Source organism: Onthophagus taurus, chromosome 7 (assembly GCF_036711975.1).
Source record: "Onthophagus taurus isolate NC chromosome 7, IU_Otau_3.0, whole genome shotgun sequence".
In the NCBI taxonomy this organism is placed as follows: Eukaryota; Metazoa; Arthropoda; class Insecta; order Coleoptera; family Scarabaeidae; genus Onthophagus; species Onthophagus taurus.
In genome coordinates this window covers 8,169,033-8,306,354 of record NC_091972.1, presented here as the reverse complement: position 1 = coordinate 8,306,354, position 137,322 = coordinate 8,169,033, and the positions used below count along the sequence as shown (strand labels likewise).

General features: G+C 31.8%; 13 protein-coding genes and 2 long non-coding RNA genes across 22 annotated transcripts; 6 read left to right on the top strand and 9 right to left on the bottom strand.

Moving 5' to 3' along the window:
• Window positions 1-6,069: 6,069 nt before the first annotated feature.
• LOC111413549 (uncharacterized) lies at window positions 6,070-6,952 on the bottom strand. Its single transcript, XR_011641180.1, has 2 exons — window positions 6,547-6,952; window positions 6,070-6,375 (listed from the first exon to the last, which is right to left on the bottom strand). It is a non-coding gene; the product is annotated as an uncharacterized lncRNA (long non-coding RNA).
• Window positions 6,953-18,713: 11,761 nt separating this feature from the next.
• On the top strand, window positions 18,714-25,807 carry LOC111422904 (G protein-activated inward rectifier potassium channel 3-like). 2 transcript variants are annotated; one of them, XM_023056177.2, is made up of 4 exons: window positions 18,714-19,313; window positions 23,664-24,144; window positions 24,202-24,446; window positions 24,925-25,807. In XM_023056177.2, exons 1-4 carry the CDS (start codon window positions 19,129-19,131, stop codon window positions 25,727-25,729), a joined length of 1,716 nt encoding a protein of 571 aa, XP_022911945.2. In that variant the 5' UTR covers window positions 18,714-19,128; the 3' UTR covers window positions 25,730-25,807. The 2 variants fall into 2 exon arrangements, with proteins under 2 accessions (XP_022911945.2, XP_022911946.2); XM_023056178.2 differs by lacking the exon at window positions 18,714-19,313 and adding an exon at window positions 23,466-23,598 and having other exon boundaries at window positions 24,925-25,806.
• Window positions 25,808-29,054: 3,247 nt separating this feature from the next.
• On the top strand, window positions 29,055-31,286 carry LOC111422903 (G protein-activated inward rectifier potassium channel 3-like). Its single transcript, XM_023056176.2, has 3 exons — window positions 29,055-29,570; window positions 29,815-30,316; window positions 30,435-31,286. The coding sequence occupies exons 1-3, from the start codon at window positions 29,464-29,466 to the stop codon at window positions 31,200-31,202; spliced, it is 1,377 nt and encodes a 458-aa protein (XP_022911944.2). The 5' UTR covers window positions 29,055-29,463; the 3' UTR covers window positions 31,203-31,286.
• Window positions 31,287-32,981: 1,695 nt separating this feature from the next.
• Window positions 32,982-42,523, bottom strand: LOC111422894 (solute carrier family 39 fear-of-intimacy). 3 transcript variants are annotated; one of them, XM_023056156.2, is made up of 5 exons: window positions 41,356-41,497; window positions 41,156-41,249; window positions 35,723-36,790; window positions 35,531-35,663; window positions 32,982-34,404 (listed from the first exon to the last, which is right to left on the bottom strand). In XM_023056156.2, the coding sequence occupies exons 3-5, from the start codon at window positions 36,782-36,784 to the stop codon at window positions 33,569-33,571; spliced, it is 2,031 nt and encodes a 676-aa protein (XP_022911924.1). In that variant the 5' UTR covers window positions 36,785-36,790; window positions 41,156-41,249; window positions 41,356-41,497; the 3' UTR covers window positions 32,982-33,568. The 3 variants fall into 3 exon arrangements, with proteins under 3 accessions (XP_022911924.1, XP_071054008.1, XP_022911925.1); XM_071197907.1 differs by lacking the exons at window positions 41,156-41,249; window positions 41,356-41,497 and adding an exon at window positions 42,441-42,523; XM_023056157.2 differs by lacking the exon at window positions 41,156-41,249 and having other exon boundaries at window positions 41,356-41,498.
• Window positions 41,823-47,471, top strand: LOC111422895 (uncharacterized). Its single transcript, XM_023056158.2, has 5 exons — window positions 41,823-42,228; window positions 42,287-42,444; window positions 42,517-42,707; window positions 42,797-43,024; window positions 45,891-47,471. The coding sequence occupies exons 1-5, from the start codon at window positions 41,948-41,950 to the stop codon at window positions 46,602-46,604; spliced, it is 1,572 nt and encodes a 523-aa protein (XP_022911926.2). The 5' UTR covers window positions 41,823-41,947; the 3' UTR covers window positions 46,605-47,471.
• A 1,397-nt stretch (window positions 47,472-48,868) lies between these two features.
• Window positions 48,869-52,036, top strand: LOC111422830 (uncharacterized). The gene is made up of 4 exons (XM_023056073.2): window positions 48,869-51,122; window positions 51,242-51,509; window positions 51,560-51,610; window positions 51,698-52,036. The coding sequence occupies exons 1-3, from the start codon at window positions 51,008-51,010 to the stop codon at window positions 51,603-51,605; spliced, it is 429 nt and encodes a 142-aa protein (XP_022911841.1). The 5' UTR covers window positions 48,869-51,007; the 3' UTR covers window positions 51,606-51,610; window positions 51,698-52,036.
• LOC111422828 (sulfide:quinone oxidoreductase, mitochondrial-like) lies at window positions 51,622-54,077 on the bottom strand. The gene is made up of 6 exons (XM_023056071.2): window positions 53,896-54,077; window positions 53,518-53,848; window positions 53,272-53,463; window positions 52,343-52,552; window positions 52,062-52,248; window positions 51,622-52,007 (listed from the first exon to the last, which is right to left on the bottom strand). The coding sequence occupies exons 1-6, from the start codon at window positions 54,006-54,008 to the stop codon at window positions 51,700-51,702; spliced, it is 1,341 nt and encodes a 446-aa protein (XP_022911839.2). The 5' UTR covers window positions 54,009-54,077; the 3' UTR covers window positions 51,622-51,699.
• A 57-nt stretch (window positions 54,078-54,134) lies between these two features.
• LOC111422827 (dymeclin) lies at window positions 54,135-62,104 on the bottom strand. The gene is made up of 9 exons (XM_023056069.2): window positions 62,019-62,104; window positions 61,819-61,959; window positions 61,613-61,759; window positions 61,142-61,557; window positions 60,892-61,086; window positions 60,660-60,841; window positions 60,481-60,606; window positions 54,533-55,153; window positions 54,135-54,478 (listed from the first exon to the last, which is right to left on the bottom strand). Exons 2-9 carry the CDS (start codon window positions 61,956-61,958, stop codon window positions 54,335-54,337), a joined length of 1,971 nt encoding a protein of 656 aa, XP_022911837.2. The 5' UTR covers window position 61,959; window positions 62,019-62,104; the 3' UTR covers window positions 54,135-54,334.
• A 156-nt stretch (window positions 62,105-62,260) lies between these two features.
• LOC111422841 (uncharacterized) lies at window positions 62,261-70,138 on the bottom strand. Its single transcript, XM_023056092.2, has 4 exons — window positions 69,728-70,138; window positions 67,911-69,674; window positions 63,899-64,421; window positions 62,261-63,841 (listed from the first exon to the last, which is right to left on the bottom strand). The coding sequence occupies exons 1-4, from the start codon at window positions 70,013-70,015 to the stop codon at window positions 62,409-62,411; spliced, it is 4,008 nt and encodes a 1,335-aa protein (XP_022911860.2). The 5' UTR covers window positions 70,016-70,138; the 3' UTR covers window positions 62,261-62,408.
• Window positions 70,139-74,430: 4,292 nt separating this feature from the next.
• Window positions 74,431-90,522, bottom strand: LOC111422766 (Cyclin T). 4 transcript variants are annotated; one of them, XM_023055991.2, is made up of 6 exons: window positions 89,703-90,521; window positions 86,012-86,227; window positions 85,786-85,953; window positions 85,481-85,727; window positions 83,409-85,379; window positions 74,431-79,662 (listed from the first exon to the last, which is right to left on the bottom strand). In XM_023055991.2, the coding sequence occupies exons 1-6, from the start codon at window positions 89,849-89,851 to the stop codon at window positions 79,579-79,581; spliced, it is 2,835 nt and encodes a 944-aa protein (XP_022911759.2). In that variant the 5' UTR covers window positions 89,852-90,521; the 3' UTR covers window positions 74,431-79,578. The 4 variants fall into 4 exon arrangements, with proteins under 4 accessions (XP_022911759.2, XP_071054173.1, XP_022911758.2 ...); XM_071198072.1 differs by lacking the exon at window positions 74,431-79,662 and adding an exon at window positions 80,389-81,227 and having other exon boundaries at window positions 89,703-90,520; XM_023055990.2 differs by lacking the exon at window positions 74,431-79,662 and adding an exon at window positions 81,234-83,051.
• Window positions 90,523-91,026: 504 nt separating this feature from the next.
• LOC111422844 (dim gamma-tubulin 1) lies at window positions 91,027-93,785 on the top strand. Of its 2 annotated transcripts, none has more exons than XM_023056096.2 (8): window positions 91,027-91,440; window positions 91,577-91,800; window positions 91,861-92,029; window positions 92,082-92,245; window positions 92,480-92,616; window positions 92,675-92,797; window positions 92,849-92,992; window positions 93,332-93,785. In XM_023056096.2, the coding sequence occupies exons 1-8, from the start codon at window positions 91,142-91,144 to the stop codon at window positions 93,698-93,700; spliced, it is 1,629 nt and encodes a 542-aa protein (XP_022911864.1). In that variant the 5' UTR covers window positions 91,027-91,141; the 3' UTR covers window positions 93,701-93,785. The 2 variants fall into 2 exon arrangements, with proteins under 2 accessions (XP_022911864.1, XP_022911863.1); XM_023056095.2 differs by having other exon boundaries at window positions 91,574-91,800.
• A 745-nt stretch (window positions 93,786-94,530) lies between these two features.
• On the bottom strand, window positions 94,531-96,130 carry LOC139430784 (uncharacterized). The gene is made up of 3 exons (XR_011641155.1): window positions 96,046-96,130; window positions 95,774-95,940; window positions 94,531-95,708 (listed from the first exon to the last, which is right to left on the bottom strand). It is a non-coding gene; the product is annotated as an uncharacterized lncRNA (long non-coding RNA).
• Window positions 96,131-96,354: 224 nt separating this feature from the next.
• On the top strand, window positions 96,355-97,782 carry LOC111422860 (kynurenine aminotransferase-like). Its single transcript, XM_071197603.1, has one exon. The coding sequence runs from the start codon at window positions 96,469-96,471 to the stop codon at window positions 97,726-97,728; it is 1,260 nt and encodes a 419-aa protein (XP_071053704.1). The 5' UTR covers window positions 96,355-96,468; the 3' UTR covers window positions 97,729-97,782.
• On the bottom strand, window positions 97,775-98,179 carry LOC111422863 (cysteine-rich DPF motif domain-containing protein 1). Its single transcript, XM_023056116.2, has one exon. The coding sequence runs from the start codon at window positions 98,177-98,179 to the stop codon at window positions 97,775-97,777; it is 405 nt and encodes a 134-aa protein (XP_022911884.2).
• A 33-nt stretch (window positions 98,180-98,212) lies between these two features.
• Window positions 98,213-99,453, bottom strand: LOC111422862 (putative transferase CAF17 homolog, mitochondrial). Its single transcript, XM_023056115.2, has one exon. It carries the CDS (start codon window positions 99,356-99,358, stop codon window positions 98,291-98,293), a length of 1,068 nt encoding a protein of 355 aa, XP_022911883.2. The 5' UTR covers window positions 99,359-99,453; the 3' UTR covers window positions 98,213-98,290.
• Window positions 99,454-137,322: the final 37,869 nt, after the last annotated feature.

Here is a 137,322-nt window from a genome sequence, read left to right as displayed (position 1 = left end):
AAAAAAAAAAAACAAAACACCCTCTTGTTGACAAATTTATTACATAATCTTGAACTTTCGATTCTTTTTTGTATTCTTTATTAATATTATTTTATTTCACTTTTTATAATACACTCTCTTCGAACAAGGAACACTTTAAATACGCCACCAGAGGTCTGAATCGCCACTTGACCAGAAACTACCCTTCGAGTACGAATGCCGAGAGGCAGAGACACGCCCCTTAGGTTCCGAATAAAGTTTAGTCAGCGAAACCAGGGGTACTGTAAAGGCATTTCCGGTTAAGTGGATGACTCCTCCTCGTACAATTATAGGATGTTCTCTTTATAAATTACCCATAATTAACCATCAAAGTGATGTTGTAAAATATATTTTATTTTGTAAAATTAACAATGTGTCACAAACTACTTTTTATTGAATCTTTCAAAAGTTCTTCACTTATGCCACTTATGACTGCTTTAAAGATTTTTTTTTTTAAGCATCTACAGACTATCCAGGTCTTTTGAATCAAATCTTCTCAAATTGGAATATCTGTAGTATATAGTAGATACGAAGACACTACCTTGTAAAACTCCAGTCAAGATCGGTTTAAATGTTGATCTTGTTCCAAACATTGTGAAATGTCCAGAAAAACTGCAGAACAGTATTTTTACTCTTCAAATACTTGTTGCTACATGTTGTGGCTTTCCTCCTATGCAGCTACTTGAATTTGTTCTATAAGATTTTGAGCCTGAACCTCAAGATGATCTTTATTCTCAATCAGTATATTTGTTAGTAACATTTAGTTTTATTGCTTTTTTGATGAGTGATGTACTTAGGATTAATAAAACTGAGATGTGGTCAGATGTTAATTCACTTTGGCTTTCAGTTTTGAAATCCAACAAGTCTGGCAACTTATTCTTGTCAATAGGCCAATATCATGGTCAAGCGTTAACAATTGCGAACCTCACATTGGACTTAATTTTGCAAACAATTCGTTGTATGGTTGTTGCATTTGCTGAGTAGGTATATAGATGAATTCAGATCAATATAGATTGAATCTGTGAAATAAATAATTTTGAGATCCAGAATACCATTCTAATTGAGAAAGCCATAAATCCAAGAAGCTAGACCCTTAACGACTGCTACCAAGTGACGGAAAATGGGAGACATAGCGCAACTAAAAGAAAATATATTATTTGGCTTTAAGCCTCGTTCCGTGTTTCAAATAACTTACAGAATCAATCATGCAAATCAAAATTAATTTCCATAAGAAATATTTGCACCTAACAATTTCATTTAAAAACTCGAATAAACAGGTTTCCACTTGAAAGCCATCTCATTTCTATATGATACAACTGAATATAGTCTCTGCTACACGAGTTTTTATTTTTAGCTTGAAGGACATTATTAAATTTTTTAGGAATACGTTTCGCTACGAGTAAATTGTACAATGCATAAAAATAAAATTTTCTGTAACTGTTTGATACGCTGTTGAGCATCTAGAACTTGGGGATTTTTTGAAACGTTGAGTTCTTCCATTTTTAATATTATTCGCACATTCTTTTTTTGTAAACATTTAACGTGTAAACATTTTATTCAAACATTTGTTTTTAAATACTTTTGAACGTTCTGTACATAAAACACCCACTTACACGCAATATATTCAATACATAACGGACATAAAATCGATAAGCAAGCATTGTAAACGACCAATTATTCGTGGATAATGTAGGAGAGTACGTTTTTATTTGATTCTTTTAAAACTGTTAATTATGAAGATAAAATTATCTTTATTTTTGAATCTAATTTTTATTTTAATTTCTCAAGATACAAATGCTTTGAAAAGGTAAGAAAATAAGTTTTAATTTTTAAATAAATTTATTTGTTTCTTATTATAGAGATTTAATGAAAGATGCCGGAAAATCAATTCATTTATCCTGCTGCCAATCGTTAAAAATCGATGATTGTAAAGCTTTAATAATAGGAATTGAATTTGCTCCGCGTGTTTTTAATGACTGTGTCGAACATGGAAAAATTTTGAAATATCTGCAATAAGAATTAAAAACGAACGATGTAAATTTATTTAAAAAAAGAAAAATAAATAAAATGTACTCTTAATAAAATCTTTTAAGGTATCTAAAAAAAGGTAAGTAATTGAATACTCACCTTTTTTTAATAGTTTTAAAACCCCTTCAATCAAACATGACATACATGCGTGGTTTAACTACGACGGGGACTTTGGATTATAGAGAGTCCTGGCATTGGCCAATAAAGTAGGTGGATCCTTCGGGATTAATCTTGTCAAAGATCATCTCGAACGCGTCGGGAATCCGAATGGAATAATGATTGAGCTTCCACATCGAACGGAATCCCTTCGGGAGTTTCCCAGGTCTTTGTTACAACATCACCAACCCCCTATATTTCCCTCTATACGATCTAATGAAAAGATAATATTGCCATAGACCCGGATTGTTTTCAAAGACGTTTCACAAAATATATGTCATGAGCAATTATATTATAAAAATTATTTAAAATAAAATAAATTAACAACAAATCACCATTCATGTTACAAACTGCGTTCGATTACAACTTTTTTTGCCAAAGTTTAGTCCAAATAAAAAACAAAAATGTTGTTACGTCGGCTCAGCGAGGTTAATTCCTGGAATAATCCCTCATTATCCAACATCACAGGTATCTGAATTTATCAAAGAGAAATGGCCTTTAACAATATAAGCAATTTATGTGATTTAATCTACATTTTTAAACGTTTTACATAAAAGTAACATTTTCAAAGTTAAATCAGTATAAAATTGGATTTTCCAGGACAAACTCTACATTTTTCCTTGAGCAATTATCCTCGGAAATGGACCGTGCACTCAATAGACAATGTCCTAGAGTTAAATTTTTTCAATCGAAATCTCGCAGCTCTACAAAGCGCCTCTTCCTTTACTCGGGATAATAAAATTGTATCGGGATTTGACTGCGCACGGACGAACTCGTTACCGGAAAATTAAATCCCTTGTTCGGGCCACTTTCGAACTCCCCAGCTACGAACGACCGATAATTATCCTGCCCGGATCGCTCAGGGTATAATACCCTTCTTCATCGCTGATGCTCACACGGTGGATCCTCTAGATATCGAGATTAATTATTATTGGAGTTCTCTATTCCTCTCTTGAAACCATGAACAATAATAAGAGTTTCTCGACTAATAGTAATTTCGAAACTCGCCAAGCGAAATATTAAACGGTTAAAATTGAGGTAGGTAACTGAGATGGATTAGATAACATAGCATCCGTGTTAAGACAACCTGCAGTATCAACAGAATGGGTCTGGATCACGAGGGCACGTCCTATTTACCTACAGAGCGATATATGAGCCAAAGCAAATATGCTGCCGCAGCCAAGCTTACGTCTTCCTGGCAAGTATACATTGGCGTTTTAACAGCAGATTTCTACCGCTTTTAAGGCGGAAATTGCAATTTCTCTTAGCTTTTCACTTTTGTTGTTTAAACTTAACGTTATTTCTTTTTTCATTATCTATATTAAATTGTTAAATATATCGATATAATATATTTTAGTGAGTTAGCACATTTCCTGTTGGTTGAAAAACTCGTATAAATCTCATTTCGTGGTTGAAATAAGAGGAACGCGATAAAAAGAACCAAAAAGGAATGGAAAAAACGCGTGAGGGCACAACACCCTCTCGAGGACGTCGGAAAACGGATTCCCGTCGAGCCACTAGAGGTTTCCCGAGTAAACACGGTTTTCAGTCCCCTATATCGTTTTCAAACGCGGATTTTGGGGTCTCCACTTGACGTCACCACGCCGGGGTTGTTGTTAACTAGATCCGATTATCCAACACCCGATCCGACCGCATTTCATTGCAATATCGACCGGATTCGCTTTTAGTTATTGCTATCGACGCGGTTTCAGCCGAAAATCCACTCCACACGAGTTTCAAACATCTATTATTACTACTACCTCCATATCGATAGAAATCAAATCATGAGGATTGCGTGGTGTGAATTTTGCTATGACCGCGATGAAGAGAGATTTTGATACGATTTCAAAGTGTGTTGTACGTGTTTTTTAGAAAATCGACTCGCAAACCTTTTTCTATTTTCAGTACGGATGGGGAAATAAATTAAGCCGGGTCGTTTTAGATGCGCCCTGTCACCACTTGCAGAAGCTTTTAGGCAAATTGGAAACTGGTGGCGCGCAGCATGGAAAGATAGAAAACCGATCGACCAGTTGTGTTTTTCTTTTCACTTTTTTACCAATTTTTTTTGGTGTAGTTGAGCGGCCAACGACGTGCTTGTGTTTTACCGTCCGTAAATGAAATGCAAACACATTTGTTGGATACTACCTTTTTTTGTTAGCTTCTCTTCAATTGATATAGAAATATTGTATGTAGTTGTTAAAATAATATTTACAGTTTTACATTTGTAATCTATTCGTAAATATTATCATAATACTTTACAATCCAACTGACCAAAACTCTGTCCTTGATGCAAAGAAACCCAAAATATCGTCACAACTTTAAGACCAAATTAGTCCAAGGCAGTTCAGAATACATTCATTTTCAAATTCAATCTGATCTCTGTGGTAACAAAACCTTTATATCGTGGAACTTCGTTCAAATGCCAAAAACGACTTCAATAACGATACTTAAAAGCCATAAGCTACGAAAACAAGTGCGTCCCATAGTAAGGCCATAACAAGGTTCCTAATTTAATTTTACGACTCAAAGAAGAGATCATGGAAAATGCTTGTACAAGATAGCTGTAAAAAACGCGTTCACCTTCATAAAGTGAAACAGCTGTCGTGAAGTAGTGATTATCTGGAGAGTCTTCCATAATAGAGAAAGAAGGTGGATTAATGAGAGAAATTGGCTGACTTAAATTGGTAATCTAGGTGAGTGTCAATCATTGATATTAAGATTTCATTGGAGAGAGAAAATTTTGCTTTAATTTAATGTTTTTGTAATAATCTTTGAAAATGTCATCAACTTTATAGAATCAATCATTTATTTCAAAACAAAAAGCAAAATTTCAGTAAAAAAGACAATACCAAAATACATCAACGATTATTTACATACATATTTGTAAGATATTTAGTATAATCTAGTACACTATAAGATTCACCATCTTAGAATTCTTTTTTTATTTCGGTTTTAAATTTTTTATTACTCAATGATTTGATATTACTTGGCAATAGATTGAACAATTTCACTGCTGCGTAATTCGGGTTATTTTGCTATTTACCTATCCTATCAAAGGAAAGAATAAATTCATCTGTGCGTCTTGTGTTGTATGAATGTACAGGGTGGTTCAAATTCGATGTCTGAATAGGCTAACTCGAAAACTATAAGAGTTAGAAGAAAAGTAGCTGAGATGTCATGATCTCGTTTTTCGAGAAACTGCTAATGCCGAAAACCTCATACCGCTATCGTCTTTTGTATTTCCGCTAGAGGCCGAAATTGAAAATATCGTAAAACCAGCAAGTGCAATTATCTTCGTTAATATTCTAGGTGGAGTATTATAAATTATAACTAAGACATTATATGGACACTTTTTTACAGAGAATTTCATGACATAGTCAAAAAAAATTTTTCGGTTTTAGATTTTGAGATATCATGAGAATTTTCGTTTTTTTAAATGGAAACAACCACTGATTATTCGCTTATTAAATTCTTTTTTTTTTCTAATTACAAAAATATAGGGTTCGAAAGGTATATTTCTTATTGTTTTAGAATAAAGTTAAAAATAAACTTTTTTTATAAAATTTCCATCTAGTGTCGTCGACGAAATTAAATTTACAGTTTCCTGTAAGTTACGGGGCGGTAGGTAAAATCTAAAAAGTCAATAATTAAATAAGAAGATAACTTCTGGTATTTAAAAACAAATAATTTTTTTAATATGTAACATTCTAACATGTTAAACTTTTCAACATTTTCGTAATTCATCTCACAGACTACTACCAGACGGCCAACTCCATTGTGAAAGCGAGATCCAATATATACCGGTCTCTCTCACTCATCATGTAACACTTATGTAGATGGCAGTGAGAAGCAAAAATGCAATTGGCGCCAAATTCAAATCTTTTATTTAATTTAAAATTTGAATACAGAAATATTTTTGATCTAATGTGCTTTTTGTGGATCTATTAAGCTATATTTAGCTTGCGTAAGCCAAAATAATTACAGCTTAATAGACCAATAAAAAGCACCTCAAATCAAAAAGTTATAATTTTATAATTTCAATGCAAAATAAAGAGAAATCCATTGGCGATTTAAAATTTTATATTTAAATGACAATATAATTACACTAAAAACCGCTGTCCCCGTCTTCTCCGGGATGACCCTCACAGGTTGGGTTGGGTTGGCCGTTTTTGTCTGTGGTTTTCAATTGATAAAGTACATATAACAAAAAAGCATTATAACAAATAAATGTTGGTTATCAACCACAAACTGCTTCTTACCCTAAGTGACACGGTGTTATCAAAAATTTGAATACTTAATTTGAATACTATTGAAATTAAAAATTAATATAATTAAAATACTAACCTGTCCTTATTCTTGGGAAAACAAAATAATTTTCCAACTTCATCTTCGCTACATCCACACACAATGCAAAACATTTTTACAATAATTATTCTCGAAAATTATTCGTAAAAAATACAACGCAAAAATAGATAATAAGCACAAATAAGACAATAAACGCAAAAGGATTGTGTGACATGTGACATACATAAAATGTCAAAACCGCTTAAACAAAGTCAACAGTTTTCTGTAATATTACTAACGACATGTACGCCATCTACTAAGGATTTCTATCAAGATGACAAAGAGAAAATATCGGTATTATGATGTGATAATAAGAGATAGAGAATGGCCTATCATTTTCCCGGTGAGCTAACTCTCTGCCTTACTCTGTGATTCATCTTAAAAACAGGATTTTTAAAGTGACACTTCAAAATTTTTGAATACAAACAAATGTTGCTATGTTTATTTGAATTTTAAAAAAACATGGCGCCATCTATCAATAATTTATTAAATCATTTAAGAATAATATTAAATATTAATAAAAAATGTGAAATAATGCAATCTATTCCAACTTTTGTATAATTACATATATAAACTAAATAGTTCAACAAATATATTTGTTTCAAATATCAGAAATATGTTTTTTTAATTTTTAGTTATAGTACCGTAATTTACAGGAATTATTTTTTTTTTTATCTTGGAAGACACTAAAAGAAAAGTTAATTTTTAGCTTTATTCTAAAACAATAAGAAATAGACCTGTCAAACCCTATATTTTTGGAATCAGAGAAAAAAATTCTTAACAAATATTATAAAATAGACAAGCACAAGTATGCGATATCCCCTCGTACCTTCTAATCTCAAATACAAAACGAAGACACGCATTTTGAACGCGCTGAATTCGGCGAATATCATCAGCATCAATGCATGAGTTGTAAAGGGCATCGCCAAAATTGAAAACTGAAAGCATTAATGCTTCACATAAGTGAGCTCTAAGTCGGCGGTGTAGCATATGTCGATTGTTATAAAGTAGCTTCAGAGTGGAGTATGCCAAGCTAACAAACCTATTATATTTCTTGAACCTTAGACGAGAGTCTATAATAACACCAAGATTACGAGTTTCAGAGGAAGTTGGTAGTCTAGCGCCTTGCAGAACCAGATGAAAATGTTTGACAAAGGTAAGTCATCTATCAATCTGCCCAAAAATATATTTGAGTATCGTCAGCGTACGATAATCACAATATTTTAAGCAGGAGCAAAGTTGAAACGTATAAATTAGGTACAATAAAGGTACACCCGACACAACACTTAAAAAATCGATGACAAAGGTAACATTTGAGCAAAGAGATGGCTGAATCAGATAACCCTATATAATGTAAGATCGAAAATAAAGTTTCGTGATGTAACGTGTCGAATGCTTTTGAAAAGTCCAATAAGATTAGTGTAATGAGATATCCATCGTCTACTCTCCTCAATGTGTCGTTAGTGACATCCAGAAGTGCTGTGTTTAGGGGGGAGGATGTTATTTTTGGTGATAAAAGCTCTCGGGAATAAGCTTTTCTAAAATTTTTGATAAAATGGGTAAGATACTGGTGGGCCTAATATTTTTCAGACCTGAAGGGTTTTTATTTTTTTGGGATAGGCATTATCAAAACTATCTTCCATTGGTCAGGAATCACGAAAAATTCCAAACAAAAATTCATGATGTGACATAAAATGAGTTGTTTGGTTTCAAATACCCTTAAGTCCAAATTTTTCGATTTTGAGAAAGCGTCAAAAAAGTATTTTGGGATGATTTTGGCGTTAATAATTCAAACATAATTTATTTGTTATTAGAAGACTTACTGAAGTTTCAAAAATTCTATAACCACGTCTTTTGAAATAGATATAAAAATCACAAAGTGGATTTAAAAATGGTGTTTGGTTGCGTTTGCTACCAAACTGTGGATTAAGGCTCATTTGAATCTGAACAAAATGGATTAGGCATGAATTGAAAGTGAATCAAATCTCTTTGTAGCTAATAACAGGAAACTTTATTTTTTGAAAGATATGTTATTTAAAAACTGTACTTAAAAAACTCTTAAACTGTAACATCAGGTATATTTTCGGTTGATTCACATAAACTAGGCTCTTCGTCCCCACTGTCTTCTCGAGAATCGCCAGGAATATTATTGTTCTGAAATTTTCCCAACACATCTCTATAATAAGCCAAATTTTCTACCGCTCTCCAGTTCTTTCCATAATGTTTGCTTAACAAGTTATTTACATCTCTCATTTTCAGATCTTTTGGTTTCACTCCGGTAGGAATTTCTTTTGGCTGGATATTCATGGCGGTTTGGTTTTTCCTAAAAACTCCTTTGAATGTTCCGGTGTCTGAACGGTAAGATAACTCACCTCGAATGGTGATGGCGTTTTTGTTGCCACGTCGTATAATATATCTCTTACATTGGTTAAATTTAAAATGCCACTGAGACACTGGCTTAAGGATTTTTTGACCAGCACCTTTCCAATCACTATCGGTAATATCTTTTCCAAGTTTAAAAACAGTAGCATGTTCTTGAAAAATATTTATGTATTCTTCTGGCATTACAATTTCTTCTTTCTTTCTTATTTCTTTTTCGATAGTAGCAAAAACCCTGTCAGGTGGAATGTAGGAGTGCCCAACCACTGGGAATACATTTGAACAACATACATATCATAATGGTATTTTTATTTTGGCCGCCGCATCCATCGGCGACCAATCGAAGTGTATCTATTCCCTCTAAGTTACTATTGTTTAAAGTGTAAAAGACGCAGCTTGCAATTTCGTTGGCGCCCTTGGCATGTTCATCTTCAGTCCACGTGAAAATTTTAACATTATCTTTTGTTAACGGAGCATGTGAGTGCCCCACTACAGTAGTGAAGTTGTAAATGTACAGTTGTCTACTATAATAGGTACTTTGATCTGGTATTTTGGGCAATACCAAGTTTTTCTGACAATCAAAAGAAATTGTCAGAAGGCCGTCCCGTTTCTCTTTTAGATGTTCAAAAAATGCTTTGGCCCTGAGCTTATGTATTCGGTATTCTGTAGTTAGCACTGTTTTAATAGATGCAACCTTTTCATTTTTAATTTTTTCCCGGAGTTCAAGACACTTAGAGCAAACATCGGTGCTAGGAGATCCAAAGCCGATGTTGAAGGAAGTATTAAAAATAAATCGAAAGTAGCTCTCTTTAATATCTAAAGGCTGTCTATTTGATTTGAATTTTTAAGGGATTCGCGCGTTTTTTAATACAAATCATTGAGTATTTTATAGAAAACAACTTTTTCTAACAAATGGCGTATATATCTCATTTTTGCCCAAAAATGGATTTAGGGGATATTGAAACCAGACAACTCAAATTAGAGGTGTAGTCACAGACAACATTCAATGATTGTCATAGAAATCTTGCGAATCACGATTACCCGAGGAATCAACTTGTGTCCATTAAAAATAACAATTCATTTGGTTAGGTGTGAGACGGCCCAAAGTGTCTTTGACGTCTAATAGGAGTAACACCCATCAGGTATTTTAAAAAAACTCCATAATTTACGAGAATCGTTTGCAGCAAATAGATGTGTAAGAAATTTCGGGAAACACGGTTTGGTAAAATTTCTCAGAGACTTATAATAATCGAAATGATGTGGATTTTTAGTGTTTTTAAATTTTAAGTAGGCTTTATCTCGAAGTCTCATTAACATATTGACATTATCAGTAACACCAGAACAGTAAAGTTTACGGATAGTAACTGTACGGAAGGGAATATCAAAGATATTGAGAATGTGATTATTAAAAAATTTAACTTTCGCATTGATATTTTCAAGGTAAATAAGTTCCAACCACGGTTTTGCAAAAGAAATGCGAAGTCTGATGTTGTTATATGTGTGTCAGTGTAATCAAGTCATACAAATCTAAACAGGATTCGATAACATTATTAATGATGGTGGTAACTTGGATAGATTCCCCAAACAAACCTTGTTCGACGAAACCTACTAACCTACGATAACAGGATCTCTCCAAATCGAACAGAAAGCACCCAGGAAACCACCACTATGTTGGTACTAGCTCAAATTACACTGTTACCAACATTTCCCAATGATGCATTGCTCAGTAATCATAATATCAATTAATGGCGTTCATCATTAAAACTTTCTTGATGAATAAAATGTAATTTTTATTGAGAACTAATTCAACGTAATATTTTTTAAACAAGTTATTTTTTTTGTTAGCAAACTTTATTCTTGTAACGTGCCAAGAACGTAACGCCATAGATCTTTCACTTTTGATAGTTCTCGAGGTTTTCAAAGAAAGAGTAAAGTATTGTGATTTTCAGCGGTGAAAATTTTTCTGAAAAAGGTCGGCAACTCGTTGAGAAGAGAAGAAGACGACCCGAACCGGCGGCGATGAATATTTCATATGACAGATTGATTCGATCGCCGGATGCGGCGTACACCAAACCATCCCTTTCTATACGCTTTTGTTTCCTTTTTTGTTGCTCATCCCTCTTTTGCGGGTGGCGTCGTATAGTTATTGAAATTTAATATTCAACGGTATACACATCCAATATCGTAAAATTGCTAAACGAGGATAGTAAAGAGGCGAACAAGAATTTTCAATCATTTACTTCGCAACCCAAGCAGTCAAAAACTTTTTTGTTGTTTAAAGTTTTTTCCAACCCAATAAATCATTTAAGGGGGGTGATAAAAAGTGTTTACTCCTCGTATGGGAGTTACCTGGACGATAGTAACTTTCAAAAATAACTGAAGAAGAATCAAATACCGGATTCCCCGTTGGGGAAAACGTAGATTTTTTTTGTTGTCGACCCCTTTTTCTGGGGCGTTCTTAAAGTTCCCTCGGACGTCGTATAAGTCAACTAAATGTCCGGTCGCCGTAAACGGTTTTGTGGTGCTAGTTCAAAGCCGGGGAGTCGTTCTGTCTGTCCTCCTGTCGAATAATAAAAGTTTTGTTTACTCGGAAAGGATACGAACTGAATTCAGGTTTTATTACAATCGTGAATATTTCAATTCAAAAAAGTAGCTTATTTTGTTCAATTTGATGGCATATTAAAACAAAAATTGTATTTTGCACCACCCCAAATTCACAAACAAAATAAATTAAATAGGCGAATGTATAAAAAAAGTCTCTAGTCTAAAATAAATCTCAATCAATTTTTTTGAACACAAAGTCTTTCAAAACATTTTAGAATTACAAGTTAAAATCAACATTCCCCCCTAAAGAAGAGGCTTTCACGCCCCATAAAACCCTTTTGATCTCCCGTTAATTTATACGTTCAACTTCTCCCAATACCTTTATTTAGAATGTCGCAAAGACGAGAGAAGATCCCCTTTTCATTAAAGTTATTATGTCGTAACCCTTAGGAAAGGGATCGTCGTGGAAATAATCAAATCCTTCGACCGCCTCACTCTCCCCACCATTCTGATCGATGGGTTTGTGTAAAGTCCGAAAGCTCAAACCTCAAATTAATTCACAGTGGGAGAGGTTGAAACGTGTGTCGTGTGTCCCAACGGCGGAAAGTGGCCAGGAAATTGAGTTTCTCTACGGGCAGGTGGTAGTGCAAATCTAAATAGGTGAACACGTTCACACTTGACTGCACGAAACAGGACCGTATGTCATGTTTGATACGGTTAATAATTGAATCGATGAAATGTACATTCACGCTTTAATAAGTATAATAACAAAACTATATTGTATTGAAATCGTTTAGACACAACTAAATAATCTCTACAAAAACTGTATACGAAACGATCGATCAAAATAAAAAAAAACTTTTTCAAGCAAACACACAGCCCTTGAAACTCGACGAGAGCGAACCGGATCGAATCGGTCAAAACTCGTTCGCAACTTTTTCAATATCCTAATTGCCTAACTTTGGGAAGACTCAAGAAGAACCCCATTCCGTTGCGGCGAGAAAAGGAAGGAAAAAACGGAGAACGTTTGGCACTCAAAACGCCGGAAATCGACGCTTAAACATGACTAGTAGATCCGTTTTATGGCCAAGCTCACTTCCAGTGGTCTTTCGTAATCCACGCTGATCGTTAATAAGTGAAGAGAAGGGTTAATAAGAGTAATTTTAGGGTTGATCGGTGGTGCTATTAAAAGAAACTTTAGTTTTACCGACAGAGAAACTCTTTTAATTAGATTAATGAATATTTTAAGAAAGTTGGTAAAGAGCATTTTAAGGTAAGGAACAAAATTTTATTTTAAAGTGTAAAATATTTTCCTTTAAGATCCTTTCATTTTCTTGTTAAGTAATTTATGTTTGGATAATATTTATTTTAAGAACTTCTAATAATAACTTAATTGATAAGTGTGAGAACTGGTTCTAATCTGGTGCAAGAGATGTTCAACAGCGTCATATGTTAAGTATTGTTTTAACACCTTTGAAATGATAAAAATATATTATACAGGGTGATTCACATAAGAACCGACACAGAGTAGGGACATGTAGAGGACAATAAATTAAGATGATTTAACGCAACTTATCTCTATACTAAGTTGTACCTCTGAAGAGTTATAGGCCTTCAAAGTTGGGTCTTACATTTTTAAAACTTTGAATATCTTCGTAATACATTATTGAGGCTTATTGAGGATTATTATACACAATTGAGGCATTTCAAAGGGTTCATTAAGGGTGATGGTCCCCTAAATTTGGACAGATTTTTTTAACCTTTTGATGGATTTAATACATTATTACCTTATTTCATGTGGAATTTATTTCTAAAACTTTCTTTACTCTTATTATTTTTTAAAAAACATTGTCGTTTTCATAAAAAACTCAAATAACTAAAGACACGTATTTCGTTAATGCTATTAAAATCATCGAAAATTCAGTAGTCGGCTGTGAAATTGTACGTCAAACTTGACAAGTAGGTTATAAAACCTTGTTGTCAAATAATTTTATAACCTATTTGTCAAGTTTGACGTACAATTTCATAGCCGACTACTGAATTTTCGCTTATTTTAAATAAGATTACGAAATAAGTGTCTTTAGTTATTTAAGTTTTTTATGAAAACGACAAAGTTTTTTAAAAAATAATAAGAATAAGAAAAGTTTTAGAATTAAATACCACATGAAATGAAGTAGTAATGTATTAAATCCGTCAAAATTTAGAGTACCATCACCCTTAATCAACCCTTTGAAATGTCTCAATTGAGTTCAATTTGCTACCAATTAATACCCTTGGTACACTCATAACGTATACGAAATTTGGTTTTTCTAGCTTAATTGATTTCGAAGATATTGAACTTTTTAAAAATTTAAGAGCCAACTTTGAAGGCCTATAACTCCTCAGGTGTACAACTTAGTATAGAGGTAAGTTACTTTAAATCATCTTAATTTATTGTCCTCTTCATGTTCCTGCTCTGTGTCGGTTCTTATGTGAATCACCCTGTATAACTTATACAGGTGTCTCAAATCTCCGAAACTAAAACAGATAGAAAAAAAGTAACTTACATGTCATGATCTCGTTTTTCGAGAAACTGCACTGAGAGAAATGGATTGTACTATGCACTAAAAATATACTATAAGGTAATATAGTATTTAATACGTATAATGACAGCGAGACGAGATTGTACTAACGCATATAAATATAATGAATATAGTACAATGAATGCTGCATGTTTAATATTTTTTCTATAATACGATTCGTACAATCTATTTCTCTCGGTGTGCTAATGCCGAAAATTCCAAACAGCTGAGTTTTTGCCGATTACTTTAGGGATACCTCACTACTAGTTATTGCTCTTTTAGGAATTGAAATTCTAATAATAAAACGAAGCGTCAAGCTGCTATTATACCATTTCTGAAATGAAGTGACACAAAATCCTAAAAACCAGTCTCATGTATCCCCGATGAAGTTGTCGGAAATGCCTGGTCAAAGTAATCAATGAAAATTGTATACTAAAACATTATTCACACCTGGTTTGACATTCAATAAGAGTTGAAAGTCCGAATGCTAGATTTTGCAAACTACATTTAATGCAGTCTTAATGGTTATATTACTAGCTAGTTTAGTGACAGACGAATCCTCAAAGAACGTTCAACCTTTGGAAAATCAGGTTTTGTCGCATTTTGGTAGTACCTGAATTGAACTTTTCGACAACACTCTACAATTGATATCTATGGACTGGCACACGACAGTGTGAAAAATTATATAATTCATTTTTAGAGATTTAATAAAAAGAATTTATTTCAACGTAATTTTATCGTGTTTTGTTTTCATCCTATCGGCAAAAACTGAAAAATTTGCGAAAATAGCTTTGTTCGTTGGGACTGCACTACTCTGCACGACATGGCACTCGTATGACGTCATAGTGCAATGAAGTGTAAGTCAGTGCAATGTCATGTCAACTTAGTGCAGGTCAGAAAAGTGTATAAACCGTGGTCCCAACGAACAGATTTTTATAAAAAAAGTGTATATTTGAAATGGACAAACAGGAGATTGTCAGCGAAATACTCGTGGAAAATGAAATTATCGCAGAATGTTTTTTTAGTAGCGTTTTTTTAGTATTCATCAATTATTATTATTTTTTATTTTTTTCAATTATTAGCGAAATATATTTTCTATACCAAACTACTAACCCTTATTAGTTCTTTCAAAAGTACTACTTAACGTATAAAGAAATCACATGCTAAATTGCACCAAAATTGATAACCAGTACTTGCAAAAAAAAAATTTGGGGTGGTGAGGGTAGTTAACCCCAGCCACCCCTAAATGAGAAAAAACATAATATTTTTAAATGTACTATAATTGTATTTAATGCCGGCAAAATCGACAGGGTAGTTTTTAAATTATTCCAAAAAAGTAGGGGTAGTTTTCTACTGCCTCTTCTGGGATTGAATATACTGTGCTCTCTAATACAACAAATATTAATTATTATAAGGTTTTATTTCTTAATATTTAATATTAATTATTACAAAACACGTTTTCTAATATTCCGCCATTTTAGTTACACTGCACTTATTGAACTTAATCGAAAGCAGGTGCAACAAAATCTGCACTAACTTGCACCGGCTGCACTAAATTGCACTGCACCTGGCCCAACGAACAGTATGAGTGCAACTGCACTAAACTGCACTATCCCCAACGAACACACAACATCTGCACTAAACTGCATAGTGCAAGTGAGTGCAAGTAGTGCAGTCCCAACGAACAAAGCTAATGACAAAAGCGAATATCTCATTTATTTTGCCTGTTCTACGCAGTTTCTGCAAAATATCAAAAAATGTATTTTAACATAGTAAGATTAAAAAGAAGAGCAATGAATTCCATAAAAGAAAAGTTGGGTTAGGTTAGTTCTGTTTACAAATGTCAATCAACTCTGCCAAAAATATTGGGCAATGTTAGGATAGGTCAGTTTTCTTTTGAAGTTAATTATAGCGTGAAGAAACCGCAATTATGGCGTGAAGGAATGTTAGGATAAGTCAGTTTTGTTTCGGTCTGTCAATCGTTCCGGAAAAAATATTGGTAAGATTGTTGGGTAAGAATGTTCGGTAAGCTTTTTTTCTATCTCTTTTAGTTTCGAAGATAGCCTATGTGGACAACGAATTTGGGACACCCTGTACATGCGCTTCTTGCTATATTGTTATGGTTGGATATTTTGTAGATTGCAACAAATGACCCACAGCTTATTCTATCCGAATGAAATTGTCGAAACACCAAGCGATTAAATGTTTTAATTAGTGGTTTCATAACTGTTGAAGGTTTACAGCACGAAAATTTAGAAATTGTATTTTTACCAAAGAACGTTTTCTTTTACTTGTTTATTATTTGAGTCGTTAGATCATGGGATAAATTCAATTTTCAAGCCAATTTACAGCCTGCCCTGGAGCGATCCAACTATTTCAGCAGAGTATAAAAGATGATTGATCGGGTGACATTTAAAGAAGTTATCGTGAAATCAATCTGAACTTTTTATTAATATTTTTTAACTCTTCGTGGTATCACCTTTTCGGAAACAACTACTGCCAAGTCGCTAAAATGAAGAAAAGTAATTGCGTATTATGGTAACATAGCGCGTAACATCATTCTAAGTGCTCTGCCTTTATAGTTCTCGTAATAACATTCAATAATGCAATTAGAGGGAGTTTCCTCAAAAGTGAAAACTTTAATGATTCACTCTCGAATGTTCACACAATTCATTCTTTTTTTATTTTTATTCAGACATTGCATAATCACGTTTTTTGAGGCTGGCGCTTTACAAAATTCGCATCTATCTGGACTAGCCATGCCTGGTGTCACCCAGTTTGTTTCCAGTAGCTTTGATTGCTTGGGTTGAAGCAATTAATTTATGACGTTGGAATAACGAATGAGCACAAATAAGCAAATGATCGTGTTCTTAGGAAACAAATCCATCCATAAGCTGTTATATTCTGTTCAAGTTTGCTTTTTCTGGTCTGCTGAAAAGGAAAATGAAAGAGAAGGAAAGATCAACACAGGATGATAAAAATGGAGCAACTCGTTATCAAGAGTTAGATAACGTAATTGAGTGCATTGAATGGAAAACTAATGAATTAGATAATGCAACTTATTAACATAGATGATCAACGAGTTTATGAAGAACAAGAGGACCATTTGGACAACGAGGACTGTGATGAAGTTCTCACAAAAATTATTGAATGGTTGAAATCATGTCAGAACATTTTATGGAAGTTGATCTCAATATCGAGTGTACAATTTAAAGAACAATACAGTTCGTTGTTGCAATTTGTAATACATCGATATAGAAAATTGTAGAAAATGAATTCAAATTAAAAATGAAACTTTATACAACATAATTATTGTTAATAGACATTTTAATTTATTAACTGAAGGAAGAATTTCAATGAATCAATCGGCAATTTTTTATATACATACATTTAATACCTGGCTTACAATTAGTCCAGTTTCAAACAGTCCAGTAAAATGGTGAAACCGATTAAGCGGACTATGCGAGGTATTACCGTAATCGTTTTTTAATATTGTCATAAACGAGCCGGTTCAAACAAGATAAACACGACTGAACTCATAAAGAGTAGCAGGTTAAATCAATTCAGTGGTGCGGAAAACAACGCTATTGGTCTAGATGTAAACTAATTAAATAATCTATAATAGATGTGTTAATAAAAGCAAAAAGATTGCTTTAACACTTCTGCTCTTTAAAACAAATTCCAAATCAAAAATATCATTTCACGAATAATTTTTATTTGATTTTGTTTATTATAGGAAAGTTAAAAACTCATCGAGCAAGTTTTGGCGATATTGATAAAAGGATGAGGATTTTCCGGATATCCGCTGGAAAACCGTAAATTTCCCGTCGGTTATCTCCTGATGGGATATTAATTACCGAACTCCATAAATCGACGGAACGACGGAGAGCGGTTTTTGACCGGCGCCTACCAGTACGGACGGCGTCCCGACGCCACTGATTTACGGTGACTTATTATTCGGGACGCCCCTTCCGCCTAGCATTTGGTTATTGGGAGGCCTCCGCAGTCCCTTTTTTCTCTGATCACGATTCTTTTCATCGCCGCCACCATCCCTCGCTTTAGCTGGGCCGTGATGTTTCTCGATGATATATGATTTTACTACCAAGTCAATAGTCTTTGTGTTTTGGGAAAAATCCCACACTATACAAAAAAGAGAAAAAAATAAACGTATACAAAGAGAACTCAGAATTTAAGGGAGAATTTAATCTGACCACATTCTAATATGAATATAATACATGGTGGTTGCATGTTTATTTTATGTTCTTTACACAAAATAAGTCATTAAGTCAAGGTCACTTGTGGCCGAGGCGTTATATGACACACCATTCTACAATATATGATGTTTCATTGTAGTTCCATTTGTTTTCTTCATCTGCAAGGCTGCAAAATTTCGTGAAATTTACCCGAATTCGATGCAAAAACAAGTAAAGACAAGTAAAATACATAGTTTGAAGGATTATTTTCTTTTCTTATAGATTAACTTCGCGGTAATATGTAAATTTATATTTAAGTGTTAATGTTAAACAAACATTAGAAAAAAAGTTATTTGATAATAAACATTTTAAATATTACATCAGTTATGGTAGGTATTGGTTTTCACAATTTTCCTTGATAAATATTGTTATCAACACGCGCAAAAAAAACTAAAACAAAATAAAACGAACTCAATAATATCACATTTTATGTCTACAACTCCCATCGCTTTAATCCACTTTAATTCCCGCTGCTTGTTTATTTAAGACTAGAACTACAGATCTTGTCGATTTTTAAACACGAATCTCACCCGTTATCTTAACTGGAAGGCCATATTTAACTGATAAACGTCGTTCGTTTCTCGTATCGAGTTAATTTCACTAGAATGCTGTACGCGCAAATTATTTCTTGAAATTTTTTAAAACGATTAATCATGAGTTCTAAATGTTTAAGTGAACGATAGTGTAAAAATTTAAATAAAAATTAAATTAGCGAGTAAATAAGAAGTGTTTTTTTTCTACAAATATGTGTTAAAAAAGTTTTTAAAAAGAATTCTTAAAGTGTTACAAATTGATTTTTGAAAAGATGCCTTAAAAGAGATGTTACCACAAATTTATTAAAGAAAATGGTTGGAGTTCAACAAGTTGGTGGTGATAGTGTTGTCGTTCAATGTCAAGAAATCGATGATCATAAACAATTTAGTGTGAGGACGACGCTTCCTCAAACTGACAATGATGATTACATAGGGAGTATTAGAAAATATAATCAACAAGGACCTCATATTATTGAAGGATTTAATTCTGATGGAAGGTAACGTAAATTTTTTTTTAAATGTCGATTTCCTATAATCAAGATTAAAAATAATCCATGGGTTTAACAATTATAATCGCAATTTTAGTTTAATTCGATTTTTTTAAGAAAAATTTAATGATGTTTGAAATCTTTTTATTGTATTTATATTTTTTATTAATGATGTTTAAGAAAGGATTTGAAAACATTACAATATCATTAGAATAAGATGTGTCACCTTAAACAGACTTTATAATAAACGTAAAAATACTTTTAACGTTATCTCTAGGTTTGGGTTTCTCCTAAACAGTATGAGAAAAAAAGGAAATAAAAAAAACGGTTATTTAGATAACTTTAAAAAAATAAGTTTGTTGTTATGGATTGTTTGAATTATTCCAGTTATACTCCAAAAAATTAGTATTATCGAATAAAGCTCATCGATCATTTTAGTTATAATGCTAAAAGTTATTATTAAAATTCAAAAAGAACTTTTAAAATTAATGCCTGCAAAGTTTGTTGTATGAGGGAGTTTAAAGGTTTACTTCCCACACTAATTTTGGTCATATCATGCTGCCTAAGGATTTTCCAAGGATTCCTGATCTCATATGACACTCATTTTGACGTCGAATAAAGGTGCTTATTTACCTTATACCTTCTTATTTACCACAAGCAACCAAGTTAAGCACTTTTTAAGAGTGGCTAAACAAATAGTAATTATCGATTCAGATGCACGAGAACCTCTATCGATGGTCATTTGGCCATCCGATCATCGTGCTTGTTTTCCAAGCAACCAGAATTATGTTTAACCCACTGGATTATGAGGTGTTTTGTAACTTCTTGCAGTAACAAATGACAACAAATTATTAACTCAGAGGGACGAGACCAACCTAAGAAAAAAAAGTATATTAGCTCACAGGACGAAAAATATGCTTCGGAACCAGACGGATTTAAAGTTGACGACCTCGATGAGAAAAAGGCTTCCAAAATGGAAGAAGAACAAACTTAGAATCGTTTCCTGGAACAAGTACGGAACAAAAAAAGATGAGGAAATAACTAATAATTAATAATAATTATGATTTCAAGAGCAAAAACATTGAAATATGTGCTGTTAGTGAGAGAAAAGAGAAAGTTACAGAAAAGACGGAAATCGACGAATACATCTTTGTATGAATTGAGTCTCAAGAGAGAGAAAAGAGAACATTTAGGAATAGGTTTAATCATAGATAATAAATACAAAAAACAAATAGAAAGTGAGTAATACGTCAGCAACAGAATATTATAAGTCACAATAACAAATTACGACGACAAAATCCGCGTCATAAGTGTGTATGCACAAAATCCTCTTCACCTTCATTATCGAGGTTGATCTCCAGATACTTCAACTGAGGTTGACTGAGGTAACAACACTATTGTCCTCGAGGATCTTTTAACCCACATCATTTTTGCCCACATCCAACCATCCCGCAACATCAGATTCGATAATGATCAATATCGATGTGGGCTTTTCCACAAGACAAATATATTTTTAGTACATTTTCACAAGGAGAGGGGAATGATGTTGACCAAGGTGATGAGTCAAGTTATGGTGGTGACGAGGACAGAGGAACAGGTACAGTTCTGTTCAGATATAATGCGAAAAGAGCCGCTCGTAGAGGCATAAAATTGTACTAGAAACGACCTACGTTCACGAGGCATTCAATCCAGGTTTTACCTGCTCTGTAGTGTTGTAAAAGTTCCGAACAGGCTAGCGGAGTGATGTGATTTATGACCAAGATGACTGAATCACAAAGAAAAATTAAGAAAATAAATAAGTATAAGCAATCCATTTACTTTACGCAATTTCTGTAGTAAATGAAAATAATTACGGATTTTACGTTGCGAATCGGAAAGTTGGCATATTTATTGAACTGTTTTTCCATCAAAGCCAGTAGATTTTCGATTGGGTTAAGATCAGTTGACCGCGCTGGCCAGGATATTCACCTAACCTCATTATGATCGTCAAACCAATCATGAACAATTCTTGAAGAATGCACGGGTGAATTGTCTTGGACAATCGTGATGATCCCTTCTGGATACAAGGTTTTTACTGATGATATCAAAAATATATCGAATTAAATCCTTGATAATTGTGGACGTTGTAAATGGATTGGCGGTGACGTATTCAGCAATTCCCCTTCGTTGAGCATTATTAAGAATAAGTCTTAGGCCTGATCTAGATGTTATAAGGCCAACTTTCCCATTTTCTTCAAATCTTACTGATAAGCCTACACGTTCGGCAATTTCCCGTTTATCTATTCCTTCTTGATGAAGTGCAATAATTGCTCGCCTCGTAGTCAAACCTGACTCTCGTTGACCAGGAATGCAAGGCATTGTATTTAAGAAAACGGACAAATTTGAATGCACGTAATTTTGATATTGAATAATTATATTTAAAATTTGAAGGAGAGTTTCATAAAGCTTTATTTATAAGTTTTATATTATATTAATTATATTACTGAGATTTTTATCTGACGTTTTATTTATAGAAATACACTAAAATCATTTATTAGAGGAACATATAAGAAATCGTGTATTTGTTGTTCTTAAAAATATCAAAAAAGATTTAAAATAAAATAAAATCAACACATTTAAAAAAAAGGGTGATCCATTCTTCGGCCCACATTAAACTGGGACGGTTTTACCTGGGTTAAGGAAGAGGATAACTTCCGTTAGTCTCAGAAATCGAATTGAATAGAAACAAAAGATGTCTCCGTCTTCTTCTAGTACCAGGGTCATGTCGGAGCTAACAGCGGACGATTCGCATTAAATCTGAACAGAGCTGTACATAACATCCACATAACTATTAAGTATCAATATCTGGGCACGAAAATCCAGCAAACGGGAAAGCTTACTGAAGAGGTTAGGAATAAAGTGGACATAAGTCGGTGTGTTTGGAAAGGGTGAAGTAAGCGGCATGGCCAAGACAAGGGTTTTTAAAGCGGTTATTGAACCTATATTTACTTATGGCAGTGAAATTTGGAGCGCAAATAGAAGGTACATCAGTAGGGTTGATGCTGTCCAAATGAAATATCTCCAGAGGGTTCCACGAAAGACGTGACGGGACAGAGTACGGAATAGCTATTCGAGAAGAGGTCAATATGCTTTATCTACATATCTTGATTTAGCCACATTAGACGAATGGAGAGTTGAAGAAACCACGGATATAGATGGTGGTTTTAGCGCAGGGCAGGCGATCCAGAGAAGACCGAGAACAACAGAGGAAGAGACAGTGACACAGATTATGGCCAGTCAAAAAAAGACTATGCAGCACCTCGAGGGTTTTAACTTTATAGATAAAGTACTATGAACAGTTATTTTTATTGACATTTCTAAATATTTTCTTGTATTCATTATCTTCTAAGAAAACATTACGGTAGAATATCTGTACGATATTTAAAAAATCTTAAATATATGATTCAATCGACTTCATTGTCTCAAGTTCAAATTAAATAAATGTATTATGTACCCAGTAACCAAATAACTGAAATCAATACCCTGTTACACTTTAAAACAATAAGCAAGAAAACAAAAACTCCAAGAAAATGATAGCTGCAAACTTGCATATCACTAATAAAATTACAATTAAAAAAGATAATTTTTGTATACAACATTTACTACAGTATTGTTATATCTTTACATAAATTTATTTAAATTTTATTATGTAATCAACATCTTTTCTCATTTCCTTTTTAATACAGTTCTACGTTATATTTCATAACATTTCATAAATAATTTATGATTGCATAAAAAAACTTTATTAGAATTTTTAACCAGTTTGTTCAAATCACAACTGATACATCCACTTCAATCCGCTCCTTTTTTGTTAAAAAATGATTAAAATAATGAATAAATGTCAAGGTGAACGACGTTGTCTAAAAAAGTGATAAAAATATAATTAATCGGTTAAAAAGATAAACGTTTTAAATGCCCCTTAGGCACTTATTAGAATTGAAGTGCGTACAATACAATGATAGAATAACACAATGAGGACAACCAAATGCAAACAGTTTAGAGATTTACTAGCACCAGAACGGAGTAAAGTGAGTAAACAACAATCTGGTGAGCACGAGAAACACAACAGCAGCAGTAGCAAAAACGTTACGATTAAAGAAAATTTACTGTGAACGAGATAAGATAGTTACTACAGTGCTCTTTTGAACTTACTGTTCTAAAGGTGGCTAATTTCGCTTTTGTGTGTTCAAGATTTATTTTTATTTTATTGGAGAATGGAGCAAAAAGATATTGAAACCGTTTTTTCATTTCCAATGTTCGAAACATAACATTTTAAAGTTAATTTTAATTAATTTTTTTTTATTTATTTTTTTTTTTTAGAAAATCTCCTGTTGGAAGAAGACTGATTAAAAAAACTGGAAAATATAATGTATTAAGAAAAACCGAATCTAGTTTAACCGAAAAATATCTTCGAGATTTTTTCAATACTTTAGTCTCAGGAAAATGGTGGAAAATAATTTTAGCAGCATCATCAGTTTTTATTCTTTGTTGGTTAACGTTCGGCGTCGTTTGGATGTTAATTTCAACTTCAAACGGCGATTTAGAAGCGAATCCAATAAATCCTTGCATAACGGGCGTTCAAAGTTTTGCTGGTTATTTTTTATTTAGTTTAGAATCACAAGTTAGTATTGGATATGGAACAAGATCAATAACCGATCATTGCTTGGAAGGCGCTTTTGTTCTTTGTATCCAATTAATAATTGGAATTTTCGTTTGTGGCGTCACCATAAACGTCGTTTATATGAAAATTGTGAAACCTTCGTCGAGATTTCGTCACAACGTCTTTAGTAAACACGCGATTGTAAGTTAGTAGAAATTTCTAAAATAAAATTATTTAAAAAAACATTTTTTTTGTAAGGTTTGCAGACGTGATGGCCACCTTTGTTTGATATTTAGAGTCCACGATGAAGAATGTAGGCACGCTATTTCGACTTCTATAACAGCGTATATTTTAAAAAAAGATGGTGAAACGGGAGAACCTTATTTGGAAGTTTTAAATTTGGAACCTTACGGATTTTTAATTTGGCCATTAGAAGTTGTTCATCGAATTACATCGAAAAGTCCACTTTGGGATATTTCTTCCTACAATTTAATATCAGATAAGTAAGTAAACCAAAGTTGTTAATATTATCATGCTTTAATTTTTTATTTAAATAATTTATCGACATCACAAGAGAATGAAATAACAAGCAAATTAATACAAATATTTTGTATTAAAAACATCTGATACAAAATTTCAAACTAACCACATAAAACTTTATTAGCGTTCATAGCTTAAAGCTAAAAGAGCAATTTTTCCTTCTTTTTTTGGTTGTATTTCGCTTCGGTCATAAAGATAATTTTGTATACATAAAAGAGTACAGAGCAGCATAAAATATTTTTTATAGCACATCTCGTTTACATTTTAAAGGCACATGTTGTGTATTTGCAACGACAAAATTCACAAATACACCGATGAATACATTTCAATTTGCATTAAAAAAAGATACAAAATCCAACCCAACATTTGCAATTAAAACAATATCGCGTATTACATTTTTTAATTAAATAACGTTTAACCCAATTTAATTTATTTTTCCAGATTTGAAATTATAGTAACAATTCAAGGAAGTTCGGCGACAACCGGACAATGTTCAAAAACAAGAACTTCTTATATTAGTTCCGAAATTTTATGGGGTTATAAATTTAAAAATTGTATCAAATATAATAAACCGGAAGCGATGTACGATATCCAAAGAAAAAATTTTAATAAAACCGTCGAGAATGCGACGCATCTGTGTAGCGCTAAGAAATTTTACGAAGTTTATCGATCGATGACTCCAACACCATCAGTTTCAAGAAATTACAACTTAAAAATTAATGTAACTTACGACGGCACAAAAAGGAGAGGCACAATAATGTCCATTGAATCAGAAAATTCCAAAGAAAATAATAAAGAAGAGAAATCAAAAGATTGCGAAGATCCCGACGTTAAAGAAAACGAAGAAATTTTTGACGATTTAAATTATTTCCACGAAACTCCGATTATTTCAAACATGGACGATTCGTGGATGATGGAATCGAAGTCGATGCCTGCAATCACTAATTTTAGCGATTACCCGAATAGTTCTAATTTTTCAGGTGTTTCTAAAAATCATAACTCGTATATGGATCATTTCAGCGCTAGGAAATTTAATAATATTAAAAGTGGGAATCGAATTTTTGAAGACGATTCTGTTTACGAGATACCTCACCAATCATTGATGTCTAATGATTACCCGAAAAGTGAATTCGAATTTGAACAGGCTATAGATTTAGATACGATGTTAACAAGCATGGAAGAATATTTAGATAGGAATTCTTGTTGTAGTGTAAATAGTAATTTATCTGTATTTCCAAAAACATAAAAAAATAATTGTTAGTTATGTATAGATTGTTTAAGAAAATAAAATTATTGAAAATATGAAAATAATAATGTTAATAGTAAAATTAATATACGACATTAATACCCAGTGTAAAACAAAATCAGAGTAAGGTATTTGACAACAAATGATATATATATGTTAAAATGTGTTAAAAATGAGAAACATTCTTCCATCCCGTCTGCTATACTGACGGTGTCGTCCTTATTGCAGATTCTGAGAAGAACCTTTTAACACTAAAGCAAAAGAATTAAATATGGTCATCAACACCAAGAATACCAAATGCCTAGTAACATCCAAAGAACCGAAAGTTGTAAGCTGGAGATCCCTACGCTGGAAAGAAGTTCCAGGTTACAGACAAGAATATGATAACTCCGTCGCAAAATAAAACCAAAGAGATTTTATGCCTCAGCAAAGAGGATCTAAGGTCGCTCTTAGCCTTCCTGACAGGCCATGCGCCCCTAAAATACCATCTCTTCCACATTGAGGATTAAACTTGTCGACTTTACAACGACGAGTCAGAGACTGCTGAACATATACTGTTTGAATGCATCGCCTAAGACACAAAGACCTTAGAGCAATACCACAGAATAACCAGAAATGACACTGACGTCGATTCGTTTGATGTTGGCGGCATCTCGCTTTATGATCTCGATTTAAAACCCGCCATCTTATCGCGAGGAACCATAGGCGCGATGAATGCACAATCAATGAGGGAGACAATTGAATTTATCACCAATAGCAGCAATACCTTGCTTCTTGGCAACAATATAGCGTCAGATTTGGCGAGATACCGCCAGTATCACTTCTGGTTATTCTATGGCAATACTCAGGTTCATCAAGGACCTACAGTTGACCCTAAACTTTTGGAGGGCTTAAGTTAGAATAGATCTTATCAGTCGCCGTGACGAGAAGGGCCGATACAGGGAAATGTTTCCTGCACGAAGAGCTCCAAATCGGCAAATGTTTGATAATATCGATAGAAGATTAGGAGAAATAGGTTACCGAATTTTTGAAACACCCTGTATATACTGAATTTTGCATTATACAGAGTGTGTCAAATGTCTGAAATATAGCCAATAACTTCGCCATTTGTGGTTTTAAAGAAAAATGTTTGAAATAAAAAATTCTCTATTAATTGTGGTGCATTTTTTGACGATTGCATGTTTACATTGTTCTTTGTTTTGTTGCTATGGCAACCAACATTGTTATTTTAAATGGGCATATGACATATGATGCATATGTTTTTTTTGCACATTTTAATAGAGGATAAATCCCTCTACGCGATGAATATATCAAATCATATGGTTGTATAAGAAAAAAAAACCAGAAAAAATGCGTTCTCTGAAAATATTAAATCAGCAAATTACAATCAAAGTAGGCGTCGAAATAACGCCTTTGACAGCTTTAAATGTCAAAAAATTGACAGTTTAAACAAATACGGCGCAATTAAGCGAACGACAAAGAATCCAAATATTAATAATGTATGGGTACGGTGATAGAAAACGCACTCAAAGTGAAGTTTGTACACTGTTCAATAATATTTACCCGAATACACAAATTACACAATCCACAGTATCCAAAATATTAAAAAAATTCTTTAACACCGGAAGTGTTAAAAACCTTCCAAAAAGTTGATGGCCAAAGACAGCTACTAACGACCATACATTATTAATTATTCATAATTGTTGAAACTGTAATTTTTTTGACATTTAAAGCTGTCAACGGCGTTATTTCGGCGCCTACTTTGATTGTAACTAGCCGATTTAATACTTTCAAAAAAACCCATATTTTGTTCATCGCATAGAAGGATTTATCCTCTATCAAAGTATGCAAATACAATATATGCATCCTATTTAAAATAACAATGTTGGTTGTCATAGCAACGAAAAACAATGCAAACAAGCAAATATCGCCAAAAAATGCGCCGTGATTAATAAAGAAACTTGTATTTGAAACATTTTTCTTTAAAACCACAAATGACTAAGTTATTGGTTATATTCCAGACATTTGACATACCCTGTATAACATTATCATGATATTGAAAAATCAATCGAAGATGCGTTTTTTTAGTTCATCTCTGTTTCAAAACAACTCGCTTCTCACTTCATTAATCAAAAGTTCATCGTCCATTATTTACTCCTTCTCGTTTAAATATTCCTATATTGAATATGAACCTCGAGGCGCACAATATAAATCGGCCGTCCAGAACAGAACGCTGCAACGCACGCAGACAAGCTTCAACATGCGTCCAACATAACGCATGGATTATATTCAGCAAAAGTGTGTGCTTTGAAACGTATATTAAATCAGCCGTCTGTTGATGTGTTATTGAAGCTATAGTAATGGTAATATCGTAACGTGCCTTTTTTTAGGTACTTTGTAACTACTTGAAGTTAATTTTGTGCATCATTATGATCTTCTTGGGTATTAATGAGGCTTTGATAGACCATAAAGTATGCTATCACCACTTTTGTTTCATCTCGATAGTAATGTTGTACTCACTAAAAAATTAAATTTGTATTTTTTATCTTATCAAAATTTTAAATTTATCAATTTGAGGAGATTAAGGAAGCCTTAACGATGCAAATATCAATTAACATAACCGATTTAAGCACTACTTAAGTAGCAAATTGAGTGACAACTATTAACATGAGCCTAAATCCAAACTCTTGAGTGTGCTGGTCAAGATCTCTCGCCGGAACAGAACGGAGTCGAGATAACCCTCTACATTCTCCTCCCTGGATCGAATGATCAATATTGATCGGACACTTGTGGCCAAACGTGATGATGTATTTGTGCAGTTATTCAAACTCGACGTCCAATTTCTTTTAGACAAAATCATTTAGAAAAAATTTCTAAATATTCACTTCTTTAAGATTCTGCGTTATCAGATAAAATTAATTTTAACGTTAATTTATTTTAGAATTTTTAGAATTACTTTATAGAGATAAAAAATAAAATAGATCATAAAATTAATGGTCTATATATCTCATTTGATAAGAAAATAATTTAATATACATTTATTTTTAGGTCGAATCCATAAAATTTTATGAGAACCGTAATGATTACGGATTTAATTCATTTTGTCACATTGACGTCTTTATAAATTAAATTATCATGAGTAAAATCTAATTTAGAAAAATTGCGTGACAAACTACATCAAAAAAATTAAAAAAAAAAAAAGACTAAGTTAACAAAAAATGAGAGTAATTTTTAAATCAATTTTAACGACCACACAAAAAATTTTTCACTTATACAAGATAATAAAGACTAATAAAGAGCACGTTTTCACCCATTGTGTGACACTCGTTTTGTTATACAGTTTAGAAGTTTTCTTTTATTATCTCATCTTACAAAACCATCTGAAATCTTCGTTAATCTTTTTCTTCCATCGTTTTCAATACACACGTGACGTATTTCTCCGCCTCATTTCTCGGGATTAACCATTAAATACACAACAGATAACTTTTTATCTCGCCTTATAGAAAAGGCAGGGATACCAGATTCCAGATACATTCGAGGTTTTTCGTTTTAATCATTTCAAAATGAACAGTTTTTAATTAAAAAAAATCTTTGTTATGGTGTGTGTGTTATCTTGCGACATTTTCTTTGTAAATATGAAAAGTGGATTATCTTAGAAGTGTTTTTCTCCTTTTTGTTGGAAAAGTTTCAAGTGATATTTATTTTCTTTTCGGTGAAAAGACAAATAGATCCAAATGGCGAGTAGAAATAATGATTCGATTGAGGTAGTTAGTGAAATAGGTGATGAAAGTCGTTCTCAAACTGCTACTTCTGTAGGAAGTAGAAGAAAAAGTGAGAAAAGGTAAGCGTTTTATTAAAAAATATATTTTGATTGATATTAAGAAATGTGATTAAAAACCGATTCGTTTTGAATTTTTTTAAATCGTTTAGATAAGTTTTTATCAAAGCTTATTCTATTTAAAACCTTATTTTCTAAGTAAACTGAGTAACACAAACAAATTTGCAACAACATTCCATGTAAATCAAATATAAATAAGTTAATCTTTAAAACAAAATCATAAATGATGTTTTTGTTTAATTTTTAGAACCCACATAAGACCTTACGCTTCATCAACAAGTCGAATCTTAAAGAAATGTGGAAAAAATAATGTAGCATCAATAGAAACACCAAACAAAGAATTCCGATACATTCAAGATATAGGAAATACGTTGCTCAGCACACGCTGGCGTTGGATTTTACTAAGTCTTTGCATAGCAAATGGAATAGCTTATGTTACATTCGCCGCAATGTGGTTATTGGTGGCTGAAATCAATGATGATCATTATTATAGCACAAAAAATAACTCAGTTCCATGTATACAAAATGCAAAATCCTTCACAAGTTATCTTCTTTTAAGTATTGAAACGTTAACGACAATTGGGTATGGTTCAATATATCCCAACGAATGTCAACCCGGTTGGATTATTATCACTTTACAAGCGATTACAGGAGTTGCTATTGAAGGAGCTTTGGTTACTGCAGTTTTTGTAAAAATGTCCAGGCCTTACAATAAACATCCTATTAAACATTTTAGTAAAAAAGCTGTTGTAAGTACCTGAAAATTATATTAAGTTGTAAAAACATTTATACTTTAAAAATAAGCAACTTATTTTACACAATGTAATCGAATCAATTTCAAAATTAATTTTTATTTTTTAAATCTAGGTTTGTATTCGAGATGGAGTATTATCACTAATATTTCGTGTAAGAGATTCACATGGGAAACATTGGGCCAAAACAGTAATAAAAGCTGTTTTAATAAAACGAAAAGTTTCTGTGGAAGGAGAACCACTTCAATATTACTTTGAAAATTTAAAACTTGAAAAGTACGGATTGTTGATGTGGCCACAAGAGATCATCCATAAAATAACCCCAGAGAGCCCTCTTTGGACTCTATCACCAGCTCATCTTTATGAATCGAGATTTGAAATTATGATCGTGTTGGAAGGTGATTCAACCGTAACTGGACAACCATCACAAAGCCAAACTTCATATACAAATAAAGAAATTTGTTGGGGATATAGATTCGTGAATTGTATAGAATATAATAAAGAATGTCATAAGTATGTGATTGATCATGATAAATTTAGCACAATTGTTGAATGTGACACACCTTTATGTAGTGCCAAAGAAATTTGTGATTTTATACGAGTTGCTTCTAAACCAGATATGTGGGATATTGAAATAAGCACAACTTCCGGAATTAGTACGCCTTTATCGAGACGTAGTGAAGGTTCGTTAAACTCGTCTTTAAGACTTTCCAGCTATCGATTAAGGAAAAATGATATTGATGGAGTCCCATTTCAAAGGAGTACTTCGTTTCATCGACAATTATCTGGAGCTCCTCTATTAGCCACAATTACATCAGAAGAAAATTTATTAGAATCGAATGAAAATTTGGATAAAAAGGAATATTTATCAACAAATTTGTGATACCAAAAAGTAATTAACCGATCAGTATTTATTTGTAAAATGTTTTAAATGTTTTAAGTTTCAATAAAAGTTTTAAAAATTTAATTTTCTTGCGTTCTTATAGGACATTTCCCTCAGATAAATCTAATAAATCTAAATCTATATTTATTTATATTGTAATGTTACTAAGTTAAGAGTTTATATTAATATATATTATTGAACATGTATAAAAGAGAACATATAATGTAAACATTATTTTAACTACTAATTCTACCAGATAATACCGCGTTATACATCACTTGACTAATCTCAAAAAACCAAAAAGTTCGGATTTTCAACTTTTAATTTTGACATATTTGTCAACTTTATAAAAAACCCTTTAAAATGAGTCCAAACTCGATATATTTAACATTAATATTAATGAAAATACAATCACTTCCGGTTTGAAACGTCAACGTCAATTTTGACATATTTATCTTCATTAAAAAACCTTTAAAATGAGTCCAAACATGACGCATTTATCTCAAAAATCAAAAAAAAGTTATAATAAAAAACATTAACCCTGAAGTTAGCAACAATGAAGATAGCAATTTAATTTTTAAATATTAATACCAACCTTAATTTTTTTTTTTTTATTATATTTTTGTGACAAATATTAAGATATTTTATAAAAATTAAGAATATGTCAAAATCACATTGACATTTCAAACCGGAAGTTGCTTATATCTCAAGTAATATTGGAATTAAACGTATCATGTTTGGACTTATTTTAAAGGATTTTTCACGATAATTACAAATATGTCAAAATTGACGTTCACATTCTTAACCGGAAGTTGATCATAACTTCATTAATATTGAAGATAAATATGTCGTGTTTGTACTCATTTTAAAGGATTTTTAATGAAGATTACAAATATGTCTAAATTGAGGTTGACATTTTAAACCTGAAGTTAGTTATCATGTAATAGAAGTTTTATAACTGAAGTTAATCTAGTGTTAGTTACTTTTCCGTACATCTTTTTATTTTTTACGTGTTGTTTGGGTCGTTTCTTATTGATTAAAAAAAAATCGTCGATTTTTAAGCCACATGATGATTCTTGAATTTTTCCCAAGTTTCTTAATATTTCTTTTGGTAAAAAAGGGCGTTCTTAAACACTTCGTCCTTAATTTCATTTTACAATAATCTGATTTCAACTTTGATATGTAATCTTTTTAACAAAACAAAAAGAGATATTAAGAAACTTGTTTGTGAAGTGGATAAGATGAGAGATGTTAATCTATTTGTAGTCTCTGAAGATGGCCAAGGGCCGAAACTGGTTAGACTTAAATTCTATATAAAATAAAAACCAGTTTAAAAGTACAAAATCAAACTTTTTTCGTTCAATAATAATATACTACAATCTAACGCTGAAGAACAATTAAAACTAGAATTAACACTAGACCTAGAACTAGAAACATTCGGGTTTATCTGCACGCCTCTCAAGACAGCGGCTCTCACGTTCTAGTGATAGTGTAAAACTAAAAGTAACATTAGACCTAGAACTAGAAAGTGTCGAATGTCAGCTAGATTGTTGTATATTTTTATTAAGCAATAATATATCGAAGTTTTACTGTAACGTCAAATTATATTGACATGTTGCATTTTATGTGGGATAAGGACTCTGTCGTCGGTTTTAAAAAGGTTATATTACATTATAGGTATAAGATTTCCCATTTACTCAGGTTTAACTAAATTACAAAATCTTTAACTTTTCAAAGAGTTTTCTATCAAAGATTGGTTTAATTAGAAAACAACAATGATAACTTTTGTTAAAGAAGTTTTTATTTAAATATCTTTATTTCCTGATACATAAATTCGGGGAGGATCAAAAGTTTAGAAGTAAGTACTTCAAGAGAGATAATCAGTAAAGTAACAAGCAACAGAAGTAGATAGTGCGAGACATTTTAAAATTGTATATAAAAATAATACAAAAGAAAAATCAACATATTATTTATGTTTATATAGTAAAAAAAAACGGAGAAAAATGAAAACGAAATTCAACGTTAACGGATATATTTTTATAAAAAAAATACTGTATTTATTTAAGTTACTTATTCACTTTTTAAGTATCATATGATGAGGAGACAATGGAACGAAAATTTAAAAAAAAAAATGTTAAAAAAATAAATTAACGCTAATCGCAAAATAATAATCGTTACCATTAAAAAGAAATTAGTTAAGCTCATGCAGATCAGATGTCGATATTTCTCTACTTATTACAAATAATTACAACAAATTGCTTTCTACCACGACTTTTTTCTCATTTTTTAAAATTACATTTCTTTTTTTTTTTTTAATTATTATTTCTTTTTAAAAACAAACAGAAAAAAAACCCTTACGTTTAAAATTAATTATTAAACATATTTTTAAGGTCATGTTCATACAATGCGATTACAGCCATTATTCCAAAACCCGACAATAACCCGGTTAAATGTAATACGCATTGAAAAAATGTGTGCTCACCGTTATGATCGGACGATAATTCCGGTAACATATCAACCAAAGCGATATACAAAAACATACCGGCGGCAGCCGCAAAAACCCACGTACTTGCATATTCTGTATTTCCGAGCCATAATCCAACCCAATTACCCAGTATACACAAAATACTCGATAATAAATTGTATAAAACTGCTTGTTTGACACTCATTCCAGCTTTTAAAAGCATTGCAAAATCACCTAATTCATGTGGTAATTCATGGCAAAAAACAGCAACGGTTGTTGATAAACCTCCTGATAAGCTATTTGAAAATGCTGCCCCAATTGCCATTCCATCAGTAAAATTATGCAAACCATCACCCATAATTACCATCCATACAACCGACGATAAATTTTTCGGCGCGGAATGAACATGTCCATGCGTGTGTGAGTGTCCATGATGCTTATTTTCGTGTTCGGTTAATATTACGGTATATTCCATGCTATCTGTGTCATCTTTTCCGGTTTCCGGTAACATTTTATTAATTTCCGTACAATTTCCATTCGAGACATCGTTCGGGCATTCGGTCATGTTTTGGTTCGTTTCATGATTTTGCGATTTTTTCTTTGTAAAATCGGCGGGCGTTTTTAAATTGTTCGAGTCGGTATGACTTTCTATGTCGTCTAAGGTTGTCGTTTGGGTGTTATTGTGGGAATCTATTACTGTATCTGTTCCACCAGCTAAACGAAATCCACGATCTTCACCTAAATTTAAAAAAAAAAAATAATAAGTGGGATACGTTTTAAAATTTAAAATGTTTGTAATAATTGATAACTGTATTGGTTAAAATGTCGATCAAGCATTTTTGCTTTCTCTCTGATTGACTAATTTAAAAATCAATCAACAACCTAAACTAGTTTGTGTCGTTGTGGTTTGAGTTTTTAGGAGGGTCAAAGTTAAACCTGTGTGTTTGTAAACATTAAACATAACAATGACAATCTACACACCTTACTACAATAACCACAAATTAACACCAATGGTAAAGATACTACTCCAAGGACATCAACCAAACCAAAAATTATATAGGATATGAATGTAAAACAAACATTACAGGGTGTTCAAAAGTTCCTGTACTTTTCTTTAGACGTTAATTAACGTTGACATTGCGATTTTTTGTTTATTCTGATTTCATTGAATTCCTCATGTAATTTTGTCTCCAAATATTGTTTTATTTTTATTATTATTTGGTATCACTGTAATTAAGCTGCACAAATCGGGAATGAAGATTGCCGACATCGTACGAACGACTGGTTTCAAGAGAAAAACTGTCCACGATGTCGTCAAACGTTACAAAGAGATTGGAGGAACTGCGAAGCATCCTTGGAGAAATCGTGCAATCACCGCCATGACTCCGAAAATTGTGCAGAGGGTCCGTTGTTATGTTTAACGCAACCCAGAACGCTCAATCAAAAAAATTTCAGTATCGGTAGCTAAAGCTCGAAGTTACAAGATCGTCTCCATTTCCTCAACGATACAATAAAGCTGAAAAGATTGAAAAATTCCCGCCGAATGATTCGCCTGATAACTGATTTATCAAAAATTCATTTCACTGATTAGAAAAGAACTATTAGAATTGTTGGTGAAAGATCTAGCCTGTAGAAACAGCTAAAAAAATACGGCAAATTTTTGAACACCTGTATATCATATGCATAATCATGAGGAAAATAACGAGTTATATTTTTAGAAAGGTTGAATGAAACTGATAAATAAACAAAAAATAAACAATATGTTATGCAAAGTTAGTCTCAAAATACAAAAAAAAATTAAAGAATTAATTTTTTATTCTTGGAAAAAGATTATGAATTGATCGTCTTTAAAAACAATACTCACGTGGAATATCAATCACAGTAATCTCATCATAACAATAAGGAAAGGAACTATACTTGTGTTTGCACTGTTTATCAGCTGCATTGGTCAACTGAGCACTCCCTTCATTACTCATAACCTTCAGTCTTTTAGGTAGCTACAAAAAAAAACAATTTTCTCACATTAATTAAAAAAAATATCAAAGAAAATTCTAACCTTATCTTTAAGTTGTCTTTGTTTCCTCCAATTAGCCAAAATAGTAATAAATCTTTCCATACAAAAGAATAGCACCAACCCCAGCATTGCCACAAATCCTTTATAAAGGTTTTCCCTTTCATGGGCATGCTCGTGTGAGTGTTCTTCGCCGTGACTATGATCGCTTGAACTCATTGCGTGTGGTAAAAGATGTAAAAGAGCGTCGCCGGCCAATGTTCCAACGGCCAAAGCGACAAGGAACTGTAATATCTTATGATAATATGTTGTCTGCATTATAGGGATGACAAAGAGTCCTAATATTCCACATAAACTTATAACGACAACTGCCAAACTTGAATAAATATAAATAGTTGTCGTTGAAGTTCTTTCTCCAAAATCTTCGTCATCAGTTAAGTCGTCATGATGATGGCGATGGTGATGATGATTACAGTCTTCAATTAAAATGCTATAAAGCAATGCTGGGCAAGCACGTTTAAATGTGTCGTCATCAATTTTTGGTACAGATTTAAATGGTACTCTTAAAAAATCAGCAATTTCTTCTTTTAATATACAACTATGATTATTATTACTTTTATTAATTGATTGATTATTAAACGACGATTGATTATGTACTGGAATATTAGTCTTAAATCCCTCTTCTTCTTTTACTTCATTTATCTTATCAAGTTTTGATGATAAATCTTGTGTCACATTTAATTCAAACATTAATTTTTCAAATCCTTTTAATGACATTGTTTTTCCATCACCGTACTTTATAAAAAGTTCTTTTAAATATTTATCAATTTCAATATTTTTATTAACATTCTTTTTATTTGCGTCATCGTCATTATTACCATTCTCCGGTATTTTAACATCTCTTTTACGAACCATCCTATCATTATTATATCTTTCTTGCATCATTCCGAATTCTTTTGAAACAGTTGAGTACGGTGAAAAATTATTATCTTCAATGTAAAGTTTGGAAGGAGATGAATTTAAAGATACCGAGACGTGTGAAGCACAAGGAGTGTGTGTAGCACATATGAAGCAAAATATACAGACTGATATTACGTGTTTAACCATTGTAATCTAAAAAAAATAAAAAAAATTAATTCGGTGATGGATAATAAATTAAATTTTTATCATTTTTTACTCACTAAAGTATTTATTTTATGCGAATTATTTGTTTTAAGAATTTATTAAACAACTGATTTATTTATCAACTATTTTCTAGGTTTAGATGGGTTAACTAACAATGTGTCATGTTCAAATGTTAAAAACGTATTGATTATGTCGGTTCTGGACAATTACTCGCAAACAATATCCGCTTTTTAGTATTACATAATAAAATATTCATAAAAAATTAATCTTTTAGTTATTATTCAAGGTTTTGTTTTAAATTTTAACAGGAAACCTGTAAAATATCGTGGAACTTTAAATCATTTTATTTTTTGTGGATCACCCGATAATTAATTTAAGGCTTACATTTCAAATTAATTTAAATTTAATTTATTAAAATGGAATAACTTTCTCTATGTTGGGTATAACTTGAAATTACTTTCTTAACAAATACGTAATCTAATTTATCTAAATATGGAGGAATAATTTGAATAATTTCCATTAAAACGTTGATATTAACAAAGTTTTGATTAATGCTAATTCTGGCTTTCTTTTAGAATACGAATGTAAAAATATCACTATTTGATATCACTTCCTTATTAGGTCAAATCAAAAGTTTCTTTTTACAAACGTGATTTGAACTCAAAATTTTTTTTAGAATAACACTCCATTTTAAATGGTCTTCTGTAAGGTGATCCCTTAAAATATTAGAAAAAACCGCAAAGTTGTCAGATGATAGCGGTTAAACAAGACCATTCCACAAATATCAGTAATTTATGTACAAATTTGCTTTTAATTTCACTTTATGACTTAATACCGTGCAAAAAATTGATACATCATTATAATCTTTTATTATTCTCAAAAGATTAATTTAATAGAAACAAACTCATATTTCGGAAGAAATATATACCCATCATAAACTTTTATTAATAGTTTATTTATAAAATTAACAAATATAAATTAAAGCGTAACATGTCCTCTTTAAGCTTATGCATAATATAAGGTTATAAATGCGAAACGGCATTGGATAATCGAATTTTTATTACGAGAAATTGAAAATTTTAAATTTCATCTCAAGGTTTCGCTTTCTACGTGATGGCAGCGTGTGCCAACCTCTGGACTTTCTTCTGGTCTTCAAAATTATAGTTTTTGTTACCGTTTTGTATATGTTCAGTAATTTTGACGTGCACTATATAAGTACGCCTGCGTTCATTGCGGTCATTAAATTTGCTAGGATACAGAATGCCCCAGAAGATATCGCAAAGTTTCCAGTATACGTCGAATGTATGATACGAGTACAGTAGCTATCAAGCTATCAAATGATGTTAAAGTTGTAGCTCATCATTTAACTTTCTGAGATAGCGGGAATTTCTGGGAACTTCAAAATAATTTCTAGATATTTCTGTTGCCCACATTGCCAATAAGGGCTTTTTCCCAAACACCAGACACCTGGTATATTTTTTGTTTAATATTTATTTATTATTAGTCTGATGTCCAATTTACAGGCGTTTTTGTTTACGATTAGTCCTTTTTATATGTTGAACTTGCAATAAGTGTTGTGTTACTTGCCAGACATCTTGCTTGAAGTAAACTAAATGAATTCAACACAAAAATAAATGTGACTAATAAATTACTTACCTCGACATCACAGTAAACTTATTATGCAATAACACGCAACAAATGTAATTATGAACATCTAAATGTATGTTAAATAACATCACAATTATAGGTACAATTCCGTGACAGGCGGCACACTGCAAACCGCAGACGACACTTTAATATGTATACAGGTATCTCAGCGAGACCACTCTTTAGACGTTTCTCGGATTCTGGCCAAATTAAAAATTTGAAAATTCAGACTTAAGTCTTATCAATTGCGTTCTCTTTGACTAAAATATTTTCAGATTTCTAGTACTTCCGGTTATACTGGAAGTCGCTTTAAATGGAACACCTATATATTTTTACATATTTGGATTTGTCTGTTCTCAAGGTATATAAATAACTTTACTTTTTGCAATTTGATTCAGCCGTTCTCGAGTTATTCGAATTATTCTAGAAAAATCTGCTCCAGCAGACATTTGTTCAAAAAATCAGAGAACACTCGATTTTTGGGATATCAATTTAGGATTCAGAACATGCTTAAGGAACATGATGGAATATGTTTTGGTGCCGAGAACGGCTGTCTAGAACGTTTGGTCACTTTACTGTGGCACGTTAACTTTTGGAAACTTGGAAGTACCATAACTTTATTCTTTTTAAATGGTACCCTCCATATTTTATTACTTAGTCGTCTTCGGTGTCTCATTCTACATCTTTTAATAATTCGTAGTATGATTCCCAGATCTTCTTTGGTAGCTCGAATTGAGCGTTGGAGCCACTTCCGATGCATTATCTACTACATTTTTTGGTCAGTTTAACACAGTTATTCGTAAGCCTTGAAAACAGACAAATCCAAACTTGTAAAAATATACAGGTGTTCCATTTAAAAAAATTAAGTAGGTGGTCCCGGTATAACCGCAAGTGTTAGAAATCTGAAAATATTTTAGTCTAAGAGAACGCAATTGCTAATACTTAAATCTGAATTCTCAAATTTTTATTTTGGCCAGAAACGTCTAATGACCGGTGTCGCTGTGACACCTGTATATAATTTGTATGTCAGTTAATGTAATGGAGATGTATGTGTACCAGACTGTCGCCTGTCTTGGAATTGTATCTTAATTCCGTCTAGTAGAAACCATGTAAATTAGCATTATGGACCATGTTTCTGATGGTTTTCCACTAGCTTTTTTCACTAGTTCATTCTTAGCAATAATAGCCAGCTTTGGTGCGCTAAGAAATGGATCCGCTTTAATTTTTCTTATTAAATACCGTTCATCTGATTCAGTAAAAATTTTATTATTGGTTGGTTTACCACCCGATTTTTTATACTGAAGCGTTTTATTATATCGTGCACCGTAATAATAGCTTCAGTCTACAATTTTTTCAATTTCTCGTACCGATTTTTCTTCCTGGTAATGTTTAAGCACTAATTTTCTAATTTCAACAGTTGTTTGGCCTCTTTGTCTAGACATTTATCAAAAAGTCAATTAGGGAATTCCCCTTTTCAGCTGTCAAAGCTTCTACAGGAAATTGTTTGTTGTAATTTTTACTTATGGCTGAATTAATTTAGTGCTTAATTGGTTATTGTCCCAGTTTTTGTACTGTATTCGTTTATTTTTATATTTTTTTATTACAGTGAATAAATTTTTGTATCAAAAATATTTGAAATTTCTTGAGTAATTCGTGATTTTCTAATTTTTTGATAGGTGTTCGAATACGGATTTTGCATATTGTGTAATATATAATTGCATACATACTTCTAAATCTCTCAAATCTTAATAAATGTGCTTACAAACAAACACTTACCGCCAGAATGTATAGATAGGTACATGTATCTCCATGATAACCAGCCTGTCTTGGATTTGTACCTTAAGGCTAGGCATGATAGCTTAGTCAATGCACATAAATATATTAAGTTTAATGTATGTGCATACACAACACAACTGCATATCAACTCGATTTTTAGATTAAACTTAATATATTTATATCCACTGACTAAACTATTGATAGACTGAAAGTGAACTGTGTATACATAGCCTAAGTGTTTGTTCATAAGCACATTGCTTAAGATTTATGAGACTTTGTGCTGACAAGTACATATGTATGCAATTATATATTACAGTTATATTTTTAGTAGTGTGTACAAAATTTTTTGATGAGTAAGATTCTTTGATGACCTTGACATCCAAAAAGACCATTTATAGGACATTGGAAGTATAACAAAAAAAATAAAGCTTTTCCAATAATAATTTTCCTTGACTTTTAACATACCTACAAAAGGAACCATAAACAAAAATATGGTTATATTTTGTTGAATAGTATTAATACGATAATAAAAGTTTAAAACTCAAGTAAAACATAACCTCACATATTTTGTTTAGTTTTTAATCTTGATTTAACATGATTTATGACAAAACTTCATAAATTTTTTGATATACGACTCATTATCCACAAAATTTAACAACAAGTCAACAACACAGCACTTAAGTTTCACTCAAACAATGATTTAAACAATAAAAATAAAATAAATAACTTCAACACCACAACATTACAGTCACTTAAAACTTTATATCAGTTTTTCTCAAACAGCAATCGTTGTTTTGAAATTCTATAGAAACCGATTATATTATGATTACAAAAAAAAGAAATTAAAATTCTTATCCCGTCGCGAACTCGATTTAAAGACACCACACTATTGAAACTTGGAAAATAAAAATAAAGCAACAACCTACATACCTTAAAAGAATACGTCGAAAAACTGAAACAGTTAATAATAAGGGGCTTTAGAAGTCGGAGACGAGATCCAATTTCATGGCAGAAAACGCGTGGTCTAAAATCGCATGGATTAATTAATTAAACGTTGACAATACGATATAGGTGTTGTCTTTTACTCTTTTCATATTAATAAAGGATTAAAATTTAAGTCGGTTACGTACCGTATTCGTAAACCGCCTCCTCAATTGACAACCCAGGTACTCTCTACGACAGAAATCTAGCGACTGTTCGAAAGAAGTTTACGAATATGAAATGAGTACGTCCTGCAAATGGCCGCTTATGGAAACTGATCGTTTTTACACCGAATGTACCCAATCATTCAAACATTTTTATTTCTTAACTTTAATTTATTACATTTCATATCACTCTTAAATTAACACTAATCTAAAAATACATCAGACAAAATTTCATCAATAATCAGAAATTACATGTATAAAAAATTTGATTCTTTTTATAACCACCAATTCATTTCCTCTACAAACCATAACACCTATTCGGCAAATCAACACCAATTTTAAAAGTTAAACTAAACTATAACCAAGCGAAATTAACGATTTAATTAAAACTACATCTAACAAATAAAAATAAATTAATAAACACAATTTGTCCATTTATCCTAAACCGACTCTCAAAAATGACAGCTTTCCCAATATAAGTGAGGTTATTTTTTGAAACGAAAAAAAAAATTATTCCCCATTCAACCACATGAAATAATAAATACCATTAACTTATAAATACTTGATTATCATTACAATGGGCTCGAGTGGTGTTGGACGTGGTAGAGGTTGGCTAAATTTAACGAAAGAGAACAGAAATAGACCAGGACATCCACTCAGCCCTCAAGATACAATAAACAACGAGCATCAGTGGTCCAAACCAGGCATTTTAACAACACCCCCGGTACAACAATACGTTAATTTAATCTCACTTATAAGTCAAATAAGCGTTAACGATGATGGGATTTTGTTAAATCAAAAATTAAAAGCTATTATTGAAGTATGGGAAAGAGATTGTTCGTCGAGTAATGAAGTTGTGTAAGTAAATTAATACTTTTTAATATTTGATTTTGTTGATATAATTTTGTTGTTATAGTGAAAGCTTTCAATATCTTTACAATAAATGTTTGGAAGAAGAAAATTTAGTTTTGAAGGTTGTGATAATGATCTCGTCTTATACGTTTATGACAACACCGATATCAGGAGAATATTTAAGACCGTTATTTATAAGACAAATGCAAAATACTTACGATAGTGAGATATAAAATCCATTTTGGATTTAAATCTCATTTTTTAATCCAATTTTTCTTTGTTTTATATCAACAGATGGTAAACAGCTTCAATCAGGGAATCCAACCAAATTTCGAAATGCAGTTAAAATGTTGGGGGAATATTTTAACAGGGCTAAACTTATAAACGGCCAACCGATTAATGTTCTTGTTAGTCCATTACTTTGTTACTTTGAAATGCTTTTGGATTCTGTTCAACCTGCCGATCTGGAATTATTTGCTTCACAAGTAAGTTACATTGTCAACCAAATTAGAAAAAAAAATATCTTTCAATTTTAATTTGATTGACATAATTAATGATTTGGGGATATTTTTAGTTATATTTAACAGGATCTGCAATAAAAAACAGTTTTCAACAACAATTAAATGATGTCATGAATAAAGTTAGAAAGGTTTTGATTACAAATGGGGAATTAACAAAAACTTGTAGACTTTATTTATTATTAGCTATTGAAATCGCCGATAATCGTTACAGTTTAATACCAGCAGATGTTCATAGTTTTTATCAAGAACAACTTGGAGAACAAGTTATGGCTCAATTTCAGGTTAGTGATTATTTTAGAGCTGTTTTATATGCATATAAACGCAATAGAGGAAAGGTTTGAAAAACACCTTCCAAATATTTTATTTAGTACTTCTTGTTTCATGTAGTTTATGCTTTTATTTATATGATTTATTTAGCATGATTGGAAAAAATCAGGATTTTAATTAATAGAAAATTATCAAAATCTTGGTTTTTTATTTATTTATTTTTTCTTTTTACATCATTAATGTCAAAAATGACATTTTAAATGTCATAGTGTATGAGTATTAACTGTCAAACTTATAAATAACGTTTTTAGTTTTTAAAGTGATACTATATTATAAATACTTTATAGTTCAATTTTTAATATGACGTTATTTAACTTATTATGACATTGTATTGGATTAGAAAACATACTCCACACGTCAAAATGACATTTCCATCTTTCTAAACATCATTTTACAGTGATGAAGAAAAGTCTACATACAGCATTGACTTATGAGGTTTTTGTAAAACATAATAAGATAATAAAAAATTTGTATTTACAATGTGATTATCATTAGAGATAATTATTCACAAAAAAAGAAAACAAATTGGTCAATAGCTACATAATAAAATTGAGTTATACAAATCATTAAGAAAAATTAGAGAGAAATTATATTTTCTTTTTCTTAATTCAGTAGGGATTGCGGGTCTAGTTATTAGTATTTAGTTTGTGTTTTGTCACTGTTCTAACTGGCTGCAAAATCTCATCGCGCAAAGAAACTTCTGATGTTAATCTAAGCCAAGCAACATTCCAGACCATCGTCAAAAATTACAATGAGACTGATTCATTCGCTAGCAAAGTTCATACAGGCCGGCCAAAGAAACTTTCTAGAAGAGATATTAGCTTCACATTAAAAGATGTGAACAAAAACCATAGAGTTAGCGCATCAAAATTAACTGACCAGATCACGACTGTATCTAATAAGTCTGTTCATCTAAAGAGTTCTACGCCATAATGGATTTTTCAGCAGGACAACCCGAAGAAAACCGCAAATTTCATAAAAGAATCACCATCTTCGACTAGAATTAATAACAATATTTATTTGTGCATCCAAAATATACATTTTTTACACTCGTCATATAGAAAAAACTTTCCTTCACGATTTGATGTCACGACAAAATCACTTTCAAAAAATTCATATTCAAGGAACTCCAAATAAGAATAGAAACCTCTCAACAGCAGAAATTACTTTATCAATATTGCAAACTTGCTCACAAGTAAAAGTGTAACTGTTAAAGGTAATTTATTGTAAAATTTGAGCGCAGTAAAATCTACACCTTTCTGTTACTTAGACAATCTGCAAAATTTAGGTTTTAGCTTATGATTGTTATGGGTTCTGTAGCTGTATATCTCTATGGGCAGCATATTTATCTACATTGTTGTGTAAGTCCTCAGTCTCAGAGCGTGATGCCCGATTTGCTACAACAACATCAATTAAAGTAGTGTCGTCAGCATAGAATATGATTCAAGACTTAGATATTGAAGCAGGCAAGTCATTTATGTAAATGAGGAAAAGCAGAGACCCCAACACTCACCCTTGTGGAACTCTAATAGAAATGCACTCTGATGTAGAATAGCTATCATTACAACAGACTATTTGTCTTCTGCCACCAAGGTACGATTGAATCATTTTAATACTACTTTCACCAAAGTTATATCTACTCAACTTCTTTATTAAAAAATTATGATTCACACAATCAAAGGCCTGGCTGAGGTCGCAGAACGTAATTGTCTTTTCTTTATGATTTTTTCAGAAATGATAGAGAATACAGGCAGGAGTGAGATTGGTCGATAATTTTCTATTACAACGCTAACTTTAAAGCATTTGGACAACTATTTTCTCTCATGCATTGGTTGATTAATTTTGTTAAAGGCGATGATATTACATCTTTTATCAACTTTAATATTACAGCATTTAATCCGTATACATCTCTAGAAGAAGTATTTTTTAAAGAACAGATTATATCACGAACCTCAATTAAACCAACCGACTCCAGGCAGAATTTCCCAGGTAATACATATTCGATAGCAGCTGATTAAAGTTAGTTGTCAAGTTACCTAGCCGAATTTTATTAACAAGATCTAAGGGCACATTTATAAAGTAATCATTTACTTCATTTGGGTCAAACATTGCTTTAGTACATATTACTTTTCTTGCTTATGATGACTGTTCATTATTCTCCACATATACTTACATGAATATTTTAAAATCTCATTATTATATCTAACTTTAACATCCTTTATCTGGTCTCTATAATTTTTTGTTAGAAAGCTAAGTTCTCGCTTTAGTTTCTCACAACCTGTGGCATTGTGAATATCTCTTAAGAAATGTAGGCGATTCCTCATGCCCTTGAGATCTGCAGAATACCAGCTTGTGCATTTCTTATTACTTTGCACAAATGTTTTTTTCAGGAAATGCACTATAAAATGCATGCAGGATAAGTTCATGAAATGTATCAAATTGTTGATTGGCCATCAAATCATCATGCGATATGAAATCCCAATTTATATCATATACAGAGTTATAAAACAACATCTTTTCATGACTCATTGGCCTGCATCTAACGCATCTAGCTCAATTTACATTGGAAGGACACCCTGCAATGATTAGAGCATTTGTTGTTTTGTGCCTTTTTGTGAATAAGTAAGTATCTTCAATCACATTGTAATACTAATTTTCTGTTATCTTATTACGTTGTACAAAAACCTCATAATTCAATGCTGTATGTCGACTTTTGTCCGCCACTGTAGATAGATGGAATGATTTTGATTTTAGTTTTCGTTTTTTTTGTGTGTTGTGTCTTGGTAAATTTACCAAGTCAAATCAAATGATTATCAACAGGGCGTATTAGGAGCACTAAGCATTCAAACCCAACAATCCAACAAAACGCTGGACGGTTATCAAAGTTCAGTAAACGTTCTGCAAGTTTCTCCCCCGGAACCTTCTTCCCCAATAAACGATCAAATTCAAAATCAACAACAAAATCAGGAACTTCAACAAAATCAACAACAGCAAAGCCAATCTCACCAAGAATCCCATTCACAATCCCATTCACAATCTCATTCTCAATCTCAACAATCAAGCCAAAAGCAAAATCAACAACATTTAGTTCAACAACAACAAAACTCTTTAAGTTCAAATTCACATCAAAATAAGTCGGCTCAAAATTATTCATCGTCGAATAATTTTAATTCAAATGAGATTAATTCGTATGTGAATTGGGACGAAAATAAAGATAAACCGAATAATAATCGTACGGAGAAAACGGGGAGGCCAATTTTGGGGTCTGGCGCGCGGTTGAAAAATAAAGATAAAGATGGTGGGGGAAATTGGAAAGGTTTAAGTAAAGATGGATGTGGGGGAGAATGGAGAGGTTTAAATAAAGACGGAGGTGGTGGTGAATGGAGGGGTTTAAATAAAGATGGAGATGGTGGAGTGTGGAGAGGTAATGGTGGCGACAAAAGCGGTTCATTTTGGAGGGAGAAAAAGCCTTCAACGAAAAATTATCGGAAAGGGTGGGAACACGATGATCGGTTTAGTACTGATTATAATTAATTTAAGATCGTAATTAATTTATGGTGTTAATAATTTTATGATTAAATTTTTTAAACAAATTTTGAAGATCTCCCTTTTTGTATTTTAATTGAATTGGTGCAAATATTCGTGTGTGTTTTGAAATTATTAAAAGATATTTTATTTTTTTAATGTAATTCTTTTTAATTATGTAATGTACGATTAAGTAATTATGTAGTATTAATTCTGTAATTTTTTTAAACAATTTGATGTTTCTTAACTTATTGACTTTTAAACTTGCGTTATTTTATCTTATAAAAGGTATAAAAAAAAATCATTGTTGTAAATAGTCTCTCTTCGTATTATAATCAACGCGTAAAACGAAAAAGAAAAAAAAACGTTTTTAGTTTTTTTTTGTTTAGTTTTTATTAACATAAACCGTTCTCGTTAACCCTTTAACATTCAAATTTTTATACAAATTTCTAGCTAGATTCAATTAAATTAGAAAAAAAAAATAATAAAAAAGACACTTTGAAATGAATCTTTTCAAATTAATTTTGAGTCACAAGTAGAGTTATTGTCATATGGAGGTTTTCACGTACAATACGATAAAAGGGTTAAAGTGTGAATTATTAAGGGTTAGTGATTTTAATATTTTGTTCAAAGTAGCTATTAAGTTAATTGTTACACATAAAATTCGTTCACATGTAATTTTTTTAATATGTAGTGTATTTCTTTTTAATTAGTGCATTTTGTTTGTGTAGTTTAACAAAAAAAAAAATACGGAATCGAAAATAACATAAAAAATTAATTAAATTGTCTCGGAGCTTTAAGACTGTATTCGAAAAAAAGTTAAAAAAAAAACTCCCATTAAGTTTTAACTTGGGTAATAAAAACGTACAAGAGAAATGTTTTTGTTTCATTTCTAATTAATTCCTCAAATATGTTGCCTTTTTTAAGCTGTTCCATAATCAACACGATTTATTTGTAGCGACCACACATTGTCATCAGACGAAGGAGAATCACTTTAATTTAGAAAATGAAGTATGTTAAGGTATTAATTTCTATTATACGGACTTATACCTAGAATTTCATATAACTCGCAATATATGAATGCAGTAGTTACAACACTACTATGCACTTGCACTATTCCACATAAAATGCAACATAGTTTAACATAGTAATTTTGCAAAGAAAAAGTTTTGCTTGGAAAAGGTGACGTCCTTATGATAACTCTGAGTTTCTGTCTTAAGAGAAGCATGGCTAAACCAGAATGTTACTAGTTCTAGGTCTAGTCTTAGTTCTAGTCCAAGGGTTAGTCTAGTTTTATTTGTTATTCAGCGCCAGATTGTTGCATATTTTTCTTCAACTATAACGGACACTGCGTTCGCCGTATTGATCCATTATATCGAAGTTTTACTGTATTGTCAAATTATATTGACATGATGCATTTTGCGTGAGATAAAGTATGTAAGTAGTAGGTACGCTCTGATTTCTATGGAAATACATATACAGGGTGTATTTAAATTGATGCGAAAGATTTTAAGGGGTGATTTTCATATAACTTTTTGGTCAAAACCTCTTCTCCTCCAAGTTATAGCCCTCTAAAGTTAAGGGCAAAAATCTGCAACTTTCTTATCTCTTGACATTTTACAACTAACAAATTGTTAGTTTGATCACAAAAAATAAAATAATGCTGAGATCAATTTGACATAACTTCATTTCTTTGACTAATAATAATCAATCTCTGAATTAATTCACCTGAGCCTGTGTATTATTTTATTTTTTTGTGATCAAACTAACAATTTTAGCAGAAAATGTCAAGAGACAAAAATGTTTCATATTGAATACCATTGATTTAAATAATGGTATTCAATATGAGAATACCATTATTTAAATCAAGTTTTTAAATAGAAAAATGTAGACGTATTAAAAAGTTCTAATGCAAAGTATTATGGGGTTGATTTTTTCAGCCTCTTGTAAAAACATATTAGGGTTATAAAAATTGTCAAAAAATGTCACCCTATTATTAATAGTTATTTGCCAAATTCCTCCATAGTGGATTTATTAAAGAAAAATTTTTTTGCGCTAATTTTAGAGGATTTAATTTTTGCTGAAAAATCATCCCTTAAAATCTTTCGCATCAATTTAGATGATACATTCTGTATATAGTTGTATATTGCATGTTAAGTGAAATTCACTGTAGATAATATTTTTGATTAATAGTAGAATTTTTTTGCAGGAGGAAAAACAAAGGCAATGGAGTTACAAAATTAATATAGATAAAAAAAGCTTTTGGTGAATAATATTCGGTTAATACAATTTTATCAGTTATAAAAGACTGAATTTCAAAAATTAATACGGATTATTGTGAAGCTACATTTCTAGAAGAACAACTTGCCATAATAATAGCGTAGACAAACAAACAGGTTTTGTAAGAAGATTTTGTTACAAAATTAAAAGAAGTACAACGTGCTCCGATAATAATGAACTCTCATGGATCTGAAAACGTACTTAACTGGGTCTTAGTCTTTTAGCACACTTGGTCAAGTTCAACTCGCATTCTTTTTATAGTTGTTACCCCATATTCCGCATGCATAATTGTATACAATTATACATGTTGTTTTTAATGATGAGTTTCTATTGATAAGCGGATACAGTTTAATTATTCTTTGAGAGCATGTTGCGGCCCATGTTCTTACATAATATTTCCAGCTTAATCGCGTGTCCAGATGTACACCCAGCTACTTAACTGGGTCAGTTTTCCATGGCAGAGGTTCATCCTTAATTTTGATTACGAGATTTGAGAAAATTTTTGATTTACATTCAAGTCCAGATACCATTTTTTATCAGATAGGAATTATATTTGTGAATGACTGAATTGATTAATTCAGATTTCCAAGTTATGGTTCTTATTAATTAGGTCATCTGCACACATTGCTATTGATGCACTAGTTTCAGAGAAGCACCAGTTCGAATATATTTAGTTTCCAAGTAGCATTTCAATATTTTCTGGCGCATCATGAAATGATTCTTCTGACAACCACATTGCATATTAGGAATTACTTGTTTTTTATCCAATACAGAACTTAGTCTACTAAAAATTATCTTCTGAAGTGAATAAACCGATAGATTTGATACCTGTGGTATTTCAGTTCTTTTTTGGTTTATATAGTTTATGAAAAGGAAGGATACTGGCCTGCTTTAAAACGCAATATTTTCAAAAGTGTTACACCTACAAATGTTTTATGTGTACCCCTGACTCATACGACATATATCTAGACTTAGACGACAGTTCAATTCTTTCCACATGTCACGACACCCTTTTTATTGATTGCTAGTAGTGACAAGGTTTATGGCACATATTATGAAGAAAAAATTGGAAAACGGAAAGAAACTAAAATTTGACTGATATAAACAAATTTACTTTAATAATAAGTAGAAATGTTATTAGTGAATTACAAAAATTATTAAAATTTGTAGCAAAAAAGTTATATATAAAACTACAAAATTGCAAATCTGGGTATTTGTTTCGATCTAGAAATTGCTGAGGTAGTTAGCTGGTGCATAAAAATATTAGACAACATGGAATTTAATAACGCTCACCCATTAAGGAACTTATATCCAAAAAAAACCAATAAAATAAATTGCTTAAATTAATAACTGAAACTATGTTCGCGCGCCACGAACTAAAACAAAAAAACTACATTTATTTTATTTACTTTTATTAAACGGTATCGCCCGATTCTTCTACTTTCAATGCTCTTTTTCTTTCTTAATTCCTTTCCTGCTCCGTCCACTCAAAACCACCACCTCAGCAATTCCCGCTGGAGAATATTTATATCATTACAACCTACGCAATATTTAAACTGTTCTCACGGTACAACTTTGTAATTAAATTACAAAGTTATACCTTTACAATGTTTCCTACAATTTAACTTATATTTAACCCAATCCTAAAATGCGGTTTGTTACACACACATTTTATAACATCATTCTGTCCATTGTTATCACTGCAGCATTAATCCTTTCTCCGAGTTCTTTTAATGTTTTGGTAGTGGGGACACGGAAACAAGATACTTCCAAGATTCAGAATAAAATTTACTTAGAAATCCGATAAAGTTCAATTTTATAGTGATCAGATATTTTAAATTCCATAAATCGTGGTGGTTAATAAGTTAATAAAGAAATTTGAAGTATTATTGTATTTATTTAAATCTTGATTATTTAAATTGTTCAATATCTAAATTTGACTTTTCGCCTTAACATATTTCATTCACCTTTCAAAATAACAAACAAACCACAAAAAGGATATTTTTTTTTAATTGTTGCGATTCTAATCAAAGTAATCCTTTTTTTTAATCTGTCAAAATATTACTTTTTACATTTATTATTTTTGTATTAAAAAAAACTTTGAGTTAAGAAAGACTAGATAAGATTCAAAAATGGATACTTATGGAGTAACCATTTTTGGAGTTACTGATCCAATAAAAGATATGATTCGTAAAGATTATGTGGAGCCTCAAGTACAAGGAGATTTGATTGAAATGGAAAAACAAGGTATTTTAGAAAATGGTTCTCTCTCCATTATGATATTCATTCATCACATTCGCTTGTGTGATAACAACAGCGTGTGGTCTGAGTTTACTAAATCAAATGGTATTGTTTTTATGTTTTAGGAAAATTACGGAAGCCTTTTTATGAAATAATCTCTGAAATTGATTGTTATGTTGGAAAAGTTGACGGTTATGCTTATAGATCGTATGATCGTTTGGCGAGAATGCGAAAAAAGGGTAATTTTAAACCTGTTGGTCCCTTGGAAATGTATAATTACGCTGGTTGTACTTCTATGCAACCTGGATGGTGGACTGGTGATCCTGCTTTAGAAGGAGAACTTTGGTGGTATCCACCTTATAGATATGTTAAAAATGTTTCAGAGCAAACCAAGTAAGAAAACCGATACAAAAAAAAACGAAAATAATTCAAATTTTTTTTAGATTTATTGATTTTGCATTAAGAGTAGACAAAGCCTTCAGACAGTAACCAAAGTAAACAAAACTTTATACTATTATTACTTTATTGATACAAAACCAGCATTAATTTTAGATTTATTTAATTATTTTTTAATTTTTCAGCTTTATTTTTTTTTATACCAAGAAAATAACTTTCCAAATCCCGCGGTTCTCGGATACTTTCCAGTCAGCAACCAATTCCAATACAATTTTGGCAACAAATCTTTTCTAATATAATAAGCAAATTTACTTTCGCGTTCTTGCCGAATCGGCAACGTTTCTTTCGAATGCAGTTTATAATCGTACTCCGCCAAAATACACGTTCCGTATCCCGTTATGATTGGAGAAGCTGCATAACCGTCGTAACAAGCTTTTAATTTTCTTCCGGTCATATATGACGTCAAATTTTTATGTACAACAATAGCTTGAGCGTCTAATAAAAAATTTTGGGTGTATTAAAAACTATCTTTTATTGTGTAAGAAATACTTGTGGCAAAAACTGTTTTCGATGTTGGTAAAGATGCACAATCTCCTAAAGCGAAAATATTTTGAAATGTATTATGCTGTAAAGTTCCTTTGTTAACATCAACAAAACCATGTTCGTTTGATATTTCTTTTGATTTTTTTATTGCTTCCACTGGTTTCATTGGAGGGGTTACATGTAAAAAATCGTACTAGAAACATTTCAAATCAAAATTATAAATATTAGAAGAAGATATTCTGTTTTCGCATTTAAATTTCGATTTTAATGATAAAAAAATTAAATACCTTCATACAACTTCTTTCTTTTGGGTTTTGGACTTCTTCAAAAGTAGCTGTTTTATCTTTAGGATTAATTTCAATTAGATTTCTTTCTAAACACGCTACAATATTCTTCTTTTTTACTAATTTATTAACACTTGTTGCATATTTATTAACCGGAAATATTTCACATGCGGCCGTTAAATAAAATATTTTAGTACCGCATAGTTTTCCATTCTAAAAAAATTAGTAATTATTTTCAGTTTTCGTTTTTATCATAACTTTAAAAATAGTTTAAAAGCCAGGGATGAATTTAATGTCCCTTTTTTTATTTCTTATTGAATACGACATTGAAGTAAGATCTAGAGTGGAGCAAATCTACTATACGGTGTGGAAACTTGGACTCTGAAGATTGTCAGTATGAATCGTATAGAAGCATTTGAAATGTCGCACATGAGCAACGAGGAAGTGCTGAGAAGGTTGAACAAGGATAGGGAGCTACTTCATATAATGAGAACGAGGTAGACTTGGACGAGGATAGCGAGGAAACGTGGACTTGGTAGAAAGAAACTGTCATAGATGCGGAATATCAGGAATTGGACAGGTTTAAACTTTGAGGACCTTATTAGGGCTGCGGCGGATCGAGGGACGTGATCGCTAACCTTCGATAGCAGAGATGGCATAATGTTTGGCATACCAGAAAAGTCAAGTACGAGATAAGCTTTACGAGAGCGAAATTCAGAACAAACCTTTCACAAGATAAATTAATGGATTACAAGATTTAGGGGCGATTCAACAGTCGCAAGATAAACTCGGGATAAATATTTCTCGGTATAACTTTAAAAGTGAATTCAATCACATTTGTTAGAACAGTAATTTGTTATTTCCACCACCTTGGGCGTTGGAAAGTGAAGAAAACAGTGTTCAAAATCTAAAAAAAATTGAATTAAACCAACCATTCTCCAATAATGTTCAGCTAAAAAACACATATTCAATGAATTATACTTGGAAAGTTCTTTTGGATGCGTAAAGACGGCAATTCCACATGAAAATTTATTCAAACCACAATAAGTTTTTTCAGCATATTGAGGTGACGCAATTGTAACGACATTATCATATTTATCTAATGCTTCCTTTAATCCTTTAATCTACAAATATGAAATCAAATTTTATTTTTATTATAAACAATAAATCAATTTAACCTTATCAAAATCGAATTCCATTCCTGTTGAAATAACCATATATTCATATTTAATAATTTTTTTCGTTTTTGTTACAACACTACATTCAAACGGGCAAAAAAATTCAGCCGAATCTTTAAACCAAGTTACATTTTCAGGTAAAGCTGCGATGGTTGGTTTAAGACTATTTCTTAATGTTGTTACTCCGGCGCCAATTAATGAATACGACGGTTGATAATAATGGATATCGCTTGGTTCTAACACTATAATGTCGCATTTTATAAAATTTTTGGCGAATTTTGCCGCAACTGCACAACCTCCGGTTCCTCCACCAACGACTAATATTTTACAACTAAAAGATCAAAATTATGTTAAGAAAAATTAAAATTCATTAATTACCAGTGTAATTTATCATCTAATTTTTCTGTTGAAAGAAATCTTCTTTTCCAAATTGGTAAGAACGGTGGTTTCATTAGCGTTTTGTTGAAACATTTTAAAACGGTTAAAACCATAGTTTTATTATAAAATATATTAGGAAAACGTTAATAATTTCGACAATCTATAACTAATTGTGACAACTGTCAATGTTGGAGGATTAATAATTAATAGTATATAAATTTCTTGAAAAAAAAAGACTGTTTAAAAAAAATGTTTGTATTATAGAATAATTAAATCAACTAACAAAATAAATTAAAAGAAAAATTATATTAACTACATAATATCTACTATTATTACATAATTGTTTAGTTTAATTTAATTTTTAGGAGACAAATACAAAAAAAAATCTTTACATTATCACAATTCCTTATTTATGTTATCAGATATTGTCATCATACACTTAACAAGACACATTTAAAATTGACGATCCTTCTGTACACCAATTTAACATAGATTGCTCACTGACCAAAGCCCAAACGTACGGTATAAAAAATTCTTCCGGTTGATCTTCTTCAACATATTTAAATTTTAATTCAGGAAATTTCTAAAAAAAAAAAATTAAAACAAAATTTTTATAATATTATTTATAAAACATTACCGTCAATTTTTCTTTAGGCCATTGTTTAGTTCCTTGTTGTATCGTTAAAAGAACCTGCCCAGCATCAACCTCATTTTGTTGCGCTTTCGTTTGCAATAATTTCGAAAAATACTCAATAACCGTCTCAATGTTTTGAACGATATCTTGAAAAGCTGGATTTTTTTTAAACGGCTCAAAAATATCTTTTTTATACAACAATGTATAAACCAAATTTGGATTATTCGACAATTGATTTGTTAAACAAGAATTAAAAATTTCCAAAACCATTCTTATTACTTCTTCTAATACGGAAAGATCTTGTTCAGCTTCTCCACCATCATCCATAGAAATATTAATCGTCGTCTCGTTATGGTGATTTTCTTTCAATCTTAGTGAAAGTTTTTGATATTTTTTCGCTAACGTCTCAAATAACGAAACTAATCTTTGGCTTACATACGGATGTAAATCACGGAATTGTGCGGACATGTTTGCTAATGCCGCCAAACAATTTGTATGGAGATATTTATCACGCATTTTTAACATATTATATTGTATCGTTCTTATTACTACTAATACAAGTAGACCTCCTAATGAAACTTCGGATAAATTTCTTTCATTATACCATGGTATTGATTTTAATTTCTGAAAGAAAAATTCGTATATTACCTTTTATACAATTTGTTGCCCTGTATTTTATCATATTGTGAATATAACTAAATTTGGTTATACAACCATATATGTTGCTAACTCACAATGTTAACAGTTACTGAGATATTTAATTGTTTTTCCAAAATATACCCGTTGGAGGAAAAAAATAAATACACTGTTGTGGTAGATATTAGTGTAGATTTTCTGGGAGGTTTAAAGAAATTGGTTCAGTCCTGCGCATATGAAGATCAGGAAGAGTCAGTAATTGTTGATAGAATCATTCTTGGAACTAAAGATGTCCGAAAATTCGAAATGACTTAGATGTTTGTAATGGAATTACAGTGATAGAATCGCAGTACGATAACGAAAACATTAAGAGAACCAATGTTGAAAATCTTACATGGAGGCCCTTTTGGTATAAATCGTACAATAGATAGAATTCATCAGATGTTGTTTTGGCCTGGAATGACCAATGAAATAAAGGAATTAATAGAGAAATGAATAGATAATAGAAAGGAACCAATGATAATGCATGAAGTCCCGGAATTACCATTTCAAAAATTAGGTTATTAGATATTCTTGATTTTGGAATCAAACTGTTTTTGGTAATAGTGGATTATTTGACCAAATCGCTATAAATTGTGCCTTCAGGGTAAACAAAGCAGTTATTTGAGAGTATTTGCGAGTATTTGCAACACACGATGTACCAGATTAGTTCGTATCAATTTAAAAACTTTGCGAAAGAGTTTGGGTTTGAAACTAAGACAACAGAACAAAGATTTGTTCAAACAGCGAAAAACATATTGCGTAAATCTAAAAATTTAGATGTAGCACTTATAGAATATAGAAATACTGCAATAACCGGATTAAAAAGAAGCCCTGCAGAATAATTATTCTCTATGAAACTGAAAACAAAACTACCAATTATTGACAGAACCAAAAATGAAACGATTTCAGAAATGGGGATAAAGTAGAGTGTTTAGACAAGATAAAGAGTGGAAACCAGGGACAGAAAGGTTCACCCATAAACATTTTGACAGACAGTCGAGCCGTATGAAATATGTGTATAGTTCATTTTTTTTCTATAATACCTGTGAAATCGTTGTAAAGTTGGCAAAATTAACAGGGAGTTTTGTTTTATCATATTTTGAAATAGATATGTGACACTGACGTTTGAGTCTGGTTTGAGTTTTCGTTATTCAAAAAGAAAAGGTGCATAAGAAATGTTGTGGGGTGTTTATTTGCCATTTATTTACCTAGAAAAGGTGTTTTGTTCTATTTAATTACTTTGTAGCACGTTTTTACAATAAATATGTACTTCGTTAAAATCGTATTAATCTAAAAATTTATTAGTATTTTAACCTCAACTATTTAGTTACTGAAAATGTTACTAAAAATCAAGAAAACAACATAAATTTTATAAGGGTCCTAGATAATACCAACAGAAACCCTAAAAAATTTACATTGACAAGTATTATAGAAAAAAAAACGACCTATATGTTACTCTATGGTTCCAGGTCACGAAGACATTGACAGCAATGACAAGGCGGACAAGCTAGTCACAGAGGCAGCACTTTATTAGACCCTAACCCGATTATAGACTAAAAAAAGACACCTAAAACAGGTAATCAATAGTTGGGAGGCCTCAAAAGTAGCCTTACACTGGAAAGAACTTCCAGGTCACAGACAAGCGAAGAGTATGATAACTCCATCGCAAAATAAAACCAAAAGAGATGTTATGCTGTTAATGTATTAGTACTGATAATGCAAGCTTTTATGCCCGTTGATGAACATGAAGTATCTATAATAATTAATAGCATCAAAACTGCAGTGGTGGGTTCTGATGATTGACTTGTGTACTCCTTTTCTCATTCCTTATATTACTCACGTAGTAAACGCTGCTAGTCGTCAATCAGTTTTTCCGGATGCCTGGATGATGGCTGAAGTAATTGCGTTACTTAAAGTGTCTTCCCTTCTAAGGGATTTTAGTATCCTGCCAGTAATGTCAAAAATTTTAGAAAGAGGTCTTAGAAAGGCAACTTAGAGTACACTGCGGAAGTAATAATATACTGCCTGATCAACAATTTGGGTTTCACCTGCGCAACAGCTGAACAACCTTACTGATGAGGTATTTGCTTTTAGAGAAGCCGGGCAAGCCGCACTTTTATTATCGTTGGACTTCACCAAATCATTTGATACAATAAATCATAATATACTTGCATCTAAACTTCATTATTTTGGTCTTGGAGATCAGGCTTTAATTTTAATAAAGTCGTTTTTGTCGGAGAGGTTGTAAAGATTAATAGTCAGATGTCGAGCGCTTTGTCTGTTACTCGTGGAGTCCCTCAGGAGTCCATTTTGGGGTCAGTATTGTCTCTACTTATACATCTGATTTTAACCAAGTTCTAGAGCATTCGCAGATTCATTTGTATGCAGATGGTACACAGCTTCTACTGAATTTTAATCTAAATAATTGGAATGATGCCTGCATAAAATTTAACTCATCGTCAGATGTAGCATTATTTTCTATGTTGCGAAACGCCATGAACTCGTGCTTAATCCATCTAAGTCTTTTCTACTTCTGTTTTGCGGTAGTGTCACAAGGAGAGCAATTAAACCTTTAATTTCCGGTTAATTGGTGGTGCATGACGAAGTTCTTACTGTTTCTGATGATATAAAAATTTTGGGAGTTACATTGGACCATCAGTTGAGATTTGAGGAGCATGTGGCCAGGTACTTAAGGGGTGGGAGCTACTAATATTTCTTTGTTAGCATCGCTTTATACTGGCATGTCGTCGTATTTTAATATTTTTTTCATTTTGTTTTTATTACAATTATTAAAAAGATTTTCATTTTAGTTTCATACACCCGTTTCATTTCTGTTCCATTGAATCTACGTTTCTGAAATTCAGTTTATATGGGAGGTTCATACCGATCGTTCGATCTAAAGTATTTTCAAGATGGTGGCCACTTCCGGTCCCCCGGAAGTACACCCCAACTTCGTTATTTTAAATGGAATGCTATAGTTTTTATTGCATCTTTTAATTATATGCGAAAAAATAGATAAAAGTTATTGATACCTGGTGTTTTTCGTTTTCGAGTTATTTTGATTTTAAATTTTTCTTGGCAATTTTCACGATACTCTTTAAAACTCCATATCTCAGCAAATGTTAATTCAAAAAATCTCTAAATTGGCACGATTACTCTTCAAATGCTGTCAAATAGATTCCCATTTGCTGTATCACAGTATCTTATACAGGGTGGTCAAAAAGTGAATTACCTTATTTCCGTATTCAAAGGCAAGAAAGTCGAAAATTTTAAATGGTACGCCCCATATTTTATTGGTTCACCAGAAAGGGAATTTGTCGGGAAATGCCGGAATCCGGTTATATTTTTATTAGGCCATGATATTTTGACAGTTTTTCGTTTAATTTATTTTTATAATTAACTTTGGTTGATAATCTTTTAGTTTACTATCTTTTATTTACCAAAAATAACAAACAGAAGAACAAATAAATGAAACAATGAAAACAAAAAATTTAAAATTTTCAGCTTTCTTGCCATTGAATATGGAGAAACGATGATGCAACTTTCGACCAGCCTGTATAAGATACTCTAATAAAACAAATGACAATCTATTTCATAACATCTGAAGAGTAATCGTACCAAGTTAGAGCTTTCTTGAATAAATATGGGGTTTTAAAAGCATGAGGAAATAACCGAACTCAACGTCGTCCAGAAAATAAGTCTATTTTCTAAGAATGTATTATTTTTTTATTCTTTTTGCGACTTATTAATAAAGGCATTTATTATTATTATGCCTCAGCAAAGAGGATGTAAGGTTGCTCTCAGGCTTCCTGACCGGCCCTGCGCCCCTAAATACCATCTCTTATACAGAGTGCACGCCGGTGAGCTGCGGATACGTTTAACGTAAGTGGAAAAAGGACGACAATAAGGCTTCTATTAGTTAACACAGGACAGATATACTACGTTTACTTATCGGGCCGATTGGAGTTGATATGTGTCTCTTTATCTAACTCATTAAAATCGTATGCAATTCGATGCCTTGTCTAACACATTGAAAAGCCCTATCCGCAGGTCGCAGTAACCACACGAACCTCGAAGTGCGACGAAGACAGACACTTGCACGGAGGGCGGTACAAAGCGATTTCATACAAGTTGGGAATTTATCTTTTCAAATTTTTTTAAAAATGAAATTTTTAGAGGTTGTAAAGAAAATAAATTTTTATTTTAACAAAAAATCAAAGTTTCTGGCATTCTTCGTAACTTTGATAAAAATTCTTATAGTCACCCAAACCTAAAATTACATGATTAACTTTGAAATCTCTGGTTTCAGCAAGATGGCTGTCCGGCTCATAATACCCGTAACGTGGAAAATTTTTTAAATATGACTTCAAAATAGTGGATAGGTAATTCAGGTCCTATTAAATGGCCAGCACGATCCCCTGATTAGCCCCCAACGATTATTTTTTGTGGCCCTTTTTAAATAATTTGATTTACGGATATGGAGATGACCGTCCAGCAAATTTAGAGGAGTTACAAGCAAAAATTATTGAAATAAGCAATACAATTACACCGGATGTATTTGCTAACGTCCGACAGAATTTTTACAACTGGTTGGGTTATTTGAGCATTTATTACATAAATGAGCAGTTATTTTTTTCATTTCGGCTTTTCATGTTTTTCTTTATTAGTATGAAGTTGTGATGAAAATTTGTTGCTATAAAATTTTTTGCAGTGACATGATCTGATGCTCATAACTAAGAAAATTGCTAGTACAGTGTTCGAGGGATTTATTTCTTTTTAATTAAAAAAAAATATGTAAAGAATAAAACCTTCTTTTTTACATTTTTTTTTATTAGTGAAAACAATTGATAAAACGACCTTAACAAAAACCACCCGTTCTCAAATCTTTAAAGCTTTCGATATATCTGAGAGCGCAAGCTCCGCCCACTTACAGTCGCCCAACTGTTACTAATGCGTCTATCCGCAGGTCGAATGGGTACACACTGTACATTGAACAAGCTAAGGATTAACTTGTCAATTTTATTGAACATATACTCTGTGAATGCGTCACCAGAGGCCGCCTAAGACACAAAACTTTCAGTAAAGTACGCCTGACACCTACCGCGATAAAGGAATAAGACCTTGGAGCAATACTAAGGTTCATCAAGGATCTACATTTGCCCTAAACACTTGTAGAGTTTAAGTTAGGGTTTTAGTTTAAGGGGCCGCTCCCCTCAGCTCGCCAGCAATAATAATAATAAAACAGTCTAGACTCTCATAATTACACAACTTACCGTTTCATGTACTGATCTATTAAAGGCATCATCTTCACTTAAAATCAAGAGTATAATTAAAGACATATAAATGTGATGTGAATTGCTATTTGGGGCATTATACAATGTTTTTAAAACTGGTATTACCTATAACAAAAACAATTAAAAATGAAGATTTTTTTAATTGTGATTTATCATACCAATTGATCCAAGTCGATTCTTGCGAGAAGATGCGTTTTAAAAGCAGGATTTCGATGTAATAAAAGGTACAAAAGTAAAGTAGCAGCGTCGCCATTGGCACGTTTACATAACGTAAAAAATAATTGATTGTAATCAATTTTAAAAACGCTTGGTGCTTTCGTTGGCGGAATTGGATTATTATCTACAAATTTTTTATATTATTGCAATAATTAATAATTGTAGGAATTTTACCCTGACTATTTAAACATGAAAACAAACATTGCCTATAAGGATTATTTTGTGTTGAACAATGATTTGTTAAAATTAACATCAAAAGTAAACTTTGTGTTGCTAATGGAGCTTCCAATATATCAAGTTTACCATTGCTATCTCTTGTATCACCATCTCTCCTACTCAAAGTTAAAATAGACCATAAGCCGGCTAAACCTATAATTAAAAATAATTAAATTAAAATATTTTTGGAATAATTAATTTAATTTACCTAAAACTAAACTGTTTCCTTGATTTGTACTAAATCCTGGGGGTGCTTTTAATTGCTCAATAAAATTCACAATAAGACTTTTAATGAATAAGGGTGCATGAATAGCGTGTCGACCTTTCATTATTAATTTATAAATAACAAGTTGCTCAGCTTTTCGATTTGTGTGTAATTGCACAGATAAAAATACAATCAAACAAGTTACTGCTTCCAGATGTATAGCATATGTACATTCTTTGAGTGGTATATCAACAATTATTCCATATAGAGCTCCAAGAAGTTGTTCGAGCCTTGATGTTCCCTCTACATTAATCTCAATGTGTTCAATTAATTGTTCTTCAACAACTGTTTCTGTTAAATATTTTAAAATATTTCTTATTGCAAAAAGGGAGTTGAAAATTTGCCAACAATATATATTGCTTTAACAAAAAAAAGAAATAAAAATTGTTCGATTTTAATTATTATTATTTTTACTCATTATTGGTGGCTGCTGTTAATAATTCTCCACATCTTGTTAAAAAAACTTTAACAAGTGCCCCAAAATTCCCTGATTGTAAGTTATTAACCAATAACTTTTGGAGTAACGGTTCCGTTTTATTATCTAAAGCCAATTGATCTTCACTAAAGATAAAAATAAAATTACTCTAAAATTAAATAAACGTGGTTAATTATCTAATTACCTTGAGGTTGGAGGTTTTATGTTAAACGATAAGAAACGATTCCAAAAAGGATCATTTTGTGAAATAGGATCTTTATCAACGAATTTTAACAAATATTCGTTTGTTGTTAAATCTTGATTTTTGCTTACAGATGTACCCATTCTAAAAAATTACTTCAAATTCATCAAACGTTTTCTTTAGAAGCGGCTTATTTTTCATACTTTATTATAATTAATACATTAAATTTAATGCATTTTTGAAAAACCGATTTGTAATAAACACCACATAACCTGTACACGTCATTTGACAGATAACAAGAGGAAAACAGCAGGGATTTTTTTTAAACTTAAAAACATAAAAAAACCCTATAAAAAAATTTAATCAAAAATAAATTAATTAAAAAAAATTTATTAGAAATGAAATAATTGTGACTACTTAGGTTAAATAAAAACCATTAAATAAATTCGTTAGAATTCGAATTTTTATTTAACATTGAACATTCTCTATAAAAATAAACAAGTTTTTTATTAAACTATTTTAGAAGGCACAATCTATCCTGAGCTTTAGTTATAATAATTTAACCTCAACAACAAAACATACTAACAATTTCATCATTTAGGATTACGTTTAGTTCTTACAGCAGATCGTAAAGTCCTCCTTTGAATTTCTTCACTTGAATCTCCTTCCTGATTATTCTTATTATCACTAATAGAAGTTTTATTCGTTTTTTTAACAACTCCACTTCCTTTGTTACCCTTAATATTATCTTTCACATTTTTACCTTTAATATTTTTCGAATCATTTCCTTGAGGATTTTTATTTTCATCAATACAACTTTCATCATTTTCTTTAAGTTTCCATATATTACTGTGGTTAGATTCAATATTAACTTTCTCTTCTGATGGAACAGTAACCAAAATTTTCGGTGCTTTTGCAGTTTTTTTCTCACTTTTAGCTTTTGAATTACCTTGATAAACTTTAATAGCAGGCGTTTTAGTCGTTCTTTTATTACTTATTGTTGTAGTACTTGATGAACTTTCTCCGATTTCATCATCAGAGGAATCAAAAGGAATCGACTTTACTACACGTTTTTTAGTTAGCGGTGATACACGTTGTGATGCAACAAATTTTACTTGTGAAACATTATTCTCAGGAGTTTTTACAAGTGCGTTATTATCATTTGTGGGACTTGAAACTTTTGGGCTACTTGGAGTTGTTGAATTTATCTTTTGATAACATAAAAGAAGATTATTTAATTGTAATTGATGAGTTTCTTGGTATAATAATGAGTTTTTGTATTTAATTTTTGGTATTAAGGTAATCAATTCAGCGTTAAATTTTTTGGTACCAACTGATAATTTTGCTTGGTGATGCAGAATTGAGATGTAACATTCTAAAAATGTCTCCTTTAAATCTAATAAAATGTTATAATTGAAGATTTTTTTCAGTTTAAGGATATAATTTGTTTTTGAGATTAAAGTATTATAAATAACTAACGCGGTTTTATAAAAATATTCAGCTGTATTCTTTTCGTTATGTGCAGCCCAAAATGTTCCTTTCAATATAAAATAATTCAATACTAACTTTTGGTAATCAATAGATGTACAATAAAAACATTCGCAATCATTTTGATGTGAAGTAAAACGTGGGTATTCTTTTTTAGTGACTTTTAAAGTAGGTGAACCATTCTTTGTAAATTTGCTATAATTATTGTTAAATGTTATGTTGTTATCCAAAGAAATCCCATCGAAATTTTTAATTAATTTTTCAAGATCCTCATTTCCAGATGAGATTTCCAATAAAGTCGATAAACCATCGATTTTTGCTTGACAATCCGATAATTTTTCGCATTGTAAATCCATTTTTGCTAAATACAGGGTTATTTCTGCGTAATAAAATGGGAGAATATACGTTTGACATCTATCTATCAATAATTTCGCCGCTCCACGTCCTTCTCTGGGCCATTTCATATTGTAACTATGAAGTAATTTAATTTCGAATGTGTAACGAATTTCAAGGAGTTTTATACGATTTACATTATTAGCTAAAAATGAATAAAAAAATTAATTTAAAGGTACATTTCCACATTAATTTTCCTTACTTTGTTCACAAAAAACTGAATTTATTTTAGTAAAAATGGTACTACTTCTTTGGATCAATTCCATGTTATTAGTAAAGATATCTCCTTTATCGGGTAAACTCATTAATTTCCACTCAAGAAATTCCAATTCAATATTTATAAATTTATCCCCAAAGCTTGAAGTTTGTTTAAAATAATTTTTTGCTTTCAAATAATATTCATGACTCTTCTTGATGTCCCCTTTATTATAATAAGACGTTGAAACGTACGTGTAGAACTCGCACGCTTCATCGTATGATACTTTATTTATCAATGTTTCTCCTTCTTTAAATAATTGTAAGACACAATCGATATCGATTGAATTTATAATCCGGCCGATCGCTTTAATTTTGTAATCAAAGCGTTGAGTTTTATCGGCAATTTTCTCCAATAATAAGAATGTTTTGATGGCTTCAATAGAATCGGTGTGTAATAAAAATGAAAACGCCAATTCCATAATAAATTCAAATAACTTAAATTCTTCGATTATTTTTGCAAGATGATCCTTAAAGGAAATAAAAAAATTTAATTGTAACATGAAAAACTTTAAATGACTTCAAAAACGACACATTTTGAATTAATTTAAGGAGTGACTGATCAACGTTACTTAATTCTAGATTAATAGCTGCCGCAATAAATGGAAGAAAATAAGGAGAGCAAATGCCAAGGAAAGTTTAGGCTAAATTTATGACACTTCGACAGAAAATCCTCATATTTAGAATCCTCAATAGTTAAACAGACTATTGGTAGATGCTAAACTATCGGTAGATGAATCTATGATAACATTGAAAGGACGAACCTCAATAAAACAATATAATCCAGTGAAGCCAGGGGTTACAAGTTATGGTTTATTGCAGATCAAATTATCAGATTTGAAATCTATCAGGGCAAAGATGTTAAAGTACCAGAGTTCCAGTAGTTTGGTTTAGGGGAAAAAGTTGTCTTGAAATTGACACAGAAAGAATGAGGAAAATATAGAATTATCTACTTTGATAATTATTTCACATCAGTGCCATTATTAGAAAAACTAAAAGCTGAGAAAACTTTGGCGTGCGGCACCATTCGTGCAAATCGTGGAGGTATCCTTAAAAATTCAAAAGTTAGTGAAGATATGAAGCGAGGTGAACAAATTAGTAAATTTAGTGCACTAGATATAGGCTATTTTGTATGGATAGACCAGTGTATTTAGCATCAAATTTGTATGGAAGCGAGACAACTGATGTCAAAAGAAGACAAAAAGATGGTACAAGAAGACTAATATATAATATTAATATGGGTAGAGTAGATCTTGCTGACCAACTGAGAACAAGCTATGGTCTATCCCGTAGGTCTTTATAATGCATACATCATATATTGGAAGTTGTTAGTATCACTTCTTGAATTTCAGCGTTCAGTCACACTTGGACTAATTGCATGGAACCATCATGCTTCTGGATCTACTGCCAAGCAAAGAAAATGCAACGTTTCCACTGTAACTGATGTCAGATTGAGTCAACTGGGCAAACGCTAGGTAACTTTTGATGCAAACAGATGCCGTTGCGCAATGTGCAGCATAAAAAATTCAGTCTCGTCCATATTCTAAGTGTTCACTATGCAATGTATACTTGTGTTGCAACGAAAAAAAAAGTGTAGGGCGGAGTACCATGAAATAATTTAAAAGTAGCACATAGATATACTAATAAAGTTAAAAAACAAATATTTTTTTAAAAAGTCGAGAATTTTTAATTTTTACTCATGTCAGGCAACACAGGGTTAAAAAATCAAGTCTTACAAAGTTCCAGGACGGTTGTTAAAGACGATTTGAGGTAGCTCCATAAAAATTTGGCCTCTGCTGGAGGTAAGTTGTCCCATCTTACTGAAACCATACTTCGCAAACGCAGCTGCTTAATCTTTTTATTTCGATAAATTGAGGTTGTTGTAGATTTCTGTAAGTGGACTCTCTCCAGCATAGCAGCCGGTATGTTGGTTATTTAATGAGGAATATTGTTTTTTAATGCTTAGGGTTGCAGGGCGGTTGTTAAAGACTGCCGATTTGAGGTAGCTCCATAAAAAAATTACCTCTGGTTGAGGTAAGTTGTCTCATCTTGATGAAACCATACTTCGTCAATGCAGCTGCTTATCTTTTTATTTCGATAAGTTGAGGTTGTATCCGATTTCTGCAAGTGGATTCTCTCCAGCATAGCAACCGGTATGTGGACTATTTAATGACGAATACCGTTTTTTAATGCTTACAGAGTTGCAGGACGGTTGTTAAAGACTTTCGATTTGAGGTAGCTCCTTAAAAAAATCACCTCTGTTGGAGGCAAGCTTTCCCATCTTGCTGAAACCATATTTCGCCAACCTTAATCTTTTTATTTCGATAAGTTTAGGTTGTAGCAGATTTTTGCAAGTGCACTCTCTCCAGCATAGCAACCGGTATGTTAGCTATTTAATGACGAATATCATTTTTTAATACTCACAGAGTTGCAGGACGGTTGTTAAAGACTTTCCATTTGATGTAGCTCCATAAAAAAATTACCTCTGGTTGAGGTAAGTTGTCTCATCTTGATGAAACCATACTTCACCAATGCAGCTGCTTATCTTTTTATTTCGATAAGTTGAGGTTGTATCCGATTTCTGCAAGTGGATTCTCTCCAGCATAGCAACCGGTATGTGGACTATTTAATGACGAATACCGTTTTTTAATGCTTACAGAGTTGCAGGACGGTTGTTAAAGACTTTCGATTTGAGGTAGCTCCTTAAAAAAATCACCTCTGTTGGAGGCAAGCTTTCCAATCTTGCTGAAACCATATTTCGCCAACCTTAATCTTTTTATTTCGATAAGTTTAGGTTGTAGCAGATTTTTGCAAGTGCACTCTCTCCAGCATAGCAACCGGTATGTTAGCTATTTAATGACGAATATCATTTTTTAATACTTACAGAGTTGCAGGACGGTTGTTAAAGACTTTCCATTTGATGTAGCTCCATAAAAAAATTACCTCTGGTTGAGGTAAGTTGTCTCATCTTGATGAAACCATACTTCACCAATGCAGCTGCTTATCTTTATATTTCGATAAGTTGAGGTTGTAGCCGATTTCTGCAAATGGACTCTCTCCAGCATAGCAACCCAACCCAACCCGTATGTTGGTTATTTAATGAGAAATATTGGTTTTTAATGCTTACAGAATTGCAGGACGATTGTTAAAGACTTTCCGATTTGAGGTAACTCCATAAAAAAAACACCTCTGGTGGAGGAGTTATCCCATTTTGCTGAAACCATATTTCGCCAACAGCAAAGTTTTCAAAAGCTGGCAGAAAAAAATTACCAAACATAGCCACATAACGCTCCCAATTTACTGTTACTCTGCGATTATTTTCTTATAAAAAATGTGTCCCAATTCCCAATGATCCATATGATTCATCCCTACTCTTCATATCGCGTTCAGAAAGTTGTAGTGCGACTAAAATTTTGTATGGATGAAAGTATTGGTCATTGTGAGATCGCAAAACTGAAGCTTGGACAGCATCGTTGTTGTAGAAATTCTAATGGTCCGTGCTGCTGCTGGTCTCTTGCGGGACACATTTCCAACTGCCTTAACCGCTTCTATTCATAATAAGAAGGATCTATGGGCAGGAACAGCACCGCGACTATTTGCGATTGACTAGCTTCGCGGTTGCAGTAGAAACTGCAACCGCGGATTGCTTTCACCCAAAACATTTTGACAACTGACGATGTTTAACAAACAAATTAACACACCAACGTCTGATTGAAAAAAAAACCCGACCCTGTACAATTAGAAAAATTCTTGCAAATGACAAAAGTATATAGCAAGATACTAAAAACATGATCTGGGATACAGTTATAAACGAAATAATCAAGATACAATCTAGAATATCTATTTGAGCATCTTGTGAATTAATTATTAAACTATTTAATCAATTATTATGAATACATAAACATTTACCTTCATCTTTGAACTGATTTTATTTTATTTTTTAAATATAAATCCCTTACCTTATTTTCAAACGAATCGCTTAAAAAAATTCCTTCCAAAATTTCTCTACATTTAATTAAGGGTGTTTTAACACGGCTAATTTCTTCCATGCTTAACTGATGGATTATGGCACAATCCCATTTATTATTTGGTATATCCATACCATATCTATAAGATTTATCTTCTTTTTCAGGAGGCTGCATCAAAATTTGTTCTTTAATTTCGTTCCCTAAACATTTTATGTTCACGTGATACAACAAATAATAAACTTTAGCGATTTCAATTCGACTCTTATCATTAAAATCGATCGTATTTTTTTCAAATTTACTCAAAAGATCAGTTATAATGGGATAATTTTCTGGTAAAATAATTTCGGGACTATTAAACCAAGCCATAACCAAAGCTTCTCCTGTTAAAAACGAATTCCCAAATTCATTTAATTCCAAACAACAATAGGTTAAAGGTATTTTCGATTTATAAAATGTCGAATAAATTTTAATTTCTTTTAATAAAATGTAAGATATTTCTTCTTCATTAAACGACGTTTTAAACGTTTGTAGTTTTGATTTATTTGTTAATAACGAAGCAATCGTAATTTTTTTAATTGTTAAGTTTTCTTTGTGACTTGTTTTTATTTGAATCCACTTCGAAGTGCAGATGCAAGTTTTAAAATCTTTTTTGCAATGAAACACATTATATGCAATAGCTGCCATTGCTTTTTCAATTTGTCCCAAAGCCATAAAATTGTTACTTATTAATGTAAGAGAAGTATGTAAGAAGCTTCCTTCGTATTGTTCATTGTGTGGTATCAAATTTTCCAAGATTAAGTAACATTTAACCACTATTTCAAAAAATTGTATTGCAAATTCTTTGTAAACATTTTTTTTATCTAATTTTGTAGCTGTGTTAAATATTATTGAGAGTGTACTTGTAAATAAGTTGACATTAATTTCATTTAGATTTTTCTCATTATAAAGAGAAAACGTTTTAATATAAACGTTTAAAATCGTTTTTAAGCAACTTTTTGGAATGTCATCATTATTTAATATATAGTTATAAAATGAATTGATGATCATTAATCGATTTAATTCCAATTTTATTATTTTACATTTACTTTCTAAACAATCACATAATCCTACAATTTCTGTATGATGTTTTAATGTATTTAAATGAGATTCCACACCTTTATCAGGTTTTAAATTTATGTGTTGTAAAAAAAAAACTTCTAAAATCTTGGCGTATTGATTTATGGATTCATTTTCTTTTAAACCATATATTAGGTTTACACATTCAGTAAAAATTCCATTTGTAATCATCATTTTAATGTTAGTTAATATTAATTTAAATAAACCAAATGAGTTTAATTCATTTTCGATGTTTAAAAATGGTTGATACGAATCAAATCCTTTTCTTTGTGACGATAACATATAATAAATTACTTCCAGTAATTTATTTACATTGTTATTTTCAATGCATCTTGTTAATAAATATTTGGATAATGTTTCAAATGCTTTTGTATTAATCAGTTTCCACAATATCTGATACAAATAGTTAAGAATTTTTTTTTCAATAAGTAGTTCTAAAGAAAATCTTGAAATTGTATCAATAATTAAACTTATTAACTTTTCAACTCTCTCATCATTTAGCGCAATCAATTTTGAACTGTAAATTAACAATAAAAGAAATTGTGCTAAAAATGTTTCCAAATGCTCTTTTGATGTGTTTTTGGTAATAAAGGGTGGGCACCAAACATCTTTTAGTTCAAATATATTATTATAAGCATCCTAAAACAACATAAACATTTTATTACGAATCAATTTTATAAATCTTAACCTACCTCTTTGATTAAATATTGTAATAACCTATAAGTGCAGGATAAATAATGCTTTATTTCGTTATCTGTAGGTTGTTTAATAAACGTAAACGTTGCTGAAATCAGCGTTGTAATTTCATTTGGTGTAATATTATTTATCGATTCCGGTTCTTCGCGTGATTTATAAATTAAATAAAGCACTTGAATCGCTTGATTCGTCGTTTTCAGTTCGTGAATGCTCTTGAGAACAACGGTGAAATCTTCTTGTTTTAGTGCGGTTGATATCTTATTTCCTATACTCGATAAAGCCATGGTGATATTAGCGTAATATTAAATTTAACACATGTTTTATTTAAAAAACATAAATGTAAAACTGGTTTAAATACGATTTTGACGGTTGTTTACGTTATGCGTCAAACGTCAAAGTGACAATTGTATAAAAATAAAATCCCTAAATTATTTTTGATATGAAATTGTTTTAATTATTAAGTTATTTTGTTGAAGAGCTTATTATAATTTAGATTCAATGATTTAATATTAAATGTTAAAAAAATGATTACATTTAAGATGGATTATGTTGTTTTGAATTTGTGACAACTATGTACATATGTACAGAGTGGGCAAATTTGGGTGTTATTATAGGCTATCTCAGAAACTATAAGAGATACGAAAAAAGTAGGTGCCATGTCCCGATCTCTATTTTCGATACTAACCCAATCCCGCAAACACCAAACCTCTATCTTCTTTTGTTTTTAAGTTATAGCCAAAAAGTCAAATTTTCGTGATTTTAAAAAATGCTCATATTTCGTTTATTTTTGAAATTAGAGGAATGAGGTTGATACGTTCTTAAGACACTTTTTTAAGTAGAATATACTGCCGTTGAAAAATTTTAAAAATATTTGATGATTTTTGAGATACAACACAAAGTTGTATTTTTTTAAATACAAACTATAGTAGATTATGGTGTTACTGAAAAGAGCATATTTTTAGCTTTCCAATGATGTATTGCACGCACGGTGTATTTGGGAAAAATAAGCGTTATATTTTAATTCTAAAATATTAAAGATTAATATTCAAAATTTTAATTATAGTAGGCGAGGAAAACGTTAAATGCCACTTAGTTACTATAGTAACGTGAGTTTACTGATCATTTCATTCATGAATTTTTCGAAACGAGTTTCCCGCTTAAAAATTCCTCATTATTTTTAAATACATAAAGCGATAAAATTAAAAAATGATTCTTTGAAAATGATAGATAAGGCTCCATATCCCATATAAACATCGTTTCAATGGAAAGTCCACTGCTTAGTTTATGATCCCTAATCTTCCTCTATCTCACCCAATTTCAAAAGAAAAGGTTGCTAATATGAAAAAACTTCTAAATCGCATGGTTGGGGAAAACTGGTAAAATACTACCGAAGATTTCATTCATTGATACCCAACTGTTCTAACCTTACAACCAGTAAGTTTAGTAGAAGAAGATGACATAGTCTGTGACTGTTTACTTCCTGAAGTTGTTGTTCATATTTAATTATTCATTAATTAATACGTTTCTTGTATTTTTAATAAACAAACTTTATCTACTAAACCATTTTTATTGGTGAACAAAGTCAGGGATAAGACACTGAGAAATTTAAATCAACTATTCAAAGTTTTTATTCGTTGGTACAAAACCAACTTTATCCTGCATAAAGCTAGGTGTCCACTTGAGAGAAACTTCTGAGAGTACTCTCGATATCTACTCTCAACTCTGTGTCCACTTGAGACTGTTTTAGCTTTCCGAGAGCATCTATAAAACTTCCGAGAGCTTCCTCTCAGACAGTTCTCTCAGGACCGTGTCCACTAGTGAAATGTGTCCGTGCTATGGAAAGTAAAATTTATTTTCTTTCAGTGCTTGGTGTTTGTAAACATGGATGTAAACAAAATTGCAAGTGCAATAGTGTTGTACAAAATTTCAAAAAAAAATAAATAAAAAGAAGCTGTTGGGTGAAATCATGGATTTGGCGTAGATTAGAGCTGGGTGTCAACAAATATCAACATTCGTTGTCAAATTGTTAGTTATTTGGCATACTGGATTCACAAAAAAGTGAACTCGATTTAATGGCACTTATAAATGCAAACTATAAGTTTATTGTCGTACACGTGATAGCTTAATAGTGGTTTGGCAGTATTTTGGGAAATTATTAGAAAATATAAACTTAAACGCCTCAATTGCTTTAAGAGACTAGATATTGCTGGCAGAAGACTAAGTACTACTAATGAAAGACTTGATGTTGCAAATGAAGCAGATTCTTGTTACAGAAGACTGCACACTACTACCAGAAGACGAAATACTGTTGATAGAAGACTATATATTGCTGGCAAAAGACTAAGTATTGCTAGTGAAAAACTAGATATTGCAAATGAAGCACATCCTTCTTACAGAAGACTACACACTACTACTAAAAAGAACTTAAAGACTTAATTTTACTGTCAGAACACCTATTACTAATGGTACAAATCCCGTTTAAATTTCTGTCCAATACTTGTTAAAATTGCATCCTTCGCTTCCCGATTTCTGTGTTCATTAGATGTGATATTCCAAAGAATTGAATTTTCTTCATACACTTCAATTAATTCAAATATTTCTTCTTGGGACTATTTTCTTTTAGGTGTTATCTTTAAACGTGTTATATTGAGAAAACTCGCAGCTACTCGCAGCAAAATTCGAATTCCTTTTTTGACAGTTACTCTCACGATAGATAAATTGTGCGAGTACAAATCTCAACGTGTTTACTCTCCGAAAGTTTGTGGGGACTCTTTGATAGTTACTCTCAGATGCGTGTCCACCAGAAAATATACTCTCGATAGCTTCTCTGGAGAGCATTTCTCGCAAGTGGACACTTAGCTTAATGGTACAAGACCAACTTGCTGTCATATTCGTGCAAAACCATACAGCAATTAGGTAGTAATTACTGTCCGATCCCGCCTACTATAATCAAAATTTTGAACTTTAGCGCTTACTATTTTGGAATTGAAAATTAATGCTTATTTTCCGCAAATGCACCATACATGCGATACATCATTGGAAAGCTAAAAATATGCTCTTTTCATTAACATCATAATCAAGTATAGTTTGTATTTAAAAAAATACAACTTTGTGTTGTATCTCAAAAATTATCAAATATTTTTAAAATTTTTCAACGGCAGTATATTCTACTTAAAAAAGTGTCTTAAGAACGTATCAACCTCATTTCTCTAATTTCACAAATAAACGAAATATGAGCATTTTTTGAAATCACGAAAATTTGACTTTTTGGCTATAACTAAAATACAAAAGAAGATAGAGGTTTGGTGTTTGCGGGATTGGGTTAGTCTCGAAAAAAGAAACCGGGACATGGCACCTACTTTTTTCGTATCTCTTATAGTTTCTGAGATAGCCTATAATAACACCCAAATTTGCCCACCCTGTACATTCAGCAGCAGAAGTCTGCGTACAAAGAACTTTTAAATACTTCAAATAATGCCTTTGCAAAAATCTGCGTATAGAGTAAAGGGAGTAGTGTAAACAATACATAGCTTATAAATTGTGCTTTCCCGTTTTAATAACAAAACAGTTGATTTCAATTGCATTAGTAGAGAATTGGAAGCTAAAATTTGGAATGGAGACGAAAGGAAGAGAAATTGAAGTAGGAGAACGAAAGATTATTGTAAAGCTATGGAAAGCTCTTCGAAAAATAAAAATAACTGTAGCATCAACTGATCAACTGTCGACAGAAGCGGATCGCCTTTGTTAAAGAACACCTAAATAAGCCTATTCGCCGATATAGCCTAGATGAGAGTAAATTTTGCATTATTTTGTAGTGCTACAGATCTAACGTTACTGATCATACGATTGTAACAGAACGAGAAGGCAAAATCTAACGTTTGAAGATCGGAATTTTGAGGTCGTAAATGACTTTATGTATCTTGATACCACTATACCCAATATCCGGGACGCAATGAGAGAAATACGCAGAAGTCCTGTCCAACTTTTTCAAGTCTAGAAACGTCCATAGAAAAGCAAAGATACAAAGATGGTAGTGAAGTTTGACCTTGTCAAAGGTCAAAGAAGTCGAAGAATGGAGAATACGATACAACCATGAGCTATACAATCTCTTTAAGGAAGCTAGCGTTTCAACGTATTTAAAACTGCAGACTCAAATGGGCGAGTCATATGGAAGGAATGGATATTTCAAGAGTTGCCAAAAGAGTGCGTCTGAAGGAACTTGAAGGCAGACGACCAGTGGGAAAACCAGGTGATCGCTGGAGGGATAAAGGGTGGGACCAGTGGGACAGGTGCATAATTGGAAAGCGATAGCGATGGGCTTGGAGGAGGAAAATAGAGGAGGCCAAGGCCTGAATTGGACTGTAGTACCATTGGATGGATGTAAAAGTAAAAATACTAAATTTTAACAACCAAGGACAGTAGAATCAAAAACGACTGCTAGACACTAGACCTAGAAACATTCGGATTTAGCCATACCTCTATTAAGACGGCCCCCTTAATAACCACTTTTAATAACTAATAGTAAAACAACAATAAATTAATTCTACAACGGTGATATGGATAAACAAATACATAGAACAATAAATGTATTTGATATGATAAGAATTGTACTTACCTTTTCTTATAATGCCTCCAGGATATTTCAGTAACACTCCCCATATACACAGTGTGAAATGGGAATGAAATGAAATAAATTGGAGATTTTAAATAGATTTATATAATTCCATGTCATATTAATTTTTATATGATACAAAGTAGTGAATTAACTACACTTTTTTTCTTGTAGATTAAAAGTGAACCATTTTTATAAATATATATTTTTAAGTTAATATTGTTACAACAAAATATATAACAAGTAAAAAATATTCTGTACACGTCGTTTTTTTTTTATTTTCAATTTAATTTTATTCCTCGTTTTTAAATTTAAGTTTAAAATTTCTTTCCGCAGTCAGAAACTTAAATAATTATTGTTACCCTAAAACGTAAAAATACTACCTGTTTTCTTCTTTTTTTAGTTATTATTTCATGATGGAAAATACAAAAAAAAAAATAAAACAATTAAGTTAATGTAATAATATTACATACGGACTAACTACCCTGCAATAATAAGAAAAAGTTTATTATAATATTTACAGAATTTACTGCGATAGGAGAAGTGTAACCTGAGATACTGTTCAATTAATAAAAAAAATTCTTTATACAGGTGTTAATCTAGGTATTTATATGTATGTAATATATACATATTGTATAGTTGCACACAAATATTAACTCTTAAATTTATTATTTAAATTTTTTTTCAAAATAAATCACTAAAATTATTATAATGCACTTTTTAAATTTTAATTTTTTTATATTTTATGTTCAATAAAAATACTCTAAAGTTATCAATTAAAATTTATATTTAATTATTAACGTCTTATTGTTGAATTATTGTTTCTAAAAATGTTACAATTTAGAGGACGTGAGTCAAAAATCAAACGTTGTAAAAACTTAATTACAACAAAAATGTTGTAGATATTGAGAAGCCAAGTCTAAATTTTTAAAGTAAAAATATTCAAAATTAGGCCGATCATATGACAATGAAGCCAAAATATGGTCCAAATATGGATGAATTAATGCAAGTTTGGACGCATCAAAGCATGTATGCAGTATTACGCGGCAACATGCGACTCGTGAAGACTCTATGTTTGGACACACCTTTAATTAAAATTGATTTTGTTTTCATGTTAAATTACCTCAATTATTATTTGATGAAAAATGTTATCCAACCAGACTTGAAAAAGCTGCGTTAGTAGTTAACCCATTTCGGTGCTAACCCAAATATGTTATTTTTGCATCAAAAACAGGAAAATATAATGTTGTGCCACAAATGTATAATAAATTTCGTCAAAAAAAAGATTCATCTTTAGCTTCTTTGATGAAACCGGAACTTTTCTTTCTACACCGACAAATTCAAACAAAAAATGTCCCCTAAACACCTGTAACACATTAAAAGAATAAAAATCATATAGTTTAAGCTATCTAAATTAAACTTTAAACAAATTAAATTTTGTTTGTGTCGACACTTTAGAGATAATTTTTATTGAACATACTCATTTTCGTTGTATTATCTAAATAACAATAAATTACTTAGTTAATATTTTCCATTATATCAATATTCAAAGTTTCAAATTTAGATAATACAAAGATATTTTAATAGACATTTTTTTTATTGCAAAATCAATTGTTTCTTTAACAACTTTTAGTGCGTAATTTTTTTATACAGGAACAAATCTTTTTCTTCATTTTTAAATTTGTTGTTTAATAATTTTTTGTACGTAATTATTTTATTTATATATACGTGTATTGTAATATATAAATATATTGATTTTCATATCTATATTCTACCTAACTACAAGTAAAAAAGAAAAAACAAAAGTAATAATAATAAAAATAAAAAATTAAATCACAAATGATATCTTGAGTTACAGAAATACCGTGTGTGAAACGTATTTACATTTTTTTTTTGTTTTTAGTGATTTATTGTACACGTTGCGTCGATATTTATTTTCCTTTATCTTTTTTTTTTCTTTAATGTTTTATTCTTTGGATTATAAATGTACTCCAAAGCTCCGATTTTCTCACAGTAATAATTTATTTATATAAAATGATGAATTTTTTAAGGTGATTTAGTAATCACATTAATTTTTTTTTCATTAATAATTATAAGTTGAACAATTATAACTATTTATAATAATTATTATAGACATACATAATACTAATAAAAAACAGAGGTAACAATATTTTCCTATCAAGTTTTTTTCTTTTTGGGGAGAACCATTAACACAAAAAAAATAATAATAATAAAGCAGCAGACACACATACAAAAAAACCCAAATATTATAAAATGAAAATGAATTTTTAATGATGATTATTTTAATAATGATTTTTTAATGATTAATTTTAATTTAATGACTTTTTTTTAATTTTACTCCCCAAGTTGGCATAATCTATAAATATCATCAATTAATTAATAATTTTTGTTCATATATATATTTTTTTTTGATAAATAGGCCGGAAGTTGTTAAGAAAAAACTTTTTGTTTAATCTAAATTTTTAGTATACACTACATTTTTAAGTTTTTTTTGTTTTTTAAGTTTTCATATATCACTATTTTCTTATTACATTTTCTTTTCTTTGTCTTTTTTCGTCGTTAGTCATTTTTAAATTTATATACATGATCCACACTTATTCCTTAATGCTTTCAACTTTATTTATCGATATATAACTTAATATTTTACACAGAGAGTTCTCATTTTATCAAAAATGAATACAAAATTTTTAATTAATAACAATAAAAATGGAATAGATACTTCTTTCAATAAATTTTTTTAAAAATCACTTAAATATCATACAATTGCAAGGTGCATTTAATTAAAAAATAAACTCTCTCTCTATATATATTTGGATCATCATACAGTGTTCAAAATTATTATTAATAAAAAAACTATGATTCTAAACATTATAAAATTAAATGCATTTTTTTTATGAATATCAATAAATTAACGGTAATCAGATTAAAAAAAGAAAGAAAATAGAATCACATTTTCTTCAATAATTAACAAATGAACACTATTTATATTATATCGTGATTATTTTTATAGGTTTTAGATTTGAGATATCTTGTAATTTCTTATATACAGGGTGATTAAAAAACAAAAAGTTTATATATTATTAAAAAAATTTGCTTATTATTACTCAACTTACTAAGCCATCAACAGGTTATTATATAATAACTCATTTTTACATTAAGTTGAGTAAAACTGAACATATAAAATAGAATGCTTTTGTCTAATAAAACTAGTTATAGGATTAATGGGACTATGAAAGTTTTACAACAATTTTTACCAAAAATATATGTTGTGGTTATCCTAGAACAATATATGAGGCTCTTATTAGGAAAGATACTACGCTTTTACTTATGTATAAAAAATACGTACAGAAAAGATGTATTCAAAAACTCTATTTAAGAAGTATCAAATTCAAGCCTACTGACAAAAAGATATAAAGAGATAATTTATATGGTGATATGGCACCAGCAATGATTTGTACTATATATGGAAAATGTTGGCAGAAAGGAAAGATTTCCAAATAAATGGTCCCTATTCAAACAGATATTTCATTTATTAACCAAGCACATTGCTTTTATTGTGCAGAAAATTTAGACATTTTTTTCATCAATGTATAGAATAAAAGATATGATATGTAACCAACTACTAAGTAAAATGTTAGAATGATGCAGATGTGAAAAACACAATATCTACATTTGTAGAGATTTCAAACCAAACCTTTATAAGCTTCAAATGTTCATACTAATACTCATAAACGAGTATTAAAAAAAATGTTACCATAACATTCTATCGAAGATCAAAATGGTACATAAAAAAATTAGACAGTCTCAAAGTTGTGCAGATCTAGTTACAAATCATGTTTAGTATCAATCATGTTCCATATTCAGTGTATATGGAAGTTCACGGTTGGAAAACAATAACAAAACAAATAGTTGGAAGACAATATAATGAAGAAAATCCATACATTCTGAGATGATGTTTGTTAGAAGCAATGATCCATATCTGCTACAAAAACATATTTACTCAAGAATCTAATTTATAATATGTAAAAAAATGTATATTTGTGTCGAAAATGTTCCAGAATCATTTTACTGAGAGAATGCGTAAAGTTCAATGATGTAAAGTTCTGATGATCATGGTGCACTATTTTAATGTTATCAAACTTAGATGTATTAAAAGATTTGTCGTATGCTTTTTTAACGATTTGTAGATTCAATTTCAATTTTGTTCTCTTATTACGTTTATTTTAACAATTCGTTGTGGATACTGATCCAAATTCGTAATTTAAATACAATTAACTGAGGTTAACAATAAAAATGAGTTAAAATTTTCAAAATACGAGCATCTACGTTAAATTTCCATCTATAAATATTTTATATACGATTATCAATAAGTTTTCGTCAAAATTACCATATAAAATATGTTTACCCTACATTGCCCAGACTATTATCTAACTTGTAACCCAATATGAGTGGGTACCAACCTAATCATCAAGTGAATAAGTGACTAACAACCCGAAAGAAGCCCACATGGCCAAGAAAGATAGAAATGTTGTAACACAATACAAATAACTAATATTTTTTGATGATGTTAATGTAAGTATAAACAGTACTAAAAGAATAGGATTGAAAAACCTAACAATAAAATAAACAAGCGCAATTTTACAAAGATAAGGAATATTGCAACAATACAAATTTTATTTTCTATTTCTCCAAAATAGAAAAAGCTTTTTAGCTTGTTGTATCTTGCAGGAGTCTACACAATCAGTACAATGTATTACCTATAAAGTTATAAATCTCTTACTATAGGTAAGCTTAGAAAGAATTAGTTTGATGATACAACATATTTTAGGAGATGTTCCTAAGTAATTTAGAAAATTATCTTCAGTATCATAATTCAAACTAAGATTAAACATTTCAAAGTGGTATTTATCATTTTGGATCGCTATCTATCTCCATACAATTGTCAAAATAAACGTAATAATTAAACTGTATTCTTGGATTTATTAATATGCTAAAATTTAAGTGAAATCGTCACCTTTTATGTTCTTAACTACATTTAAAAATGAATATAACACCCTATATTGATGAAGAACTAAATATTTTCATGATTAATAATTTGAATTAATGTTTTTTAATCACCCTATATAAAAAAAGAGGCGTTTATACGAGATCTATTACTTTAAATCGCAATAATAATTAAATAAGAAATAGAAAAAATAATAAAGCTTATTTAATTTATAAATTAGCTGCCCCTTTGTTGATATATTTAGATTCCGCCAACCTGTGCATGGATGCTTCGCCATCACCGTGTTGCGCCACCTGCAAAGCACCAAACACCGTAGTATAACACACGATACCATCCATCTATTTTATATAAAAAAAGATGGAAGCTTTTTTTGTATTAATTCATATAAATATTAAAGTTATTTGTATCAACAAAAATGTCATCATAAAAACATTTTTCTGAAATCGATAATATATTATTTTATGGAGAAGATGACGCGTTTCTTGAAAGAAGTATGAATCAAAAGGGGTGATGATTGTATAGCTGGGGTATGGCCTAATCAAAAATTTTAACGATTTCAGAAAAACATAATATGTGTAACGGTGAGAAAGACTTTTTTAATACTTTCGAAAATATTCGTTTGAAATCTATTAAAAAAGAAGACTTTCCCGCCTTAATACGTAAATAACTATTATAGTCCTAACAGAAGTAAAAATTTAATGAATTTCATGTATATACTGTTATTTAAAGTGTTATTAAACATCACGAGAAAGATTATCTTTTCTAAATAAGATTTGCAAAAAACAAAAAAAAAAAAGAAAAGCCATGCTACATAAAGAACATAAAATACATTAATTAGTGAGCAAAATAAATAACATGCAATTAATTACATTCTACAAATATTCAATGAAGACAGAACTATTTGCTAATTAAAAAAATAAAATAATTTCGATTTTTTTTGTGTTTTCCCCAAAACAGACTGCATATAAAGGAAGAACTTTGATTTTTTTTTGTTTTGAAAGAGAAAAAAGCAAAAAGCGTTTTCTGTTTAAACAATAATTTGTTTATTTTTTATTTAATCAATAAAAATTAAAAAAAAAAACACAGAATTTGATTTGTTGTTAAACCTAAAAAAGAATTAAACGAGAAAAAAGAGTAATAAAATAAAAAAAATAATAGTGTTAAACAGTTTTACAAATTGGATTATTAATTAATTATTACAAGAAGAACACAAAATCTAATTTATCTGATTCCTTTTGGTTTCTACAGATTATCATTATTTTTTTATAATTTTATAGCCAGTCTGTTAAGGCCCAAATAAAAATATGTATGTATTAATAATAAATTCTATAAGATTGTTTTTTTTTTTTATAGATTCTATAATAATAAATTAACTAAACGCTAAAAACGTAATTAAATTATCAATTAGGAAAAAAGGAAAATTTACTATAAACATCTATTTACTACCAAAAATATTAAAAAAATTAAACTTTTAAATTTTCATACATAAATAACAAGTATATACAATTAAACATGATTGAATGCAACATAATTTTTAATTGATTTATATGGTAGTCCTATATTTTAAATTAATTAGAAAGAGATTAAAAATTAAACTCATTGACAAAATTATTATATCACGATTAAAGTTCAGTCACTTTTTTTATTTAAATTTTTTTCACATACAACAACCAAAGGTAGAAATGGAAACGCTGATTAAAAAAATGCATTCCTTTTCCATTAAGAAAAACTTCATACAAATCAAACCATACACACAGCACTCAATTTTCCACACAATTTTTTTCTTAAAGGACATCTCTTCTTTTATCATTACAAATTATATTTGAATGACTTTTTTTGATGATTTCAGTCAATTTGGCTACATTAAAATTAATATTTACACCATTTTTTATTATATATAAGTATAAAAGGAACATTTTTATGTATTTTTTGTTGTGTATTTTTGGATTTATTATGTTCCACTCTTTTATTCTTTTAATGCCATGATTAAGTACTAAACGTATAAAAAAATCAACTAATTTATTAATTAAAATAATTATTATAAGAGTATTTTATATTTTAATTAAACAGACGAATTGATATTTATTTTAAACATCTTTCTTGAGAAGAATAAGATAATTATTAATTAATTAATAAAAAAAAAAAGAAATTATAGTGTAGTTGTTAATGCTAAATTGATGGCACTTTTAGTTTATTTTTAAAGCCATGATTTGATATTTAGATGAAAAATTAATATATAACTAGATAGAAATAGAATTATCGTTTTAATAAATCTATAAAAAAACTTATTCATTAACCTTCCTTTTATGATAATAACATAAGACGTAATTAAGAGAACTTCTCAAAAAAAATGTTAAAATAAATTTAATGATAATGTCCAGAAAAAAATATATCATTGAAATTCGTCTATTAACAAGAATACTGTCTACTCTAGAAGAATAAAATTCAAAATTTACACGTTATGCTTAAAAAATATTTGAATATAATATTTAATCAATTAATAAATCATTAATATGACAAAGTGACTCAATACTTATATGATTAATTCAAGTAAGAATTAGTTACCTTACTTACAACATGAATTTATAACTTTGTAAGTCTATAATGTACCATTTATTTTGTTAGGAAATTAGAGAAAATTAATCTTAAATAGCAATACAAAAACATGCGTTTCTGTAGGTTCGTTAGTTCGATGGTCAGAAATAAAAACTTACGCACTGTCACCAGATTTAAGCATATGTGACTTCTTTCTGTGGGGATATTTGAAGGAAAGGGTGTTTAAACGCCGCCCTCAAACCCTGCCAGAACTAAGGGAGTGGATTATTAAAGAATTTAATGCTATAACTTGTGAAATGTGTAAACGAGCTGTAAAAGATTCAGAACTCGTTTCCAACAGTGTGCTAATTGTTGCTATTTTGAGAACATTATTTTTAAAATAATATGATTCAGAAATAAAAACATTTTCTCTCTATATATACCCATTACTTCTTTATAACCTGCTTAATCTGTTTTGCCACACCCAGTATTATGAACAGTCAATGGGGAAGAGCAACAAGTCTTAACTAAAATATGACAAGAATAAAACCAAATAAAATCGAGACAGGTCAAAGCACTGTGTTCATAGTTATGGTGAAAGGACTGTTTACAAGGTGGTAATAACCACACTTATTAACAATTACAAAAAAATGCGTCAATATTGCTTCGTTGAGCAATCAAAGTAAATGAATTGATATCAAAGGTGAATTGAAATTTTTATGCATAACGTGTAAATTTTAACTTGATTCTTGTCGATACAGACAATTTTCTCTTTTACTTGAGATTAATTGATATATCTTGCTTTAATATATTTAAACCTATTCTTTTTTTTTTTTAATAAAAGTCCTAATTTTTATATTTTTTAAACCAACCCAAAAATATTTTTGCATCTTTTTTATAATTAATTAATTTATAATTAATAATTAATTAATTTGCAATCACTTTTCAACAAAAACTAACCAACAATATAATCAAGAAAAAAAATAATATTTACAAAATTCTTACGTGCTCCATTTACTTGATAATAATTTCCTTTTTTATTTTATTCTGGAGGAGGTGGAGGTGGATTATCAGGTGGGGCTTCATGAGGTAAAGGTGGAGCTCCACCCCCACTATTTCCAGGAGGCATAAGTGGTGGATACATCGTCTGTGACGGATAAACAGGATGGTAATTATAGTACATTTGGGGATTTTGATACATGTAAGGTGGAGGAACTGTCATATTAAAAGGCGGTGGAATATTCGTTGGCGGATACAACATATAATGAGCTTGTTGTAAATTTTGTTGTTGTTGCAAATTTTGTTGTAAACTTTTTTGTAAATTCTTTTTTGATTGCATATTTTTCGATTGTATATTTTGAGCTTGAAAATTTTGTTGTTGCATGCACATAACATTACTATTGCTACTACTATTTTGCAAATTAATTTGTGTTGGTGGAAGCTGTTGTTGTAGTGATTTTTGTTGTTGTTGTACATTACTGTTATCTATACTACTATTACTTACCTTTCCAAAAGAATTTCTTCCATTCATTTTCGGATCACTTGTTCGATTGTAGCTCGATTTTGATAATTTATTTGGTGGCGCATCCGATGGCGAAGTCCTTTCACGTTCTCTTTTCTTGTTGTCATTCCCACTAAAATGATTGATGACATCTTTGGATATTTTAATTTTTAGCCCTCCAGCACCATGCGTCGCCGTCGATGGGGGTGGTGGTGGTGGTTGTGCGGGTTGTTCAAGAATAACATCCGTTTTAATTCGATCTTTAGGGATTTTGATTTTAATGGATCCACCACATGCCGTTGCGTCAGGAGGTTGAATTTTATCTTTCGATATTGTAATTTTAATCCGTTCCTCCACTTTGGCTTTTTCTTTATTTTTATGTTTGTCTTTCTCTTTATCTTTATGCTTCTTCTTTTTCTCTTTATCATCTTTACTTCGATCTTTATCTTTGTGTTTATGTTTTTCCTTATTTTTCTTTTTACGTTCTTTATGATGATGATCTTTGTTGTCTTTAGAACTATCGTTTTTATCAGATGGGGGGGAAATTGTGGGTAAATGCGTTACGGTCGAGGCAGTTTCCTTTAATAAATTGCTTATTAACGTGGGATTTGTTTCAATACCATTAACTAAAGGTTGAGAGAGAAGAGGTGCGCTTGGATTCACTACATTATTAATTGTAAATGGTGGAATCAGATCTGGCGGTTTTAATTCTTTAGTGATTTCTTTAGGTTGAGGAACAGTCTTGACATCGGCGATTGGAGTTATAATGTCGGGTACTTGGTGCTTATTAGGCGGTGCTTTTATCCCCGAATCCCTGAGTATATTCTCAAACCCTTCGCTTTGTTCTAATTTTGGTTGATGCACAATCGTTTGGCGTAACATGTCCGATTGCTTCTCACCATCCGGTGAGTTAAATGGAGATAGAGGTGGAACCAACAGATTAGATAACGTTTGAGGAACATCAAGTGATAATTTATTCATTATCGGATTAATCGGCGAATGCTTTTCTTTTTTGATAACAACCGGAGGAGGTGGTGGGGGTGATTTTTCCGGTGAAAATAAACTCGGTCGCTTTATAACCGCTGGAGGAATAATTTCCGTTTTATTATCTGTCTTTATTTGATTTTCGTCGAGTAAAATAGGAACGGAAAAAACTGAAGTAATATTGCTTTGACCGTTTGGGGTTTCCATCTTGATGGGTTGTTGTTGCTTTTGGACGGATTTTGTAGGATCAAAAACGTTTTCCGTTGGTTTATTACGTTGCATAGCGGGTGGTTTATTTAAATAAGGAATTTTTTCGTAGACATTCGACGATGAATTTAAATGCTTTTTAATTTCGTTCTCATTTTTCAAAAACATTTTAGATTCTTCGTGTCTATGAGGCATTTTATTGGGATCCGTGGAAGGTCTAGGTTTTGTTGGGGCGTAACTCGACCTATCCATATAAACACTACCTTCAACAGAAACGTTAGGTTTTAACATGCTATCTCTTTTTTGGATATCTTTCTCGTTCCTCATTTCTCTGCTATTTCCAACACTATGATACTCCTTTAAACCAATATCTCGTGTCGCCTCTCTTAAAATATCTCTATGTTGATCAGGTCGGTTAGATGAAGATGAACTATTACTACCGCTAAAAGAATGACCGGAAGAAGGTGGACGATTATGTTTCATTTTATTTGGATCAACGGGGGGACGATGATGGCCTGAAGGCACGAGAGGTTTACTCAAGGAACTTCCGGAGGAAGCTTGTTTTGCGGAAGCGTGTCTCGCCATTCGCTCCGCTTCTCTTTTATCGCGATATTCACGATCTTGTTGATGTTGACCACCACTTCCGCTCGACGAACTCGCATCGTGAGGTTTTGGTCTGTGTTTATGAGGATCGTCAGTTGTTCCTGGTTTTATTGAGTCATAAGGTCTGTGATGAGATTGATCTTTAGCGTCCGTTAACATTCCTAATCTTCTTTCACCCTCCTAAACATTAAAAAAAAGAATAATCCTCCCAAAAACCTTTTTTTTTCCTATTCAACTTAACCAAACGTACCCTATAAATGCATAAACAATACAATACTTACAAAATAACCGCCAATAGACATAATTTTTTCTTTCAGTCTTGACGGACATTTTTCAAATATCGTAAGAAATTCTTCGGTTAAATTTTTCAATAAATCTGACGTAACTGTTGGATCTACGTAGGAAAACCATTCTCTCCGTTCATTTGATAAAGGAATTTCCCAATTAGACCATTTACACACTAAATGAATACAAAAACACGCCACTACTGTGGGTTTATACTGCAGGCACATTGTCGTTAGATGAAGACTTGAAATGAATTAAGTACATCATTAAATAACAATAAAAAAAATAATAATAACCTCACCTGTTGCTAGCCATAAAATAAGAAGTTTGAGCCAAATCTTTACTAGCACGGACCAAATGACAACATCGAACCACATGCGTATGGGGATGATCTATGGCGACGTCAAAGCCTAACGTTTGCAACAGTATGTTTTCGTTAAAAACCAAGTCCTGCGATTGGGCTTGGTATCTAAATGTTTTAATTTAAAATAAAATCAATAAACATTTAAAGTTCCTTTAAAAAATACCTTTCGGAAGTTATTTCGAATATTCGGGTATCATGGGGATTTTTGCATAAATTTGCGTATTTGATAACGTGTTCCAATTTTCTTGGCTGTTCTTCGACTTTGGCCGCCAAAAATATCGATGCCGATGCTATCGAAGCCCAATAGAAATGTGTAAAGGAATGAAAGACGTAAAATCTGTGCATGTAGACGATTGCCGTGTTGATACATAATTGTGATCTATTCTTTTGGTTAAGGAAAATTTTGTTGTCATTTTTGCTACTTCGCTTTGGTATTAAAGAAAATCCACCGCTTTTATAGATTATAAGGGTTATTAGCTTAAAAACTTTCTTTGATATAAATTATCATAAAAGTTAATAATCGAATTGTTTACATAATAAGACAAATTGTTATTGAATGAGTTTGAATTTCTATTCTTATTAATTTAGAATAGTCAGACTTTTAAATTTCGTAATTAGATAAAGCAAACTAATAAATAAATAAAAATTTTGAATGAACCAAAAATAAAAATAATGACTGAATCATTTAAAAAACATAACGAAATCTTTCTGAATAAAGTTTATTTTTTAATAAATGTTATCTTTACATTTTGATAATTGTTATTGTAGTTATTACAAAACAAATTATATAAATTAAAGAGAAATCAGTTGAATAACCTGTAAAAATTAAGAATGTTATTGAATCGAATACATAAATTGTAATAAATACATAAACAAAGTTAAAAGTTGATTGTTTTCCCTGCAATAATAAGAAAATTATAAACTGATGAAAGATTTTTTTAGATATCTAATGGTAAAGGTAAAATTTTGTAAAAAAATGTGATAAAACATCAAAAATTAAGGTTGAAGATTTTTGCTGTAACAAGTAACTAATTTTTTATTAAATATATAAGATATAGGGTGAAGGTACCAGTGAAGTATAAATTCAGATATAGATTAATGTTGGTCCCTCTAAGATTTACAAGAGCAGACTATAGCCTAAAGCCCACCTAAAAAATTCTTTTTATAGAAAAGAATAATCTTGAATAAGCTCAATTACCTATTAAGTATGATCAAAAGTTACTCATAAAAACCAATATAATAGAATCCAATTTAACAATCAGATCAGAGTAAACTTAACAGCATATTCAGTCGATCTGGCATTGGTGGTAAAGGACTGCAAACAATTCAATAAAGGGGTTGTGAAAGTAGATAAAAAATGGGCTTCTACTACGAATCCAAGATTATTTTGTTCTGGGCAAGAAGAAACCTGGGGGGCACCACCATAGTGATAAATGTCACTACATAGACAAATCATGTGGTGCAGTGTTAAGGGTTATGCCAAACATGGGAGATTTGTACTGACATTTAAAATGTTTATGGAAATTATTTTATTTAATTAAAGATTAAAACTGTATGCAAATGCAAAAAATACAAGGCAAAAGGGAAAAAGAATTTGATGGAGAACTGGAAAGACGAGGTAGTATTGATCAAATTGATGACTAAAGCATGTGGAGTGGTAAATCACCTCATAACGTAGGCATTAATTTTTCTACTATCTCCAGAGAAAGGGTGCCACCATTTTGTGAGAACAGGGAATCTTTCGCGCTAAAAGTTCAACAGAACCCTTTCTCCAATCAAACATGGCTGATGCCAAGTCGACAATCATGGTTGTCCATATATGATTAATACTTTTGCTGGTAAAAACGCTTAATTCCTGCCTTTTCTTTACTTTGGTAAACTTACTGATGCCAAAACGGTGCCCTGTTACCTTTAAATTGAAGCTATTTCGCGAGTCATAGCATACGAATTAAGACGTTAGTTATATTCGTCGAGGTGACTGAACCCAAAACGAAGATTACATCAATACCCAAATAAAGAAAGAAATATAAATCATTTCCAACGAAATTATACCTATTCATAATAAATTCACTATAGCAAAGTTTAGTGTTTAATAAAAATTACTTTAGTGAATGGATCCTAAAACAAGTCGTACATGTCGGATGGTTATAGCCGTTTTAAGTGTCCTTATGTGTTATTAACTGGATAGATAATAATCATCAGATAAATTTAAGATAGTACCTAACGGTCCATAATAAAGTAATTCCCAGTTCTAAAAATATTAGAAATTAACTCCACATTTAATACATTTTTGATAGCGCTAAAATCAGGCAAATGTTTGCGGTTTGGGTTGTATTGAAGTTAAATTCGGCGGGAAAATTGAAAAAAATAGATTTCTTAGTTGGTTCTATGAAATTTATATAATCTTGCAGTTGAAAAATTTCAAGGTGACTTTTCGGTAAGTTTTACATATTTTAGCATATTTAAATGGTTTTCTAGCTCTCTGCAAAAAATTATATAATTTAAAGGTTAATTCTAAGGTTCATCAAGGACCTAATTTGCCCTAAACCTTTGGAAGGACCTTAAGAACTTAAATATTTAATGTTTTAATGAACACCTTTGGTCTGATATTCAAGTTTAACTTCTGTAAACACCCAATTTAAAATAGTTTTTTCCTGGTATTTTCTATGTTCTTGCTATTAGTCAATATCATGATATGTTACTTTGATGTCTGATTTAACTCTTTATTCTTAGTTTATAATACTTTCTTAGTGTAATTAAATCGTTGGTATCACCTCATTCTAAATTGGTAAAACAAAATAATAAAGAAATAACACAGATTTGCAAGGTTTTGTTGTTGCTCATCCATTTCTGAAGTAATTTTCTGTGTACAATCATAATCTGAGCTCAGAATTGGACCATCACATCAGGATTTTGAGATATCTGAGGTTATGTACGAGACGAACAATATTTTTGGCTCTATTCTATCTATTACATCATTCAGTATTATCCTTGCCCTTCAAAATGTGCTATTTAACGGTGCCATATTATTTAAAAACTTCAAAACTAGCCAAAAGAAGTCATTTTTCTTGTACATAACCTTAAATATCCCAAAATCCTGATGTGATGGTCCAATTCTGAGCACAGATTCTGATTCTAGAGAAAATTACTTCAAAAATGATCATTGGCCATCTAACAACAATCAACATTCCTTGTTTTGCAGGTTTGTGTAATTTATTCTTTTGCTCTACAGTCTGCTCTGTTTATTACCGAAATTGTTAAGAAATATTTATAAATTTTTTCCTTAACAAGAAGGACCTTACATATTAAAATCGCCATTGTTTGCTTGCAACATCAAATCAACAATTTCCGATTTTTTAACAATAAAATGATTATTTACAACATCTTACTGCCGCAATCAAATACTCTAGACTTTACACCAGATCTTTTATTGATATTGCTATATTCAATCTATAGAGATTCTATTTTGGTGCCTTATTTTAACCTTTATCGACTTACCTCTATAATTAAATTTAATCAAACTTAAAATTTCCCGGTTACTAAATCAAAATAACTAGAATTAAGATACCAGTCCTTGTCATAGATATAATTATACCTTTGTAATTTGCACCTTAATTAGAATGAGTAATCAATTTATTTGACCTAAAAATGAGTTAAACAATTCGGAATCTCAATAATCAGGGTTATATCCCAATGTAAATAATAAAAAATGTTAAGCTGCCATTATAATTGGTTGAGTCAGCGAATTTTTCGCATAAATAACCAACATGGGTTTAAATATCTTGTAAAAAGAAACGATTTGTTATGCTGATAAAAGTGAGGTTAAGCGATGTGGTTACATAAAAAAAGGATACACTTTAAGTCTTTGGCCCATATCCTGTATAAAATTGGCAGCTTGTTGTCTATAAGACAATTCCTTGCTCTCGTCGATTCCGCATTGGCGTGAGGGTGAATTTTCGAGTCGTTCTTTCGAAAAATACCACTTCTCATCGCCGTTAGCCATTTACGTACGTCGTAACGAAATGCAAAGGGAACGGTACAGATGTCGCCTCGCGTCGTCACAAAAATATTACGACGGTGGTACATTTGATATCACTTTAAAATACGATTGCATAGTCCGAACATGATATATTTAACCTAAACGTACCGTGATGATAAACGACGTTTTGGGTTCAATTTCTTTCATTCGAGACCTGATACCGCGGGCGGATCCAGAAAACACGCGCGCCGTCGCCCCCTTCTATACGTTTCGAGTCGTACTCTTGCGTCACAATCAATTCGGAATTCCAAGAAACATCACCTCGATCCGAATCGGACGCGTTATTTTCAAGGTATTGGCCGGTTTACGACACAGTTTTCACGTAAGTTCGTTCCACGATACTTTATTGACCTTTTAACCCACGATATTTTCTGTTATAGTTTCGTTTTTGGTAGAATTCGTATCCAGATTCACAAAGTGCCTGCAAATTGATGTTTTTCACTGCTCGATGGCCGATCAACCGCACTAGACAACATAAGCTTTTAAGAATTTTAACGGAAAGTAACGACTTGGAGTATTTATCACAGATATATTTATAAATAAAATCCTACTTTTTTAAAACGTTTTTTATGAGATCTTTTTGGAAAACAAACACCCACGTTTAATGTATCTTACGGACGTATAACTGACCCAAACAGTTATGGCGCTATCCGGTCAATTAACGGAAGTAGAACTTGAAAATTAGCGCGCATGTGCTATGGCGCGTATTCTACCAGATAAAACATATTTTTGGGCAAAAATCGCTTAAATTTTGCTTTAATTTGACATTAACTTATTTTTAACGTTTAATTAATTACACTTTTATAACATTTGTCAGCAATGTTTATTAATTTAATAATAATTGTCACCTTAACCATTTAACCTTCAATATTTCAATCGACGTGAAGTTAGATTCTAACTATGCTACACCAAACAAATCCGAATTTAATTAATTATATTTATTAAATACAAATTTTACATTCGTAAATTAATAACAAAAACATCTAACCCCAAATAAAAATTTTTAAATAAAAATTATTTATTTCTCGAGCATTACCCGACATAACCACATTCATCATATTGTCATTTGGACCAAAACAAATAAATTTGCAATAAATGAATAATACACCTTAGCTACCGACAATAATTTTAATTGATTCGATAAAATTCAATTTCTAATCACAAATGCAAGTTCCAATTGGAATTACTTCAAGATATTTCTTATAATTCTTAGAAGAAATTTAAATTTGGCGCGCTTTACCCGTTCCAAACAAAATGCACACTCAGAAGTCCCACAAGATAAACGGCAGTTCCCCTTCGGCCTCTGCTGCGGCGAAAGCTAAAGCGGCACTCAGAATGCAATTACAAATTGAGCTTCAAAATAAAAAGCAGTGCACTTATAAGCCATTTGAGTGCACACAATTAACTCTCGACGGTTACAATTACTGTTTGAGGCATATTTTGGAGGATAAGAACGCCCCCTTCAAACAATGCTCCTATGTTTACACTGCAAACGGCAAAAGATGTTATATGCCCGCTTTAAAATCGGATAAGAAAGATTTTGGAAATAGCAAGTAAGTTTTAAAGCTAATAAAGATTGGAGTGGTTTTTAAATATATTTTTTTATAAAGTAAGGTTATGTTACATTTTAAATGTCAAATTTTTTTGAGGTTATGTTTTTTATTTTAATTTTTTTTTGTTATGGAGTAGTTATTGTAATGAACATGCGTTAAAAACGCATTTAACAAGAGTTCGACATGGAACAAAACACCCACCACCTCAAACAGCGGAAGTTTTATTACATTCACTTGCACATTATGTTCGAAAACCACGTACAAGAACTGTTTCTTCGAGTACTCAAGGTTCCCATGATAATGATGAGTCTCTTGGGGAAGAGGGTGAAGTTAAAGCTACAAGATCGTTGGATCCATTTGGTAATAAACTTTATTTTTTGTTTAGCTTAATTCACATAAAAATCTTTTTATTTTTTTTAGTTGATATTGATGCTGCAAGTGTGAACGCATCTTGTAGCGATATTTTAGATATGTGTAGTGAATCGGAAAGTGATGTTGAACCTACAACTTTTGCAAACGTTTGGCATGATGGTCAAGGTGATAGTTCGGATAATGAAAGCATTGATTCAGAGAATGAGGATCCTTTAAAGTATATAAAATTTAAAAAAATTAATTTAAATATTATTTTAAATCTTTTTTAGGCATGCAAATGTATATACATCAGAAGAAATTACATTGTTGACTAAAGATAAGTTGATTCGATTACAATCACTTTATATTGATCAATACAGGCATCTGCAACATATTTTAAAGGAAAGGAGAAGGAAATATTTGCAAGCCTTGAAACGGGAAAAAGAAACATATTGTATGTTATTAATTATAACATAGTGCAACAATACTCTTAGTCTAAATGATTTCAATTGGAAATAAAATTATATTTAGACCTAAGAACCTGTTTTATCAATTTGTTGATATTTTCATATATTCCATTCACAAGATCAAGTGTTGGCCTATTTTTGTTTCCCATTTGGGCTGGTTTATTTTGTTGCACAGTGTTATTAATTGGAAAAAAAATAATAAAAAATAAACAAATTTTTAGGTAATATTCAAAACCAAGTTAGAGATGGAATTAAAGATCAAAGACTATATAAAAAATTAAAAGCTTATAATTTATATCATAAAAAAAGTGGGACTGATGCAATTTTAAATAAAAAACTTCATGATCTGAGAATGAAGGTTTTTTTTTTGATTCAATAAAAATTGAATAATTTTTTTTTAAATTTAAACTATTTAGATTACAGAAGGAGCAACACCAAAACCACATTCATTTCAAAAGTGTATTTTTATTGAAGGTGGAGTAAAATGTGGAGAAAAAGCTTTACCTATGACTCGACATTGTCGAAAACACATTTTGGAGGTAAAATATAATCTTCAAAAATTTCAATTTTTATTATTTTGGTATTTTAAGGATCCAAATCAAGTTTTATTCCGTCAATGTGGCAAAATGTTGGCTGATATTGAATGTAAAACGCCTGTTGAAGCAATTTTTGATGATGCAACCTGTCGATTACATATGGATATTCCTCCAATAAGATCTTACAGTATGGTTAGGGTAGGTTTAAAATTAATTAATAATAATTATTAATAATTTAATTTTGGGAAATTAAAAAAAATAACGGTTTTATTTTAACAATTGGTTAAATTTATCATCCTGATGTTTCCTCATGTATAGTATAAATTTTTCCAGTCTGTCTGGAACAGAAAGTAGGTTTTAAGTAAGTATAAAAATCACCAAACATTTCTTCATAAAACAAGATAAAAATGCATGTATATAATCTTTATATGTAATAAATACAAAAAAAATGAGGATAACTTTGCTGCATGGTTTGATATCTAATTAATGCATGACTTAATTCTAGAAATTCTTATTTTTATTTTCATTTATTTTCAGAAAGATTCCGAATCAGACTATGAAGACCCATTAGACACAAATCTTTCACTAACAAACACAGAAAATCCGTTAAATTTTACGGGAAAAGATAGCATAATAAAAACAGAAAACGATATCTTAACGTCATGTAATAATACATTCGAAATTAAACAGGAGGATTTATCTTTGGAATGTTTTGGAAACTACAGTGATACTAGCACCGCAACAACCCAAATGGTTATTGAGGAACAATCGATAGGAAAAGATGATGATTGTTCTGATATCACCATTGTTGAACCTAAAGAAGATATCATTGACGTCGATATAAAACAAGAAGATATGGAATTTGACGATAAACTTGAAATTGTTGAAGAATTTTCGGAAAATTAATTAGATATAATGTATTCTTTTTTTTTCATATGTAAGTTAAGTTTAGTTTATAAATAAATTAATGTAGTTGTTATTTGAGGTAAAATTTTGTGGTGTTATTTTTAAAATAAATCCGAAACTTGTCCCTAATGTTGATAGAATTACAACAAGCAACGCAAAAAGCAATATTAATAAAACAAAAATGATAATAAACTTAGAACCTAGCTAGCCTATAACAATATAAAGTGAAAACATTCAAATCATTGAGAAACCCCAGGCTGAGACATATGTGAAGGTGTGAAATTAATTGTCTATTAGTAATATTTATTAACCACATATGGGAGCAATCAGATGAAAGATTAAGAGAATATGAAGGGCAGAGAAAAAATTGGGTGCAGATGTAGAAAAAGACTACAGTAATATAAATAAGAGGAAGATTACTTTAAAATTTTCTGACTGAAAAGATTTTATTGCATGGTTTTAGCTTTAGAGTTGATCATGGAGTTAAATAAAAGAGATAATACGTATAAAGTATTCAGTAAAAGATTTAAATGATTTAAGATTTAAAGTATCTTACGATGACTTAAAGCAGATTTAAAAGTATCTTTATCTATAGAAAATAAATATAGAACAACCATGTCAAATGAACAACTAAATTATTTAACAATTATGGCATTAAATAGTGATTTGACCAAGATTTGAAATGTGATGATCAAATAAAGGGCTTTGCCGCCCAAAAGTGCAGAACAATTAATCTTTAAATGTTCCATTATGTGTAATAGTTATTTTATATAATATGTTTTTTTTGTTATCTTTTTTTTGAAACAAACTAAAATTATTTTGGAGGAAATACAAATAACATAGTAGCATGGTTCATAAAGAATATATTATTAAAAAATCACTATTAAATTGTGAATATTTCTGACCCAAGTACCTAAAGATATGATGTACGGGAACAATTTTTAACATTTTCAAAAATATGTCTATTACCACTAAGAGACATGGAATTTTTTTCTTATTTTTACCAGAACAGGTATGGGTTGGCCTCTCGTCCGGTACCCGCTTGACGTTGAGTTTCGGGACACCTGTATATAGTTTTGTTTTTTGTTTCGTTAATTGTTACTTGCATTTCAGGAATGTAATACTCAAAATGCAATATATATTTTTTGTTGTATATTATTATATTGCAATACCTTTTCTTTCTTATTATAAATTTTTTCAAATACATTCAGTGGTATAGCCCAGGGCCCCCAAATACAACGGTCCGCCCCTGTTTCTTTCTCAGTTTTTGTAGTTAATACTGCAGTGGAGTCATCAGCAAAAAGGATTAGTAGATCCTCTATCACTTCAGGAAGATCATTGATGTATAGGATAAAAAGGAAAGGTCTCAATATTGATCCTTGTGGGACGCCTCGCAGAACCTTTGTCCAGCCTGAAGTAACTTCAGAACCAGTTTGATCATGAACAAGTAACAAGTAAGATCAAGTTAGTAGTAAGACAAGTAAGATCTGAACCACTCCAAGTGTAAGTTCTCGTATCCCCTATAGCTTCCAACTTTTTCAATAAGATATCATGGTGGACACTGTCAAATGCTTTAGTTAGGTCCAATTATACAACTGATACGATCGTTGTTATTAATTCCAGTTTTTATTCGTTCTAATAACTGGAAAATTGCGTTTGGGACTGGTTAAGTATTTGGTCCTTAGTAACGTAATCTTTAAGTCTTTGGAATTAGTACAAATGGCCGATCTGATTTATTTACTTTCTTATAAAGCGGTTTTACTATGGTTTTTTCCAGATTTATCGGAAATATTGCTGAATTGAAAGAGCAGTTATGACTCTGCTCAAGGGTTCTGCTATTTTTTAGAAAGTTTCTTTTTAGAGATTGGAATTTCTTCATAACCCATCCTATGTGTATTATTCAAAGACATAATAATAGATTTTGCTTCTATGGGATCTGTTAAGTAGAGTCCAAATGATTTTTTCATTAAGAATAGGCGTAGACGATATCATTGTGCGTATCGTAAAGCTGAAATGGAGATGTGGTTAGATTACCAGATGGTAGGTGGACGAAGAAAATTCAGAAATGCTGACCTAGGGTGAATAAACACAGCCGGAGTAGATTACCGACCCGATGGGCAGACGACCTTAAGCCGTGTGTCCACTACCAAGTTTTCTTGCGGAAGTTGCTTCCAGAAGTGACTTCCGCAAGAAAACTTGGTAGTGGACACACGGCTTTAGAAGTATTGGATTGCAACTGCCTAGAACAAAGAGGACAGGAAATGTCTTGTCTTGGAAAGGTGCTTATATTTATGAGATGTTTATGGGCTTATTGATCCTGCTCAGTTAGCATAAGAAAGTCTTACCAGTTTACGAACTTTGCAAAATAATTAAAAGGTAACACCAGAATTTAATTTTTTTTCAAAAAACAATATGTAAGTTAGGACAGCGTTATAATTAAGAAGGAACAAACACATCATGGAAGTACATAAAAAAAATAATTAACATCAACATTAAAGTAACCTTCTTTTTTACAGTTTTCTACATTCCAATGTGATAAGAAAACTGCTTATCATTTCTCTTGTTTACAATAAAACATTTACAAAAAAAAAACCAAATTTACAACCTAATTACAACAACTTGCAACTTTACAATGGTGTTTACAATGATTAAAAGTAATCAAATTTACTGATAGCTTATCAAAAAAAAGTATCGCGCTACATTCAGTTTTAACAACAGTTTAAACAAGATTTTTTTGCAAAATCGCGTGTTTACTTCATCGTCTGAAAATGGATAAGTTCGCGTTGCCGCACAGATTTTGTGGATTCGGTAAAAGTGTTTGGGATGAATATAATCGTTTAGCGATCGATTATAAGCCGCTAAATCTAGGAATGGGTTTTCCAAATTTTCACCCACCCGAAGAAATTACTAAAGCACTTTTTGAAGTAGCAAACAGTCCCAACACCAATCTTCACCAATACACTCGAGGATATGGACATCCACGATTAATTTCGATTTTAACTAAATTGTATTCGAAATTGTTACAAAGAAATTTAAACGGTCAAACTGAATTTTTAGTTACAAATGGAGCCCAACAAGCTTTGTATTCGGCGATTACTGGTCATATTGATGAGGGAGACGAAGCGATTATTATTGAACCTTATTTTGATTTATATGGACCAATGATTAAAATTGCTGGTGGCGTTGCTAAATTCATTCCTTTGAGATTAAAAAATCAAAAAAATAAAAATTTGATTACTTCGAATGATTGGGTTTTAGATCCTGATGAATTAGAGAAATTATTTAATAAAAAGACGAAATTAATTATTTTAAATACACCTCATAATCCTTTAGGAAAAGTATTTACGCTTTCCGAATTAGAAATGATTGCAAATTTATGTATAAAATATAATGTTTTATGTATTTCCGATGAAGTTTACGAGTTTTTAGTGTATGAGCCATCAAAACACGTAAGAATATCAACTTTACCTGGAATGTTCGAACGTACTTTAACAATTGGTTCGGCTGGAAAAACATTTAGTGTTACCGGCTGGCGCGTTGGTTGGATTTATGGTGGTCAAAAAGTTTTAAGAAACGCCCAAGTAGTACATCAAAACTGCGTTTATACTTGCACAACGCCAATACAAGAAGCAATAGCGATCGTTTTAGAAAAAGAGTTTGAAAAGCTCAATTCGAATGAAAGTTATTTTGCTAAAATGTCAAATGAATTGAAGAAAAAACGCGATTTTATGGTGGATATTTTTCAAAAAATTGGAATGGTTCCATCTATACCTGATGGAGGATACTTTATTTTAGCCGACTGGTCAAATTTGGCGGGAAAAATTAATTTAGATCAAGAAGAAGATGAGTTTAAAGATTATAAATTTACGAAGTGGTTGTGTAAAAATGTTGGTATTTTGGGGATTCCTCCATCTGCTTTTTATAGCGATTTAAATAAGAATATAGGAGAGAATTTTGTGAGGTTATGTTTTATCAAAAGTGAAGAAGATTTAATGAAAACAAAAGAAATTTTGGAAAAATTAAAATAGTTTGATAACTTTGTCAAAAAATTTTATTAATAAATAAAAACTATTTCTACTTCATTACAATTTTATTAATTTTATCTTGAATAGGTTTAGGAAAAGAACTTAAAGAATCCTTGGCACACTTCATACAAAAAGTTCCATCAAAATATAAACTACATTCACCATCTTTACAAACGCCCTTTTTACACTTAACACAAACAGAACCCAAAATAATAAATTGCCCAGTTTTTGGGGGTACAAATGGATCTTCTAGGATGTATACATCCTCTTTTAACAGGTATTTATTCGTAAATGGTGGATTCATGCCAAAATAATCACATTCTTCGCGCATGGAACACAAAGAACATTGAAAATATAATCTTTCTTTAGGTTTTTCAACTTTTTCTAAATCAGTATTTGAAAGTTTAGGATCATCTTCTTCCTTGATATCTTCTAATTTAACTTTGTTTTCCATTATTCTGAAAAGGAAATTTAAAGTCTATTTTTTTAAAACAATTTTTATTTAATAAAAATATATCATGACTAGTATCATACAAAAAATAAGCACAGTAATTTATTTAAACAATCAATCATTTTTTTGTACGCTCAATTTTTCTTTAGGAAGCTCAACCGGCCACCAAATTGGTTTAGATGTATAGCAAAGACCATCGCCAATCGAAATATCTCCAATTTCCAAACATTTTGAGATTCTTAAAAGTGCCAAACCAACATTACCCTCAATACCTCGTAATTTTCCCAAATTTACATTGTCAAATATGATATTTTCATTATTGTTATTAATAACTTCAGTTGGTATTTTTGTAAAATATAAAGGCATAAGTCTTTTTCGAACAATTCCAGTATGATAAGTTCTTGCTGTAAGTTCTTGCCCAATATAGCATCCTTTATGAAAACTAACTCCATGTAAATAGTCACAATTTGCTTCTAAAGGAAAGCAATTTCCTGGTGGTAAATCCTCAACGCCTTCCCCAACTCCTAATAAATATCTAAACCATTTATAATTATTTTTCTCAGTGGAAAAAGAAACGGGATGAATTTGTGTAATCTGTTGGTTTATATCAATATGTTGAGGACAAATTATTCTGGAGCCCAACATAAACATTCTGGGGTCTCTATAAATATATAAATCTCTAAACACAGTCATTGTTTTTGATTCTTTAGGAAAACTCTCTGCTAAAACATCGCATGGAGCTATCAACCCCTCTAAACCATCTGTTATAACAGATTCTTTTTTAATAGCAATATTTGTTGGATCATACATGGCATATACATCTAATTCATCTTTTAAACTAACGACATCAACCTTTTTTCTCAGCTTATACATCTTTAAGTGTTTTAGTAATTTTTCGGATTCGTTCAAATCGCATTCAATTAAATAAGTATCATTTTCATGCGATTTATAAACGATCGCATCGTACATTACGCGACCTTTCGTATTTAAAAAGAACGTATACATAGATCCTCCATATTTTAAATGATTAATATCGTTCGTTATTAAACCTTGTACATAATCGTCAACTTCACTTCCAGATATTCGTAGTATGGTACGGTTCGATAATTTTTCTATTACTTTCGTCGAAATATTTGTTGAATAACGTTTTACCAAGTGACTAAACTTCATTAAACGGTTCATTATCAATAAAATAAGACTGACCTTTTATATTTTTACAAGTAGAGTCTTCATTTATAGAACTTTGTTCTTGTAATTTGACATATTTTTTAAGAAAATACAGGTTAGGTTATTTTGATGTTATTATTTGGGGAAGTGGTAATGTAGATATCTGTAAAAGGAATTTTGCTATTTCTTTTGTGTTTCTTGGAGTTGTAATTTTGTAGATATGTTGGAGATATTATTTATATAAAATTTTCTTATATTTGGATATAAAAATCAAATTTTGATGCGTTACGTCAAATTTTTTTTTGTACAGTTTTTTATCTTGTAGTAAACTGCAACATCTTTGTGACATTTATGTATTTATGTATCTATAAAGTATAAAAAATTATTAAATAGAGAAATTTAGTATTCATAAAAGTTACTTCATGAATGTGCTTTTTCTGATTGTGTTTTTACCATAATTTGTAGCTGGTGTTAAAGGGTGTAAGTTAGGTTGCCTACATTTAAGTTTACTTTGGTAATTTTATTGCAATTCAATAAATTTAAAAAAATAAGAAATAACACAGCAAATTATAATCAAAATATATTTAATAAAGAATCTCTTTTTTGGCGCAATCTGGCAATAACAATTTACTACCCAGTAAAAACCTCTTTAGGGTATTACTTCGGGGGAACCACATGGACTTGTTAGATGTTATCCACCCAATATTATCTCTCAAATCATATTTTCTACACCACTGCCATATCATATTGATTTAATTTTAAAACGGTACTCAAGATTTCGAAGAAGTTTTGCGAATGGATTATAGATAAAAATGTATGAGTATTCTGAAAATGGAATATAATTAGAAAGTATAACCTATATGGACCTATATGTATGCTTTGTTCAATTGACCAAAGATGAAGGTTTTTAACATAAAATATGGATAAAATTTGTTACATCTTACAATCTATTTTTCAATATTTGGTGTTAAAACCTAACTTTGTAAGAGTAAAATTGTTCATTAATGTTTAAAATAAATTATAAATCTGATTTTTGATTTAATTAAGGATAATAATGAATCTGTTATCAGTTGAAAACTATCGGGATTTGTATACATAAAGGAAAAGTTTCTTTGGTGTCTTAAACGAAAATGGTGCGAGCCGTGCCTTAACAAGAAGTAGTGGATAGGAGGGGGGTGAAATTAATTATTTCTTTCATTAGCAGAAGTTTATTAATTAAGGAAGCGTCTTCTCTGTTTGCTTTGCGTCATCTTCGCTCCTCGCAACCCTTTTCGAGTTTTCGCGAGTACGAGAGTTTTAAATGGAAACTTAAGCACGGCTCCGTCGACGAAAATTAATTATGTATTTATAAATTAAATATTCATTTCATTTTGCAAATACGGCGTTTATATTAAAAATCTCTACCTTTTAATATTTTCCCAAAAAAAGAATAATCGAGTTTTAAAAATTTGCAATAAATGGTTTTTATAGGTTGGTTTAGAAAAAGATAAGACCACATTCCGTCACGCGCTGCGGAGTTAAAGAAAAAAGGGCCGCGCGATGATAAAGGCCCCGACAGACACGCATATGTGTGTATTAAGTACATATTTGATGTTTGCGGTGCAATCGTGACAATAAAAGACCCGGGACCGGCCATTCGCAGCGTCCTTTTTAACCCCCTTCGTTTTAACCCGGACCGCCACAAACGCCTTTCCAGTTCCACGGATTCCTAGAACCCACGCTAACCTGTCGGTCACGTGTTTCTGTCAGTTCTAACTCTGCTAGTTCTGCAAGCAACCAGGTAACAGTCAACAGGGTCAAATATTTGCAAATCAGTCGCGAATGTAAATAGCCCCGATTCGAATCGGGTCCGGATCTGTTGTTATTACGTCAACCTATACATGCTAACTTGGCTTTAATACTGAAACGTGCACGTAACTTACTTTATAGTGTTGCAAACAAACAGAATTAAAAGGGGGATTTGTTAGCTTTTGAAATATAAAAAGTTAATAATAGTAAGACGATTTTTTCTAATTGTAAAAGGTGATGATTGTGTGGGTGTGTAAGTTCAACCTCCACTACTATTACAATTTGATTGAATGTAATCGTGTACCAATATTTGTTAACCATTGTTCGTTTAGACGTTGTTACAATGGACCGTGACAAAACGTTTTGGCTGAATAAAAGAACGGTCGGCGACTTCGGAACCTTAGAACATTTGTAAACTCCTGTATTTGAATCTTTGTCGAGGAACACACATAATACACCGGCTCCTATATAAGTCATGTCCCCGCGCGCCATCGTCTGATAAATTACTATTATAGAAACCCCCTGAAAAGTCACACAGGGTGTAATAAAAACAGCTTCGCCGGGCGAGGGCTGGCCAGGTGTCAAAGAGGACAAAGCTCCGTTAAATTTGCAACCGCCCCTAGGATTATCAGCGGAAGTGATGTCTATTTAGGGGTCTTAAACGGTAGAAGGTGTTTGATATCCCGCGTTGTTCACAGTGTTTAAGAATATCCGAACAACCACTTTTTTAAAGTGAATAAAATATATTAAAATCGATGACATTCCTTTAGTCTTTGCTGCATGGTTAATGAACAGGGTTCCACTATTCGTACAGTTTTGCAATTATGCAATTAGTAGTATGGGTCAAATTTTTGATTTCCGCCAATCCAAAATATTTGATGACTAAACTACAATCTGACGAATTTTATTCTACACAAAACCTTTGCGAAGAGGCTGATACTTAGATATGAGGGATATAAACAAGAGTTTCATTATCTTATTATTTATCTATTCTGCCTATCGATGCCCATGGTGGTGAGAAAGAAAAATTGCTACTCTAGATTGATTTTAATGCAAGCATTTACTGTTTGCAATTGCCCTTGGACAATGTTATTCCAAGGGCCAAATTTCCAATTCTATTGGTAACAAAATTTCTCATTCTTCCGTTTTCGCAGACATTCTATAAATCTTATCTTTTCATTTCTGTTCATTCCAGGACCTCATCATATTCTGGACTCTGAATCATCTCGTACTGTGCTGCTCCTCAACAATATATTTTGACCGATCTTATTATTTGTTTTGTTTTTCCTATTTCTATTCATATCTGCAGCATAAGTAGTCTGCAGTCTTAGATAGGTTTTATATATTCGGACTTTACTTTCCGTTGACATATCGTCACTTGAGTATTATTTTGAACCAAGTCTGTCTACAAAGGAGTAATTTGGATTAAAAAGTTTCAGATCGTTTTTCTTTCATGGTTGTGATTCCAAGCTATATCTAAATTCATGTTAAGATTAGTGGTACCAAGTCTTATGTCACGCTTTTATCATTAGTACTTGGTACAATATAATTGCACAAAGTAAGATTATGTTTTAGACATAGTTCAAAATAATTCTCAGGTGATGATATGCTGGTTTCTCCGTATGATGTCTTTTATGTATCCAGTTATTCATTAATTTTAAATCTGTCTATATTATTTCTGGCATTTTTTCCTCTAGACTACTTTTTTGCAATTTTTTCACAACAGATATTTTCTGCTTTTGATTGGTACGATCAATGTGTATCAATTGTACAGTCGATTTTTTTTTGAAAAAGATCTACATTCAAAACGTTTTAATTTTTGTTTTATTTATTACAAGATTTTTTTGTTGCTTTGACATTTTAAATAGTTTGACATATAATCTAGAGTGATAATCGCATTTGTTTAAACGTAAACATCAAAATGCATAAAAATACGAGTGACATCTTTTGCTTGGAAAAAATGGCCCCCGGCGGCGTAAACCAACAAATTTATTCAATTGCAGGATCACCGTCGGGGCGGATTCGAAGGCATAGAGAAATGAATACTAGTGTTTTCCCGTTTGGTTGTATGGGAAATAATAATGTAAATAATTACATACCACCAGAAACCCTTTACAGTGAACCAAACAGTCCAACTGAAATACCGACAAAACTTTCTGAAACCGCATCGTACGAAAATGTACAAAAGATTCCGGAAGAATATCAGGAGATAACCGAACCGGAGTTACGCCAGGCTTATTCAAATTTAGATCTCCCACAAGAACATCATTATCATCAACAACCGCTAGAACCTATTATGAGTCCTATTGGAGCAGGAACAATTCCTAATCATCTTCATTATCAACAACCACAGGAACCTATTATGAGTCCTGTTGGAGGAGCAACATTACCTAATCAACTTCATTATCAACAACAAGAACCAATTATGAGTCCTACGAGAGACACAGCGGGTGAAGTCCCAGCTGCAACACCTAATCCATTTGAGGAAGTACGAACCTATCAACAAACGTCTTTATCAGCTAGAAATCCGCTTACTGGCGAAGGTATCGAAATGCCAAGTAGTAAATCTGGCAGAAGACCTGGTCGTAGAGAAAAGAAGTGGGTTTGGTAAATTTTCTTTAATTAAGAAGAACGCCGTGATTGTTTTAGGGGTGTTTTTTAGTAAAAGCCAGAAAGTTTGCGAAAAAAGAAGCAGTACAATATTTTTATGCATATTATTTTATGTATGTGTACAAATGATCTAGCTTTTATCTAATAACAAATTAATAAATGCCAAATTACACAAAGGAAGGTTTAATTTTTACTCTATCCATTTGATCTTTACCGGTTTAATAAAACTATCTCACTCCCATTAATATTACCGCTTGGTGAGTCTTTCTGTCCCCTCAAGCTTTTAATGGGCAAAGTTGGGGCGGGGCGGACAATCCACCCCCTTTCGGTGCAAAGATTCAGGCAATATTTGACGGTGTACAAGGTGGAGGAAGGCGACGGCAGCGGCGGAGGACACGCGTCGCCTCCAGGAAATTACCGGCGACGATCGCAATATGTCCGACAGGGCAAACATTGACGTCACTAAGGGTAAACAATTTCACTCATTATTACATGTGTCGCGCCCCTCAACGACTTACGGCGATGTCGTAGTTGGCTCGTCGTCCTTCGAGGTGTTTCATTATAAATCAAAGATTAAAAACAAATATAACATTATTAAATAGTTTTATATCATTAGTATAGAAACACTAAAATATAAATATAACTAATCTTTAAAGTTTCACAAATATATTATGAAAATTCATCAACAAACCTCATGTATCATTTAAAGACTAATAGAAAAAGCTGTTTGATGTTGTTTAAAAAAGCTGTAGTCAAATCTCTGTGATATAATACCAAAACACCAGTTTACAGCATTTTTCAGGATTCAGGAATAGGTAGCAATAATGGACCATTAAACAAGTACATCAAATAATGTGAACGAATACATGATTCTAATAAATTCTTTGCTATATCCTATCTAGAAGAGAGATTTTTAACACAATGAATCTGTTTTTTTTTGTTTTGAATAGTTTAGTAAATTTCTCGTAGGATTAATTTATTGAATACGACTGAAGCGTGGTCGTTTACAATGTAATGGAATAAGTAAATCAATATCTTTCGACCATAAGTTATTTTGTCTGTTTGTAAAATTAATGACACTTATTTGTAAAGTCGTTCTTTCCAAGACTTATTCTCTTCTATGATATTCTCATTGCAGGATTGAGAATGTTCGCAATAACATCTAGAAAGAATGATAATAACAAGCATAGGTATTTGTAAAATTATCCCGTTAATCCTGATACCCGGTTCTATTTACAGATTCGAGGCAGAGGGGGGACCTCTGCTCCGAAACCATCCGTTCACGCCACTTTTTCGAAGTATCCCATTTTATTGAGACTCCTCAAGACCTGATGTAGATGTAGTGACATGCAGATAAAGAATATAAATTAAGACAAAACAAAGGGATTAATGTTCAAATTGGATTCAATTATATTTAATTTATGTAGATCGCCGGATAAGGGCTCTTAGCCCCGAATAGGAACCCCTTCAGCTTTCAGGCGTCTATTCAGAAGTTGTCATACATTGTCTGAAATAAAACGAATCTGAGGCGGTGCTTTTTCACACAACTGTGTCTTTTATGTCTCTTTTTAACTTTGAAGACTGCCGTGATATACGCATAGATCTTGATTAAATTGCAAATAGCTGTTAAGTCAATACACGCTCGATATGTCCTTTGTAACATATAGTAATTAATATCAGCATGGTTTCTTACACTCACTTTGTGAAGGATGTATGCTCCCACTTTTTCTGCCAAACTTGAAGGTTATTAAAGGATCTTGAAGAATTTCTGTATTATTTTTCTTGAAATTTCTCATAAATGTAAGCTTTTTTGGATCTTAAAACGTTTATTAGTGTTGTTTAAGAAAACCAATTATGGACTATTATATTTCTATTGTGCTACAAATACAGTGAATTTCAGCAACATGAAACAACACTGAAATGCAACATGTCAATATAATTTGACATTACAGTAAAACCTCAATATAACGGATCAATACGGGGAAGTGTCCGTTATAGCTCAAGAAAAATAGCCCTGAATAACAAATAAAACTAGATTAACACAGTCCTAGTGCTAGAACTAACGCTAGATCTACAACTAGAAACATTCCGTTTAGCCGTACTTCTCTTAGGAAGGCTAAACCTGAATGTTTTTAGTTCTGGGTCTAATGTTAGTTCTAGTGACAGTGGTAGTTAGCCCTAGTTAGTTCTAGTTTTATACTAGCACTATCACAAGAACTAAGACAAAACCTAGAACTAGAATCATTCGGGTTTAGCCGTCTTGAGAGACGTGCGGCTAAATCCGAATGTTTCTAGTTCTCGGTCTAGTGTTAGTTCTAGTTTTGCACTAGCACTATTACACTAAAACTAACAATGCAAGTGCATAGTAGTTTCATAACTATGATTACTGCATTCATATATTGCCAGTTGCAATTTATACACTCACATTAAAAGCTTCTTGGCCTCTAATACTCCTATATTTTTGATGTCTTTGAAAAAGGTTCTTTATATTTATATATTTGACAACTATTCTAAAAGTTACAGCAAATTGATGGTTTCAGAGTAATACCCATGCACATAATGCTTCAAATAATCAAAATGGATTGTGAAATCTCAAAACGTATTGATGCATCAAAATCTCATGGTTGAATTTTTATGTGGCATATTTATCTTGTAGCATCAAGCATATAAAATACATGGTTACTATGTAAGTATGAGTAGTAACTGCTCGAAGAATACAAACTGAAATTTGCTTATAGGAGTTAATTTTTAGATTTTAAATTTAACGTATACAAGAAATTATTTATTTTTATATCACAATTAAATATAATAATATTTACTGAAATTGAACATTAATCTTAACAAAACGTAGTAGTAATAATAATAATTAATAGCTTATGTCAAACTGTTTAATGGGTTGTTCCCACATTTACCTATCCGCGGGAGTAATGTATCATTCGAAAGGGGAGGAGGGCAATTGGTCTTCATCGGTAATAAATATCATCAGTTGACGTAATTAGGGCATATATTATGGGCTTTCGTCCGGCTTGTAGTAGGTTACAGTAGGGGACAAACAAGGCGGGTCACGTGAGAATAAGCCGTGACAAATTGTCCGGGCTCGAACGGATTGCGTATAAAGCGATTCTAGGGACCACTCTCTAGGCTAATGACAATAGGCAGTGTACTAAAAAGATTGCTAGTTTAACTTCTTCAGCTCATCTTCATTCATTGTTGCAATGAAGTTTATATAGTTGAATAAATTTATTATAGTAATCGTAAATTTATTATGGAGATTTAAATCAATGGCTGTATTAGAGTTAGAAATTTAATTTGTAATTATTTAACATTATTTTAATAGGATGAGTTATGTAGTAGGTAAATGTTCCAAAATTCCAAAAACCTCTAATGTTAAAGTGAATCGATCTTGCAGAAGATGTAAGGTATATTTTGAAGAAAAAAAATGGTCTATTATTCGTTTGAAAGATGTCATGGGTATTGTTAAAGATCTATTTATAAATGTTTTTGCCAAAAGTCATGTTTGTACCTCGTGTTCTTTGTTAACATCCGTGTAGTTGTTACAGTCTTATTCAATATTGACTTTTTCGTTCGGCTTTTTATTATATTTTTTTTGTGTAATTCCCCTCCCACGCAAATAAATCGTATTTTATACAAAACTGTCAAGGATATCCGATTTTAAAATCTCCCTTTAAAAGAAATCTTTTTCTCATTATAACTTTTCGGCGTAAGCATTTCAAATCATCGCTTTCGATGTTTTCACTTACTAAAATTGTATATGGGGGGTTACTTTTACGTATATGTATTGGGGCTCTGGTTGTGTCTGTGGGGAGGTGGGTCGTGTACGGGTCGGGTACGGGGTGTGGGTGGTATTTGATTGATGAGAACATTGTTTGGACAAGTTCCGAGGGGACGGCGGGCGAAGGGTTTCGAAGCTGGGGGTGGGTTTGGTACTGCGGGCCGACTGGTCTAGTGTTTACTAAGGGGGGCGCACGCCGTAGGGGGCGGCGGCGGCGGCGCTCGTCTGTCGGCGCCGATAGAAGTGCGCCTGCACTTCTGGCGCGCCGCGATAGTCGCCCCAATTTAGACCTGCTGACACGTCCGTCGAGCACCACGCTTACCATGAATATTTTAATAGTTGGTGCTGTGTGCACCCTCATCTAAATCATACACTCACCCCACTGAAAAGAGAAAAAAAAATCAGAAAAGCCTGCAAAACAGACAAAACGATATTAACCAGATTAATCCTTTCAAGAAAAGCAAAATTTGAGATATACACACCCTTGATACATAAATAACTATTTTTAAACATTTTATTTCGATGAAAATTCATATTTTGGGATACAATGATTTTACAAAAAAAAATCTTCATAGAGGCAATAACGTGCTCGCGTTCGCTACTTTCAGGTTTGGCTGTAACGTCAAACGTTTTATTTTCGGCATCGAAACGTACACAAACGTATATAATGATCGAATAATAAATAAACATAGTTGACGGGAGTCGAGATCACGCTGCCCGTCCAAAATACAAGCGTTGTTTTTGATGAAACCGTTCCCTATCAATCAGTTTGGGAAACGTAAACTGTGATCGGAACTCGTGATAACGTTTTGGCCCGACGTTATATTTTATAATAGGCCCGGTTATTCGGAAAGCTGCCAGTCAAACGGCCCTCGTGTGCTCAGTTAATATATCATTAAATTAATGCCTACAGAACTAATGTATCGAATCGATTAATCATTTTCGATAAATTTGCATTCGAGGGAAAATGTGAAAAATACAGGAAACGTACGCTGGGCACGATTAAATAAATTAACGAGGCCACCATCGTTTTGGTTAATGCCGGGATGCGAGGTTTACACTTCGTAAAATGTTGTTTCAATTACATTTTGTAGTGATGTTTGTCGCCGTGATTGAACTTTGCTTTCTAATTTTGATAACTCTGTGTTTATACAAAATCTAATTACGTACTTCTAATAAAAAATTTTTGTTTTTATTGTTATATGAAGAATTACAGTAAAGCTTTGATATAACAATCATACGGAGAAGGGAGTGTCCATTATAGCCAAAAGACTGTTATACAAAAAAAATTTTAATTTGGCTTTCAATGAAAAATATACAACAATAAAGCTGAATAATACCTAAAATTAGAACTAACACTAGATATAACACTAGATCTAGAAGTAAATAATTTTTATAATCTAACGTAGTGAGAGATATATATCATTTTAAAGAAGAATTCTTCATCTTCAATCTGGTATAAATATTATTTCTTCATTTTCATAAATAACTCTTCCAAGAATTTTTAAAGTTTTATGTCATTTAATCGTTTTTACATTATCCGAAATAACAAGCTTAACTTCTCGATTTTTTTGTAAATAATTTTTATTATTTAACCTAATGTAAGTTATATATCATTTTAAAGAGGAATCTTTCATCTTCACGTTGGTATAAGCATTATTTCTTCACTTTCATAAATAACCCTTCCAGGAAATTTTAAAGTTTTATGTCATTTTATCCTTTTTACATTATGCCAAATAACAAGCTTAAATTCTCGATTTTTTTGTAAATAATTTTTATTATCTAACCTAACGTGAGTTATATATCATTTTAAAGCGGAATTCTTCATCTTCAATCTGGTATAAACATTATTTCTTCATTTTCATAAATAACCCTTCCAGGAAATTTTAAAGTTTTATGTCATTTTATCCTTTTTACATTATGCCAAATAACAAGCTTAAATTCTCGATTTGTTTGTAAATAATTTTTATAATATAACCTAACAAGTGTTATATATCATCTTAAAGAGGAATTCTTCATCTTCAATCTGGTATAAACATTATTTCTTCATTTTCATAAATAACCCTTCTAGGAAATTTTAAAGTTTTATGTCATTTTATCCTTTTTACATTATGCTAAATAACAAGCTTAAATTCTCGATTTGTTTGTAAATAATTTTTATAATATAACCTAACAAGTGTTATATATCATTTTAAAGAGTAATTCTTCATCTTCAATCTGGTATAAACATTATTTCTTCATTTTCATAAATATCCCTTCCAGGAAATTTTAAAGTTTTATGTCATTTTATCCTTTTTACATTATGCCAAATAACAAGCTTAAATTCTCGATTTATTTGTAAATAATTTTTATAATATAACCTAACAAGTGTTATATATCATTTTAAAGAGGAATCTTTCATCTTCAAGCTGGTATAAACATTATTTCATCATTTTCATAAATAACCCTTCCAGGAAATTTTAAAGTTTGATATCATTTCATCGTTTTTACATTATGCGAAATAACAAGCTTAACTTCTCGATTTTTTTGTAAATAATTTTTATTATTTAACCTAATATGAGTTATATATCATTTTAAAGAGGAATTCTTCATCTTCAATCTGGTATAAACATTATTTCTTAATTTTCATAAATAACCCTTCCAGGAAATTTTAAAGTTTTATGTCATTTTATCGTTTTTGCATTATACGAAATAATAAGCTTAACTTGTCTCTCGTCTGAAGACACACGGCTAAATCCGAAACTTTTTATTTCTAGTTCTAGTATTAGTTCTAGTTTTAGTTCAATGGAAAATATAAAATATTAAAGTATAATGTAAGAAATAGATAATATTAATAGTATGACTTAAAAATATTTAGTCCGTTATATCCGAAGTTCGTTCTAACGAGGTCCGTTTTATCGAAGTTTTACAAAAAACCTTTTGCATTCGCTGCTTTAAATTTCACCACAGCAATTTAATATCAGCCCGCTGTGAAAACGTGCCGGAAACGTGTGGCTTTCTAATTAACTTTTTGTTCCGGTACGTTTTCTAACAATGCGGTACGATATTCGGAATGCTACCGCTCCGTCGTGCAGCGAAAACGAAATTTTCCTGAACTGTGTGCAGAATTTAGTAAATGTGTGCCAGTGGTGGTTCAACAAATACCTAATTCAGACAAATAACACAGAACGGATCTCCATATTTACCCAGCAGCAGCTTTCCCGAAATCTATTCAACTCCCATTCTTTATAATTTAACGGTAAAATAATGCGTTTGCTGATTTAAAATTTAAATTACTTGAGATATTATTAAATAACGTTAAAATTAAACCATTGCCCACAAACATTTATTTAATTAATTAAATATTACCAACCTGTTAAAATAAATAAATTTGTATTGCGTATTATTACTTGTACAAATATTAAAATAAAATAATTACAAAATTAAATTAATTAATACTTTTAATCGGATAATTGTTTACTTTTTAGAAAATTGTCTAATGCAGTATGGAAATTGTTGAATTATTACCGACTTTTAGTTTCCTGGATTCGATTCAACTTCGCGAACCCTAAAAACGTTCAGAAGAAGCAGTAGAGAGTTTCTCGTACCGGAGCAAATCAAATATGTACAATGTATACACGGGCGAAGAATGAAAATGGAACGGAAAGACGCAGGCAAAATCGCGGAAAGAGGAAAGGGTTTTCGGGTTTTCTGGGTGCTGGAATATTTCGCACAGGCACGAAGAAGAACGGACTGCTCCGGTGGTATTTGTCGAGTACATAGAGAGAGGAAAGTATCCTCTTCGCGCCCGTTTGGCGTGGCAATATTTACCGACAGTTATACATTTTCCTGCTAAATAAATTATTTTAGTAAATGTCGGCGTAAGCTGCGTGAAGGGAACCCAAAGTCAATGTTTGAGAGGTATACGATGAGTGAATATTTAAAATATTTGCGTCCGGACCAGCGCCACCGAATACTAAGAATTATTTCATTTGGAACCCTATTTTTACCACCTAACGTAAAAAATAATTATTAATATCAAAAAAAAAGTTTAAGAAATACTTGAGTGCGTTTCGGTAATAAGGAGAAACTAATAATCTTAAAGTCAAATACTTGGGTTTAGAAGTTATGAGAAGTGCCTTAGATGAGGGTATTGTCTTACAAATCCTTCTTAGGGAGATAAGCTTCTTATCGATGGTCAACGGGTTCTATTTATTAAGGGGAAAGTTTCCTCTAAATTAGAATATTAATTTTACGAAAAATATATATTCACATCTCTTCTATTTCTCATCTGTTTAAATAAACTAATTTGTTGGTTAAAGGGTTAAAAAAAGGATTGTTTGAAGAATATAACTTTGGAAGCTAGAAAACTAGAAACTTTGGGAATAATTTGTAATGGAGTTGAGCGAAAATTATAGAGAAAAACAGAAACAATTTTGGAATATTATCAAGAAGTCAAAAGAGGCAAATGTAAAGAAAATACAAAATATAAAGTACCAAAATGGAGAATTACAAATAACCAATAGAAATATACTGAATACATAGATGGACTTACACAGCAAGCCTTAAAGAAGAAGATACTGAAGAACAAATAGAGACTCGATAAATAGAAGAGGAGGTGATCGATGCAGAAGAAGATTTTGAAACACTAAAGAAACCCGGAAATGGCAAAGCAGAAAGCAAAGATGACATACCACCAAAAGTAAAAAGTTGCGAAAATTACAGGACAGTCTGTTTAGCTCGAATTCCGCTTATATTTTTTCTTCTTCTGCTTATACATTTCTTTCTTTACTACATAATATTAGAAAAACAATTAAGAGTCAAGATAGATTGCATTCCTGCCTAACAGACAAAGACAGGGTCACATATACATCCTCAGAACAATAATAGAGAAATCAGTAGACAGAAATAAGGATTTGTCTGCTGAGTAAGAAAGAACTGAACAGAATTACAGCTACACAGAACCAGTTACATTCACTCACATAAGAGTTAGAAGCTCAAAAATAAGCGCGCAGGCATGAAGTATCTACGAAAAAGACTAGGAAAACCTAGGGGTACTAACCTTGCAAGGTCTAATACAGGAGATAGAAGACAAAAAGCTGAAATGGATTAGTGATCTAGTTCTAATGGATGAGGTAAGAATATCAAAGAAAATGTTCAATATGAAACCAAAAGAAAGAAGGAGACAAGGTGAAAAGATACGCTGAAAAGGGGTGAAAGTGTCACTGAAGTACAAAGAACAGCTATAGATAGCAATACCTATAGATTATAGAAGATGAATCGGAGACTCAACACCGTGAGGCAGAATAAGACAGGAGAAAGAAACAGAAGTGTATCATTCATCTCATTGTGCGTATTATATCGATCTAGACGTTTGAGGAAGTATGAACTGAACTTACCTAGTCGTAGTATATGATAAAGCAAAATGTAATCGACACATTTTAAGATTATCTAAAGTTTTTCCAATCATTAATATCTGTTAAAGAATCTGTTATGAAGAACTTAGAAATTTTTTATTACAGAACCATAAATATCAGACATTAATGAAACCAAGCATAAACGTTGCTACAGAAAAGACTCGTTTTGCCATCTATTGCTGCTTTATGATTGTTTGTGGATTTATGAATTTTAGATGTTGGTGCTTTCTAGCATTCTTTTCCTAAAATATCTTTGACTCATCAGCATTAAAGATGTTTCTGCCAATTCAGATGGCAGCGGTGAAGATTTCTCTGAAGAATATATCCTCGTAAATTCGGCCCATTCCGTATCAGTGATATTACTTACATTCTGAATTTAATTAATGTATTTACTTTTCATTTTCTAACATGATAAAGATTTATATGGTAAGTACTGTAAGATAAACCAAGCAAACGGTACAAATGGAAAAAGCTTTAGGATTTTTTGATTTATGGTTACCCACACTATAAGATGCACAAGTACTCAATGAAAGTATAACTTTTGAGGAACAGTTACTTATATTCCGTGGAAGGTGCCCCTTCAAACAGTATATTCCTTGTAATCTAGGAAAGTATGGGATACAAATTCGGGCAATCAAATGTACATCGGGACAACAGAAGATCAGCGCGTACGCAATCAAGGGTAACATGTTGTCTTATATTATATCTTTTTCTGATTATTATTAGACCTTTTCTGATTCAAAGGAAAATAGCAAATTTCTAATAAGACTTATTATGTCTCAACTCCATTGGTTTTATAAGCCATTAAAACCGTAATTTGAATGAAGCAAGCATCTCGAAGTAGTTTCAACATACAATTTCATTCACGTTTGTATTTTAAAATTTTATAATCCGAAGAAAATGACTACATGAAAATGATCTACCTCACCAACAACACAAAGCTGATAGGAATACCTATAGAAGATGAATCGGAGACCCAACACCGTGAGGTAGTATGGGACAGAAGAGAGAAAAAGAAGTGTATAATTAAATTTGATTGCTTGAAATTATCTTGGTACTACAATTTTCTATAAAAATCAAATATTTTGCTCTTTGATGTATCCGACACTTGCAAAACTCACTCCTCAATCCTAACTTTTATACAATCTTACCGAAATTCCTCCAATCCATTTCCGTTTACAATCTTTATTACATAATACTGCCATCAACTCTGGTCTCTCTGGCATTTGTTTCCTAAAATATCTCTGACTCATCAGCATTGAAGATCTTACTGCCAATTCAATTCCTCGAAAATTCATCTGACTCAGAATCTGAAAGCAGTGGTACTACTGATAATGATGATCAACAGTACAAAGCATTATAAATATTTATATGGTACTGCAAGATAAACCAAGTAAACGGTGTTTTATGGAAAAAGCTGGTTGCCGACTAGTTTCACCGATTTGTTGAATTGTTAATACTGGCAAAAGTTTACAAATTTCATAACGAAGAGAAATTTGTTAATCCGAAGGAAATGACCACATAAAAATGATCTACTTCACCAACGCTGAATCTTACATAAGTACATAATCAAGATTACTTACTTCTCCATTCGAATTATGTAGTGATTAAGACAGTAGTGAAAAACAAAGATTTTTGCGCTAAGCTGAAGATCATTTAATGCGATAAGAAATGTTTTCCAAATTAAATCATTATGAATCCATTATCTTAAAATATAGTTAATAAACTCTCTTTTCTTTAAAAAGATCCAACAGAATCTTTCAGCATCCCACATATAAGTATACGACACTAAACAGGCTCGAAACCACTCCCATCCTGTGTAAATACCCAATCAGCGGACGGGCTGATAAAATCATGGGTCCATAAGCTATGCATACATTCGTATGCACGATGTGCGTAAATGTGTGCGTTGTTGCCTCTATGTCTACGTACGTGTATGTGTAAGCGAGGTTCGGATCGGAGTGGATACGAAACGCCTCTCCCGGAACTGACCGGAGTTTCAGGACAAGGAGCGGGGTATTCCCGAGACAGAGAACGCTTCATCGGGGATGTAGCGAGTAGAAAGGAGATGCGTAGAAAATTCGAGTGAGATGAGAGAGAGAGAGAAGTGAGGTACGGAGCATAATTAGTTATGCAAATAACGGACTGTGGTGGTCGACGGTCTGTCGCATTTTAGTAGGGTATATGCTTTTTTAATTATACCCGAACGGGTGGATGCGTATGTGAATGGTTAAAATTGGGTGGAAATGAATATCCATAGAATAATTGATGAAGATGTAAATGATTTAATATTTTTTTTTTGTATTTGCTATGTGTTAAAGTAAATCATATTTAAATTGTCAGAGATGGTAGTCTTTAAACAAAAATGTCTTATCACACTGTTTATCTAAAACGCAACATTATTTACGATCCTTATTTTACGTTTTAATTACTCCTCTATCCATAGAAAATAATACGCGGTTTTATACATCTATATATTATGTGAGATACGCGTTGTACTTTCGTATTTCTAGATTGCAGTTGACTCCATTTCATATCTCGTCGCACCCGGATTATCTTATCTCTTCCAGACTGTATAGGACGGGACCAAGGTACGTTTTATAACTTCGGCGCATTACTCACCACCACCACTATTTGTTCACGTTCTGTTTACTTTTAACGTTCCCGTGACAAAATCGTTATAAAGTCAGATTTGGTGGTATCGTTACAAACTCAACGACCAAAGTCGGGAACGAAATATTTTCTCTCCACTTAATCCCATTTTATCAACATTTTTTAAATTCCTAAACAAACAAAGAGCTGTAATCAAAGCTTTATTTTTTACGAAGTCTTCATGGCGTAGAATGTAGAAATTTTTGTTTTAAAGGTTTAAGATACCATCTATAGAGAGTTCTTACGTTGAATATTATTAGCACCGAATCTCAGTACTAATGAGCAGAGCGGTTGCAAAGCGGTCGCAAAGTGGTCGCGGTTCAGCTCTAATCCGATTATAACGAATATCCAGCCGAAGCGATTCATTTTTTACCAGTTAGTATGACGATGATAATGATTGCTGTTCGTTTGCGCGAAAGATCTAATTGAGCCTTCGCGCACCATCGCATACGTTAATCATTCCTGATAATGCCAATGTTTGCTGTTCTCATCGGTCGAGGTAGGCAACGTGTTATTGGTAGTTTAAAGATGGTTCCCATCAATGTACGAAGTTTCAAAAATTTACCTTACAATTCAAAATTTTTTTGATATAAATAAATTTTATAATTCATACTTTTAAATCATACAAATTATTGCAATTTTATCCAAATCCAAATTTAAGTTACATTAATGCTAATGAGTTAAATGCGTAAAACACAAGATGGTTTTTTTGAAAATCTTCTTAGCACTATTTATCATCTTTCATTATTGTTTCAATTATCATTGTAAAAACAAGTAGGTTAAAGTTACCAGTCATGCGATGTACTAATTTTATATGTGAGGGGTTCGATGTAATAATGCCGATCAAAGTGTCATGCATATCCGGTAAAAAGCGTCACCCGTCACGTGCCGCGACCAACAACGTCTCCATAAGGTCACGTGTCAAACGAGCAATCAAAAAATTATTTTCGAATGGCGAGGGCATATTTAAACCCTTAATTACGTTAAGGTTCCTTCCGGACGGGTTTGATAATAAATTAGCGGCACACGACCGAAAAATGAGAAATAAATTTGTCGTTTCCTACGTTTCGAGTAAACTGTTACAACCATTAAAACCATTTCGGTTTGAGTCTTCTTTTATCTGTTATATTTGTTTCTTAACAAAAAGTGAAGTGGGTGAGATGTTCCTTCTTAAGACCTATGAATGAATTTCTCGGCTGAATGCAACCGCCCCGTGGCCAAAACCTAAACGACCATGACAGTTGTTTGTACTCCACCTATTCAGTTCATAAAATGCCCCATTGGTTTTTCGATTGAGTGGGCGACAATAGATTTACTCGTTTGGAAATCGCATGACCGTGATATTACACGTTGGTTATAAAGCCGAAATGCCCTTCAATTCTTATTTAAGGGTTTATTATTGATTTTCAACATCAATAAAATAAAATATTAAAATAGTTGCGCTTAAAAAAAAAGTTATAACCAAAAGTTAAATAAACTAGCGCTGAATAACAACTAAAAGTAGAGCTAACACTAGCACTAGAACTGACATTAGAGCTACTTTTAGTTCAATAAAAATGTACAACGGCTTCTTCATTTTCATAAACAACCCTTCCAGGAAATTTTAAAGTTTCATGTCATTTAATCGTTTTTACATTTTGCGAAATAACAAGCTTAACTTCTCGATTTTTTTGTAAATAAATTTTATCATGTAACCTAACATGTGTTATATACCATTCTAAAGACGAATCCTTCATCTTCAATCTGGTATATATATTATTTCTTCATTTTCATAAATAACCCTTCCAGCAAATTTTAAAGTTTTATGTCATTTTATCGTTTTTGCATTATGCGAAATCACAAGCTTAAATTCTCGATTTTTTTGTAAATAATTTTTATGATCTAACCTAAGGTGAGTTATATATCATTTTAAAGAGGAATTCTTCATCTTCAATTTGGTATAAACATTATTTCTTCATTTTCATAAGTAATCCTTCCAGGAAGTTTTAAAGTTTTATGTCATTTTATCGTTTTTGCATTATGCGAAATCACAAGCTTAACTTTTCGATTTTTTTATAAATAATTTTTATAGTCTGACCTAACATGTGTTATATATCATTTCAAAGGAGAATCTTTAATCTTTAATCTGGTATAAACATTATTTCTTCATTTTCATAAATAACCCTTCCAGGAAATTTTAAAGTTTTATGTCATTTTATCGTTTTTGCATTATAGGAAATGACAGCTTAACTTCTCGATTTTTTTATAAATAATTTTTATAATCTAACCTAACATGTGTTATATATCATTTTAAAGAAGAATTCTTCATCTTCAAGCTGGTGTAAAGATTATTTCTTCATTTTCATAAATAATCCTTCCAGGAAATTTTAAAGTTTTATGTCATTTTATCGCTTTTACATTATGCGAAATAACAAGTTTAACTTCTCGATTTTTTTATAAATAATTTTTATAATCTAACCTAACATGTGTTATATATCATTTTAAAGAAGAATTCTTCATCTTTAAGCTGGTGTAAAGATTATTTTTTCATTTTCATAAATAATCCTTCCAGGATATTTTAAAGTTTTATGACTTTTAATCGTTTTTACATTATGCGAAATAACAAGCTTAACTTCTCGATTTTTTTGTAAATAATTTTTATAATCTAACCTAACATGTGTTATATATCATTTTAAAGAGGAATTCTTCATCTTCAAACCGGTATACAGATTATTTTTTCATTTTCATAAACAACCCTTCCAGAATAGTTTAAAGTTTTATGTCATTTTATCCTTTTTACATTATGCCAAATAACAAGCTTAAATTCTCGATTTGTTTATAAATAATTTTTATAATATAACCTAACAAGTGTTATATATCATTTTAAAGAGGAATTCTTCATCTTCAATCTGGTATAAACATTATTTCTTCATTTTCATAAATATCCCTTCCAGGAAATTTAAAAGTTTGATGTCATTTAATCGTTTTTACATTATGCGAAATAACAAGCTTAACTTCTCGATTTTTTTGTAAATAATTTTTATGATCTAACCTAACATGTGTTATATATCATTTTAAAGAGGAATTCTTCATCTTCAAACCGGTATACAGATTATTTCTTCATTTTCATAAACAACCCTTCCAGAAAAGTTTAAAGTTTTATGTCATTTTATCGTTTTTACATTATGCGAAATAACAAGCTTGACTTCTCGACTGTTTTGTAAATATTTTTTATAATCCAACCTAACATGTATTATATATCATTTTAATGAGGAATTTTTCATCTTCAATCTGGTATAAACATTATTTCTTCATTTTCATAAATATCCCTTCCAGGAAATTTAAAAGTTTGATGTCATTTAATCGTTTTTACATTATGCGAAATAACAAGGTTAACTTCTCGATTTTTTTGTAAATAATTTTTATAATCTAACCTAATGTGAGTTATATATCATTTTAAAGAGGAATCCTTCATCTTCAACCTGGTATAAACATTATATCTTCATTTCTATAAATATCCCTTTCAGGAACTTTTAAAGTTTATACGTCATTTTATCCTTTTTACATTTTGCGAAATAACAAGCTTGCTTCTCTTTCGTCTGAAGACGCACGGCTAAACTCCAAACTTTCTAGTTCTAGGTCTAGTGTTAGTTCTAGTTTTAGTTCAATGAAAAATATACAACAATCTAACGAGGTTTTACTGTATTAGAATTATCTATTTGAAGATGATGAGTACTTGAGATTTGTTGGGATATGAACACAATAGAATTGTCATTTGCCGCGTAAAAAAGTACACAGTTTATTAAAACCAACGAAATTCAATCGCATCCGTCAATACCCGTATAAATATTTAGTCGTTTTACAAAATACAAATAGGGCCCCGATGGATACGCGAGCAGAACTGAGAGAGAGTTACGGTACGCTCTATACTGGTGCGCACGGTAAAAATAACAATATTTGTGTATAATGTTGACAGGTGGGCCGTAGACCCAACAAATTTAATCTTAAATTCAAATTTGAACAGATCAAACGCAGTACGCGATGGGCCAATATTTAGATATTTGCCCGGTACACAAGTTGTTGACTGCGTAAATACAAGAGAACATTGTTCCACGTTTTTATTTAGCGCCCCGTGTATAATTAACGAGGACGGCATTTTATGAATGAAAAGCACCAGTTTGAAATTTGCAAAAATGCGAAAAGTAAGCGCCATATTTTTTTTTTATCATCGGCTTAATAAAAAAAACGAAATATTTACCTTTTCATATGTACAAAGTGTACAAATTGTAATCCGTTAAACATACTCACTAAATATTGAACTAGATTTATTTAAAAATTTATCTCCAAAAGTATTATTTTTTTATAAAAGACGCGACATTTAAAAATCAAAATTTTCTTAATGCAAAAAGAAATCTTCTTTTCCTTCGGGGGTCCTGTGCAAAACGGATTTCGGTTCGCGTTGAATTTTTAAAGAACGATCCCTTGTAATCCAGTTAGGCAGTTCGGATTTGGGCCGACAACCGCTCAAGGCTACGCTACGATTTATTTATGTTTTCCGAATGCACAGGATATCGCAGATTACCAGCAGAGGTTTCCCGATGCGGATCCAATACTTTGTATTCTATATACTAAAACGTTTCGGATTAAAGATATATCCTCGTTTCAGTTGATTACTTTGGAATTCTCCCATCTTTTTTTCCTTTTCTTATGGCTATCCACCGACTAATCACCGTAGATAATTTTTGTATCGCAAAGAAATTCTCGATGTATTTAAATCTTTTACGGATTTGTTTAAAACTAATAATAAGAACTATACGAAGATTTCATTTTGATATATTTTTCATGTTAATGAGGAATTCCTAATCAACCAATTTTTTAGATTTTCCCCAACCTCATTACATCAAGAGCGACCCAGATAAGTAAAGCTCATAGCACTTTGATGTACCCCTAAAGGAACAAAGATTTTAATCATATTCTAATTTCTTTACTTTATTATAACGATTGTATTTGCTTCTAAACCATATAAACACCGTCTCTAAGTGATATATACCAGGTGGTATTTGCACCACGAGTCCAGGAGTATTATTTGCCAGTTGGGAGAGGAAGATACGATATTCTGGGGGTGTTAAGGTGGAATTAGCAAATATCCCAGCATCTAGCCCCTAGTCTTCAACTAACGCGTTTACGAGAATTATGCCTGCAAAGATACCGGAGGAAAGGATGGGGGGAAACTCTAGTAGGTGTTATTGTTTGTGTTTGTGCTAAAGTCCTGTTTTAAACGTCGTCATTAATGTGCAATGAGAGAACACACCTATCTCAAATTTCAAACTAAACCTTCATCCGCAACAGCCTAATTACAATTTACGTTGGAACGAAATATATATTCGATTAATTAAATTCACGGTGTGGATTGCGAAAACGGAACTGCGTTCACCAAGGAACGGATGCGGTGGTTTGCGAGAGAGAAGAGTATTCTCGCGGGGCACGAACAGTCATGAATCATGAGTGACGATAGCCCTTATGATGCAGAACCGGTGCGGACCGGCAGAACCAACTGGCAAAGCTGTGACAAGTAGAGCGGGTAACAGCGATCTCTAAAATAAACATGGGGCGTTTTCGGGGGATTCCGAACCCTCGGTTCTATGCTATTTCCCCCCCTCTTTCCCTCTTGCACAATTCCACTACTAGGTACTTATTAAACTATGTTCGAAAACGTAACCATTCATGACCTCGTTTGACTCTCCCCGTTTTCCTACTAATAATTGTGTAAAAATATTTGTGTCATATTAAGGTAAGATGTAATAAGCTTGTTAATACTTTTTGAGGAGTAGTTATTTTTAATAATAAGTAAACTCAGTTTAATTGATGGGGTATATTGAGGGGTTTGCAGTAATTTTCCCATACACTACGTAGTAAAGGAAATATTTGATCAAGCCCCGCTTCCATGAAGCATGAGCTTTGATGAAGTGTATTCGAATACAATAACGACTAGAAAGTTTATGGATATATCTATGCCGTTGAACTTTATCTGATATTGGTTAACCCAAAAGGGTTGGTTCAAGTGAGTAATGATTACTGTTTATTGCGCGATAATAACAAATCAATTAGTTCAACGGATTAGTTTAATCCGGTGGCGCATACACATAAATTTAATTGGACAAGTTCAAATGTTTGTGTTGTTTGTCGAAACTAAGCGTTTGCCGGTTATTAGTTATTAAATATGTGATGGACAAGTTCTAAAAGATTTTTTTTAAATTTTATTTTTGTGTTAATCGTTTAGGTAAATTTGCTCAAATGTAAACCGCTGAATGTATAAAAAAATGTTTGGATATATGTATACAGGTAGAGAATGAAGGGGTTGGGACGTGCACAAAAAGCCAAACATCCGCAGCATTGTCACAAATATTATCTATAAATATTTGAGTGTTTATGTTTTCGCTTGCGCCGTGTAATTTTAAATTAAAACATCGAGCCCGTTGCGCGGCGCAAAAAGCGGTAAAACCGGCAGCGAAGCTTCGCGTTCGCGGCAAAAATGGGCGAATGGCTGTTTGCTGTAGCGTCGCGGCGCCGTCGACCCGACTAAAATAAACACATAAAAACGGAATTTATTTTATAAATGGGATTACGTCGATTTACAAACGAAAAAATGGACCATAAATTTTATATTTATGCCGACCGCGTCGCTTTGGTAAATATGCGTTTCCGATTTTAATTTATTAATGCCAATTAGGGGAGTCAGCATCGCCAACGAAGGTGGTGACCCTTTTTCAAATATACCCAAAAAACGTTGCAACGTGTCCCATCACTCTGAAATTCGTTAATTTTGAAAGCTAATTAATAAATCTCGTTATTCAATACTTATTGGTACTAAAATGTCAATACCCAGATAAATAATGAATGTTTTGAGTTAAAAAAAGTTTATCGTTGAAATTTTAAAAATCACTTTGTAATAAGTAAAACTACGTATAGGATAGTATATCAGGGTTGGTACTAGGTGAGAGGCAGATGCGTGGTAAATACGATATCGGTGTGCCCAGGACAAAAGGTGTGTACATAGGACGGAAAAGCAAACACGTTTTAGTCGTGCCGAGCTCAGATCATTCTCATCCATCAGCCGACGGCTGTTTCCACCAAACTCTCATCTGTCCATGAATCCTAAAACTTTTTACCACGCAAATCAAAAATAAAAAAATTATCACCAAACAAAAATCTTAATTTCAACTTTATTTTCAAATATAATAACTTTGAATTTTGAAGTTAATTCTAATATTTACAAAATTTATTCATCATACGATACGTTGAATGGAATAAAATACACGTTGTTTTTTCTGTAATACCTGTCAATTTGTTGTAAAGTTGGCAAGATTAACAGAGAATTTTGTTACATCATGTTTTGAAATCAATCATTTGAATATTTGTTATTCAAAAATACAAAATTTAGTTTATACATGAAAAAAACGCTTTGTTGGGAATTAAATTAAAACAACCTGTATTCAGTGCAAATTCAACTACTCGATTATGTCGCGCGTCTATTAAAACATTGTTGGACGTTTCTGATGCCATATTGCAATCATCTTTACAAAGTTCAAAAGTGCCAAAATTGTAGTAGTGATGTTTCTTTCGTGGTCCTCATTACGATATTCAAAGTTTCGTCCAGTTTAGCCTACCTAGTATTTTCAGGACTTGCACTATCGTCTGTACAGGGTGTCCAAATTTCGATGGGTTTGCAGGGTATCTCAGTTATTATGAAAGATAGAAAGTTGCGGTTTTTGCGGACCTGAGCTACTTTTTTGTGAAACTTACAATGGCGCAAACCAAATTTTCATAGCCCTCTTCGTTTTTGATATACAGGGAGTGTTTCAAAATTTACGATTTTCAGACACCTCCTATATCTCGGCTATCCGAAAACGTAAACACGGGTTCTAATAGATTTTTTCACTTAGAATCCAATGGTGCACGTAGAATTTTTCTAGTCATCACGGTTTGTGAGTTATAAAGAGTTAAGTGTTTTAGAAGTTGAGTATTCAGTATTTGGGTTGTGTTTATAACTCAAAAACCGTGATGACTAGAATAATTCTACGTGCACCATTGGATTCCACGTGAAAAAATCTATTAGAACCCGTTTTTAGTTTTTTACTGAGTTTCCGGATAGTCGAGATACAGGAGGCGTCTGAAAATCGTAAATTTCAAACACTCCCTGTATATCAAAAACGAAGAGGGCTATGAAAATTTGGTTTACGCCAGTGTAAGTTTCACAAAAAAGTAGCTCAGGTTCGCGAAAGCCGCAACTTTCTAACTTTCATAATAACTGAGATACCCTGCAAACCCATCGAAATTTGGACACCCTGTACACCTTTAACGAAGGAACTTTTAGTCGCTTGGCTATCCATTTCGTTACATCTGTAATAAAGAAAAGATGGATGAAATCCACAGGTTGACTATTTACCTATCTGTTGTAAGTAAGTAATTTATTTCAACCAGTTAGCAGTCCATAGCATTGGTCATCATCTTAAAAAACAATAAAATCAACTATAAATATTACAAACATGTCAGACCTCCATGTATTCCTGTAGCAAGTAATACACCTCATTTATTAAAATGGAACAGTTAAAATCTTCAATTCAAGAATTCAACACTCATCATTCAACAAAAAAGGCAAATCATTAATGAAAAGTAAAAAAATCAATGGTCCTAATATGGATCTTTGGGGAATACCCAACTCAATAGATTCCCGATGAAGCGGTATTCGACAACACCACTCGCATTCTACGCCCTTTGAGAAATGAGTATATCCACGATAACAACGGATCACAGATACCCATGGTCTCTAATATCTTCACTACAAATACGGGTTCCATCGTATCAAAAGCACGAGGAATAGTCCTACGACATACTTGCCACTGTCAAAATTATCATAAACAAATTGAAGAACATCAATGGAAGCAGTCTCCATTGATCTACCTCGTCTAAAACAATGCTGGTTATTAACAATTAAATTAAGTTTATTCAGATAAGTTAAAAGGCGATCTTCAATAACTAATTCAAAAATCTTAGAAAAGACACTATTTATAGATATAGGCCGATAGTTGCTAACATCAGTGAGCCCTTCTTACGGACTGCAATGACTTTACGATTTGTAAGACAAGTAGGAAATATTCAACTCTTGCAGACATCATGGCCAACGCTACCAGTATTTTTAAGTCTCATAATAGCAAGTAGCACCTCAGAATCTGAAATTGGGCAAAAAAGAAGGATGATAAAACTCGGTGTCTTAGAGTTGGTTCCCCCATCTCGGAGCCGAACCTTCTTTGAACTATACGCTTGGGTTCATTCGCAAAGAAACCAGAAAAGTCATTTACATCTTGATTAGTGTTGTTTACCACAATCACACACTCGCCGTGCGTCCCAGGCGAGCATTAACAAATTTCCACAATTCTTTAGAACTATTGTTCGAGTTAGGCAGTTTATTTTCCTTGACCCGGTGGTTGTCCGTCGACGTATAACCTAATTCTTCTGGACCACGTACGTTAGAAGTTGTTCTTCATTCTTCAAATTTTCTCCGTCACATAATCTGCTGGCTCTTTATAATAGTGTATTCAGTAATGTATTTGTTTATTATCATATTTTTGAGTATTGAAGTGTTAAACTGAGTATCTAGGCTTACGTTATGTATTTGGCTTTTTATGCTTCCATTTGTAAGTATTGTTCAATTTTAATTTTTCTTTAATTGTAAGTCTTGGCCTTTGTTTTGTTTTTACTTTGTTTATTCCGAATGCTCGGTTAAAGGAAAAAAGGACAACTTTGTTTTAATTCCCTTGTATGGTCGATTCCCAGGATTTTGACATTTACTATCTACGTAGTGTAGTGATTTTAGCCTTACCAGCTTAAGTAAGTCTTCTGATCTGTACATTCTTTCTGTTGCATTTCAGTTCTACCCTTAGTTTCTTTGTCCTCGAGACTGAAAGAGGAATTTCGTCGCTTGAGGATCAAAGGTTCTACACAGGAAAAAATATAGAGTAAAAATCAACTCTAAAACATGGTTCAGATCGGTCCAATTTATTTAGAGTTATTTTTTGCACTATATAGTGTAAGTGAATAGATTAAAAATTTACACTAAATAGTGAGATGGTGTTTATTAAATAGTGTAAAATCGTTACTCTATAACAGTGTATTATATGTAATCTAACTAGATGTTGTCGTGACTCTAATTAGATACATTTCTAATCTAATCAGTGTAAATTATTAAAAATTCGCTCTAATTTTACTCTATTAATTGACAAAATATCACTAAATAGTGTGTATCTTCCACTTATTAGTGTTAATTTTTAATAGGAAGTGGAGTATTTTTAGGGAAGTTTTACGTTTGTAATAAAAATCAAAATTATAAAATATTTGTTTTTATTTTTACTTGTAATATTATATTGTTATAACTTAAATTTAAAAAAATTAAATTCTGTTTATATACATATATAATACTTAATTCATTTTAAAGTTTCCACCGAGTCACCATCAAAACTGCATCTAATGAGTCTTCTATAAGTTTCCTATATGTATAGTTGCACCAAGTTGCACATACTTACCAATCTTCACAAGGAACTTGTATGTAAAATCTTCCAGAAGTTCCACTAATTTCACATCATGAATGTTTTATTTTGGCAAACATAATTAAAATAAAAATAATCGTTCTTTCTTTCTATATCGCGAAAATCAGGTCTCGAGACGCTATCGAGTTCCGACTCGTTTAGTAGATGACCGTTAAATTTTAGCTGTATCACACCACATGTTGATCACGTGGTACCGACGAGTAATCCCGAGCAAAATAATGCGGTGCCTACGAAGTACCAGAAGGAAAAGTACACGTCTAGTGTAAAATTTAATGTTTTATATATTACATAACTTCACTAACATAAGTAAAAAAGAACTCTCCTTTAGAGAACTGTAAAAACTACTCTATTAAGTGAATAATATATGAACTCTATATTAATATTAAATATAGTGTACATTAGAGTTATTTTTACAATGTGATATTACAATTTTTACTCTAACTCTTTTTACCAACTACCTTAAAATTTTTACACGACACGATTTTTTCCTGTGTACTCTTTATGCCAAACATAAAGTTTCACAACACTTTTATCAACAAATATACAAAAAATGTATGTTTTGGACATTTTTCCATTCTCGATATATGCATATTTTGTGAACATTTATGATAAATTCTATCGTAAATTTGTTTTTCTTTGCTCTGGAATAGAATCGTTTCAAATTTTCAATCAACCAATCTTCAGATCATGTTATTACGCCAATGGTTGTATGTTTAATTGGCTTTTTGTAAAAGATTCTAGCTTCCTACCTTGGGTGGTAGAGAAGATTATTTTGTTTTCTTGGTGTTTTAGGATTAGCTTTACATAAAATATGGCCTATTATTTTTCCGATTTTTTATATATAGTTTTTCCTATATCTTCTCTCGTAGTACTTTCGTATTACTCTAACCTTTTTGTTGTTTTGGCACAAATTCCTGTAGCAACATGATACCTGATACGTAGCAGTCACTGGGATTGTGGTGTTATTAAAATGCTGATTTGCCCCTAAAAATTTAACTTTGATAAGTATTATAGATATAAAATCAAATGTATAGGGTACAGGGTAGTAGTAAATTAGTAATCTTCTTGTGTGGTAGCTTCTCACACTGTTTTTCTATGCATGAAATTAAATTGCGGTTTATTAAATGTAAAAGAGTGACGTAAAGGGAAGAAAGAAGGGAAGTTGAGGGCGGACGACCACTTGAGGGTACGCGTGGCAGTCTCGTGCGCCCCCCGAGGGCAGCGCCTTCCATCTGTTCCGGTTCGTATTATTCGACTTTATTGCGTTTCGTCCGAGCACACCCACCCCCCGATTACAATTGAACGTCAGATTACACATCAATAAACATCTCTCCTTTAACATATTAATTTTATGTTAATCATTACCTTAAAAAGGAGTTACAAAAGAAATTTATACTTTCTTTTTAAATACCATTGCGACGTGAAAATGGCTGAGGTAAGAGACGGAGAATATCAAGAAGAAGAAGGATTGCTAAACCGACCGCAATTCCAAGAAGATTTCATAACACCTCCCAGCTTAGATGGGAACGAGAGAACTGTGGCGGCCGTAAAATCCATGTCACAGTGTTTGCACTGGCGCAAATATGGCGGCGGCGGTTACGTCTTATCTCCGTGTGCCGATAAGCTATGCGGCACGGTTAATGTGAATTACAGCATCTCTTCCTCTCTCTTTGTTTGCTTCGACAACATCTCGTGTTCACCAAAAACAGACTTCGAGGAACATGCATTAAGAGAATAACGACTTGTTTTCATTCAATTTTCAAACCACATACATTGTTCCACAGAATAACAAAAATATTATTGAATGGAGAAGAAGATGCTATTATCTTACATGATCAATAAACTATTTTATGTGGTTATATTCTCTATCAGATTTAAATTGATATAACTAAAGCAGAATCTCAACAAATTTTTAACATCTATTTTATGATTAGTATATTTATTACTTTGCTATGTCCATCTACTATTCAGGTTACTATTCAAAAATATGTTTTTGAAAATATTTTTTATACGTATCTAGAAATTGAGAATGAACACCTGTATATGAGGTCATTGTCCATAAATCATAATCCGTTCTTATAAATTAAAACTTACCATTAGTAAAATTCTAATATTAATGTTAGAATACAGTGTTTAAAAAAAGAAAAGTTAATAAGTAATATTGTCCACATAAAAAGAACTTAATGAAATTATTAAAGTGATCGAATAACCATCATTTAGTTACAGAAAAAAATTAATCGAATGAAAATCCACGGTAACTTCAAATCGACACGTTGTCATCGCAAAATCGAAATGCACACGCCGACGAGAACGGAGTCGTGATAGAATAAATCGGGTTTTGCTTTAATGGTGAGCTTACCAGGGACCGGATTATTATGTCATTGTGATGTGAATTGGCAAACGGCGTTCGTTGCCATCGTGGACACTACACCAGCCAGAAACGAACGCTTCGCGACGCGTGGGGCGGATATATCTGGAACGTGATCGGGCCCTTATTGCTCTGTATCAATTTGTGTGTAGCTGGTGTGAACCCCTGGTTTACTAACACCCCAGTTTAGTCCTGTCACCGCGATAAGAACTATCAAAGCAGCACCCTCATAAGCAATTCTAACCCCAGTTGTTATTGTTTTAGAAGAGCACTTTTCCATCAATACTTTATCAATTCAACTTAGCAGAAACTTAAATTAGCAATCAATACTATCTCTAACTTAATACGAGTTAAATTTAATCCTTTTAGAAAATTGAAATGGCGAAAGTCTAGCAATCGGTCGTCAACCCAAAAGGGGATAACTCGTCCTCGTTCTACGATACGAGAAGGGGAAAGGAGCTTTTCTTGAAACCATCCCCGAATAACCACCGAACCGAAAGGAGAGAGAAATCTCATCCTCCACCTCCTTTTGCCATTGGCTGTCTGTAATTAATTCAGTCTGGCCGCTGGGGAATCCCCGGCAAATACGAGACAGAGAAAGAGAGGAAGACTTCCAACCGGGAATACAGTTTTGTCATCCAAACGTTTTGGATTACGATGAGAAACCGGAATGTTATTCCCAAAACTAAGTGAAACAAAAAAAATCTTGTTTTCCAAGTAGCTATAAAAACAAGTTAAAAAAGTTGTTGAGAATTATTAGTATAAGCCACGCGAATTTAAATTGCATTCAATTAAATCGTAAATCCCCCTGTTCTAATACTACCTCTTTATCTCAACTCTCCCATAAAAATCAAAACACGGCCACAATGGGTTGGCCACCCGCGGGACCAACGCCCTCCCGAGGGAACATCAATGTTCCCTAGCTCTTCGAACATTGTCCGTTGGACGATTTACTTTGTGCTGCTCGCTCTTAGGAGATGAGAACGGGAGAAACAATTTTCTGCCGGCGGCGCCGAAAACTTTATAGAGAGACTCACTTGTCGGGGCTGAATTAATTATCTCTCTCTCTAGCGGTGAAACCTTCCCGGGGTTGCGATATTAAGCGTTCAGGAAGGGGTATGGGAAACTTTTCACTCTCGAAAGTTGAAGAAGAGAAGGAGACTCGTCGAACGTCATCGACAATTGGATGAATCGAAAAGTTCCAAAATCACCAATATTGATTTACCTCAAAATCTAACCTTAAAATGTTATTTGTTATGATTATTTAACCCTAAGTTACTAGACTAGAGAGATTTTACGACACTCGTTCTACACTTAACCGCAAAATTAACACACCACTTAGATATATTTCAATTTATTATAATTAAAGTCAAAATTATCATACATTTTGAAAAACATATTAAGAATAGAATACATAAACAGAATTATTTCGATAATAACTTTTTTTTTGACTTAATGGAATTGTAGGAAATAAACGAAAACTGAAAATAAACAAAATCATGTACAATGATCATTATTGTTACGAACACAAAGAACTTCTTTTGAACCGTATTTAGGTTATCAGTAACTAGTGTTACCACCTCTGGCTGTTATTGTAGCCTGATATCGTCGTGGCATACTTTCAATTAGAGATCTGATGGTTTCTTGAGGGATATCTTCCCATACGCGAATAAGACTTTGTAGCAGCTCGTCCAAGCTGGTAGGTAGTGGATGCTGACTTATAATCCTCCGTTCCATTATGTCCCACAGATGCTCGATTAGGTTCAGGTCTGGACTACAGGCTGGTCTCTCGAGGACATGGATATTAACATAAGAATGAACCCATCGCCAATGTAAGGTGCAAAAGGTATCACAAAAGGTTCTAAAATGTCTGTTATATATCGTTCAGAATTCAGACGTCCACCATCAACAATAAAAAGTTCCATGCGAGCTAACAAAGATATTCCACTCCATACCATCACTGAACCGCCTGCGTATAATGTGGTTTCTCGAATGTTACATGTGAAATATCTTTCATTTGGCCTTCTGTACACTCTCAGACGACGATCAGAACTTACAAGGCAAAACCGTGAATCATCCGTAAATAACACCTGCTCCCAATCATGGATTTCCCAATCCACGTGCCTTCTTGCAAAAGCCAATCTGTTTCTTCTGTGGTTTGAAGATAATCTGGGACCAGTAGCTGCTGCCCGAGGTCGTACATTTTGAGTACGAAGTCTTCTGCTTATGGTATCTTGACCAACAGCAGTGCCATGAACCTCGCTTTGTTGTATTTGGAGGCTTGGTTCAGTAGTGAACCATTTCCTAAATGCTCGTAGCATCAAAAATCGACCCCCCACCGCATTTGTAGCTCGTGGCCTGCCTTGGCCATATCGTCTAGCATAATCACCCATAGCTAAAAGATTGTTCAATCATGTGCTGTTGTTGTTCCACCATTGACTAAAACCATAACAAAAAAGATACGTCAATAAAGTCAATATCGTCACATTGCAAGGATGCCAAGTAAACCCTCAATTTTATGCAGTTAGCTTATTTAGTTTTAAACCTATACTGTAAATATAAAGACAAAGGAACATTTCATACTAAGTTTTTCAAAAATTTGTCCAATGTGGTGACCAGAAATAGATTTCCATTCATGGTGAATACTGGTAAATAAACTTTTAAATATACAATATTACAAATTCGACTACGGTACCGATTATTTTAAACATCATAACCATAACCAACATCAAAATTTTCAGGATAACAGAATTCTAGAGTTTTGCGATAATGCTTTTACAGAAAAATGTCTGTAACAGAAACCATTGACGCAAAAGGAAATAGATGAAGAAGTACAACGAATATGGAATGGAAAAGATAGTGATCCCGAACCTTTTGAAGACAGTGACAGTGATTTGCTAGGCAGGCATACAACATAGAATCAGAATTGAGTGAGACGGATGATGAAACAAATTGTTTAAAATCTAAAAAAAAACATGAAATAAGTATCAATATGTGATTGATTTGAGCTGCTATCTGGCTAAACCATATATAAGAGAGAGATTGAAAAGTAACACTTTACGTTGCAATATTTGCCAAAATATAGATAATATCCTAAACATTTCTGGCAACGCTGAAAAATCTGAACCTGAAAACAAGAAAAGAAAAATTTTTTTCTACTGCCAAGTAGGAGAAGGCGTATGACTCCATATACTATAAACAGTGCAAACATGTAAGTTGTAGTGAGCACAGAGGCAATATTTCTACAATGTGTCTTTTTCTTATAATACATTTTTTTTATAAATAGTGTAGTTTTGCGTTGAAGTCCAATAATCTAGGATTAAAAATGTGTTCATTTTATTTTTTGGTTAATTGAAGTAAAACAATAATAAACATGAATGTAATGATATAATGTATTATACATAATTTTTTTCGTCTCTATAACTCCTAAAAACTACTCATTTAATTAATATTCGACCAATTTAAAACGGCCACACAACCGGAAGCAAACGCCCGCGCGCTTTTCCGCGGATATGGATCGTCAAAAACGTGAGCAAACAGAACGAGAGCGCTTTTAACCGTCCGGTTCGAACACAAACGAACGGCTAAATGTCAATTTCGAGCAAACATTTCTGCGGCGGTGGAGGCGGTGGTACTCCCCGTATATAATAAACGCGAGTACGGAGAATGAGTCCGGCGCTCGCGCCCCCGAACCCCCGATCACTGCAAACAATTTAGCAAACACAATATGTACAGAAATTTAAAAAATCCTAGCCGTCAGCTACGCAACAACACTATAATTTATAATGAAGTTTGCTCGGGCAACAAGCCCGGGGCGGCGCAGTGTGCTCGATGGCAGGCAACAGCAGTAGCGGGAACAGTGACGGTAGCTCCTCTCGGCTTATTTTTGATATGAACGCGCCGAGCACCGTTTGTTAATTATTTCCAACCTCACTTGGAATATTAACGGGGTTTGTTTTTGCAGTCGCGTCGTAATTTGCGTCCGAAACGCGCAAAGTGCGATTTTTCTCGTGTTCCCTATACCTCCATCCCCACTAATTAACCAACCCTGGTAGGAATACTAATTGAGGGAAATGTGTTAAAATTTAAAAACACCGCTTTGTTTACTAACTAACTAAACTAAATCTTTATCTCAAAAGCTTAACTATTTACCTATATTATTCTTTGATCTATAGAGACTATACTCTGTTTTTAAACCAGGAGGAGTATTTTAAATTTGTCACCAGATTGACCTTGCACGTGATTGGTTGAATGCGAGGAAGGTTCACACACAGGCAATTTTGAATTTTGATTTTGAATTTGAAGGTTAGGTAATTGATAATTCGACAGTTTCGTGTCATTATTGTATATTTTGTGTTCTTAAACCCTTTTTTATTATATTTTGAAATAAATACACTCATAACTTCAATGTTAATTTGTATGTATAGTGTTGACGATATCAAACGAAAATAAATACAATAATAAGTAAATAAATAAATAATAATTATTAATTTAAATTTAGCGCCAAAATATCTAGTGATATTTTCTGGTGATTTTTTCCAGTGTAAATCTGACTTTCGCGTTTACTCCTCCTGGTTTAAAAACAGAGTATAGTTCTAGTGCAAGTGTTAAGCCGTGTGTCCACTACCAAGTTTTCTTGCGGAAGTTGCTTCCAGAAGCGACTTCCAGAAGTTTTTGTCGTGTAAACACGTATTAGAAGTCGACTTCCAGAAGTCACGGCTTGCAGAAGTTACTTGCAGCAATTATGTGGAAACACGTGTTTGTTGCTTGCTGGAAGTAACTTGAACGACTTGCTGTGAACTACAAGTGTTTTGAAGACTTGCAGAAGAAGTCGGGTATACGTGAGTAAACGGTTTGTGGTATTCTCTTCTGTTTTCAGTTTTGTTTTGTGTTTTTATTTTGAGTTCTTTTCAAAATTTATAAAAATGAACAAAAATAAATTCGTTTGGAGTAGTGAAAAAACACATTTGGTAATTGAAAAACAAGAAAGTTATCCTGAATTATGGGCCACGTCCTCAAAAGACTATAAGAATAAAATTAAAAAACAAAATGCTTTAAAGGCAATAGCCAATGATATAGACGCACCCGAAGAAGAGGTCAAAAGGAAATTGCACAACCTCCGAACGCAGTTTGGTCAAGAAGTAAACAAAGAAAAGAAAAAAAAAGTGGCCATAGTGCTGATGATGTATATGTTAGCAAGTGGGAGTTTTATAATGACATGAAATACATGACGACATCTCATGTACCCAAAGAAACTGAGGATAATTTGGTAAGAATAAGAAAATACGGATATATAATCGTTTTTCTTGATTTTTTTTCTTACCTGTTGCCAAAAATCGAAGAGTAACTAAAAGCCGGTCTTTGGGAGGTATAGCCAATCTCATTTTAGTATCCTGCTTTTGAATACTTGTTTGAATTAAAGATAAAATGTATTCAAAATCATCATTAGACATTTTCAGGAAATTTTTCAGTTGTGCAGTTTCAGTTTCAAGTCTTCGGTCCGCAATTCTTCAAGTAATGTATTTTGGAAACTTAAATCAACGCGCCGCAGCACCCAATTTTTCACCCAAACACTTCTTTTTGTTTTTTTTTTAATTTGCTTCTTTTTAATTAAATATGCTGCGATGGCAGCTGCCAATCTTATTTTGCCACAAGACATTTTTATACTGTCATTCGTAAAAAAAGCAAACTACTGCAAGCTGTACTCACATTGTGTGGAAACACGTCTGCAATTTCTTGCAGCAAGTTCGTCATGATAACTTCTACAAACTACTTCTGGAAGCAGACTTCCGTAAGTTTCGGTTTGAGTGGAAACACTTCAGCAAATACTTGCAGAAGTTCTTCCGCAAGTGACTTGCTAGTGGACACACGGCTTTAGTTCTAGTTTTAATTGTTATTCAGCGCTAAGTTGTATATTTTTAAGTTTCGGGTTTAGCCCTGTGTCTTCAGACGCTGAATGTTAGGTAAGGTTAGTTTTGTTTACAAACATTAATTATACCATGGAGTTTTCTTTGGCAATTAGTAATGGCAATTATAGCGTGAAGTTTTCTTTTGTAATGTCAATTATAGCGTGAAGGAATGTGAGGTAAGGTTAGTTTTGTTTACAAACATTAATTATACCATGAAGTATTCTTTGGCAATTTGTAATGGCAATTATAGTGTGAAGTTTTCTTTTGTAATGTCAATTACAGCGTGAAGGAATGTGAGGTAAGGTTAGTTTTGTTTACAAACATTAATTATACCATGAAGTTTTCTTTGGCAATTAGTAATGGCAATTATAGCGTGAAGTTTTCTTTTGTAATGTCAATTATAGCGTGAAGGAATGTGAGGTAAGGTTAGTTTTGTTTACAAACATTAATTATACCATGAAGTTTTCTTTGGCAATTAGTAATGGCAATTATAGCGTGAAGTTTTCTTTTGTAATGTCAATTATAGCGTGAAGGAATGTTAGGTAAGGTTAGTTTTGTTTACAAACATTAATTATACCTTGAAGTTTTCTTTGGCAATTATACTCTGTTTTTAAACCAGGAGGAGTATTTTAAATTTATCACCAGATTGACCTTGCACGTGATTGGTTGAATGCGAGGAAGGTTCACACACAGGCAATTTTGAATTTTGATTTTGAATTTGAAGGTTAGGTTATTGACAATTCGACAGTTTCGTGTCATTATTGTAAATTTTGTGTTCTTAAACCCTTCTTTATTGGGTGCGTTCACCAACTGTCAACGTTTGCAAACAGAGAGCAAACTGTTAGCAACATTTCTGGTGAACGCAACGCTAACTTCAAACGTGTTTGGTAAACGGTTGCCATTTTATCAATCGTATGATTTTTCCGTTAGCAAACGTAAACGGTGTTTGGTGTTTGTGTCATCTTAAATTTAAAATCAACAAAAAAGAATGGTAGAAGCCCGAAATTATTTATTTAATGGGTTAGTGTATACTATCTTTGAAAATGAAGAAATTCATGATAAATTGATAGGTATGTACCTATAAATTAATTAAAATTGTAAATAATTGTCATTAAAGCGCCATCTGTTGTTATCAAACCATATGTCTATAGAAAAATTGGACGTTCACCAAATCACCAACGCAATCGTAACCCGTTTGCGTTTGCCAACGTAAACGGAATTGTCTGGTGAACGCGCCCATTATATTTTGAAATAAATACACTCATAACTTCAATGTTAATTTGTATGTTTAGTGTTGACGATAACAAACGAAAATAAATACAATAATAAGTAAATAAATAAATAATAATAATTATTAATTTAAATTTACCGCCAAAATATCTAGTGATATTTTCTGGTGATTTTTCCTAGTGTAAATCTGACTTTCGCGTTTACTCCTCTTGGTTTAAAAACGGAGTATAACATAAAGGGGTAATATTGACGCCCAGTTATAAAGGGGAAAAGACAAACAAATAACTTGAATCTTCATCGACACCAAACCGTAGTAATCAAAAACTATATTGTAGTCCGTTAACCTCTTTGTCCTATTCTTGGGTTTCGCTTAAAAGATAAAGACCTTAATTTTTATAGACCCTGTCACAAAGGATAATAAAGGAAGTTACAACCGACTTTTGTTCCTTTGCAAGGACAAAAGATAACCGTCCACAAAGGAAAGGATATTGTCTTCAAGTTTTAAAGATGAAGCTTTTATCAAAAAAATGCTTTTCTCTTCAAATATACATTTTGAAATTTTTCAATACGTCGCTTTGTTGACACTAAGAAAGAAAACTGTTCCATATTCAATAACGACATGATACAATTTATTCAAGAGCGGATACGCGCGCGTGAAAATGACAAGAGAGATACAGATTAAGGGCGAAAGGGCCGTGTGATGCGGTTGTCACTTTGCGACCACTCCATCAAAAAACGTATTGTATCTTATGGACACGCATTCATACCAATATTTCTTTTGTTATAAGTACGGAAGAATAATCTTATACAATAATTTCTCAAACAGATATTTGAAATTGTCTTCAAGTAGTATTTATATAAACATTTATCTATGTTGTGGATTCTGATTATTGTAGTTGACAGCAGACAAAAAATAAATATTTCTTTAACATAGCTAGTAACTGACATATAATAAATATATTTGAGTATGAAACTAAACCACTAACACCTTAATTGCTATAAATACACAATTACTTCTTGAGTATCAGTCACATGTGCAGCAACATCGTTTTTGTACGGATTATGTATGAATGGATTATTATGAAATTGTAAAATCTGTTTTCTGTTTATATAGAAATGAAGTAGTAAAATAGTGCTACAAATATCTGGCATTACTAAATTCTTGTATTATTGCTAGCTGCAACTAGGAACCAGTTTGAAACCTTTCACCATGACTTTATTAATTTTTGGCAATTCAATATGCAGGATTATTTTTGAAGTTTCTTATGGTGTTGCCTAGGAATCCGTGTTGAGCCCGATGGTATGGATCAATGATAGTGTTTTGAGATTGGATATGGAACTTGCTGTTAAGCTGGTGAGTTGTGTATATGACTTCATTGGGGTTGTAAGTGGTAAGACCAAAAACGAAATTGCAGAAAAAGTAGATTTTATTGTCATGATTGTTATCAAGTCATTTCAAAGATATTGGATTTGAGGACAGCTCGACTATATAGTTGGGAAATAACTCAATTATCAGGTATCTAGGCACTTTCCTAGATAACGCTATGTCAAGATGTTTGGGAGGAAAGCACATAAAATGATCAATACATTATATACTAATGTATATTATGTTTAATAACAAAAGATCGAGATCCAGAGTATGTAGAGTGC

Excerpts from the sequence above, each read along its gene's own strand:
- LOC111422904 (XM_023056177.2), top strand. The coding sequence starts at position 19,129 with ATGGTTGGAGTTCAACAAGTTGGTGGTGATAGTGTTGTCGTTCAATGT. Across the intron at positions 19,314-23,663 it reads GGATTTAATTCTGATGGAAG|AAAATCTCCTGTTGGAAGAA; the intron begins GTAACGTAAATT and ends TTTTTTTTTTAG. Across the intron at positions 24,145-24,201 it reads TCTTTAGTAAACACGCGATT|GTTTGCAGACGTGATGGCCA; the intron begins GTAAGTTAGTAG and ends TTTTTTTGTAAG.
- LOC111422903 (XM_023056176.2), top strand. The coding sequence starts at position 29,464 with ATGGCGAGTAGAAATAATGATTCGATTGAGGTAGTTAGTGAAATAGGT. Across the intron at positions 29,571-29,814 it reads AGAAGAAAAAGTGAGAAAAG|AACCCACATAAGACCTTACG; the intron begins GTAAGCGTTTTA and ends TTTAATTTTTAG. Across the intron at positions 30,317-30,434 it reads ATTTTAGTAAAAAAGCTGTT|GTTTGTATTCGAGATGGAGT; the intron begins GTAAGTACCTGA and ends TTTTAAATCTAG.
- LOC111422894 (XM_071197907.1), bottom strand. The coding sequence starts at position 36,784 with ATGGTTAAACACGTAATATCAGTCTGTATATTTTGCTTCATATGTGCT. Across the intron at positions 35,664-35,722 it reads AAAGACAACTTAAAGATAAG|CTACCTAAAAGACTGAAGGT; the intron begins GTTAGAATTTTC and ends TTTTTTTTGTAG. Across the intron at positions 34,405-35,530 it reads TACTGTGATTGATATTCCAC|GTGAAGATCGTGGATTTCGT; the intron begins GTGAGTATTGTT and ends TTTTAAATTTAG.
- LOC111422895 (XM_023056158.2), top strand. The coding sequence starts at position 41,948 with ATGGGCTCGAGTGGTGTTGGACGTGGTAGAGGTTGGCTAAATTTAACG. Across the intron at positions 42,708-42,796 it reads TGGAATTATTTGCTTCACAA|TTATATTTAACAGGATCTGC; the intron begins GTAAGTTACATT and ends GGATATTTTTAG. Across the intron at positions 43,025-45,890 it reads AAGTTATGGCTCAATTTCAG|GGCGTATTAGGAGCACTAAG; the intron begins GTTAGTGATTAT and ends GATTATCAACAG.
- LOC111422830 (XM_023056073.2), top strand. The coding sequence starts at position 51,008 with ATGGATACTTATGGAGTAACCATTTTTGGAGTTACTGATCCAATAAAA. Across the intron at positions 51,123-51,241 it reads GATTGAAATGGAAAAACAAG|GAAAATTACGGAAGCCTTTT; the intron begins GTATTTTAGAAA and ends TTTATGTTTTAG. Across the intron at positions 51,510-51,559 it reads AATGTTTCAGAGCAAACCAA|ATTTATTGATTTTGCATTAA; the intron begins GTAAGAAAACCG and ends AATTTTTTTTAG.
- LOC111422828 (XM_023056071.2), bottom strand. The coding sequence starts at position 54,008 with ATGGTTTTAACCGTTTTAAAATGTTTCAACAAAACGCTAATGAAACCA. Across the intron at positions 52,553-53,271 it reads CTGAACATTATTGGAGAATG|AATGGAAAACTATGCGGTAC; the intron begins GTTGGTTTAATT and ends TAATTTTTTTAG. Across the intron at positions 52,008-52,061 it reads GAAAACAGTTTTTGCCACAA|ACGCTCAAGCTATTGTTGTA; the intron begins GTATTTCTTACA and ends ATTTTTTATTAG.
- LOC111422827 (XM_023056069.2), bottom strand. The coding sequence starts at position 61,958 with ATGGGTACATCTGTAAGCAAAAATCAAGATTTAACAACAAACGAATAT. Across the intron at positions 61,760-61,818 it reads ATAAAACCTCCAACCTCAAG|TGAAGATCAATTGGCTTTAG; the intron begins GTAATTAGATAA and ends TTTTATCTTTAG. Across the intron at positions 54,479-54,532 it reads GGCCTAAAGAAAAATTGACG|AAATTTCCTGAATTAAAATT; the intron begins GTAATGTTTTAT and ends TTTTTTTTTTAG.
- LOC111422841 (XM_023056092.2), bottom strand. The coding sequence starts at position 70,015 with ATGGCTTTATCGAGTATAGGAAATAAGATATCAACCGCACTAAAACAA. Across the intron at positions 64,422-67,910 it reads GCGATTCGTTTGAAAATAAG|GATCATCTTGCAAAAATAAT; the intron begins GTAAGGGATTTA and ends ATTTCCTTTAAG. Across the intron at positions 63,842-63,898 it reads TTCAGTTTTTTGTGAACAAA|CTAATAATGTAAATCGTATA; the intron begins GTAAGGAAAATT and ends ATTCATTTTTAG.
- LOC111422766 (XM_023055989.2), bottom strand. The coding sequence starts at position 89,851 with ATGGCTAACGGCGATGAGAAGTGGTATTTTTCGAAAGAACGACTCGAA. Across the intron at positions 85,954-86,011 it reads TTCGAAATAACTTCCGAAAG|ATACCAAGCCCAATCGCAGG; the intron begins GTATTTTTTAAA and ends TAAAACATTTAG. Across the intron at positions 85,380-85,480 it reads TGTCTATTGGCGGTTATTTT|GAGGGTGAAAGAAGATTAGG; the intron begins GTAAGTATTGTA and ends TTTAATGTTTAG.
- LOC111422844 (XM_023056095.2), top strand. The coding sequence starts at position 91,142 with ATGCACACTCAGAAGTCCCACAAGATAAACGGCAGTTCCCCTTCGGCC. Across the intron at positions 91,441-91,573 it reads AAAGATTTTGGAAATAGCAA|TAGTTATTGTAATGAACATG; the intron begins GTAAGTTTTAAA and ends TTTGTTATGGAG. Across the intron at positions 92,030-92,081 it reads GAGAATGAGGATCCTTTAAA|GCATGCAAATGTATATACAT; the intron begins GTATATAAAATT and ends AATCTTTTTTAG.
- LOC111422860 (XM_071197603.1), top strand. The coding sequence starts at position 96,469 with ATGGATAAGTTCGCGTTGCCGCACAGATTTTGTGGATTCGGTAAAAGT.
- LOC111422863 (XM_023056116.2), bottom strand. The coding sequence starts at position 98,179 with ATGGAAAACAAAGTTAAATTAGAAGATATCAAGGAAGAAGATGATCCT.
- LOC111422862 (XM_023056115.2), bottom strand. The coding sequence starts at position 99,358 with ATGAACCGTTTAATGAAGTTTAGTCACTTGGTAAAACGTTATTCAACA.